At 32.8% G+C, this 134,679-nt stretch overlaps 2 protein-coding genes and 1 pseudogene across 3 annotated transcripts; 1 reads left to right on the top strand and 2 right to left on the bottom strand.

The window, feature by feature from the left end:
- Window positions 1-24,664: 24,664 nt before the first annotated feature.
- On the bottom strand, window positions 24,665-28,536 carry LOC148598665 (uncharacterized). Its single transcript, XM_088561764.1, has 4 exons — window positions 28,217-28,536; window positions 27,417-27,495; window positions 26,053-26,134; window positions 24,665-25,462 (listed from the first exon to the last, which is right to left on the bottom strand). Exons 1-2 carry the CDS (start codon window positions 28,524-28,526, stop codon window positions 27,467-27,469), a joined length of 339 nt encoding a protein of 112 aa, XP_088417890.1. The 5' UTR covers window positions 28,527-28,536; the 3' UTR covers window positions 24,665-25,462; window positions 26,053-26,134; window positions 27,417-27,466.
- Window positions 28,537-51,124: 22,588 nt separating this feature from the next.
- LOC148598664 (lactase/phlorizin hydrolase-like) lies at window positions 51,125-125,826 on the bottom strand. Its single transcript, XM_088562468.1, has 52 exons — window positions 125,588-125,826; window positions 119,221-119,348; window positions 118,378-118,632; window positions 117,912-118,095; window positions 117,249-117,425; window positions 116,504-116,624; window positions 111,043-111,221; window positions 109,721-110,056; window positions 109,149-109,276; window positions 108,487-108,744; window positions 107,058-107,214; window positions 105,358-105,597; window positions 103,794-103,923; window positions 102,913-103,094; window positions 101,707-102,036; window positions 100,537-100,664; window positions 99,213-99,473; window positions 98,100-98,283; window positions 97,486-97,725; window positions 96,129-96,258; window positions 95,061-95,245; window positions 94,334-94,663; window positions 93,509-93,636; window positions 91,787-92,044; window positions 89,175-89,361; window positions 87,075-87,290; window positions 86,290-86,419; window positions 85,637-85,821; window positions 84,107-84,457; window positions 83,337-83,464; window positions 81,413-81,533; window positions 80,420-80,559; window positions 78,907-79,090; window positions 77,258-77,500; window positions 76,445-76,574; window positions 74,166-74,350; window positions 71,259-71,454; window positions 70,553-70,719; window positions 69,926-70,053; window positions 68,904-69,164; window positions 67,834-68,017; window positions 64,995-65,237; window positions 64,586-64,715; window positions 62,983-63,167; window positions 61,760-62,116; window positions 60,323-60,450; window positions 59,110-59,370; window positions 57,594-57,777; window positions 54,599-54,838; window positions 53,069-53,198; window positions 51,934-52,118; window positions 51,125-51,565 (listed from the first exon to the last, which is right to left on the bottom strand). Exons 1-52 carry the CDS (start codon window positions 125,721-125,723, stop codon window positions 51,231-51,233), a joined length of 10,299 nt encoding a protein of 3,432 aa, XP_088418594.1. The 5' UTR covers window positions 125,724-125,826; the 3' UTR covers window positions 51,125-51,230.
- On the top strand, window positions 124,651-134,199 carry LOC148598663 (uncharacterized; annotated as a pseudogene). The gene is made up of 2 exons (XR_015918352.1): window positions 124,651-124,955; window positions 132,946-134,199. The product of XR_015918352.1 is annotated as an uncharacterized LOC148598663 (transcript).
- The last annotated feature ends 480 nt before the right edge of the window (window positions 134,200-134,679 follow it).

Here is a 134,679-nt window from a genome sequence, read left to right as displayed (position 1 = left end):
CCCCAACGGTCCCTGGATTACATTCTTCTGATTACCGCTATTACCTTGGTTCCCTTGATTACTCTTTCGAAAAGGGAGTCATCATTATACAGGGTATTTATTCACCCAATGACAATTTTAACATGCCATTACTTGAATTTACCCATTTGATTATAATAATAAGATTCTTTTATTTCTAGAAATAAGATATTACGTTGAATTATTTAAATTTGAATACACATTGATCTTTCTAATCTTCTTCAATCTCAATATTCCGAAAAAATATGTAAGTCGGAATAGTATTCAGAATAAAATCAACTATAGTATTCAGGATAAAATCAACTAATTGTTAATTATGATAAAACCACTTTGACTAAGACTGATTTGGCGGATATAATTATGTAATATAATTGTGATTCCATGTTGAACAGGTGCCTGGACTGTAAAAACTTAATGTTCACGAACGTTCCAATAGGCTGAAAATTATTTGAAGACAAAGTAAACGAAAGATGCAGAATTTGAGCCAACCAACTTTATTATTTACAGAATTATTGCGAATCGGAGAACTATTTCTTAGCAGAACCTCGGACTATAAAAGAAATGAACTTCCTGACGTCTACGTCAAGTATTAAGGGACGTGGTGAGTATTGTCATGGTAAAATTTTGGTTTCCTTGATTACTCTTATTATATTTTACTTCATATACATGTTGATATACACATTGCAGAAAAGACACTGTTCTATGTATAATGTATAGGAACTGTCAACGTACCGATACCTTGAGAACTATTATAATTTCAAATCAAATATTTTGTCTTTCCTCGGTTGGACGCAATTCCAAGCAGCTGTGACAGGTAATTTTTGTAGAATTGTTATTCTTTTTACATGTCCTGAGCATGTTTTCGTCTACTGCTATCGTTCTTTATATTTACTTGGATATCTCATTTTTTTGCCTGTATAGCGTATGTTGAGGTATTCTATATAGTGGAATTAGAAATATTACTGAGTGTATTTCGTGGTGTATTTACATGTTGTTTCAGTCCCTTTTATTTTATTCTTTTATTTTTTTTTTATTTATTATTTTTTTTTTTTGACCATACAATAGAATGGGGTTCACTATGAACTAAAAATAGTACTGTCCGTTACGGAACAGTGATTTGTGACCTGTTGTGTACTGCAAGTTTCTGAAAAATGACTGTGGTAAAACGATGAAATACTGTCGTGAAGTAAGACAAGTGACGACAAGAGTTCACAGTAACTACTTACATGCACTGTCGTCTCCTGTCTAAGATCGTGATAGGTGTTAATAGAATTGTGTTCGGTTCTCATAGCCTGTCCTGAAACGTTCTTGATAGGTGATGACAATTTTCAGTAGACTGTCATGGAATGTTGTAGATTGTCACATATAGAACAAGGGCTGAGATAACCCCCGTGCACCACCCCATTCTGCCTGAGGACTTTATAAACGCTTCGATGCTTTACCCCGTCATGAGAGACCCCAAATGACAGCCAAGGGCGTTAAGAAACCCCTCAGTCCGTCATGTAATATAAATACCTAATATATGAGAGCAAACCGGGTCTAACAGTATTGAGTATATATCTTAGCACGAAATAGACTAAACCAAGTTTAGGAACAATCAGCTGATGATCAGCTTCACTGGTATCGTTGAAATGATTGGCTAACAGTGTGCTACGAAAGATTTTTCGGGATTTTAGTGGTTAATAACCACAAAGACAGTCGAATTATCCACTCGTAGCAACGATGTCCTGGCTTTATAATGCATGAAATGAAGGGTGTAACGGATATACGGAAAGTGCTATCGTTTTCAACTTTATTGTTATAGTGTTATTTAATCATAAATACATTGAGGTCATCTGTGTGTTTACGGACAGAAGTAAATTCTAGAGATGAAGTCGATATATACCTATGGACTTTGTCCCACAAACAGATATCTTACAACTAAACAATAACAATGCAATACCCAAAGCTTGGGCTATTGTTGAAAAGCAAAACAAAAAGTGCTTAAGGTGACATCATTTGTGCGATGACCATACGACGTCGTAAGAGTTCACTTTTGTAGACCCGAAATGATCATTGTTTGGAACAGGAAACTACAAACCATTTGTTCACTTTAGGAGACACAAGTTTGCACACCAAACATGCTGAGCTTATACAAAAAATATGTAAGTACAGCTCTGCCTTAATACCAGGCAGATGCTTATAAAGTGTCATTCATGCATTTCTTAATATTTTTATTGCAAATCTTTCTGTAGGCTCCATAGAAACGGTATTAGGAAACATAAGTGCTAATAAAAGTAGTCCACTGGAGATATTTTCTCCACTACAGAAAAAAGTAGGGAAATTTCCCGCCAGATTTTTATGCTATAACAAGTCAAAACAATATTTTCAGATACATAGGAAAACAAAACATATTTTGATAGGAAATCCTTCAGTAGGCCTTATAGAAACTGTATTCAATAAAAGTGCAAATGAACGTTGCCAACTGGAGATATTAACACTTAAATTCTGGTTATTTTCTAATATAGAAAAAAAATCAGTAAAACTTCGCGCCAGAATTTTTACACTATAAGCAGTCAAAAATATTTCACGATAAGTAGTAGATCCAAGGACATGAACATATGAAGAGGAAATGTATTTATATAGTTTCATTGATTATCTTAAGATATAATTAACCACCCCCTGCCTGGTTTTTAGGCAGAACCATAATTAATTACATGTATGTTGATACATCGAACGTTTCGGCAGTGGATGTTTCCTAGTATCACATTTTTAGCCTAAGTCATTTCGGCTTTTCACATTTTAAAGGAGTTATCAAGGGAACCTAGGTAATAGCGGTAATCAAAAGAATGTAATCCAGGGACAAGTTAAAAAGTGGACATTTCCGCCAAAATATACTTATGTGTTTAAGTCTTAGTAGCAAAAATTAATATAGTTATAGAGTGGTTACCGCCATTTAGGTTTACGAAATGATGTCTTACATCACAGGCGGATCCCTGGCGGTTTGGGGGGGGGCTATTCTTAGTTTATATGTCTGTTTTCTCAAAATTAAAAGAATTGTAATTGTGTTTTAAAACACTTATAGTAGTTTACTCTGAAGTACATTTGTACAGTTTTTTAATTGATTAACCAAATATATTTGCTTTGTTTGATTAATTAATCAAATTCTTGGAGGACGGACAGCGAAGATAGAAATACAGGGGTTAAGTGGGTTGGAATCGGTGGTTGAAAGAGGGACTCAAAACGGTGGTTAAAGACACAGCGAATGGGGAGTAAAAATTACAAAATGCCATTACGTGTAGTACTAAATGTATACATTCATGAAGGCTGGTCGGTCGTAATTTCTGCCTTATGATCATTACTTCAAAACATGTTGGATTTTCGATCCTACGGTGAGAACAAACACTGCACATTACAATTTCTTCTGTTTATCAAATATTAATGTTACTGCTAAGTGTCTTAAAAATGTTCAAAATTTCATCATTTAATTAATGTTAATGAAATGTATTGTTGTGAAGAAAAGGCAATTTTATTGCCATCAAATACTAAATATTGGTTCAGTAATTAATCTAAAATATTTTTCTCTTAAAACCGTATTGTAGCTTGTAAAATTATGCTATTTTGGGCTACACTTTATAGTACGAGTCAATGTCTCTCCTTATAATTCATTTACAGCCTATATATACATTGCATATGCATTTACTTTTACTACGGCCTTTCCAATGGTAGTGTATAGACTTCAATTTGAGAAAAATTACATCTTTTGTTTTAGTGTAATGACAGATAACAGCCTCCGGGAAAAGTTTGCAATTCCGGGGAGTGCAAACATGGTCTCCGCCATTTTAAGCCTCGGCGAAAACAATTTTGTTGGAGATAAAACACTAACTTGCTAGTAAAAAATTGACACAAGTTGTATTCTTACAATGCTTACCACCTCAGCACAATAAGCATTTAAAAATGAATTTCCTCTGAGGAAACCTTCTATCTTCTATTTTCAAATTTTCGCACTCCGTCATTATACTGACTATAACGTGCCGTTTGCATGCGTGGCTACTGCATAAATTTAAAAAAGAAATTTTAATATATGTGATATATAAAGTATTATATATTTCAATCATAAGTGATTTTGTTAGTTTTTGATTGTTTTTTGTTGTTTTTTCATGTCTTGCGGTTCAGAAAATTTGTGACAGAGCAGATATGGTGATCTGCTCTTTAAAACTGTCTACTGAATATCTACTTATACAATAATATGAAAATGTACATACATGTAGTGGTGCATTGAAATGATTAATACACTCGTGAATGATAGAATTTAAATTGCTTATAAGGGTACTTTCATTCCGTTGTGTTTTCAATCCGGTTAACTAGAATTACTTAAGATGTAAATAAACAAATACGTTTTTTGCAACAGACAACAAAAATATTACAAGTTTCTTCGCTTAATTTTAAAGATTTCACTGTAAGTAAATCTAAGCAATCTATTTCCAGAAATCTTTTATCAGAATGACATTGAGAGATTATGTAAACATACTATTAAGAAAAACATTACAATCAGGTATTTAGTAATAATACTTGTAAATTAAGTGGGATTTTATAAACAAACCGAAGTGAAGGTGGCTGTAATAATACAATTTTATATACGTGTTCGAAATTATGCGTATACTGATACAATCAATTTAGTAAAATAAAACTTTTCTTTTGTTAAATGCTGATGTAGAGGTATGCACATTTTTTCATGAATTTTTAAAAAAAATGGGACATCATCACCGGATATTTGGGAATACACTCATGTAATAAAATCACTAAGACTGATTCATTCTGTCAGTAGAGTCACCTGATTATCATTACTATACCATAATTATGTTGCCCCCCCCCCCCCCCCCCCGTAAAAACCGTGTCCCATTTTTGTATGATTGCCCTTCAAGACAAACCACTGCAGAAGCTTGATATGATGGTAGGACAGTTTACACTAATCAAAGATCATTAAAACTGGGGAATTCAGATTGATGGAATCCCATTATAAACCATTAAGGATTTTTATCTGCAGGATGAAAAACGCTAAAGGAATCAAGTAATTTCGACAGTAAATTATTTTGCAAGATATCTTTCATTTGTCTGAAAAAGTTGTAGCTTTGCTGATATTGCTGAAACATTTACAACTTTACAACTAAGTGTTTACAATTCTAATTTCCTCCCTTCACGATCAAGCTGCAGTAAACTACCGATCTGTTCAAGATAAATTCTCCCACTTGACAGTGTGACGGGTTTGATTTTAACCTCATCCTCAAAGATAATATTATTTCCATCTAAATTAAAAGTAATTGTACTATTTGTGGTCGCAACAGCCTGTATACATGCACATATATTAAAGTATCCTTCTGTGTAAGAAACAGGCAAAGGATGGCTTATCATTTTTCCAATTTAGTCATTTTTTCATTACATTTATTCAGTACATGTCGAAAACAACAAAACAACTTTTTAAATTATCCTGAAGTATCCGTAACGGAGATATTTTAGGGTAAAAATACGGGAAAATCCCCCACCATATTTTCATAGTGCATTTCAACTAAATTTGAAGAATCAATACCTAATGCAGACAAACTTTACGGACACTTTATGTAGCTGTCTATGTAAGAATCATGCAAAATCTGAAAAATGTGATACACTCTAAAAAGGCTACATATTTTTATTTTTGTAAATAAGTTGTATTATGGGTCTGTACTATGAAATGTGTAATTATTCAATCAAATCTGCCTGCTCTTAGGAGATAATCAACATTGAAAATCCAGTAGATTCTATTGTATTTGAGCGTCATTTACAGAGTTATCTCCCTTTATTTTGAAATCTACAATGCATTCTATACAACTTTTGTCTCCTAAGAGCACGGGCTATATGAAAAACCACGTGTTAATTTCTGTTTACTATGACACTTCAAACAAAATATCAAAAATAAAAATATGTAGGCTTTTTACCCATGAATCACATTTTGCATGATCCTTAGCTGGAGTGCTACTTAATTATTACTTATAGAAGTCATGAGGTAAAAATACTTGGACAATGCAATACAACCTTTGCGTTTATACTCTTTACGTTTCACACCTGAAACACATACTGCCTGATTCTCAGACAGAGAAGTACTTTCAACCTTTAGAAAGGCCTTGTCTAACTGAAAAAAAAATCTTTAGAATATTAAATTAGACAAAATAATATGACAAAAATCCAAATTATCTATATTCTCAAAAGTTCCTTGACTAATGAATAGAAAGACAACTCATATTCACAACTCGGATAAAAAACCTTAAAAGGCTTTATCTTGAAAATTTCGTTGTTATCCATACGAACGTACATACATTTGTATCCATGTGTACAGAAATAGTTTTCATTAATCAAACATTCAATTTGGGTTTAGCATAACTAAGATAGTGTGTATGGAATACATTGGCCAAAGAGCACCCAATGACGAGATCTGGTAGGAATAAACAGAAGTGCCGGTTTGTTAAACATTGGACAAAACTTTCCTCCATTTGTACCAATGGAGGCTCAAATATCTAACGGTTAAGAACTACAAGAGAGGACGAGGGATCACGATATCCCACTACGTTGGAACATATTCGCATATTCGAAGACAAGATTCTAACCCCTTAAAGGTTATTTATGTAGATATTTAGGCCTTCATCTCAAAGGTGTACTTCTTCATATCTAAATAAGCTAATCTCCTTAGCACGTATGTTCGAATGCACAAAAACGAACTGTTCCTCTTTTTTGACAGTCTCCGACTTCTTTGTTAAGTCGTTTTCTAGCTTTTTCAAGTGAGGTGTCGCGTTTAGCAACATGCCAATACCTCCTCATCAGAACAGTACACCAAACAATTTTTGCATTAAGAACAAGCAAACGAAAACGTGATATGTCTGTTTGGATTTCATCTATCAATTTGTCTTTCCTTAATCTTTGAAACCTGCTTGAATTACGATCATCATTGGATGCGGTCTTAATTTTAACAATTTTGAGACCTTAGGGCCCATTTCTTCCCATAACATACCCTGAATTCCGACCAGGTGAATGAAGACCTCTCTGTCTTGTAAACCTTAAATATTTCGTTCGTTTCTCAGAGCGTTTCTCTCAGCCCAATATACCATATCAATATAGATCTTTTAACATATTGAAAACTGGGAGCATGGACTATGTGCAACGATAGGGTAAGCGTCCTCTGCTTTTCTAGAAACACCCGCCGAGTGGGGTAGACAAACGAGATAAGGAAAACTATGACCCGTTGAATAAATGAATTTTCATGGTGCAGATGGATACACCATAACGATCCATGAGTTCATGATGACGGTCGTAAAACGATCTGTAGTGATGATTTCAATCATAACATGACCTTGTTCCAGAAGCCTATTTGTTAGAGTTCTAGCGCGATACAAAAAGTCTGCATAGTTTCGACAAGCTCTAGCATAACGTATGAAATGTGATATGAACACCCCATACGCAGGTGCTGAAGGGATGTTGCCTTCAGATGAAAGGAAAGTTGACAATTCTGAATGAAAAGTCATCACGTTTGTCGTACAATTTGGTCAATAGTTTTCCTTTACCATCGATTTCTAAGTGCAGGTCAAGATATGAGGCTGACTTCACAGTGTCTGTAGTATCCTTTATCTCAAGTTCTTTGGGGTAGATGCAATGTATCAAATCCCCAAAATTTGACTGCAGACCCTCTTTGACAGTTGTGAGTATAGAAGTTAAAAGTTTTGAAAGAGGTTTGGTGGTACATTTTGCATATCAAACTATGAAACGTTATTTGTATGAACTCTTGTGGAGTTTAGGAATCCAGTACATAGACGGTAAATCACAATCCTCGTCCTTGGCAGACAGACCAAAAGAGCATAGCACAGATTTATGGTTTACCACAATCTCTTCTTTGGAGAGGTTGGTAGCAGTATAGGTATTTACACTGCTATTATTTTCTACGTCTACCTCTGATAATAAACATTGGGTGTGAAAAGTTTTACAGCCAAAAACAATGTTGTTTTTTGGGCTTTTTTCTGCTGGTACGACAAAATATTTGTCATATATAGTAAAAAATGTTTTCGCTACATAAGGGTCTTTGAAAACAGATATAGCCTTGGCACTCATTGACCTATTTTATCCATTTTTGCATAGTCCTCCACGGCATCCATAAGAACTTTGAAGTTATTATTCCAATTTATGGAGCGTGTATCACGGTACTTGGGACCTTTAGAAAGGATATTACCCAGAGATTCGTTTTCGATTATTGTCAAATCTCTCGTAACGACGTGACCGCAAGGACCATATTTGAATGTGGAGAGTTTTTGCAAGAACAGTCAAGTGGTTTAGCTTTGAAGTCCTCAATCTCGAAGTTGTGCAATATAATTGAAAATTTTGGATGCAATTGGTGAAGTATAGGAATATGAAATAATTGATATGGATTTTTCTTTGAAATATGGGAGAATTTTGTTGGTAACGTTTTTGTGATGGAGGATGTTAGCCAAATAATTGCATATATACGTTTGTTGACAAACGGCAGTGGAGGAAATGATCGTTTTTGTTCATCTTGACTTTTCACACATACTGGTTTAAAGAGTCTGTGGTAACCAATATCCAAAGTGATGGCAACAAGTCTGTATAATGATGAGGTAGGGTCAGAAACAGGAGTGTCAATATTTGTTTTGTAAAGGGAGTGTAGTAGAGTGAGAGGTAAAGAATAAAGATTGGTTCTAATGTGATTAAGTCCAAGAGGTTTTTGTATCATATTAAATAAACTATTTTCAATTGTGTCGTGTATCATGGAACAGATTTATTCGTTTACAGACTTGTCCTGAACGTAATGTTATGTAGTTCTATTCGTAGAAGGCACCATATATTGTTCGAGATTCGTATTCTTCCTGTAGTCTATACTCAGACTGAATTTTAAATTTAGACGTTGAAATTTTGTCCTTGGGAAGAGACTAATATACACGATAAAATAAACAACGTGCAGCAAAATAATGTAAATTTTAAACAAAAAAAAAAAACAAACAAAGAAAAGGATAATTAAATGAATGATTACTTATCTCATAGGCAGTTGTGTGCATATATTTTTATCAATCCCTACCGAAGGATTGTACCTACTGTGATGTAATTGTGAATCGAACGGGCTTGGAGTTAATATATATTGTGTATTAAAAGAAATTACACCAATGTTTATTAGAATGTAGATGCAATTATAGCTTATTCTTATTATTAAATGCACTGATGTTATAACACCTTTGCTGAGTATCATTTCAATCTATTCTCATTTGCCAGATGCAATTCAAGCGGAACAAACATAGTCCTGGATTTACCAATGTAAAAGTGTAAGTGTTGTCATTCAAGGCGTATTCATTTAACACGGGGATGGTGACAAGTAGTTCTTAAAGTTCCTTTATTTGTGTTGGCTCAAAAGAACAAAACTTGTTTACCATTATTTTAACTGTTGGGCATCATTTGACGCTTACCCTACCGGTTTACCTGGTCCATCCTCCAAGTTTCCAGTGGAGTCCGAATTGCTCATTTGCTTTTGTTACTTTGTATGTTTTGTTTTAGTTACTCTATGTTCTTTGCTGTATGTGTCTGTTTTTCATGTCTGGTCTTTGTCCCTGGATTACATTCTTTTGATTACCGCTATAGCCTTTGTTACTCTTTAAAATCGTCCATATATCCAAGTTTGCAAAAATTTCGTGGAACATTGTGATCATACATTATCGTTTTACTAATTCATTTAACAGACTATTGATCATATAATAGATAACTACGTCCGTGTGCGATTACACAGTTTTTGTAATTACGCGATTTTGTAACACAGAACAATCTCGTCAATAGTATAGGTTATTAATAAATTTAAATACAATTCAGGCAATCAACATCATCGGGATGTTTTTCGATTCCAAAAACTAGTTTTGAGATCACCCATAACAATATCATACTATTGTCGACGTACTCATTATTAAGTCCGAAGTCGGAGTCCGAGTGCGTGAAATATCTAATACGACTTTAATCATAAGCATATTTCTTACTGTTTATGTTTGTAAAGACAGATCATTATGTGTTTGCGTTGTCACCTGGTTGTACTAAGCAATCGGAAGATAAACAATAAAGCTATACAATATTATTCTAGTTTATATTTGGTTGTTTCACTCCAGTTTTATTAAAACCAAAAAACACCAGTTTCCCCGCAATTTGATTCAGTGTCGATAGAAGTAATAGCTTCTGTGCCGCTATTTGGATGCATGTACTGGTCATCAATGTATACCTAAAACAAGATTTGCAAAAACATGCAATATATCCTTGTACCCAAGGTCTGGTTTTAAATATTGTATTTTCGTTTCATTCCTTAACTCAAGAAATAACCAAATGGCATCGCCTTAAGTTAAATGTATGAGAAAAAAAACTCAGTGGTTTGTTAATTTTCTCACATTATTCGATATCGTATCGTTCTTGTTTATTTCAATTGCCTGAATATATTAGGTTCGTATTTAAATGTGCTTAGTTCAGTATAGCGAGAATATATGTGATAAACGTGTCAAAGCTACAAAAATCCCACCGTGATGAAAAATGTCCGCTCAATATACACACACCAGTACATATTATAAGGTATAACATTTATTGGTGACTTATTTTGTCTTTTGAATAGGGACAACTGTGTCAAGACGCATGAAATTCGGATTTATTAACTACTTTGTACATGTATAGTTATAAGAGGCATCTATCAATGGTTTACTTTAATATTTTGACAAAATAAACTTATTAACTGGTTAAGTTAATAATTATTCGGATATTGACTGTTTAAAAGGCTCAAAGTGACATGTGTAATAACACGTTTAACTTTTTTGGATGACAACAGGAAAAGTAGATTTTTTTAAAGTGTTTATCAGATTCACATAAATTGCAGATAAGCGTTATAGGTAATGGTGATTTTGGTTTTTACCTCGTTTAACATTATTACATAGTACTCTACATACCCATGGTATACCATGATTAAAACTATCTGTGGTGATATAAGTCTCATTATAGATGTTTCTGAGATAAGTTGTCATTCCATCAGTGATAATCGTTGCTTCAAATTTGTTCAATTTCTGCACACAGATATAAATGTCTGAGTATAAGTATATACAATGCACTCTTATGGAATCATTTACGTATCGATGTTTGTACTGTTTTAAAGTCTTAAAATGAAACTAATCACAATTTGTGATATCAGAAATTACAAAATGAATTAAGAATATTTCCGGGTCTTCTAATGTGATATCAATGTCCCGTGATACCTATTTTTCTATAATGTACCTTTTTATATTCTTGTCGAAATTTAGCAACCATCATCCATTTGCCAGTAAAATTTGTTGAAAAGAGCCTTTGTATATCGTTCGATATCGGTGTAAGGTGAACCGGAATCATAGTCTGATATGCGACCATTTCGTGAATTGGGTTAAATTCACCTTGATGAGTGTTATAATCAGCTATTGCAAATAACGTACTTTCATTAAAAGATGGAATCAAAGCTCCGCTACTCCAAATCTACAGTGACAAATTAAGTATACAAAATAATACTTATCAAAACAAAGACCACAGTTTCAGTGATCGTATAAATTTAGAAAAGTATAATTAAAATTGAATGATTTTACTCAACACTTTATTTGATTCAAATAATTAAACAAAATTTAAAAAAAAAAGTGTCTATATCGATCGGTGACAGCCGAACAAACAACTGCCTCTGCGTGGAGATTGATACGGTTATCTTGATTATCTAGAAGAGTAGATTCGATCAAAACCCATTTGATTCTATATCTACTTTTTTGCCTATGAAATACAGTACTGTACATTTGATTAAAAGTATATTTACTTGAACAATCGCGGCTACAGCCATTAAAAAAACAATTGTAATCACGAAAAAATAATTGTATACTAATTTGTATTTTCGACAAGTATTATCGATTAAATGTTGTGGGTATATCTATGATTACCTTACCTTGACAATCATCTCTTAGACTATCCTTGTGTTTGTAAAAGCAGTGATAACCATTTTTTTTGCATGTAAACTACATCAATACTGTTCCCAACTGATAAACGGGTACAAAATGACTATATACATACGGTACATTTGGATGATGATAGAAATCACTAAAAACATAGAGATATAAATGTAAACCAGTCCAAGGCATGTAAGGTACAGCTATAGGATTAGTGTTCCATATTGAGAGTGATTCATGTCGTTTATAGTTGGATATATATTCTTCTGGCTTTTTGTAAGAGGTTTATTTTCTAAATTCCGATAGATACCGAAAATTGTTGGCTTTTGGTATTTTCCTTTAGCAAATCTTGTTAGCCAAGGGTGATAATGCCATGCTACAAGTGAGACATAAATAAAAAAAAGATTGTTTTTCATCAAACGGCTTGAAAATTCCTTTTGTTTCGATCGTTACAAAATTGGACAAACGGAAGACCAAAAAGTAAATTTAGCAAATCTCATATAGAACAGAAATTTGTTATCATGCTGTAAAGCAGAATATGATTACATTATGCATTTTAATATAGTTGTACTGTGAAAGTACTTTTATTCGTGGGAAACAAATTTTCGTGGTTTAGGGAAAACTTATCAGTTTATTGAATCTTGCATTCGTTGATTTGACAACGCTATCATACAAACGGATGAAAAATTTAGTTTTCGTTGGGAACCAAATTTTGTGGTTTGCCAAACCTAACAAAACCAAGAAAATTGGTGCCCCACGAACAATAATACCTTCACAATATGATATGTCATCATTATAAGTTCGACTCCCTATAATGGCTTTAGTTTGGGTTTTAAATTTGAAACATTACATTAAAAATATGGTTGTTGCATATCTCAGCGTATACTACTTAAATCATGCTAACAATCTCGATATCTTACTGGATCATCAACTAGAAAATGGATAATCTGTAGATCATATTATATATATCAAATGAAGCGTTTCACAAACAGTATATAAGAGAGAGTAATCAAGAGAACCAATGTTATAGCGGTAATCGAAAGAATGTAATCCAGCGACAAAGACCCAACATGGAAAACAGACATACACAGCAAAGAACATGAAGTAACTTCAATCGTAAACAAAGTAACAAAAAGCAAATGAGCAACTCGGACTCCACTAAAAACTGGGAGCATGGACCAGGTGCACCGGTAGGATCAGCATCCTCTGCTTTTCTAGAACCATCCGTCGAGTTGCACATAAAAAATCATGTCTGGTAGACGAAAAGGGAAAGGAAGCCTATAACACTTTGAACAAATCAGTTTTCATGGCGTAGATGGATACACCGCAACGAACCAATGAAATAGTTTTAGGAGAAATACCTTTTGATTGTTTCGATAAACCAAAATTCAAATTTGTTTTAAGCACTAATGCATATGCTTACCTCGTCCTTTGTGTAAAACCACAATACTTAAAATAAGCAGTTTGAACATCATTAGGACTGATGAAATGGACATTCCATACTTGGATTTTTTTCGATGAATTAAAGGAAAATATGCTAATATGTTCGGTTCGGGTCGTTGTTTGCGAGGGGCGCACGTCTCAACCGGTGACCTTGGACTGGAAGTGTCCGGTAGGGGAGGGGGACCGAAAGTGGACCTTGGGTGACCAGAAGTAGACTTATATGGAGGGACCCATGGCCAATAAAGGCAACATGGGGACCTTTTTTTGATTTGGAAAAGGGGCTTACATGTTAAGAGGGAGGAAACCTCCATAGGTATCCCCTTTAAGTGTCCTTATTAGTGTCATTATAACAGGTAAGTATAAAAGTGGGGTATTATGACTAGAGTTGTCTTTTTTGGTTTATATCCGTTTTTTGTGGGGTGTTTTATTTCTACATTTTCCTTCACGTTAATTGTTTTTTTTATGTTTTATTTGTAAATTGTATGTTTGTAATTTCATTGTCATTGTGTGATAATGTCAAATTGATAGGACACTCCAAATAAATGTTTTCACGGTGTACAACATATATTCTTCTATTTCATTTTTTTTTTTTTTTTTTTTTTTTTGAATATATTGATTGGCTTTGTTTACATTTATGGTGCAATACGGATGTTTGATTTTTTTATCATTGCTTTAATAATTTTATGTAGATTATTTATTTTTGTGTAATTTAATTATTTGTTTGTGATCTAATTTTCTTTGTGTTCAGTCATGCTGCTCGAAAGTAGTGGAGGTATTTCTGCTGCGGCTTCTCGAATATGGGGATATTTCTGATGATGCTGGCCGTATTCGGGGTCATTCTTTCTGCTGCTTCTATCTGCTGCTGCTCGAATATGGGAATATTCTAGTCGTTGCTCTTGCTGGTTAGGGTTAGGGTTAAGATTAGGGTTGGGTAAGTGTCATGATATAAGACTAGACTCCTACACAGAAGTAGTATCTTGGTAGGGTTGAGGCTGCAATATGGTTTAAACTAGATCTAATTCGTTGGTCGGTTGGTTTATGTTTGGAAAAGATCAATATCAAGACAGTTGTAATAGGAGGATGTAGAGCTATACACTTTGAGTTACATTGAAGTTTTGGAACAAACAATAACGAGTCACATGGAAAGAATCAGGTCGCGGACAACGACATGACTGATAATAAAAAAAGATTGAGTTTTATGGTTAGGGTAATTTCAACAGTAGGAATTTGATCTGAAATGGAAGCTCGATGTAGCACGTGATAATGTCATAAAGAATAAATATAGAAGAGATTGATTTAGTGCTCTGACTTGGGAGACGAACAAGAAATATCAAATCATACAAAGATATTCCAATAATATTGTCAGGTAATGAAACAACAAAACAAAAACTAACAAAAACAAAGTTAACAACAAAAATATATACATTAAGAGACAGTTGGTAATTAATGAAAGAAATCACAACATTAATGATAAGGAGACGGTAAAAACCGAGCTATAAAAGAAGGTAACACATGTTCATACCTTTGGGATCGATGATACCCCACCTAAAATACCAGTCGGCAAGTTACTTAGGAGAAGACAACATGAAATAAACGTGCAGAGAGAAAACTAAATCTTAAACTTCCGATTTAAAACATCACGTAAAAAATGTACACGACAATAACGAACCCAGCGACCAACACTGAGCGTTCAAGTAGCAGCAGATAAATGCAGCAGGAAGAATGACCCCGAATACGACATGCAGCAAGGGCAACAACTAGAGTATTCCCATATCCGAGCAGCAGCAAATAGAAGCAGCAGAAAGAATGACCACGAATACGGCTAGCAGCAGAAGTAATATCCCCATATTCGATAAGAGGGTGTGCGGAACATCAAGCGCTCTTGGTATGAGTGATAATATTTTGGTTATTCACGATAACCAATTGATTATCCTATCTATTATATAGATTTTCTTCATAATGTATCGATATTTTCAATATAAATTTTACATTATGTGATTGGCAAATTGATATCAGAATTGTGACATTTTGGCGACAGAAAGCGCGAGGGTGAAATTACCGAATTTATTTTAGTGTGAATTATCGACATTTATTACACAGGGAACATTTGATAAAACACTGCTATCTATATAATAAAATATAATGATTACCCCTCTGGAACACTTCTAACAAATATTTTCATAATAATGTGTTCTAAATAGTCAATAAACCTTCGGTTTTTGTTTTTGTCTTTGTTTGTTTGTTTGTTTGTTATTATTATTATTATTTTTTTTTTCCTAAACAATGCTAAACATGGTTTTTAATTAAGTTTCATTTGCTGAAACGTTATCAATACCGGTAACACTATCAAAAACATATTTGTCATTTTGTAGTTAATTCAAATATAGAAGGTGAATAATAAAGCGGTGTTGTATCTGTTTACATGTACATGTGTGCATGTACTTTTAGGCCATGCCTATAATCATCTAGTATTGCTGTAACAGATCTCAATGGCGATAAACAATAACATCACATATCACATTTAAAAACGATTTCATCGCTTTTTCATTTCAGTAAAACCAATATTGGCGTATTTTGTATGTGATAAGCATTGTGTATAAAAATGTACTGCAGGGATATTCCATTTGCTTCATCGTTATCGATCTTGTAAAGCACACTCATTCTTGTAAGGTTTCTACATCTTAAAAAATACTCCTGTAAATAGCGTTTCAAATGAATGTACTGTGTTTCCTGTTGCAGAACGATTTTTTTTGTTTTGTCTTGATTTGTTTGTTTTTAATTTAGTTGTTTATATTTATTTGTGAAAGAATAGTTTAAGTTCGATGGAAAAATCAAGTGAACCAAGATGCTAGCGGATATCAAGATAATATAACCCAGGGACAAAGACCAGACATGGAAAACAGACAAACACAACAAAGAATATAAAGTAACTAAAATAATACATACAAAATAACAAAATCAGTTGCACCGGTAGAGTAAGTGTCCTCTGCTTTTTCTAGAAAATCATTAGAATGTATTAATACACATCCAATACAGATGTTGCTTCATGTACTCCATGGTCAAATGAAACGTATTATGTCCCATGCCCCGTTTGTAGAATGGTTATGAATCACATAAAATTACGTGTTCACTTAATATAACTATAAAAAATAATCAATTTAAAGTGGCGCAAATTGCTTACTAATAAAACAACATTATTGGGCAGTTTTTTATCCTTAAATAGTCAAAGATGAGTCCAAACATAATAGCATTTATAAAGTTTGTATTAGAGCGTAAATGCAAACAGTAGCCTATCCAAAACAAAGCACAGAAATTAGCACTTTAACACTGAAGGGGCATTTAACGGCAACTTTTACGACCATTTGTGTGAGTATACGACACAATCTGAATGGATGACTGTGGTTACTTTTATCCCGCAAGTATTGTGTGTTTTCATTATTTCTGATTTCCACTCATTATCTTGGTAAAATGTTTAAGGAATATGTGTTGAAAACATCTTCTACAATTAGTCTTATTTATGAATATTATGCAATTTTTATATCATTCAAATAGTATGATTCAGCATAACAAAACAGAATATCTTAATCAAACAATTGTACATACAAAAAGGAACATTCGATGTGGACAATTTCGAAATAAACCAAATCCAGATTCAGAAAGCTATCTTTTCTCTTAAATATCCAATGATATTTTTCTTTTGTTTTGTCATTTAACATATTGGTAGGTCATCCTGACCTGTTTGATTGATGTCAGTTTCCGATATAACAGACCACCTCTATTTTATTGATGGTTTTTCGGTTGACATTGAACAAGCAAGACATTGGATGCTTATTGCTCCAGAGAACCTAAGTTCATCAATGCCCGTTCACAGTTTTTTTTCAAAATGTACTCAAATTTATACCAGTATACCACTGCATGACAGTAAATCACGTGTTATGTTTGAATTAGAAAAAAATGTAACATTGTGTTTTCTGGAAAGTTGAAATAGGAATGATGCAATTTTTCGAATTTTAATGTCTGTATTTTACACAAAAAACATTTTTGACTTATAAAACTGATATGCTTGGCCTCTGGCACATATGATATCTAACATATGTTATTTCTAAAATGAGACGTTATCTGTTCATTCTATAGTTTGTCATTGATATTTGTTACATAGTATTTAAGTAGTAATCTTTGTAAGCATCATGCAAATTCTGCAATATGTGATACAACCAAGAAAAGGCTACACATTTTTATTTTGTTATTAAGTTGCTTTATACGTCTATATGATGAAATGTATTATTATTCATTCCAAACTCTCTTCTCTAAGATAATCAACATTGAAAATCCAACAGTTTCAATTGTATTTTAACGTCATTTGCAGAGTTATCTTGACTTTGAATTATACAGTGCATTCTATGTAATTTGTATCACCTAGGAAATAAAATAAATGCAATCCAGAGATAAAGACTAGACAGGGAATACAGACAAACACAACAAAACAGGAAATAAACAATTGAACACTTCCAAAGAAACAAAATTAAATGAGCAACGCAAACCCCACTAACAACTAGTAGCATAGACCACGTGCACCGGTACAATTCAAGTACACAATAACTAAATACCAAAACAAGATTCATTTTTGATGTAAGCAGAAAAAAAGTAATACTGAACTAACATGCAGTCCTCTGAGCAACATATAAATCTTAATGGACATCATGCTGACAGCACCGAACATATTTAACAATCAACAAGCTACGGCTTTCAAAAAAATGTCTGTTATAAAAAAGAAGTTTATGTGGAGTTTGCTTGATATAAGAAGTGTAATGGAAATTTTTTACGTGACCTAAATATGAACTTGAGTGAGGGTACCTTGATAAAAACGTGATTAGAATATTTATATTCTGAGTAGTTAAAAACTTTGATTGAGAGGGGACCAAATTATAAACGACGGAGCTACATGTAAAATGAAACACAGGCAAGATTATATTACATGATTTAGCACACGAATTTCACATGATTTTCACATGAATTCAGCAAATGACGGAGTTAACATAAAATTCGACTGAATCGAGACTTCACGTAAAATTCACGTGAATTGTTCTTATGAAATTTATGTTAAATGACTTAATTAAAAATATTTATTGATAAATATGACATTAGATACATATGTGTATAATTCCACAGGATTTTGTACCAATGGTTACCACGTGGTTAAATGAATTTTACGAGAACTCCATGTTAATATCATGTAAAGTTCACGTGAATTTCATGTGAAGCTTGATTAACATGGATTTCACGTAAAAAAAAATATTTGCCTGTGTACCTACCGAGGCTACAGTCAAATGACCTTTCAAGACTCCACTAAACTAACTTAGTGTGCGGACCAGGTGCACAAGAAGAATAAGGAAACTACTGCAAAGTTGCTTAAAAATAATTAAATAAGACAAATAAAAATAAAATTAAATACCTTATTTTTGTAAGTATGGTTCGGTAATTTAAATGCACATTTATGATAAAAATGAAAATCAAAATTATTTGGATGGAAATATAATATTGATTCACAACCAACGGATTACGGTCACTGGCGTCTCTTTCCTCTTTTTCATAGACTAAGGTCTTTTATCCCTAGATTCTTAAGTGATCGCTCAATCCTACAATTGAAGGCCTTCTTTCTCAAATCAATCTGCCATATTGAGATCTTTAATATTGAAGGTCGCAGAAAACACGGCAAAGCTTCAGATTATTTTACAGAATGATGGTTTTTCCACAGTTTCCCAAAAATGGTTTTTTTTTAATATTTATAAGTATGGTTGGGAAAATTTTGTCTTCAGCTTTAATATTATTAGTGGTAAAATCTCTTCTGTATTTTTGGTATTAACCTTCTGAAAAACTTATCTCGTAATTAAACTACCCAAAAAGGAGATGTATCTGATTGTAACATTAAGGAGGTGTTATATTGCTGCCAGTCACCACATAAGTTCTTAGCAGGATGAGTAATCAAGGGAACTATGATTCTAGTGGAAATAAAAAACAATGTAATCCAGGGACATGACCAAACTTAGGAAACAGACAAACTGAACAAAGAACATAAAATAACCAAAATAATAAATACAAAGTAACAAAAGTATATGAGTAAAATGGAAGCATGGACCAGGTGCACCGGAAGGGTAAGCGTCCTCAGAGAGGTCCGTGACAGTTTTCAGTTATAGGGTACATAGTGACGGCCTTGCGTGTAAAATAGCACGAAGGAGCTAATTAAGTAGTAATAATATCAAATAAGTACCTTTAAAAAATATTATTAACAATAAGGATATAGATCTAGGGTAAGGGACACAACTCTGATAAATCATTGGCACGATTGTGTAAAGAATTTAATATAAATTTTCATTTAAGCATCAAACCAACATGGATTGATCTCATTCTATTTCATATGAAAGCTTGATAGGCTTTTGTGAAATTGAATACGATGTGAACTGATTTCAAGAGTTACGTCCATTTCCCCAGGTCTACCTCCCTAAATTATAAGTTTTATCTCAGAACAAAATATCATGTTAATATAAGATAAAGAGGTATAATTACATTTTGCACACAATAACATAATTTTGTTAATTTGGTGGTGGTTGGTGGCGGAAATAATCTTCTAAAGGAGAGAGCTGTCAATCTAGATGGGAACAGTGTCATTGTTATTATTATTGGTTTGTAAAGAAGAATTTAAAAAAAATAATGAGAAACGTTGTAAGTAAAAAATGCACTCTTTTCACATACCAAGAAGATTTCTTGAAACTGTATAGTATTTGTCCTAAATCGTGAGATTGATTGGAATGTTTTTTTTTTCTAGTTCCAATTCGAGGAGGGAATACACAATTTTATACAACGTCACTTGGTAAAATATCAAACTGCATTATTTTATTGATGAAAGGTGATATGCAATATTTTTAGGGAAACATCTCTGTCTTATAAGAATTAAGCCACTTTATGAAGTATGTAAGATAAAAAATGAATAATAAATGATTTTAATCTCGGATTATACTTGTTAAATTGCATTAAGGACTTCAATGAATGAATGAACTTCAGAGAAAAAAATATTACAATATGATATATAAAAATAGACTAACAATTACTAGGACTTCTACAAGATACTAGCGTCAAAAGCTCAAAGTTTCTAAAAAGTTTCTGACCTGTTGATTTCATAATGTATATTTTTAGGCATATACATTGCCAATAAAAGCGACCGTCGTGGGGTTTCACATTATTGGATTATCATTTTCTTAATCTGACTAGCAGCTCCTGCCACATCCTTTAAAGATTAACCAATTTGATTAAGAATATTAAAAGCCCTGAAATGTAATAGTTCCCCAAGGTTGGCGAAAATATTTTACACATTACCTGTGATGTAAACAGACAATACCAACTTGTGCAACAGATAGCTTTGGAGAAAAAAAATCATTGAAAATGTACATTCGGGTTCAAATCATTCCGTTTCCATTTAATAAAGCAGAAAAAGGAGGACGGAAGGCTTTGAGCACGAGTGTACATTTTCAATGATAAAATTAACACTTGTGAATGGCCATTTATTGATTCCGACAAGTGTCAATTTTTTCCATTGACTTGCTTTCGAATCAGGGATTAAATGTGCGTTTTATCGAACTCTTTCTGTTTTGTCTGATAAATATCACTGGGGACTATCCAAAGAATGTTATAAACGATGCTGCTGTGCCCATTTTGTGCTCGCAATTACAAAAACGCAGACCGTGTCGGGAAATGACAATATCTATATTTTGATATATGAACGACATAGAACTATCGATGAAAATCTAAAATAGGGAGTGTACCTCTTCAAAGAGTTCAGTGAATTATATGTAGAAGGAGCTACGACTAATAAATGTGTATCTTGTATCTATTTAATGCAAATTCCACGATTTGCATCTGAATACTACCATTTTTTTTTCACCTCTAAATAAACTTGATACCTTAAATACATAAATGGCAATATACATATTTAGCAAAAGAAACATTCAAACTGATAATTAATAACTCAAACGAGATGCAATGGGATTATGTAATAAAGAGTTCAAAACGATAAAACGAGAACAAGGAGACATTGGTTCTCTGTCAGAGTGGTTAAAGGCCATGAGGTCCCTAATTTTGAAACGAATGAAAGTTATAAGTAGGTCAATGAGTGCCAATGCTACATTAGTTTTTAAGGACCCTGTAACAAAAACACAGTCTACTATACATGACAAATATGTTGTCGTACCAGCAGACAAAGCCAAAAAATAACATTGTTTTTATCTGCAAAACGTTTAACATCCAATTTTTCTTATCAGAGGTAGACGTAGAAAATAATAGCAGTGATAAACCTATACGGCTACCACACTCTCCAAAGAAAAAAATTGTGGAAAATAAATAAATCTGAGCTATCCTCTTTTGGTCTCTCTACCAAGGACAATGTGATTTACCGTCTAGGTACTGGATTTCCAAAACTCCACAAGAATCTATACAAACAACGTTACATAGCTGGATATAAAAAAATGTACCACCAAACCTTTTTCAAAACTTTTGATTTCTATACTCACAGCCGTCAAAGAGGGTCTGCAGTCCGACCACAACACTTGTTACTCCTGATGTGGTAATAATTCAATGCGAGTCCTGAAAAATTCGATAAATATTTTGGAGACAATCAGTTCAAGACTATTATCAGAATATAATAGCATTAAAACCTATGATTTTTCAAAACTATATACTTCTATTCCACAAACTCCGTTAAAATCCCGACTTAAAAACATTATACATCGTTGTTTTACCAAAAAAGATGGTATACCATCTTACAAATATATAGTTCTTGGTAGAGATTCCTCATACTTTGTAAGAAATAATTCCAAATCATCTTCCAAATATACAGAAGATGTTTACAAAATGCTGGAATTTTTAATCGACAACATATTTGTCCAGTGTGGTGGACGCGTTTTTCATTCCAATGGGAACACATTGTGCTTCTCTACTTGTTGACCTATTCCTTCACTCTTATGAGGCTGACTTTATAGCTGATCTGATCCGAAAGAAAGAATATCGGTTAGCTAAATCCTTAAATCTCAGTTTCCGCTATATAGATGACGTATTATCTTTAAACCATCCTAATTTGGGGGATTACATACATGACATCTACCCAAAAGAACTTGAGATAAAGGATACAACAACAGACACTGTGAAGTCAACCTCATATCTTGACCTACACTTAAAAATCGATGGAAAAGGAAAACTATTGACCAAACTTTACGACAAACGTGATGACTTTTCATTCAGAATTGTCAACTTTCCTTTCATTTGTGACAACATCCCTTCAGCACTTGTGTATGTAGTGTTCATATCACAACTCATATGTTATGCTAGAGCTTGCCAAAACTACGTAGACTTTTTGTATCGCGCTAGAATTCGAACAAATAGGCTTCTGGAGCAGAGTTCTGTTGCTACAATATTAAAGTCATCAATACAAATGTTTTATGGACGTCATCATGAACTCGTGGATCGTTACAGTCTATCCATCTGCGCCATGAAAACTGATTTGTTCAACGTGTCATAGTTTTCCTTTCCTATTTCTTCTACCCCGGACTTGACTTTTTATGAGCAACTCTGCGGGTGTTTCTAGAAAAGCAGAGAGGGCTTACCGTGCCGGTGCATATGGTCCATGTTCTTTATTTTAGTGGAGTTCAAGTTGCTCCTTTATTTTTGTTACAATGTACGTATTATTTTGTTTATTCTATGTTCTTCGTTGCGTGAGTCTGTTTTTCCTGCCTGGCCTTGTCCCTGGATTACTTTGTTTTGATATCCACTAGAATCTTTGTTTCTTTAATTACTCTTATAAAAGGTTACACATCAGAAAATGGTTTGTGGCAGTTCACATTTTTTGCCGTGAAGTCCGAACTGTCCTAAACTAATTTATTTTATATAATCAGGTACAAAATCAGAAACATTCCTGTAGTATAGTTTCAAACAAGGATATTAAGGAGGTAGACCTAGAGTAAGGGACAGTAACTCATGAAATCAGTGATATGTTTGTATTATATTCAATTTCACCAAAGCCTCTCAAGCTTTTGTTTGAAGCAGAATAAAATGAATCCAAGTAAATTAGATGCTTACATAAGATTGATGTAAAATGCAAAATACAAACGTTTGAATGATTTTAAGAGTTGTTTCCCTTACTCTATTTCTACCTCCTCAAGACCAGGTTTTTATTTAAGACGTTGTTTATGTTTGTACTACATGTAATGACGTCACAGCATCGCGGACGCATATTGTTTTATAGAACTGCTTCTATCGATTTGTCTTCGATAAGAACAATATAACAGCAAACATATTAATAATCCATTCCACTTTTTTTTTGTACTGAACTATCCTCCACATAATTAATATATCTGCAATGATAAATGGTGGAATTGATGTGTCATTATGTTGTTATGTTACTATTAGTTTGATTTTGAAAGAATAATCAAGGGACCAATGTTATAGCGGTAATCAAAAGAATGTACTCCACGGACAAAGACCAGACATGGTAAACAGACATACACAACAAAGAACATAAAGTAACTAAAATCATTCATACAAAGTAACAAAAGCAAATGAGCAACTCGGCCTCCATTAAAAAAAGTGGGAGCATGGACCAGGTAGGGTAGGCGTTCTCTGTTTTCAAGGAACACCCGCCGAGCTATTCATAAAAAGTCAAGTCCGAGGTAGACAAGAAAGGAAAACTATGGCCCGTTGAATAAATCAGTTTTCATGGTGCAGATGGATAGATCATACCGGTCCGCGAGTTCATGATGACGACAATAAAATTTCTGTAGTGATGACTAGCAACATAACCTTGTCCAGAAGCCTATTTGTTAGAGTTCTAGCCCGATACAAAAAGTATGCGTAGAATGAAAATTTCAATTGCTGAAATGATCCTTATTATAAGGTCTAAAAATGTCTCCAGGGATCAAAGTTGTCAGACGACTGCAAGTAAGAGTTATTACCCTTGAAAGGCAAACAAATACGTTTTTAACAGTTTTCAGCCAATATCTTGAAAACTATAATAGATAGAATAAAACTTTCAATTGATGAAACGATCCTTATGATAAGTCCTACCAAAGCCTTCATGTAGTCAAAATTGTCGGACAACTCTCCTTGTTAGAGTTATTGCCCAGATCTTGATCTGTATGTATTTGCAAGATGACACAAAAGAATGTTCCATGTAATAAGTTTGATCTTCCTTGAGTTGTGGTGTTTCAATTCATCTAAGGTTAAATTCTGCTGTTCTAAATGAGTATGGACACTTATTTTTGACCAATTACCAAATTAAAGATCGGCAATGATTTTTTGTACCTTTCAGCCAATGTGTACATGGCCTTTAGACTCTACAAACAACTTTTAAAATAATTCATGTATTTATTGCTTTAAGTGTTGTACCGTGCAATTATTGCTAAAATAAAATCTGATTGATGATCTGCAAGATTATAACTTTCCGAGTTTCCACATTTTTTTTTATTTATTATTTTGCCTTTCGATTTCACTTTATCATTATATATTTTGAAAATACATCGATTGATAACTGTTAATGTTTACAGGTCGCCACATTGAATTCAAAAGGGTGCATTATGGTACATTCTGTAACATTTTGGATATGTTTTTATAAATCATTCATTTTACATAGCTATATCACTTGTAAAGTTGATTAACCTAGGAAAGCATTGTATCTCAATTTCATTCGAATATACATTTTGCGATTTAAACTTGAAATGTAGACCTCTACGCTTTCTATCATACATCTATTGTTTCTTGCGATGATTATTTAATTATATCGGGGTTTTTTTCACAAATGAATATGTGTTTGCTTTCACATGACCTGTCATCCCATCGTCCATATCCATAAAATCCGACACCATTACCACTTGGTTCTCCATGTTGCCAAGGACTCAAACTACATTCTGTTCCTTCTATCCAAGTCCATACTCCATCATGATCAAGATCACTTGCTCCGATCCATGCATCTATAAAATTGAGTTCTGTAAAATGATAAAATAAAAGGAGATGACGCAAATGTACAAAGGAGAATGTACAAACAGGCCTAATGAGTAGTCTCCCATTTATAAATCAATCAATTTTTGCAAAAAGACTAAAGAATTTATATTTTGGGGGGAATTTTTTTATCATTTTTAGGCAGTTAATGTGTTTGTTTAATACTATTATTATAATCATATAATTATTATTATCATTATTATTATTATTTCACGAAAGTCTACTCTTAACAAAACACAGAATTGAAGATATTTTGTTTTCAAAACTTTCTTGAATGTTTTAATTTCATTGCTTTATGATGTTGAAAATAGAAGCATATATACATGATATCATTTCTGAGCCCTCGTCGACGTTCAATAACTATTGGGATCGAATTAAAACCGTTTTTATTGAAAATATAATAGTTATGATGTGTCAATTGGTTCGGGTTACATTCAAGTACAAATCGTTGGTTAATTCCCAAAACCTTGAAATGTAATTACATAAAAAATACTCTGATATTGACTCACAACATTACATATTGAAACAAACAGTTGTTAGTTACTACAGTAAATGTTGTTTACCATATATCACATACCTCTAACCCTACTTTCAATCCACCAATTTTCCTCCGATTCTTCAATTATAACAAGTCCACCTCCAGACTCTTTGCAAGTTTCCTGTGATTGTTAAAACATATTCAAAATATTGTTCAAAAATTAAATTAATTTTTCCAGTATTAAAAAATAAAAAAAAAAATGAAATGTGTGTGTTTCTTGTTTTTATGGCTACAATTTTAATTACATTATGTCTTATATTTTGTTAAGATTCTACCCAGCAGGGATAGACGAACTGTTTAGAAAAAAATTCAAATTTCGTCACAGTAACTTTTGTTTGGTTGTTTGATTTAGGGTTTTTGCTTGTATGTTTATTTTTGCTTGTTTTGTAATTTTTGTTTGATTGTCTGTTTTGTCTCTTAATTTTGTTAGGGTTGCCTTCCTCTTTGAACAAAATTATATGCAACAATATTTATTTGATCTCACTAACCATTTCTAACGTTTCCATTACTTTACATGTTAAAAAAGTAATTTTCAAAGTTTCACAGTAAATTCCTAGGACAAATGACATCTTAAAGTTGCATACCATTGCGAAGCTTGGAAAATAGGGCTTCCCAAATTATTATACTAATGGTACGATGATTGTAGAAATTTGTCACAAAATTTACTTGAATAAATAATACTGAAAATCCACATTTTAACCTTTTCTGCTAACTGACAGCATGGAGGCAAATTACTCACAAATGTAAACGATATTCATACACTTTTGTAGTATACATGTATTACATATATGATTTTAAAGTACACATTCTAAGCTTTATTTTGACTACTTTTAAACATAATACACACAAATAATGCACTTACAATGCATATGTCTTGGTTCATTGTGTTTTTGGTACTACATAGGGGGTGGCCATTTGACACAGAGGTGGTTAGTGAGACCTTTATAATGTTTACAAATTATATCTGGTTCAAAAATGGAGGTCGCTACTTCATCGTGACAGTTTTTCATCAAATGTGTATATTATAATTACTTGTCATATTGCATTTTTTGTACTAGTAAAATGTACATTGTATGTGACCTTCGTTTGTTTGAATTTATTCTGAACGGCTGTTATCGTTAGTAACGTTTTATTATTTATAACCAACAGAAATTAAGGAACTACGTAGTGCACTTAGCAAAACAAGCAATGGAAAAGGTTTAGTATGAATTGCTGTCAAATCAAAGAAGGGATATTATTTGCAGAGTTGTGATACCTACATTTAGGCTCATGATACAAGCAATTTCTGGAATTTCTTTTGAAATGAATCACTATTATTATATTTGGTCAATTCCTTACTGATAGTGGAATTGATAATTATTCTAATTCATTCATTCATTCATTTAAATGTAAATCAACCTTACCTTTGCTTCAAACCACGTCTTTTGCGTATTCCAAAACACGTAACAATGTCTTAACTGGTAAACCCAACATCACAAAGTTCTTTAATAAAAAATATACACAAATACCAATGAAGATTGCCTAGTAAAATATGCGTATTTTGTTCAATGCAGCTGTGGATTACCGAATGAGGTACTTAAAACTATCTACTAATATATATGAATCCGATGAGACAATTGTGGACGAACAAATATTCTAAAACTTAAAAAGAGATGGTGTACCTTGCTATCGCTTGAATAGAGATGAATACAATAGAAATATATATATATTGAAAGAACACGACGAGTCTAAAAAAACAGAACAATAGAACATGTATAAGGATCTAAATTGATGCGTAATTGATAGGCATAAAGAAACCAGATGTTGCTGATATATCTATGTTAATGATTAAGGGCTACACGGCAAATACTCCGCTTTTACAAATTTTAACCCTTCTTTCTTGTAAACGTCCCTATAACTCTTTTCATCTTTGCTCCATTATGAATCAGTGACGCCCCGTGCCTTATCTCTGATTGTTCACTTCTATTTATTATTCAACATAATCAATTCACCATCTATTTGTACATGTCCACTCGCTGCATATATATATCAACTGCGGATTGTACTTATTTAGGCAGGCGTCTCTTCTCAAAAACATAATTATAGATATAATAATTTCACATTGCTTCAAACTGTTTTCATCTCAATATATTAAAAAAACGTTTACATTATTTAGAAAGTGTCTCCCCTTCGCTCCCCCTCCAAAATTAATAAATTAATTTACCTTTACCCGGATGCTTTTCAAGTTGTAGTGCAGAAAGACCAAAATGTTTTCCAGTTTGAAAGGAATCATCAAACGTTGCAACTGAGTACAGTTTACAGTTCCCCGTTGACTTTTCAAATTCTGCTGCACTACAGATGCTTTGGGATGAACATAAATATGCACAGCTGACTATTGAACTAGTTGTTTTGCTCGTCAAAGAACTTTTAAGTGAAATAATTTCCTTTTCTAAATTGACCGAATAATAATCAGCAACCACCAAAGGAAGCATACAATACAAAACTATTATAATGTCTTCAATAACCAGCTCCATCTTACGTTAACCGTATATTGAACTTACCACTGGGAATGACGTATATATTAAAGTTGTTGTTCATATACTAGTATGCGCATATGTTTTATTCATGTCCTTAACAAACGCATATAATAAATTGTAGTTTCAATTCATTCAAGAAATATTGATTACACAATGTTGACATTTCCATTGACATTTACATTGACATTTCCATATGACAAAAACAAACACAAGTCAAATTATTTTGTTTTAAGCTCCCCTGTGTCTGGAAATGACAATGTATATATATTAACATATGAAACATCAACACAAATTTGTTTTAAAATGTAAATTAAGAGGTGTGCATCTTCATAATATGATGAAGTCTCTGTGAAAGTTTGACTCACTGAATATCTATAGGAGGAGTAACGAAAACAAGAGAACGGTGTCCTATAATTAATTAATTCCGAGGTCCAAGGGGAAACAATCTGTTAGTAGGAGAAACAACAAATTCGATTTTGGTCAAAATTCAAATGATGGTGCACACTAGTAAAATGTAATTAAGAATACGTGAAAGTTCTATTTAATTCCATTTAGATATATTGGAGAAGATATATATAAAAAATTTGTTGCACTATATTTATAAAAGGCAAATGCCTTGGTTTGTTATGAAAAAGCCCAACAAAACATATAGATTAAACTTTAAAGAAGGGAGTACACATATGTATTAGAAGGGGTATTCTAAAAGTATGATTAATTCAAATTATTAATGAAGGATGTATTACGGATTATAGTTAGGTACTCTGTACTCAAATATGAAATTCATGATTCGCCAGAAGAATATCCTTTTACGCAATAGACGGATGTTTGGATTGCCGTCGTATCCAAAGAAGTACGGACAGACGGGTCTACATACCTCTAAATATATAAGCTACTTAGCATAATTAGTGTAATTAATTAATACATTATTTATAATACGAAATCCATCAATATGTTGAACTCAAACATTTGAGTATTTGACGCACGTAATAATAAATAAATTAAATTGTATCCTGTTTTACATCGTTCACGTTCTCGTTATTATGTTTTATTCATTGTGATGTATTGACATAAAAATGAAACAATTATCAAACCATACATATTAACTAACAGGCATTAGTCTGAAGTAGTGCGTTTATTTGTCTCAAGACCTATCTTGGAAACTATAAATATGCGTAGGAGTAATACCTAAGCTTCAGTTAGTTAATAACGTCATAGTACCAAACAATAAATTTAAATTATTTTATGTACCAGTCGTTATGCAAATCAAACAGGAGGTAATACATGAATGTCAAAAACCCACGGAATTTTCTTACATTTCGACGCAGTGTCTCATACACCAAGTTAACCCGGTCAAATTTTGTAAAACTTAATATTTAAAGTTGAAATTTGGTGGATATATTGTTTAATGTATTTAAGCATTAATACATAGACAGATGTAGTACATGTAAGGGTAAACAGGTGTAATTTAAATGAAAACTGATATGCGGAACGTTTCCGTCCCCTGACGTATTAGGTTCTCTCCTCATCATCAGCTAGCTGATTTTCAAAGTACCTTATTTCGGACGAACTTTAGGAACTACAATCGCTTGAAAATGAATCGAACTGCCTTAAGACATCTTTATTTGAACAATATGAAACCAAATTTGCAGAATTGACCTAATCGTATAGTACTACCTTATATTTCGTATTCAGAATCAGTTACCAACAACATGACCACTCTTCATTTTTTTTTATTTTGGAGGTGTGCTTTAGAGAAAAAAAATTTTTTTAGATTGTATATGAAATTAGGACTGCTGGTCTTTGTCCCCAGATTACATTCTATTGATTTCCGCTAGAATCTTGGTTTCCTTGATTTCACTTGTAAGAGTTTTCATTCTTGATTTGGTTTGATTTGGTTGATTTTAGTGGGAGGTTGAATTGTGGTTTTTTTCATAAATATAGAAGTAAATACAGAAAGGGATCTTGCCACATAAAATATAGCATGTATAAACAAGCATAACATCGTTTCTTTTTTGTTTTTTTTTTATATTTTTTTTTTTTTTTTTTTTGTTTGTTTCTTTGTTTGTTCTTTTGCCGTGGGTTTTTCTACACAATGAATCACCATCCCATGGACAGTGTTGTCTGAATTTTACACACTGATACTCAGTAAGATTTGGTTGGATATATTCTTTGAACAAACAAGGAGTTTTGGTACCATTAGATCGAATTAGGTTGTACTCAACAAATACGTGAAATGGAAAGGTACTTTTTTATTATTTAATTTCAAAGAACAACACCTGTTCTCAGGCTCCAAAATGACGTGGCAAAGTATTGCATCTTGTTTTTGTTTTTGTTTTCGTTTTTTATCAAATTAAATAAGCTTTCATGTATTTTTTCGAACCGGACATATTGGCAATACGATTCAACAAACTGAATATTTTATCAATAATTGTCTTGTTACAATTAGATGTTATAGTTGGAATATTTAAGTAGCACTCCAGCTAAGGATCATGCAAAATGTGATTCATGGGTAAAAAGCCTACATATTTTTATCTTTGATATTTTGTTTGAAATGTCATTGTAAACAGAAATTAACATTTGGTTTTTCATATAACCCGTGCTCATAGGAGATAAAAATTATATAGAATGCACTGTAGATTTCAACATTAAGGGAGATAACTCTGTAAATGACGCTCTAATACAATAGAATCTACTGGACTTTCAATGTTAATTATCTTTCAAGAGCAGGCAGATTTGAATGAATAATTGCACATTTCATGATATAGACCATAAAACAACTGAATTACAAAATTAAAAATATGTAGCCTTTTTTCGTGTGTATCACATTTTCAGATTTTGCATGACTCTTACAAAGACAGCTACCTAAATGGTGGAAGCATATCTGATAACCTACTCCTGCAATGAAACTATAATTACATAAATTGTTTTTAAATATTAAATAAAAAATTAAAATTTCTACGAATTGCAATTAATTTGTACTCAATAAGAACAGAATATAAGTAATGTAGATTTTTCATATCGAAAAGGCTATTTTAAAAGGAAATACTTGATGTCGTTAAATTCAAACAATGCTTTCAATATCCAAAAGCCATCTTTTTACTGATAATAAGTACATTTATTTTGACATAAATACACAACACATAAATATTAGTTTGCTTGAGTCTCATGAAATATCTATACACAATGTTAAGGTCTCTAAGGTAACATTGTACATGTAATTGTTTAAATTGAAATTTATTGATATTGATTTCATATCCACTGGCCTTATATTGATACTTGGCTGTATCGATTATCATTGTTGTCTTTTTGCCTAACCAATGAAAAAAAATGCACTATAAAAGACCTCGTCTATAATGTGTGTGTAAACCAGGGGAGACCACAATTTTTTTTTTTTTTTAATTTTTTTTTAATTTTATTTTTTTATGAAAACTCTAAACAGTGCTATTTGAAACTAAAAATATAGTTTACCGGTTAAATGAGTGATAATCTGAAATTGTCATTGTTTAATATTTAGTCGTCTTTGGGATATTTAAGCAGATAAATTAGGCATCTATGCTAGACAATGTGATAAAGATCTTCAAATCAAAATCCAGAAATTCATTGTGTACTGTGTGTGTTTGTTGAAAACGACAATTTCCTTTCATATAGGGGCCAATTTTAGTTAACTTGATAATAAAATGTACGATAAAAGGGAATATTTTTCATCCCCTATTGTCAGCTATCTGTTTTTAGATGGTGACATCCGCTTGTCACTATCTTATGGTGTTTATATATTACATCTGGTTCGATTTGCCCGTATTTGTAACAAAGTTTCCCATTTATACGAAAGGAATCTTTATAAAAGAGAGAAATTACAACATCAAGGTTTTCAATGTCACAAGCTCGTAAAAACATTCACAAAATATTTTAACTGACATTTTCATCCAGATGGGTTTTTTGTCATTTTGATATATTCACCATTCCTATTCTCGTTATATTGATCTTTGTTTTCAGTACTCAGATAAAATGCGTTTTGGCTTAAAGGTAACAGACCACCAATTCAACCAATGAGCATTTGGAATGTACGCAAAAATAGTCCTACGCAGAAATTACCCCTGTTCCTCATAGTGCTGTGAAAAAAGTTCTCATCTTATTTTAAAAATTTAAACAGTTTCTGAAAGGAAAAACATTTCTGTACATTTTATAGGTGCATTTTGCGTCTTGTGATATGAAGCCTAATCTCCATAATGATTTTTAAATATACCCCTATCTTGTGAAAACACTGGGATTTCCCATGCTATTAATAGACCCTTCACTTCCGGTGACCAGTACTGCACTGCAAGTCTGCTAACCCCACATGCCATTCTGAGGATTGCGAGCTGACATATGTAGAATCATGCTGATATATAGTCCTCTGCAGGTTAAAGTTAAGAGAAGCCATTGAATATTGTGAAATTAGCATAGAAGTCTACGTCTGAATGAACAAGCCTATCTGTTTTAACTACATGTCATAAAACTGTTGTTTTACTTACTGTTCTTTATGGCTCTGATATGTGAACATGCTTGAAAATAATAGACTGGTCGACATTGCATTAATTCAAATTGATACAGGGAAGATATATAAACGTATAGAAAGGGAATTTTTCAGACGTTTCTATACGTTTATATATCTTTATATAATATTGATTTGTTGTGACATGCATCATTAATTTGATCCTCTATCCTACATAATAACATCTAAATGAACTGTCCCGTACTACCATACATCGTGTACTAAGTTACAGCCCTAGACTATTCCTACGAGGAGGAATGACCCGGCCAGTGAAAGCTATATTTTTATATAGCCTAGCTGGCCGAGTGGTATAGGGCGCTGGACTTACTGCAGGCGGTGTTGCCATAGATGTCACAGCAGTACGAGTTCGAGTCCCGCAGAGCGAACGACTAAAAATTTGCCGTCGTATCCAAAGAAGTACGGACAGACGGGTCGACATACCTTTAAATATATAAGCTACTTAGCATAATTGGTGTAATTAATTAATACATTATTTATAATACGAAATCCATCAATATGTTGAACTCAAACATTTGAGTATTTGACGCACGTAATAATAAATAAATTAACTTGTATCCTGTTTTACATCGTTCACGTTCTCGTTATTATGTTTTATTCATTGTGATGTATTGACATAAAAATGAAACAATTATCAAACCATACATATTAACTAACAGGCATTAGTCTGAAGTAGTGCGTTTATTTGTCTCAAGACCTATCTTGGAAACTATAAATATGCATAGGAGTAATACCTAAGCTTCAGTTAGTTAATAACGTCATAGTACCAAACAATAAATTTAAATTATTTTATGTACCAGTCGTTATACAAATCAAACAGGAGGTAATACATGAATGTCAAAAACCCACGGAATTTTCTTACATTTCGACGCAGTGTTTCATACACCAAGTTAACCCGGTCAAATTTTGTAAAACTTAATATTTAAAGTTGAAATTTGGTGGATATATTGTTTAATGTATTTAAGCATTAATACATAGACAGATGTAGTACATGTAAGGGTAAACAGGTGTAATTTAAATGAAAACTGATATGCGGAAGGTTTCCGTCCCCTGACGTATTAGGTTCTCTCCTCATCATCAGCTAGCTGATTTTCAAAATACCTTATTTCGGACGAACTTTAAGAACTACAATCGCTTGAAAATGAATCGAACTGCCTTAAGACATCTTTATTTGAACAATATGAAACCAAATTTGCAGAATTGACCTAATCGTATAGTACTACCTTATATTTCGTATTCAGAATCAGTTACCAACAACATGACCACTCTTCATTTTTTTTTATTTTGGAGGTGTGCTTTAGAGAATAAAAAACTTTTTAGATTGTATATGAAATTAGGACTGCTGGTCTTTGTCCCCAGATTACATTCTATTGATTTCCGCTAGAATCTTGGTTCCCTTGATTTCACTTGTAAGAGTTTTCATTCTTGATTTGGTTTGATTTGGTTGATTTTAGTGGGAGGTTGAATTGTGGTTTTGTTTCATAAATATAGAAGTAAATACAGAAAGGGATCTTGCCACATAAAATATAGCATGTATAAACAAGCATAACATCGTTTCTTTTTTGTTTTTTTTTTATATTTTTTTCTTTTTTGTTTGTTTGTTTGTTTGGTTTTTTTTTTTTGCCGTGGGTTTTTCTACACAATGAATCACCATCCCATGGAAGTGTTGTCTGAATTTTACACACTGATACTCAGTAAGATTTGGTTGGATATATTCTTTGAACAAACAAGGAGTTTTGGTACCATTAGATCGAATTAGGTTGTACTCAACAAATACGTGAAATGGAAAGGTACTTTTTATTATTTAATTTCAAAGAACAACACCTGTTCTCAGGCTCCAAAATGACGTGGCAAAGTATTGCATCTTGTTTTTGTTTTTGTTTTCGTTTTTTTATCAAATTAAAAAAGCTTTCATGTATTTTTTCGAACCGGACATATTGGCAATACGATTCAACAAACTGAATATTTTATCAATAATTGTCTTGTTACAATTAGATGTTATAGTTGGAATATTTAAGTAACACTCCAGCTAAGGATCATGCAAAATGTGATTCATGGGTAAAAAGCCTACATATTTTTATCTTTGATATTTTGTTTGAAATGTCATTGTAAACAGAAATTAACATTTGGTTTTTCATATAACCCGTGCTCATAGGAGATAAAAATTATATAGAATGCACTGTAGATTTCAACATTAAGGGAGATAACTCTGTAAATGACGCTCTAATACAATAGAATCTACTGGACTTTCAATGTTAATTATCTTTCAAGAGCAGGCAGATTTGAATGAATAATTGCACATTTCATGATATAGACCATAAAACAACTGAATTACAAAATTAAAAATATGTAGCCTTTTTTCGTGTGTATCACATTTTCAGATTTTGCATGACTCTTACAAAGACAGCTACCTAAATGGTGGAAGCATATCTGATAACCTACTCCTGCAATGAAACTATAATTACATAAATTGTTTTTAAATATTAAATAAAAAATTAAAATTTCTACGAATTGCAATTAATTTGTACTCAATAAGAACAGAATATAAGTAATGTAGATTTTTCATATCGAAAAGGCTATTTTAAAAGGAAATACTTGATGTCGTTAAATTCAAACAATGCTTTCAATATCCAAAAGCCATCTTTTTACTGATAATAAGTACATTTATTTTGACATAAATACACAACACATAAATATTAGTTTGCTTGAGTCTCATGAAATATCTATACACAATGTTAAGGTCTCTAAGGTAACATTGTACATGTAATTGTTTAAATTGAAATTTATTGATATTGATTTCATATCCACTGGCCTTATATTGATACTTGGCTGTATCGATTATCATTGTTGTCTTTTTGCCTAACCAATGAAAAAAAATGCACTATAAAAGACCTCGTCTATAATGTGTGTGTAAACCAGGGGAGACCACAATTTTTTTTTTTTTTTTTTAATTTTTTTTTAATTTTATTTTTTTATGAAAACTCTAAACAGTGCTATTTGAAACTAAAAATATAGTTTACCGGTTAAATGAGTGATAATCTGAAATTGTCATTGTTTAATATTTAGTCGTCTTTTGGATATTTAAGCAGATAAATTAGGCATCTATGCTAGACAATGTGATAAAGATCTTCAAATCAAAATCCAGAAATTCATTGTGTACTGTGTGTGTTTGTTGAAAACGACAATTTCCTTTCATATAGGGGCCGATTTTAGTTAACTTGATAATAAAATGTACGATAAAAGGGAATATTTTTCATCCCCTATTGTCAGCTATCTGTTTTTAGATGGTGACATCCGCTTGTCACTATCTTATGGTGTTTATATATTACATCTGGTTCGATTTGCCCGTATTTGTAACAAAGTTTCCCATTTATACGAAAGGAATCTTTATAAAAGAGAGAAATTACAACATCAAGGTTTTCAATGTCACAAGCTCGTAAAAACATTCACAAAATATTTTAACTGACATTTTCATCCAGATGGGTTTTTTGTCATTTTGATATATTCACCATTCCTATTCTCGTTATATTGATCTTTGTTTTCAGTACTCAGATAAAATGCGTTTTGGCTTAAAGGTAACAGACCACCAATTCAACCAATGAGCATTTGGAATGTACGCAAAAATAGTCCTACGCAGAAATTACCCCTGTTCCTCATAGTGCTGTGAAAAAAGTTCTCATCTTATTTTAAAAATTTAAACAGTTTCTGAAAGGAAAAACATTTCTGTACATTTTATAGGTGCATTTTGCGTCTTGTGATATGAAGCCTAATCTCCATAATGATTTTTAAATATACCCCTATCTTGTGAAAACACTGGGATTTCCCATGCTATTAATAGACCCTTCACTTCCGGTGACCAGTACTGCACTGCAAGTCTGCTAACCCCACATGCCATTCTGAGGAGTGTGAGCTGACATATGTAGAATCATGCTGATATATAGTCCTCTGCAGGTTAAAGTTAAGAGAAGCCATTGAATATTGTGAAATTAGCATAGAAGTCTACGTCTGAATGAACAAGCCTATCTGTTTTAACTACATGTCATAAAACTGTTGTTTTACTTACTGTTCTTTATGGCTCTGATATGTGAACATGCTTGAAAATAATAGACTGGTCGACATTGCATTAATTCAAATTGATACAGGGAAGATATATAAACGTATAGAAAGGGAATTTTTCAGACGTTTCTATACGTTTATATATCTTTATATAATATTGATTTGTTGTGACATGCATCATTAATTTGATCCTCTATCCTACATAATAACATCTAAATGAACTGTCCCGTACTACCATACATCGTGTACTAAGTTACAGCCCTAGACTATTCCTACGAGGAGGAATGACCCGGCCAGTGAAAGCTATATTTTTATATAGCCTAGCTGGCCGAGTGGTATAGGGCGCTGGACTTACTGCAGGCGGTGTTGCCATAGATGTCACAGCAGTACGAGTTCGAGTCCCGCAGAGCGAACGACTAAAAATTTGCCGTCGTATCCAAAGAAGTACGGACAGACGGGTCGACATACCTTTAAATATATAAGCTACTTAGCATAATTGGTGTAATTAATTAATACATTATTTATAATACGAAATCCATCAATATGTTGAACTCAAACATTTGAGTATTTGACGCACGTAATAATAAATAAATTAAATTGTATCCTGTTTTACATCGTTCACGTTCTCGTTATTATGTTTTATTCATTGTGATGTATTGACATAAAAATGAAACAATTATCAAACCATACATATTAACTAACAGGCATTAGTCTGAAGTAGTGCGTTTATTTGTCTCAAGACCTATCTTGGAAACTATAATATGCGTAGGAGTAATACCTAAGCTTCAGTTAGTTAATAACGTCATAGTACCAAACAATAAATTTAAATTATTTTATGTACCAGTCGTTATACAAATCAAACAGGAGGTAATACATGAATGTCAAAAACCCACGGAATTTTCTTACATTTCGACGCAGTGTTTCATACACCAAGTTAACCCGGTCAAATTTTGTAAAACTTAATATTTAAAGTTGAAATTTGGTGGATATATTGTTTAATGTATTTAAGCATTAATACATTGACAGATGTAGTACATGTAAGGATAAACAGGTGTAATTTAAATGAAAACTGATATGCGGAACGTTTCCGTCCCCTGACGTATTAGGTTCTCTCCTCATCATCAGCTAGCTGATTTTCAAAATACCTTATTTCGGACGAACTTTAGGAACTACAATCGCTTGAAAATGAATCGAACTGCCTTAAGACATCTTTATTTGAACAATATGAAACCAAATTTGCAGAATTGACCTAATCGTATAGTACTACCTTATATTTCGTATTCAGACAGTTACCAACAACATGACCACTCTTCATTTTTTTTTATTTTGGAGGTGTGCTTTAGAGAATAAAAAACTTTTTAGATTGTATATGAAATTAGGACTGCTGGTCTTTGTCCCCAGATTACATTCTATTGATTTCCGCTAGAATCTTGGTTCCCTTGATTTCACTTGTAAGAGTTTTCATTCTTGATTTGGTTTGATTTGGTTGATTTTAGTGGGAGGTTGAATTGTGGTTTTGTTTCATAAATATAGAAGTAAATACAGAAAGGGATCTTGCCACATAAAATATAGCATGTATAAACAAGCATAACATCGTTTCTTTTTTGTTTTTTTTTTTTATATTTTTTTTCTTTTTTGTTTGTTTGTTTGTTTGTTTGTTTTTTTTTGCCGTGGGTTTTTCTACACAATGAATCACCATCCCATGGAAGTGTTGTCTGAATTTTACACACTGATACTCAGTAAGATTTGGTTGGATATATTCTTTGAACAAACAAGAAGTTTTGGTACCATTAGATCGAATTAGGTTGTACTCAACAAATACGTGAAATGGAAAGGTACTTTTCTATTATTTAATTTCAAAGAACAACACCTGTTCTCAGGCTCCAAAATGACGTGGCAAAGTATTGCATCTTGTTTTTGTTTTTGTTTTCGTTTTTTTATCAAATTAAAAAAGCTTTCATGTATTTTTTCGAACCGGACATATTGGCAATACGATTCAACAAACTGAATATTTTATCAATAATTGTCTTGTTACAATTAGATGTTATAGTTGGAATATTTAAGTAACACTCCAGCTAAGGATCATGCAAAATGTGATTCATGGGTAAAAAGCCTACATATTTTTATCTTTGATATTTTGTTTGAAATGTCATTGTAAACAGAAATTAACATTTGGTTTTTCATATAACCCGTGCTCATAGGAGATAAAAATTATATAGAATGCACTGTAGATTTCAACATTAAGGGAGATAACTCTGTAAATGACGCTCTAATACAATAGAATCTACTGGACTTTCAATGTTAATTATCTTTCAAGAGCAGGCAGATTTGAATGAATAATTGCACATTTCATGATATAGACCATAAAACAACTGAATTACAAAATTAAAAATATGTAGCCTTTTTTCGTGTGTATCACATTTTCAGATTTTGCATGACTCTTACAAAGACAGCTACCTAAATGGTGGAAGCATATCTGATAACCTACTCCTGCAATGAAACTATAATTACATAAATTGTTTTTAAATATTAAATAAAAAATTAAAATTTCTACGAATTGCAATTAATTTGTACTCAATAAGAACAGAATATAAGTAATGTAGATTTTTCATATCGAAAAGGCTATTTTAAAAGGAAATACTTGATGTCGTTAAATTCAAACAATGCTTTCAATATCCAAAAGCCATCTTTTTACTGATAATAAGTACATTTATTTTGACATAAATACACAACACATAAATATTAGTTTGCTTGAGTCTCATGAAATATCTATACACAATGTTAAGGTCTCTAAGGTAACATTGTACATGTAATTGTTTAAATTGAAATTTATTGATATTGATTTCATATCCACTGGCCTTATATTGATACTTGGCTGTATCGATTATCATTGTTGTCTTTTTGCCTAACCAATGAAAAAAAATGCACTATAAAAGACCTCGTCCATAATGTGTGTGTAAACCAGGGGAGACCACAATTTTTTTTTTTTTTTTTTTTTTTTTTTTAATTTTATTTTTTTATGAAAACTCTAAACAGTGCTATTTGAAACTAAAAATATAGTTTACCGGTTAAATGAGTGATAATCTGAAATTGTCATTGTTTAATATTTAGTCGTCTTTGGGATATTTAAGCAGATAAATTAGGCATCTATGCTAGACAATGTGATAAAGATCTTCAAATCAAAATCCAGAAATTCATTGTGTACTGTGTGTGTTTGTTGAAAACGACAATTTCCTTTCATATAGGGGCCGATTTTAGTTAACTTGATAATAAAATGTACGATAAAAGGGAATATTTTTCATCCCCTATTGTCAGCTATCTGTTTTTAGATGGTGACATCCGCTTGTCACTATCTTATGGTGTTTATATATTACATCTGGTTCGATTTGCCCGTATTTGTAACAAAGTTTCCCATTTATACGAAAGGAATCTTTATAAAAGAGAGAAATTACAACATCAAGGTTTTCAATGTCACAAGCTCGTAAAAACATTCACAAAATATTTTAACTGACATTTTCATCCAGATGGGTTTTTTGTCATTTTGATATATTCACCATTCCTATTCTCGTTATATTGATCTTTGTTTTCAGTACTCAGATAAAATGCGTTTTGGCTTAAAGGTAACAGACCACCAATTCAACCAATGAGCATTTGGAATGTACGCAAAAATAGTCCTACGCAGAAATTACCCCTGTTCCTCATAGTGCTGTGAAAAAAGTTCTCATCTTATTTTAAAAATTTAAACAGTTTCTGAAAGGAAAAACATTTCTGTACATTTTATAGGTGCATTTTGCGTCTTGTGATATGAAGCCTAATCTCCATAATGATTTTTAAATATACCCCTATCTTGTGAAAACACTGGGATTTCCCATGCTATTAATAGACCCTTCACTTCCGGTGACCAGTACTGCACTGCAAGTCTGCTAACCCCACATGCCATTCTGAGGAGTGTGAGCTGACATATGTAGAATCATGCTGATATATAGTCCTCTGCAGGTTAAAGTTAAGAGAAGCCATTGAATATTGTGAAATTAGCATAGAAGTCTACGTCTGAATGAACAAGCCTATCTGTTTTAACTACATGTCATAAAACTGTTGTTTTACTTACTGTTCTTTATGGCTCTGATATGTGAACATGCTTGAAAATAATAGACTGGTCGACATTGCATTAATTCAAATTGATACAGGGAAGATATATAAACGTATAGAAAGGGAATTTTTCCGACGTTTCTATACGTTTATATATCTTTATATAATATTGATTTGTTGTGACATGCATCATTAATTTGATCCTCTATCCTACATAATAACATCTAAATGAACTGTCCCGTACTACCATACATCGTGTACTAAGTTACAGCCCTAGACTATTCCTACGAGGAGGAATGACCCGGCCAGTGAAAGCTATATTTTTATATAGCCTAGCTGGCCGAGTGGTATAGGGCGCTGGACTTACTGCAGGCGGTGTTGCCATAGATGTCACAGCAGTACGAGTTCGAGTCCCGCAGAGCGAACGACTAAAAATTTGCCGTCGTATCCAAAGAAGTACGGACAGACGGGTCGACATACCTCTAAATATATAAGCTACTTAGCATAATTGGTGTAATTAATTAATACATTATTTATAATACGAAATCCATCAATATGTTGAACTCAAACATTTGAGTATTTGACGCACGTAATAATAAATAAATTAAATTGTATCCTGTTTTACATCGTTCACGTTCTCGTTATTATGTTTTATTCATTGTGATGTATTGACATAAAAATGAAACAATTATCAAACCATACATATTAACTAACAGGCATTAGTCTGAAGTAGTGCGTTTATTTGTCTCAAGACCTATCTTGGAAACTATAATATGCGTAGGAGTAATACCTAAGCTTCAGTTAGTTAATAACGTCATAGTACCAAACAATAAATTTAAATTATTTTATGTACCAGTCGTTATACAAATCAAACAGGAGGTAATACATGAATGTCAAAAACCCACGGAATTTTCTTACATTTCGACGCAGTGTTTCATACACCAAGTTAACCCGGTCAAATTTTGTAAAACTTAATATTTAAAGTTGAAATTTGGTGGATATATTGTTTAATGTATTTAAGCATTAATACATAGACAGATGTAGTACATGTAAGGATAAACAGGTGTAATTTAAATGAAAACTGATATGCGGAACGTTTCCGTCCCCTGACGTATTAGGTTCTCTCCTCATCATCAGCTAGCTGATTTTCAAAATACCTTATTTCGGACGAACTTTAGGAACTACAATCGCTTGAAAATGAATCGAACTGCCTTAAGACATCTTTATTTGAACAATATGAAACCAAATTTGCAGAATTGACCTAATCGTATAGTACTACCTTATATTTCGTATTCAGAATCAGTTACCAACAACATGACCACTCTTCATTTTTTTTTATTTTGGAGGTGTGCTTTAGAGAATAAAAAACTTTTTAGATTGTATATGAAATTAGGACTGCTGGTCTTTGTCCCCAGATTACATTCTATTGATTTCCGCTAGAATCTTGGTTCCCTTGATTTCACTTGTAAGAGTTTTCATTCTTGATTTGGTTTGATTTGGTTGATTTTAGTGGGAGGTTGAATTGTGGTTTTGTTTCATAAATATAGAAGTAAATACAGAAAGGGATCTTGCCACATAAAATATAGCATGTATAAACAAGCATAACATCGTTTCTTTTTTGTTTTTTTTTTATATTTTTTTTCTTTTTTGTTTGTTTGTTTGTTTGTTTGTTTTTTTTTTTGCCGTGGGTTTTTCTACACAATGAATCACCATCCCATGGAAGTGTTGTCTGAATTTTACACACTGATACTCAGTAAGATTTGGTTGGATATATTCTTTGAACAAACAAGAAGTTTTGGTACCATTAGATCGAATTAGGTTGTACTCAACAAATACGTGAAATGGAAAGGTACTTTTTTATTATTTAATTTCAAAGAACAACACCTGTTCTCAGGCTCCAAAATGACGTGGCAAAGTATTGCATCTTGTTTTTGTTTTTGTTTTCGTTTTTTTATCAAATTAAAAAAGCTTTCATGTATTTTTTCGAACCGGACATATTGGCAATACGATTCAACAAACTGAATATTTTATCAATAATTGTCTTGTTACAATTAGATGTTATAGTTGGAATATTTAAGTAACACTCCAGCTAAGGATCATGCAAAATGTGATTCATGGGTAAAAAGCCTACATATTTTTATCTTTGATATTTTGTTTGAAATGTCATTGTAAACAGAAATTAACATTTGGTTTTTCATATAACCCGTGCTCATAGGAGATAAAAATTATATAGAATGCACTGTAGATTTCAACATTAAGGGAGATAACTCTGTAAATGACGCTCTAATACAATAGAATCTACTGGACTTTCAATGTTAATTATCTTTCAAGAGCAGGCAGATTTGAATGAATAATTGCACATTTCATGATATAGACCATAAAACAACTGAATTACAAAATTAAAAATATGTAGCCTTTTTTCGTGTGTATCACATTTTCAGATTTTGCATGACTCTTACAAAGACAGCTACCTAAATGGTGGAAGCATATCTGATAACCTACTCCTGCAATGAAACTATAATTACATAAATTGTTTTTAAATATTAAATAAAAAATTAAAATTTCTACGAATTGCAATTAATTTGTACTCAATAAGAACAGAATATAAGTAATGTAGATTTTTCATATCGAAAAGGCTATTTTAAAAGGAAATACTTGATGTCGTTAAATTCAAACAATGCTTTCAATATCCAAAAGCCATCTTTTTACTGATAATAAGTACATTTATTTTGACATAAATACACAACACATAAATATTAGTTTGCTTGAGTCTCATGAAATATCTATACACAATGTTAAGGTCTCTAAGGTAACATTGTACATGTAATTGTTTAAATTGAAATTTATTGATATTGATTTCATATCCACTGGCCTTATATTGATACTTGGCTGTATCGATTATCATTGTTGTCTTTTTGCCTAACCAATGAAAAAAAATGCACTATAAAAGACCTCGTCCATAATGTGTGTGTAAACCAGGGGAGACCACAATTTTTTTTTTTTTTTTTTTATTTTTTTTTTAATTTTATTTTTTTATGAAAACTCTAAACAGTGCTATTTGAAACTAAAAATATAGTTTACCGGTTAAATGAGTGATAATCTGAAATTGTCATTGTTTAATATTTAGTCGTCTTTGGGATATTTAAGCAGATAAATTAGGCATCTATGCTAGACAATGTGATAAAGATCTTCAAATCAAAATCCAGAAATTCATTGTGTACTGTGTGTGTTTGTTGAAAACGACAATTTCCTTTCATATAGGGGCCGATTTTAGTTAACTTGATAATAAAATGTACGATAAAAGGGAATATTTTTCATCCCCTATTGTCAGCTATCTGTTTTTAGATGGTGACATCCGCTTGTCACTATCTTATGGTGTTTATATATTACATCTGGTTCGATTTGCCCGTATTTGTAACAAAGTTTCCCATTTATACGAAAGGAATCTTTATAAAAGAGAGAAATTACAACATCAAGGTTTTCAATGTCACAAGCTCGTAAAAACATTCACAAAATATTTTAACTGACATTTTCATCCAGATGGGTTTTTTGTCATTTTGATATATTCACCATTCCTATTCTCGTTATATTGATCTTTGTTTTCAGTACTCAGATAAAATGCGTTTTGGCTTAAAGGTAACAGACCACCAATTCAACCAATGAGCATTTGGAATGTACGCAAAAATAGTCCTACGCAGAAATTACCCCTGTTCCTCATAGTGCTGTGAAAAAAGTTCTCATCTTATTTTAAAAATTTAAACAGTTTCTGAAAGGAAAAACATTTCTGTACATTTTATAGGTGCATTTTGCGTCTTGTGATATGAAGCCTAATCTCCATAATGATTTTTAAATATACCCCTATCTTGTGAAAACACTGGGATTTCCCATGCTATTAATAGACCCTTCACTTCCGGTGACCAGTACTGCACTGCAAGTCTGCTAACCCCACATGCCATTCTGAGGAGTGTGAGCTGACATATGTAGAATCATGCTGATATATAGTCCTCTGCAGGTTAAAGTTAAGAGAAGCCATTGAATATTGTGAAATTAGCATAGAAGTCTACGTCTGAATGAACAAGCCTATCTGTTTTAACTACATGTCATAAAACTGTTGTTTTACTTACTGTTCTTTATGGCTCTGATATGTGAACATGCTTGAAAATAATAGACTGGTCGACATTGCATTAATTCAAATTGATACAGGGAAGATATATAAACGTATAGAAAGGGAATTTTTCAGACGTTTCTATACGTTTATATATCTTTATATAATATTGATTTGTTGTGACATGCATCATTAATTTGATCCTCTATCCTACATAATAACATCTAAATGAACTGTCCCGTACTACCATACATCGTGTACTAAGTTACAGCCCTAGACTATTCCTACGAGGAGGAATGACCCGGCCAGTGAAAGCTATATTTTTATATAGCCTAGCTGGCCGAGTGGTATAGGGCGCTGGACTTACTGCAGGCGGTGTTGCCATAGATGTCACAGCAGTACGAGTTCGAGTCCCGCAGAGCGAACGACTAAAAATTTGCTTCGCATATTTGACAGTTCTAACATCGTTGGGAATTTTTTCAGACCTTTCTATATATATATATGTGTGTGTGTCGTTTATACCATGATATGCATATCAACATTATTCATTTATAATGTTGCCACTTATTTTGTTATTATAGTACTGTTTATTGAATGTATTAAGAATCTTTCTAAATTCAAAATTAATTAATTAAACGGATCAATTTTTGATAGCATTTTTCTCTGAATATTTTGACAGCTATGAAAAAAATAGTAAAACAAGTAAATCCAATTGTCATAGTCAAAATCTGAAGTGGAAACTGACAGATGGCAGCATTAAAATTTAAATATTACTTGAATGTACTAAATGATAGATTATTACCTGTCCTCATTTTTAACATTATTTCAGCAAGTAATCGTAAAAAGTTCAAACCAGGCACACATAAAACCAGAAAAATGTTTTTATTTTATACTATTGTATAGAAAAACGAAGAAAATACAGACGTACTAGTCATTGCATCACATATATATCCACATTCTCATGTGAAATGTATAGCTCCATGATTTTAGCTTAAGTCCATTCGAACAAAAGCGTCTGTATTAACCAAAGAAAAGGCCCGTAGGTAAGTAACAGTCTTTAGAAAAAATCAGACAGGAGATGATTCGTGCAACAATAGAAAAATGCCATTGAAATGTTACTTTGACACTCGCATACATAGACGTAGGAGAGTCTACGAAATAACATCCTCATAACTTTATGTTTAACAAAGGAGAAGTTAATGAACTAAAAACTATTTAAAACAAGGCTAAAATAATTAATGATGAATAAATTTGCAAATCGACAAACTTAATCCACGAATTAAAATGCAACTTATATGGTCTAGTATGTGTCGTTATAACAAAAGAACGACAAAACACACGAATGTGCAGTTACCGTTCGGTTATTATTACCAACAAATCTCGAATAGTTGTTAAACATTTTAATCTACAGGATCACATTCAATCCTCTCTATGAATAATCGTATTCTGGAAAAAAATATTCCATTCGATGAACCGTGGTGTCCTAAGTAAAAGCTATTGAAGGGAAAGGAGGGAGTACTGGATACGCAGACTAGGTACTACAATTCCTTAGGGGTGCAATGTTATTTTATTTTTATTTTTTTATCATTTTTTTTTTTATTTATTTATTATGAAAAATTTAAATGATCAGTTAATACACGTGCAAAGGGCCATAACTCCTACATTGGGCGACGAATCATTCTGAAAATTTCAGCACAGGCCCTAATCCCTTTTTGGGTTCGGCGCTGGCCATATCTTTTGTTTTGACAACCCACACCAAAAATATCTCCAGCGCCGAATCCCAAAATGAATTACATAGGCCCGTCTTCTTGAACTATTGAATTATGTACCTTAGATTCTGAGAAGAAGATTTTTTAAAGTAATAACACCAAAAACAGCAACAAACGTCCAACTAGAGGCTCAAGAGAGCCTGAATCACTCACCCGGTTTTCCATTTGCTTATTTAAAAAACTTGAGGAATGAAACAGGCTGTGTTAGAATAACTGAACTGTCAAATGCAAGAAATGCTTTAAATTGCATTTTGTGACCTAAACCAGAATTTTGCTAAAGGCAACAGTTTTCGAATTATTTAAAAAAAAAACTTATTTCCGTCCCCTGTGTTCTGTTTTAGTACAGGCATCAATATTTATTCACGGATTAAAAATCACAAATCATTTCGAGAACAATACACTAAAAAACCAATATGCTTGTTTTCATTAACCAATCTTAAATGGTTTTAGAGATTAAGATTTTTAAAGTTGTATATGTGGGGGAAAAAGTTATGAATTGTTTCAAAAGCCGTAACTCCTACATTAGTAGACGAATCATTTTGAAAATTTCGGCATTGGTCGCGCGATCGGTCTCATGATGCTGAACAATATAAACTTGCTAGAATTTTGCGAAAGGCGACGGTTTTTGAGTTATTTGCCAAAACTGCCTTCTGATCCAAATGTTCTATTTTAGTAACAGCGACCATGTTTTTTCACGGATTAAAAATCCCAACAGTCATTTTGTTTGGGATACCATAGGAACAAATATGCCAACTTTCATTGTATTCTGTAACATTGTTTTTGAAGAGAAAAGTTTCAAAGTTGTATATGAAAGAGTAATCAAGGAAACCAAGGTTATAGCGGTAATCAAAAGAATCAAATTCAGGGACAAAGACCCGACATGGAAAACAAACAAACACAACAAAGAACATAAAGTAACTAAAATCATACATACAAAATAACAAAACAAATGAGCAACTCTGACTCCACTAAAAACTGGGAGCATGGACCAGGTGCACCGGTAGGGTAAGCATCCTCTGCTTTTCTAGAAACACCCGTCGTGTTGCTCATAAAAAGTCAAGCCTGGGTAAACAAGCGAGGAAAGGAAATCTATGATCCGTTAAATAAATCAGTTTTCATGGTGCAGATGGATACACGAGTTCATGATGACGACCATAAAACTTCTGTAGTGATGACTTCAATCTTGTAGCAACATAACTCTGTTCCAGAAGCCTATTTGTTGAAGTTCTAACACGATACAAAAAATATGCGTAGCTTCGGCAAGATCTGGCATAACGTATGAGTTGTGATATGAACACTCCATACGCAAGTGATGAAGGGATGTTGCCATAGATGAAAGGAAAGTTGACAATTCTGAATGAAAAGTCATCACGTTCGTCGTGAAGTTTGGTCAATAGTTTTTTTTTACCATCGATTTTTAAGTGTATAGATCAAGATATGATACTGACTTCACAGTGTCTGTAGTATCCTTTTTTTCAAGTTCTTTGGGGTAGATGCGATATATCAAATCACCGAAATTACGATTGTTTAAAGATAATACGTCATCAATTTACCAGAAACTGAGATAAAAGGATCTAGCCAAATGATATTCTTTCTTTCGGATCAGATCAGCTATAAAGTCAGCCTCATAAGAGTGAAGGAATAGGTCAGAAAATAAAGGGGCACAATTTGTTCCCATTGGAATGCCGAACGTTTGTTTAAAAAAACACGTCCACCACACTGGACAAATCATACGGTTTAATGCAAAAAAAAAGGTAAATAAATGCCTCAAGGGCCGTGACTACTACATCAAAGGATGAATGTTTTGAACATTTCGGCATAGATCTGCCTTGTGATGCTGAACAATATTACCCTGACAGAATTGTGCTTAAGGCAGTGGCCGAAAAAAATGCCTTCTGACCCCTAAGTTCTATTTTTTGTAACAGAGGCCAATTTATTAATGATTCAAGGAACAAATATGCCAACTTTCATTGAATTCTGTAAAATGATTTTAGAGAAGATTTTCAAAGTTGTACATGCGAAAAATGACAAAAAAGCTGTTTCAATGGACCGTAACTCCTACATCACTGGACAAATCGTTTTGAAAATTTCGACATAGGCCCCCTCTCTTGATGCTGAACAACATCATCTTCTCCTAGAATTTGCTGAAGGAAACGGTTTTTGAGTTATTTGCAATAAAATGCCTTCAGTCTCCTATGTCTATTCTTAGTAACGGCGGCCATGTTCTATAACGGATCAAAACTCCAAACTATTATTTTTTGCAGGATACCATAAGAAAATCATGCTGTTTCATCCAAATCCATTCTTTAGTTTTAGAGAAGATGTTTGAAAAGTTGTTAACAACAACGACGACAGATGATGATGAACACCAAGTAATGGTCTAAGGCAGGTGAGCTAAATATTAAGCTTTAATACAGAATTTGACAATTTCGTATTTTCTTGTGAGCACCAAAGCAGGTGTTTATAGAAAAGCAAAGGACGCTTACCCTACTGCATAGTGCATCTGGTCCATGCTCCAAATTTTCAGTTGTGTCTAGGTTGTTTTTGTTTCTTACTGTGTTATTTTGTTTTGGTTACTTCATGTTATATGTTGTACAGGTCTGTTTTCCTGTCTAGTCTTTGTTATTGGAATTCATTCTTTTGGTTAGCACTTCACTCTTAATTACTTTTCTTTACAGAGGTAGCACCATGTTTTATGCTTAATCTATACAATGGACAAAACTTTCAAAGAAGTGACCCTAAGAATGCTAGTGACCCATTTTGGTTATAATCAACTGAATTGTTTAATAGGAGAGGACAACCATTTTTTAATTGATTGTTCACACTGAAAATATCCCAATTCCAAAAATTATTTAAGCAGCTCTTCAACACATAATATATATATGGAATTTTAATATATGGAACTCCCACGGGGGAGTCAGTATTTCGGGTATCCTGAGCCGGAGCCTGAGCTCAACTTCCCCGAGCTAAAAAATGATTTTTGCAGATATCTTCTTTAAAATAAGGTAAATTTCTTAGATTTTTTACAGTAATGTCTATGAGTACAATATGAATGTATTGAAATATTAAGTTTAATGAGATATAAACTTTGCTCTCAAGTATCGAGGAAAATGTGTTTAAAAATGGGTATTATAGGCATCCCGTCTCTGGAAAGGGAGGTAACTAGATCTAAAATCTACCTAAATTAAAGAGTGCAATATCCGATTTAGCACATTTTGTTGGATACTAAATTTAAATAGAGATTGCTAAATTTTTGTTGTAGTTTTCTAAGCCATATTTTTGATAGTTTAATATATTGTGAGTCCGAAATACCGACTCCCCTCCCTCCGGGCTATTCCAGTAATTTTTTCCTGGAGGGGCTGAACGCCACAATTATAAGGGGTACCACCAAGAGAATTCATTTCTTTTTTCAATGCATTAAATTGTGTAAAATATCGTAAATACACGGAATCAAGGTTTAAAATATTAATGTGGAATTCAAATTTTACTGGAATAACTGCCCTCATTGACACCGTCTCATATGGAAGGTTGTCATATGAAAGCTATTTTTAATGTGAAAATTTAAGTATTTATTACATGTACTTATTACAGAAAACAATGTAAAATTAACCAAAACCCTCCACAAATCTAACATTTGTTTGTTGGAGATTCTGAATTTTTTTTTGATTGAGTGGGAATCCCCCTAATGCCGGAGGCCTCTCGAGCTTGAATCTTTGTTTTGTTAAACATGTCACATAGTCTATGCTTCTAGATTTTGTGTGGAGTCTGAGTTGCTTATTTCATTCTGTTTCTTCACACATATATGTTATTTTGTTAATTTCATGTTCTTTGTTGTGTATGTCTGTTTTCCATGTCTGGGCTTCATCCCTGGATTACATACTTTTGGTTTCTGCTAGAACCTTGGTTCCCTTGAGAGCCCATTCACATTTGTTTTGAGAGATCAATCTACAAACACCAATATAATTAGGACATTACATCACATGATTACAAAAACTACATGTTTGAAGCAAAGAAACCAAAAAAAAAGTCATTAAATCATATTTTTATTGCATTTATTACAAAAATAATCTAGTATAATATATTAAAAAAAAATTATAAAGAAAATTCTATAACTATAAATTAAAGTATTGATGTCATGACATTACAAACTTTGTAAAATATAAAAATAAAAAAATTATTGGGAATGAAATTTTACAAGTTGTTCCTTTAGATGTACATGGAGACAATGTCCGTATAATAACTGGAGGTGACTCGGTGACTTTGTTACTGCCATCAGGGAAAAATCCATTATCATCAATTAATTGTCTGTAAAAATGAGCAGAGGCCTTTGGAGTTCTTGGTCTGGCTGGATCACTGAAGTTAACATAATGAAGGCCAAATTTTTCTGTGTAGCCTCTCATCCATTCTAAATTATCCATAAGTGACCAGGCAGTGTAACCTTTGATATTTACATCGTCCAATCGTATTGCTACAAAACAGACAAAATGAAATTAGATCATGGTGTGATGGAAAGAAATTTCCTCCATTACATGTATTCCAAATGGAATACAGTGTCCTCCCTATACCAAACCCTGTACCATTTAGACAGGTGTTCAATTTATCCAGGTTCAAAATTAAAACCATATTAAGGATTAATACAGTAATTATTAACAAAGCCAATGCAGCATTTTTGCCAAATCACAGAATAAAAGTATATGTTTGCACGACTAAATCATAAAAAATAATTTATACAATAATTTCTGAATTTTCAGTAAATCAATGGGGACTTTGTTTCCTATTCCACTATTTTTTATAAGAACAGTAAATAGTAAAAACATCTGTTTATGCAACAAGTACCTTTCAATATATTGTTGATGTAGTGTTTATAGTAGTATATTCTATGATCATCCTGTAGACTTCCATTACGATCAGAAATTCCATTTTCTGTGATATAAATAGGCATGTTGCCATATTGATTACGTATCCAAGTCAGTCCTTTCCTTATTCCAAATGGTGTGACCTTCAACCATGGAGAACCTGACCTAAAAAAAAACATGCATGAAGAACATTAACTTACATTTTTTGATGTTATGGATAAATAATTTTTAATTGGTTCTAACAAGACATGTTTTACTTCCAAAGAAAATAAAAGTATTGTAGTAATTAAGTAACTTACGAAGAGAATGCCTCCATGCAGCTTAATTCACACAAGGTTCAGTGTGAAAACCTCAAATTGTATTATCTCCCTTTGCAGGGATTGAAAATGCTTATAATCTTTCATGCATTTCTTTACATGCTTAATCTTCTTATAGAATCATCAATCACTTGAGTGACTTATGTGAAGAGGAGCCTAAATAGGTTGACTATGAAGAACCTTAAAGTTTCAGAGAAATGAACCAATAATTCAGGCATACTTTACATGATGCTTAACCCTTCTTCACAATTTCATCGAAATCAAAAGAGGTGTAGGGGATGAACTTGAATTTTTTTTTTTTTTTTTGTGGTAAAACCGTTCAGAAACCTCTGATAATACTTATATTATGGCATGCTCAATTACATATGATGCCTAACCTTCATTAAAACTTCATTGAAATCCCTGCAGCATTTTAGTTGAAGTTGCACTTAAAAGATTTAATTGGTACCTATTTTTGTTTTGAAGAAAGTCATCTTTCTTTTTCCTTCACTCATACTTTTTGAAATATACACTTAAATTAATGGCTTCAGTCCTATCTTCTATATATGGACATGGTGACATTTTCTAATGGCTCAAAACTTTTAAGGCAATTATTTAAAGAATTCTATCAACATTCTAAACTTGGAATCAATCAATTTACTTTGACAGAAGGAATGAAAAACAGAATGGCAGACAAACAGAATAACTGAAGGAATGGTGGACAATGATTTCAATGTACACTCACTTGTTATGTTGGGGTATAATATATTGTTATTGTTCAAATGTATAACTATTCTTAGAAACAATAAAAACTCTTACGAAAGCCATGATGGATCTTTAACAGACACAATACCAGGATCTTCATTGTAATCCGCTTTATTATTTGGTGGAGACCTCAATGTTACAACATTAGACGTGTAGAAATTCAGGCCAAAGAAATCAGCTGATCCTACAAAATAAAACTTTGATTTCTTTATAGCAGTAATGCATTACCTCCAATATGAACTAATCAGTTTTTACTGTTGCACAAAAGGAATATCTTTTTATGTACTAGGCAAATGAGTCTGTTGTTTTTTTTTTTGAGGGTTGGGGGGATCAAGTTCAACAAGGTTGCTTCATGTAGCCATATGTCCCTTGCCACTGCAAAAAAAAGGTAAAGTGCCATAACTCCTGTAAGATTTAAAACATGTGCAGAAAAATTGCAGGGCAATATGATCAATGACATATGATAGCTATTAATCCTAAAAGATTTGAGCAGTCTTCGAGGAGTTGGGGCCACAAAGTGTTCCTAAAGTGTAATATGTATAAATTCTACAAAGTCCTATAACTTATATAAAATTTGTCAAATCCATATAGCAGGGAAATATGATCAACTACAATTTGAGCAGTTTCCCTTGATTACTCTTCCAAGGAGTTGCTTCCACAAAGTGTCCCTATACTGTAGAATGTATAAATTCAGCCAAGTCCCATTACTCCGGATAAATGTCGAATCAAAATGACAGTGCAATATGATCAGCCGCATATGATAATTAACCATCTTACAACACTTGAACAAAATCTGTTGACCTGTTTTAGTGTTTAAGTGCCCTAGGGTAGTAAGTACAAAAAATGGTCCAACACCAGTAACTCCTGAAAAATTGTCCAAAACAAAATGGTGGTGCAATATGTTCTATACTGCACCACCTACAACTACATAGTTTATCTAACAGTCCTACAAAATTCAAAGTCCAATTACTCCTATAAAACTGCTCAAAACAAAATGGCGGTGTAGTATCAACTTCATCATTCATAATAACAAAATTGGAACAAAATCAGTCAAGTGGTTACAGAACAGTTGCATGCATTAACTTCAGACGCATGAACTAACAGGGACCATTACCATGCCTTCTGTCGTGTTGCAGCCGGGGACAAAAATTATTAGCCAGAGATTTAGCATGGCAACCTTTTTCACACAAAATAGAAATAATTTTGCTAGAAATCCAAGCACAAAGATAAGACAAATATATAAAATCTATAATAATCCTGTTAATCTACTGAGGATTTCTAATCGAAATCTGGAAACCATGATTAGAATAGTAAAAATGACATGGTAATATGAATAAATTTTCGCATTCTTGAGGCAACCCCGAAAATATCGAAAATTACTACGCCACTAATTTAATATGTTTACAGTATTAAGTTACATAAACATTGTATTCATAACAATTTAATAAGCCATTTAGAATATAATTTGCACAATATTTCTGTATGAGAGACTTTCTCAAAGAGATGAGATTGAACCAAAAACATGGAGTCTCCCTCCAAAAATGGGAGGGATAACAGGTAAGCTTACCCATTGATTTTTTTTACCTTTTATAAATGCCTTCTCCTCTTTGGTAAAAACTGGTAACCTGCTTTGATTTAATCCCTGGACAATACTCTTGTTTCCTATCTTCTCCTTGACAATATCAGGGTAGTCTCCCCTGTACACTGGATTAGCATACAGTCCAAGGAAAAAATGGTTCCCTGCTTCAGATGCTTTTAAATCATCTGGATTTGTCTTATCTTTTGGTTCGTGCCAGTCAAAGTTCATAGTAATACCAATTTGACCTTTAATTAACAAGATTAGTTACTGTTAGTCTAGAATTATATTCTGTGCTTTAAATACTGCAGCAAGAGCAATATAAAGGCAATATTGAAGGTAAAACATTTAGTAACTGGTAGATCAGGATTGGTATGTATTTTTTTTTAAATCCTTAATGTTTTATTCCAAATATACACATGAAATGGCTAGGCTATATAAAGTAAAGTGTGCTTTGAAAAGTTCATTTTTATAACTATAACTACATAAAACAAGAGGCTCCCAGGAGCCTGAATCACACACCTGGTTAAATTTTTGCCTTTCAAGGACTATAGACAGATCTCATCATGCTGAATACTTTTACCCTATGTCAGAATTTTGTTAAACCTAACCATTTTGGAGATGTATGCTGTCTGACCCCAACAATTTATTTTTAGTAACAGCGGCCATGTGTTTTAACAGATCAAAAATCCAAATGGTAATTTTGTTAAGGATACTCTATAAAACAAAAATGCCAACTTTCATTGAATTCTGTATAGAAGTTTCTGAGGAGAAGATTTTTTTAAAGTAATTAACATCAAAAACAGCAAAAAACGTCTAAAAAGGGCATTACTCCAACATGGTTCAACAGATTTTCACCAAAATTTGACCACAGATAGATCGCATCATGCTGAATACTTTCACACAATATCTGAATTTGGTTAAAACTAACCATTTTGGAGATATATGCAAAAATCTGCTGTCTGACCCCAATGTTCTATTTTTAGTAACAGCAGCCATGTTTTTTAACAGATCAAAAGTCCAAATGGTGATTTTGTTAAGGATACCCTATAAAACAACTAGAGGCTCCCAGGAGCCTGAATCGCCCACCTGGTTGAATTTTGCCTTTCAAAAGCAATAAATTTAACAAGAAGCTGTCCAACAAATTTGACTCAAGAAGTCTTTGGTAGGGCTTATCATAAGGATCATTTCAACAACTGATTGTTTCTTTTTAATCTATCACTGTTTTCAAGATAATGACTGAAAACTTTAAAAAAAAGTCATTTTTCCACTTTCAATGGCAATAACTCTTATAAGGAGTCAGGTCTCACTAACCACTTCCGAAACAAATGGCCACCCCTATGCAGTACCAAAAACACACTGAACCTGGAAATATGCATTGTAAGTGCATAATTTGTGTGTATTCTGATCAAAAGTAGTTAAAATAAAGCTGATAATGTGTACTTTAATATCATATTTGTAATTTACTACAAAAGTATATGAATATTGTTTACATGTGTGAGTAATTTGCCTCCATGCTGTCAGCAGAAAAGGTAAAAATATTAATGTATTTTTTATTCAAGTAAATTTTGTGAAGAATTTTTATGGTCTTCGTATCATTAGAATAATGATTTTGAAAGCCTTAGTTTCCAAGCTCTGCAATGGAATGCAACTTTCAGGTGTCATTTGTCCTGGTAATTCACAGTGAAACATTGAAAATTACTTGTTTAACATGTGAAGTAATGAAAACTTTAGAAGTGGTTAGTGAGACCTCATCTGAAAACTTTTATCCTTGAAGACTTTTGTAGTCCTAATAATAAGGATCATTTCAGCTATTGAAAGAATTTGGCTAAACCTAACGGTTTTGGAGTTATATGTGTAAAACTACTGTCTGACCCATACACTGTATGTTCTATTTTAAGTAACAGCTGCCATGTTTTTTGACGGATCAATAATCCCCACACCAGTTCTATGCAGGATACACCAAGAAACATTCCTACCAAGTTTGGTTCAAATTGATCAAATAATGTCAGAGGAGAAGATTTTGGAAAGAAATAACATTAAAAATAGCAAAAATCGTTGAAAAAGGGCAATATCTCCAACATGAGTCAATAGTTTAAAACCAAAATTTGACCATAGATAGATCTAATCATGCTGAACACTTTTACCTGGTCAGAATTTAGCTAAACCTAACAGTTTTGGAGATATATGCAAAAACTGCTGTCTGACCCCTATGTTCTATTTTCAGTAACGATGGCCATGTTTTTCAACGAATCAAAAAATCCCCACATCAGTTCTATACAGGATACCCCAAGAAACATTCATACCAAGTTTGGTTTCAATTGGACAAGTAGTGTCAAGAGGAGAAGATTTTTGAAAGAAATAATGTTAAAAATAGCAAAAATCATTGAAAAGGGACAATAACTCCTTAACATGGCTTAACAGATTAAAACCAAAATTTTACCAGAAATAGATCTTATCACGCTGAACACTTTTACCCACGTCAGAATTTAGTTAAACCTAACAGATTTGGAGATATATGTGAAAAACTATTGTCGGACCCCTATGTTCTATTTCTAGTAACGGCAGCCATGTTTTTCGACGAATCAAAAATCCCCACATCAGTTTTATGCAGGATACCCAATGAACATTTATACCAAGTTTGATTCTAATCAGTCAAGTAGTTTCAGAGGAGAAGAGTTTTGTATAATTGTTAACGACGACAACGAGAGACGACGACGACGAACGCCAAGTGATGGCAATAGCTCACATGGCCTTTGGCTTTTGGCCATGTTTTTTAACAGATAAAAAATCCATAGTCATTTTGTGCAGGATACTCTATAAAACAACCATCTTAAGTTTCACACAAATCCATTCAGCAGTTTTAGAGGAGAAGATGTTGGAAGAAATTGTTAACGACAACAACAACAACGGACGCCAAGTGATGGCAATAGCTTACATGGCCAACAGCAAGGTGAGCTAAAAATACAAATATCCACACAGATAGTTTTCTTTTTCACTAACCTTTTTGTGACTCTCTAAATTCTTTATCATAGATGTGATAGGCCTTGGCGTGGGCTTTAATCAAGTTATGTGTCACTTGGTACATGTATGTTCCAGGTCCAACCATTCCTGGAGCCATGTTACCATCACCATAACCCTGTGTAGCAACTACTCTTGGTTCATTAAGGGTAATCCAAAACTTTACCTTAAGAGACAAAAACATTTTTATACTGTAAACTTTTGATAACCAAACATTAAGTACATCACATCTTTGACCATAAAAAATATATTAAGTATTGGTTTGTCTAAAAGTCAGGCAGGGGTTAATTCATCATATCTATAGATAACAATGAAACTGCTGAAACAAATTTGTTATGTCCACAACACATTTCCTTGGATCTGTTTTATATCATGAAATAATTTTTGACTGGTTATAGTGTAAAAATTCTGCAGGAAAATTTTTTCGGTACTTGTCTCTAGTAGAATAGGGCCAAACTTTAGGTGTTAATATCACCAGTAACTAACTTTACTTTCATTTCACTCTTATTGTTGAATACAGTTTCTATGAGTCCTACTGAATGATTTCCAATCAAAAGATTTTGGAATGCATGCATGAACCACTAATCATAAGCTTCTGCCTGGTTTTAAGGCAGAGTTGTACTTAAATATTATAAAAAAATAGTGCTTTACAGCTTTAGAACATTATCCTTTTTCTGACGCAGTCGGAATAGTTTCGCTTTTTACCCTTTGACCTTATGGACGTCCTTCTAAGGAAACGCAAGTAACCAGATAGCAATTCTGTTTCCCAATTGGCAAAACACTGATAACCTAGTGGCATTGGAAAAAAATGTATAAAAAAAATTGAAATTGCTTTGTATGTGTAATATCCTGAAAGAAATGTAGAAACTTAGAAATAAAAAGAAGAATATTTTACTGGGCCGGCTATCTTTTTCTGAAGACAGTACTTGTCTTAAAATATGTCACTTAAATGAAAAAGCTCAATATAAAGCAATATTTCATAGTTCCAGAACTAAGAAAAGACAAATTGATTCTAAATAAGAAAATAAGAAGTCAGCATTCTACAAAGGACTACACATTAATTTAGGACACATCAATTTTAAGTGTATATCACAAAAATCAATAAAGGATCTTAAATTGTACAGAAAGTTGTCTAAAAGTATCACATTTATTTTAGTGCTGTTATACAAATCAGGCAAAAAATCATAAAAAAATAAATATGCATGTCAAAAGCATACTAATCAGGTTGTACATTAAAGAGAACAAACTGCAAAATTCAACCATTAAAATGGTGTTTTCTCTGAATTTGGCAATATCTAATCCACTGCTTGATTTTTACTGAGACTGGCTCATCAAATATTTATTGAATCAACACCCAATCATTGACATTAACCTTATCTCCAAACTCCCTAAAGCACAATCTAGCATACTCAGCAAATAAATCATTGACACTAATCTTATCTCCAAACTCCCTAAAGCACAACCTAGCATACTCGGCAAATAAATCATTGACACTAACCTTATCTCCAAACTCCCTAAAGCACAATCTAGCATACTCGGCAAATAAATCAGTTACAGTTTCATTCAGCCATCCCTTGTACTGGTCCTGTAAAGCCTGAGGGAGGTCCCAATGATACAGGGTCACCATAGGGGTTATTCCAACCTTTAAAAGTTCATTGATCACATTTTTGTAATACTGTATACCCAGCTGGTTTACATTTTTTATTGTGCCGTCAGGGAGAATTCGTGGCCAGGAGATTGAGAATCTATAATGTGTCACCTGAAAAAAAAAAGAAAAATTTATTATACTTTAGCTATCTGGGATCCAATCCTGCACCTCTTACTGACACACAAGTGACCAATGATTTCGCTCAAGAATTAATCCTGAACTGTAAACATATTAACTTTCATGAATTCTGTCAAATGAACATATTCGTAGATATCATTTTTTGCAGTTTCAAAATATGATTTATATAATGTAGTGTTTCAAATCAATCTGACAGTTGCTATATTTTGCGAATTTCTGCCCACTGCATAAATAGTGAAATTTAATACTCCGAAAAAATTGGTACTTTACAGATACAAAAATCTGCTAAAGTGTTTTAAAGTTTACTAATTTCACATGAAATTAGCCAAATTAATTTTCAAAATTTGTACAAATCGTCTGTGAAACATCAAAAATGTTTTGTCTAAGTCTGTTAAAAAATGGACACTCTAAATGGAAATGAACTTCATCATCTACAGCATTTAAGGAACATTATTTGCACAGCCTTTTTTTTCTTTTTTTATATTTTTGTAGGACCCATGCTTAATTGTCAATTTATGAGCACTTAATGTAAGTTGGGTAAGATATTCTCTATCTTTCATTGAATGTAGACTCCTTTTTTTTAAATAATTTTGACCTAATAATAAATACACAATTTTCCATTTGTAACCATAGCATGAAATGAATAAAAATGATGTATAAATGATATAACTGTGAAGTAAATATCAATCTTAGTTACATTCAAAACATTATAGTACATACATTGTATATCCATTCTGTGTGTTTGGGATTTTTATATCAAGAACAAAAGCATGTAAATCTTGTGTCTCAGTAATTTTACAATTTTTAATTGGTTCCACAAAGAAAAGAATAAAACTTTTGCAGATATCAGCACAAAAATTTACACGTTAAAACAATGTATATTGATACCAATCCATCAATCAATCCAATACACAGTTATACTTACATGCATATTTTTCATCAGACTGATATCTTCCTTGTACTTATGGTAGCTGTCACAGGCCACATCTCCAGTTTGCTTCATATCTAGTTTTCCAGCATGTGAATGGGTATCCCATATACTAGGTCCTTTACCTAAGGATCATTTTTTAAAATTGTAAAAAGCAGCAGTCCACTTCGGAATCATGCAAGGGTTGACTTACATAAAATCAAATTTTTGCTGTAAAAATTCAATTGTTTAGTATTTTTCAAAGAAAATATAGTAATTCTAACCAAAATTATATTTTTATGTGAAAAATTCCTAATTTTCATTGATTTTGTGGTAGTCTTCTCCTATTGTGGGAGGGTTAATAGGAATAAAAGATCAAATATTTTTTATTTTCATTATGTTAAATCAGAATACTTCAAGGTTTTGCAATTCAACACGGTTTCATATCATTTTTCAAGTGGGGGCTAACAAAAATCAATGTAATACAGTATCATTTTTTAAGGGAGATAACTAATTTGTCAAAAACATTTTAGGATGGCTTCATATGACAAATCTAAGAGTCCATTCAATAAATAAAATTATTAAACTTCAGTACTTATTTTACTTTATGAAAGTATTACAGTAATTTTGCTGTTTCATTCTTTGAAAACGTCTAGATAAGTATTTCCCCTCCCGGTGAAATAGTTTTGACTATTTTTCCTCTATGGTAAATTTCACAATCAAATTTCCCAAACTTTTTTTGTCTCATCCATTTCATTGGTTTGAATCGAATGACATCATTTTATATTTGTCACATATATGCATCATAATATTGGCCAGGTCAATTTTAACAATGCTAATGAAAAACACACACAAACTGCACACTGGTAGTTTTTCAGTATAATAAAACACTTATTAACTGGATGTGAGGTACGTAATAGCAGGTTTGTTGTCCCTGAGGTACTAACTATTGTCTGAGGTAACGCTGAGGACAATAGTTGGTACACAGGGGACAATAAAACTGCTATTACCCTCAAACTCTGTCAAAGGTCACAATCTCACTGCTGAGTTTATCCTCAAACTCTGTCAAAGGTCACAATCTGACTACTGAGTTTACCCTCAAACACAGTCAATGGTCACAATCTGACTGCTGAGTTTACCCTCAAACTCAGTCAAAGGTCACAATCTGACTGCTGAGTTTACAAATGTTAATTGATTGTCATTGTTTAATCATTGTTTAATCATTGTTCAATCATTGTTTAATCAGTGTACTAAAATCAACATATTGGTTAGTGTTAAATTTTAAAGTTAATTTCAGTAGAAGATGGCACATTTTAATGCATGAGTAAAGAATTTTGTTATTATCATTTTTTTTTTACAGTAAAAATATTACTTAATTCATGGTAAAAATATTGCTAATTTAGAATACCTAATGAATATACATACTAAAAAGTTTATATCATAAATACACCCTACCATCTTCATTCCAAGCTCCTTCTACTTGATAGGCAGCTGTTGCAGAACTCCAGGCAAATCCTTCAGGAAAAGTTCCATAATAAAAGTCATCCATCATGGGCAGATTATTGGGATCTTTTGGATTAGAAACAACACCAAAGGGAGGCTGATTGTCATATTCTGGTTTAAAGAATCCATTGGATAATATCAGATCCCGGAAAAATCTAGCTGATTTCTTTGGAATTCTGGTTTTTTGTGGGTCATTGAAATCAACATAATGAAGTCCAAAACGTTCTGTGTAACCTTCCATCCATTCAAAATTATCCATCAGTGACCAAGCTGTGTAACCTTTGACATTTACATTGTCCAATCGAATTGCTGAAAAATATTTAAAACTTGGGCATTAAAGTATTTGTGTACATGGAAAATAAAGTTAACAGCAGAATTTCTTGACAGATAACATGGTACTTTTTATATCTTCTAATAAAATGTTCTTAGAAACATTTCCAAAGTAACATTGTGAGGGATGCAAAATAACTACAAAATGTATTATTAACACACCTTACACATCATTAGGTGCATTTAAAAAGGGTCAATTATTAGTAAGAACTTTGGCACATAACAAATATACTGAAATGTATGTATTGGTGCACACATACATTATCCTTAAAACATGATTCACCTTTCATGATTGCAGGCCTTGCAAATGAACATGATTGATTTTTACTGATTAGCAATTAAAATTAAACGGGTTCAAGTAACTTGATGGCCATAGTAAAGATGATGTTTTCCTTTCCTCGTATGTCTCCCCCGGACTTAACTTTTTATGAGCATCTCTGCGTGTTTTTCAAGAAAAGCAGACGATGCTTACCCTACCTGTGCATGTGGTCCTTGCTCCCAGTTTTTAGTGGAGTAACAGTTGCTCATTTGCTTTTGTTACTTTGTATGTATGAATTTAGTTACTTTATGTTCTTTGTTGTGTTTGTCTGTTTTCCATGTCTGGTCTTTGTCGCTGCATTACATTCTTTTGATTACCGCTATAACCTTGGTTCCCTTGATTATTCTTTCTTAAGTAATAATTTTAATATGAAATTATGGAAATTAAGCTGAATTAGAATAATGATTCAAGAACAGAATTCTAAATCAATAGGGTTTTCACTGCAGAAAGTATAAAAAAGGCATACATATAAATAACCCTTTATCAGAGTTGTTCTATAAATAACACAAACAGCAATCAAACACACCTTTTAGTACATTATTAATATAATGTTTATAGAAATAGACTCTGTGATTGTCTACAAGGCTACCATTCCTGTCTGATACACCATTCTCTGTGATATAGATTGGAGCATCACCATACTTGTTACGGAGCCAAGTCAGAGCTTTTCTCAAACCCCATGGTGTAAACTTTAGCCAGCTTGATCCAGAACTAAAAGTAAAAACTACAATGCATCACCATTGTAATTTACTCAAATAAAAAAGCAGGATTTTTAAGATAGATACAAAGTGTATCCATACATTCTTTCCATGTTGGTCAGCATGAAATTTAATTTCTCAACTCTACATGACAAAGGATTAAGGTGGCTACACTGAGACTCCACTGTGTCTCAATAAGATATCAACCCAGGGTAAAATTATTTCCATTGAACTTTTCTTCAATTCGTATTCCTGTACATTATTGAAAATTGTTTTAACTCACAGAATTGTTAAAAGCATCTTTGTATCTTTTGCAAGAAACAAGCTGAAAACATATTTTCCAACAGTGACATCACTGGGTTTGTATGAGACACTGTGACTCCACTTAACTCCATCTCCACCTTGTAGAGTGGAGAAATTGAAATTCATACTGACAAAAGTGTATAAGAAAATACAATATTAATAGCACCTAGTTCCCATTATACATTATGGTTTGTGGCAAATGACTTCAACACAAACTTAAATACAGTCAAACCTCTTCAAACAAAACCCCTTCTAAGCTCTAGGACTAACATATCCCCTTCTAGGCTCTAGGACAAACAAAACCCCTTCTAGGCTCTAGGACTAACAAATCCCCTTCTAGGCTCTAGGACAAACAAATCCCCTTCTAGGCTCTAGGACAAACAAAACCCTGTCTAAGCTCTAGGACTAACAAATCCCCTTCTAGGCTCTAGGACAAACAAAACCCCTTCAAGGCTCTAGGACTAACAAATCCCCTTCTAGGCTCTAAGACAAACAAAACCCCTTCAAGGCTCTAGGACTAACAAAACCCCTTCTAGGCTCTAGGACTAACAAAACCCCTTCTAGGCTCTAGGACAAACAAAACCCCTTCAAGGCTCTAGGACTAACAAATCCCCTTCTAGGCTCTAGGACAAACAAAACCCCTTCTAGGCTCTAGGACAAACAAAACCCCCTCTAGGCTCTAGGATATGTTTGAACAACACTCAAGTCTTGTTTTCACTGGTTAAAGATACATTGAAATGATAGTTGGGAGTTTTCGCAGAATGTCTGGTTTATACAATTTTCTAGTTTACTCAGGATCCTGTTTGGACAGGTTCCACAGAAAAAAAATCCTTTGGTATGGTAGTCTCAGAGATATAATCCCTAAGACTAAGAGGGGTCACTTCACATAGTTTCAGAAAGATGAACAGGCTCTCTATGTGGGACCTAGTAAACTGACAAAGCCATTCAAAAGATCATCACATTTTATACAAACCTTCTTCAACTCACATTCTGCATTTTCAAATATATAACTGAAGACCCTTCAAGTGTAATTTTGTTTGAATGTCACAAACTCATATTCTCATATGGGCAAAAAGGTCATAAAAAAACATGGTCATATCGCCATGTCTACCAAACACATATACATACCCAAGCCACTTTGCATCTTTGTACATATCAAGTTCCATATCAGAGTTATAGTCCACAGAATAGTTGATGGATGCAGAAGGAGTCACAACATTAGATGTGTAGAAGTTAAGACCAATGAAATCAGCAGTGCCTACAAAAGATCAAACTTTAAACCAATATATTTCCACAATTAAGGATTTCAATCCAATTTCACAACTATTTAATTTCACTTCTAACCCTTTCTGAAATTTGTTTTTTTTGTTATGAAGAGAAAGTGATTAATATAAGTTGGAGATAAATATGTACAGCCAAAGTATTCAGACTGCTTTAATAGAATGGCTGGAGTATAAATGACCTTTATGACCCAATAAATAAGATGACTGACCAGATATTAATCAAAATACATTCAAGATTATGTTTATGTTATTACCCTTGATAAAACTTTTCTCAGATTCAGTAAAAGCTGGCAGACGGCTCTCTGGTAAGTTCTGATGTTGACTATGGTTTCCTATTTTGTCCTTCATCACTTGTGGGTAGTCTCCCTTTAAAAATATAGGATCTCCAAACCATCCAAAGAAGAAATCATTTCCAGTATGGGAGGCTTCAATATCACCAGGGTTATTTTTGTTCTTGGGTTCATGCCAGTCAAAGTTCATGGTTATACCAATCTGACCTGAAATAAAAACATAAAATTGCCAATTTTGATGAAATCTAACACATGCAAGGTGCAGATATTTTTCTTTTCTTATTACAAAAATAGTTTTTGCAATTGAAATTATTTCAAACTTTGAAGACTAAAATACATATAAAGGTTGGAAATTATGAGTGTCCCTGTAAGAATCAGGCAGTGGGTGAAACATGGTATGAAAAAAACCATTGTTTTGATAGTGTAATTTGACCATCTGCACCATCAAGGATCGAGGATAGCAGACAAGATTTTGCTGGACCTTTGAGTTACAATTTCATTGAAATGGTCTTTTCAAATAGAAAAAGAATCCTTGAGTGATATTACAATGTCAGATCAATGGGGTTTTGATATGCATGTTTCTGATTTTTTTCCATTTTGCCTGATTCTTACAAATACTTATATTTAAGTGTAAAATATGGTAGTGTTGATCCTTATGTATTAATTATTCAACTGTGGTAAGATTCTTATATAAATTTGATTGATTGATTGATTACTTGATTGACTGACTAATTAATAGAAAGAATAATCAAGGGAACCAAGGTTATAGCGGTAATCAAAAGAATGTAATCTAGGGGCAAAGACCAGACATGGAAAACAGACAATACACAACAAAGAACATAAAGTAACTAAAATCATACAAACAAAATAACAAAAGCATGAATGAGCAACTCAAACTCAACTGAAAACTGGGAGCATGGACCAGGTGCACTGGTAGGGTAAGCATCTTATGCTTTTCAAGAAACATCCACCAAGTTGCTCATAAAAAGTCAATTCCAGGGTAGACGAAAGAGGAAAGGAAAATTATGACACGTTGAACAAATCAGTTTTCATGGTGCAGATAGATCCACAAGTTCATGATGACGACAATAAAACTTCTGTAGTGTTGACTTCAATCTTGTAGCAACATAACCCTGTTCCAAAAGCCTATTTGTTAGAATTCTAGCGCAATACAAAAAGTCTGTGTAGTTTCGGCAAGCTCTGGCATAACATATGAGTTGTGATATGAACATTCCATTCAAATCAGTTTTCATGGCCGAGATGGATACACCGTAACAATCCACAAGTTCATGATGACGTCAAATCAGTTTTCATGGTGCAGATGGATACACCGTAGCATCCTATGGTATGTATATATTGAAAGCATTTCAGGATGAGAACATTTTATCAATCAAACATACCCTGCTTAGTACTAGTCATACAAACGAAGCATGATTTTTTTTTATGTGCTAACTCACAGAAGCAACTGTCCACAGATATGCATTTCATTCCACTCAAGCAACATTATCCTGACTCAAAGTCAACAAGTAAACACACATTCTACATATCAGAGAAGCAATGACTACAAATTTTAAGTCTTCTGTATGACTTGGTCATGGATTGAACAGACAACCTTCCATGCTCAAGGAAAATATGCTACCACCAGACCTTTAAGGTGGTTACTGATATGCAGTCAGTACGCATAATGTAGTGCTGTGGAAGCACTTTTGGTCGTGGGTACAAATTTTCGTAGTAAAGAAAAAAACCTTACTTTTGATTTCTTGAATTCATGGGTTTTGATGTATCTGTTGCTGTTGGCACTTCAGTATTTTTTGCCAATATTGGAATCCAATATTTTGAAATTTATGCTGGTAAAAAGTTGACTTGGCAAAGATGACTTATGAATAATTGCCATCATACAAATAAATGAGGAATTTCTTATTCATTGTGCCCCATGCGGGTCCGGGTGCCAAAAGAATAAGCCAGCAACAGTGCTAGGCTTGTCGTAAAAGGCAACTAAAAATGCTCAGAACCCTGGCTGAGAGCTAGGGTGCTCTGCCTACAGAGCAACTGGGTTGTGTGCCATAGGTGGTGGAATGGGGTACCCGAGGCATGTTACATGCTGGGGTCTTCAGGCAATAATACAGAAAACCTGACCGCAAACCACAGTGGTGCAACATGTTGGGAATGATTTTACATTACCTGCACGTTAAAGAACCCTGCTGTGGTATTTGATAGGAGTAGAAACCTTTGTGCTCCATCACAGTAGGCTAAATTGCCCCACCCTATTTTTAGTGACAATCAAAATTTATAGACCCCATCCCATTTTTCATTTCATCATCATTATTTCATGTTCATTTTATTATCCATGTTATGTTCATTGCCTGAATATAGCTGAAGTATTGCTGCTCAGGTGTTAAACCCCAACAATCAATCAATCAATCTTATTCATTGGAAGCAAATTTTGTGGTTTGCCATACCAGGAGAAACCATGAAAACTCACAAACAATAATACTTATACAGTATGTACAATGTACCTTAACAGTGATTGCTTTCTTTTCTGTCAAATTGGAAGAACGTAGAAACAAAACAAATAATATCTTGACTTCATAATAAAAACATGATTGCTTATGGAATACATTTGTTGCCAGAATTCAAAATAGTTTGCTACTGAAATATAAATATCATACTCACTATAAAGAAGATCATCACTGAGGAAATCAACAAAATTCAATTTTTTTTTTAAATACATTGCAAAAGAAATACAAATCTTTACTACTTATGTGCCTAATTTCATATGATAACGAGTCTAGAAACAATATACCTTTCTGTATTGCCCTGAATTCTTCATCATAGACATGATAAGCTTTGGCATGACCTTTGATCAGGTTGTGAGCAGCAATGTAAGTATTGGTACCAGTCCCAGGGATACCAGGAGCCTTTCCTCCATTACCATATCCCTGAACTGAGACAACCCATGGCTCGTTTAATGTTATCCACAGTTTTACCTGTGGAAATATACAATTTTACATATTTGAATCTTAAGGAGGTAGACCTAAGGTAATAGACACAACTCTTACAAATCATTGGAGCGTATGTATTTAGCATTTTACATTAATTTCATGTAAGCATCAAAGTAACTCAGACTGATTTCATTCTGTTTCAAATGAAAGCTTGATTGGCCTTGATGAAATTGAATATTATACAAACATATCACTGATTTCCCTTATCCGAGATTTACCTCATTTAAAGGGGCTCAGTATAGACAGGTTTCACTGTATTATTTAAAACATGTGGGAGTTGTAAATACTACAAAGAAAAAAATTCTGAAGAGTTTTCTTTTTATTGTACATAAAGTATTGTTTTAAAAGAGTTCAGAAAACAAGTTGACTTGTGCCCAAATTTTAAATGGACACCATCTCTAAAGGCCTTGTTATTTTTATGCAGTTAAAAGAGTAGTTTAATTTTCAGACCCTGAACATTAACCTTTTTATTTGACCATCAAGCAGTACAAATCTTCTGATATCAATAAATAGTTGTACTTTTAGTTCACTCCTTTTCAATGAGCAGAAATGGATAAAATGTTATGAAATGGATATAAATGTCATTAAGACAAACTGATTCATTGGAACATGGGAATCAAGCAATAGTGACAATTTTTATTATTTTAGTTACTTTATGTTCTTTGTTGTGTATGTCTGTTTTCCATGTCTGGTCTTTGTCCAAAGTTAACACTTTGATTACCGCTAGAACCTTGGTTCACTTGATTACTCTTTAAGTTAGAGTTAAGACAACATCACAATATTCATACCTCTGCTTTTAGTTTGGCAATAAAAAAACAACTTGTAATTTTCCCCTACATCAAATATCAATGAATTTTATAGAATAACTTACCCTATCACCAAACTCTTTGAAACAAATTCTAGCATAATCAGCAAACAAATCCGACATAGTTTCATTCAGCCATCCTTGGAAGCGATTCTGCAATTCTTGTGGCTCGTCCCAGTGAAACAAAGTTACCATTGGCTCAATACCAGCATCCTTTAAGCCATCAATCAGGTTATTATAGTATTTGATACCAGCTTGATTGATATTATTCGTTGTACCATCTGGTAGTATTCTCGGCCAAGAGATAGAAAATCGGTAGTGTGAAACCTAAAATAAGGATTTCAAAAAGAATGGACAGTCAGTCACTTGAAATATGGCCCTAAATTCCAGTGTCAGTATTTCAAATTGAGAACCAGCAGTAATACACCTAAAATAATACATCCAACACTAGAATTTCAGCAATAAGAACTTTAGTAATATAAAACATTAACATGTATCCTTGATATTATGTCCTTAAGTAAAGTCTTTTGATAAATTTCAAGCAAAAATTATGTGAAGCCTATTGTCTGTGATCCAGGAAAAAAAAACTTAATCTCTGTTTGTAAATTTACAACAGAGGAAGAGTTCATTGTAAGATGAAATTTACATTCCTATCTTGTTAATATTTTCTTTGTTACAAAGTATTCTGCTCATTTGGCAAAATTTGCTGGTTTCAATTTTAATTCTAAAATATATCAATACATACAAATGTTATTTCCTTTCCAAGAAAACTGTTTTTTCAGCTCTATATAATCATTAAAAAACATGAATAAGGCCAAATAAAATTATTTCTTCTTTTCAAGTCCTCCTGTTTCTTATTGGTGGTGCCTAATTATCTAGTTTTATAATACCATATCAAAGAAGTCAAACAATCTTGTCATTTTTTTTCTGCTTCTTGCAATGAACAATGTAAAAATCCCCTACTTCACTATTTGAAGCAATAAAAATGTAAAAAGAAATACCTCCCATCAAAAATAGTTTTCATGACAAATGGTCTGAAAAACATTAGAAAAAAAGTTTGAATGGCCTAAAATGACAATGATATATACCTTCATATCAGACATAATTTTGATGTCCTCGCGAAACTTATGGTAACTGTCACATGCAACATCTCCAGTGTCATTGTTAGCCACTTTACCAGCATGACTGAAGGCATCCCACATACCTAGGCCCTTACCTAAAAATAGTACAAATGATGCAACTATGATCTTATACAGAACAAGAGGAAAGCCAACATTAGCATAATTCAAAGTACATATGGAACAAAAGAACAAAAGTATAGGTAAAATTCTGATTTAAAAACATACATTTTGTTTTACATTCCAGATGCAACAAGTAAATGAACAGAATCTGATGAATAGCATTATATATCATAAATAATTGAACTGCAATAGAATGATATTATAGATCCATCCATGGCAATACTATACTCAAATACTATTTTTCATGGGCTACTAACTTTTGTGGTTTTCGTGGGTAGGTCAAACATGGAAATATGATTCCAATGAAAAGGAGACTTCCATATAGATGTGTAAACTGAAAACCTCAAAATCATGAGTTCAAGAATCCACAAACTTGTGTTTCTTCCCTAATCCGCAAAAATTGGTACCCACAAATTAAAGTAATAGTACCACTTATTAATAACGAGAATAAATAAAATATAACTCCTAAGTTACCATCAGCATTCCAGCCTCCCTCCACCTGGTAGGATGATGTTGCTGAACTCCAGGCAAAATCTGAAGGAAATGTTCCATAATAAAAGTCATCCAACATTGGTAGATTGTTAGGGTCGCTCCTCTCATTTTCCTTTACAGGCTCAAATGGTGCCTTAGGAATATCAAAACTAAAATAATGAAAAATGAAAGAACTTAAGTAGGCATGCTCAAATACCCAATACAACCCTATACTGGACAGTCATAGAAAAAGATCTCATTTAAAAGGATTTATTTCATGAAACTTTTTTTATTATCAACACTACAGTGACCTTCGAAGATAATCTAACATAGTATAAATGGGCTATCTACTGGCAACATACATAAATCTAACCAAAAGCCCCATCCCAAATATTTAGTCACCTTTCACCTCACATTTAAAGCAATATGATTGATTGAATTTCAGTTGAAGAAGGATTTGAGGAAAATATAAAATTGAGATTTATTATGAAACCAGACCCAGACTAGAAAAGTACAGCAGTTCTTAATGATTCCATCAATTTTTGATTACCAAAGAAAGTATATTGTCTTTAAGGAGTAATTTAGGATCTTTTTTCTGGTTTGGTTGGGTATAATAGGCACTTTTTCATAGTTGTAATTAGCACCTTTGCTCATTATGAACTAAAATCAACCATAACAAAAACTAAATTTTTTGGCTTAAATATTCCACCTTGGAAAGAATCCATTGCTTTCAATCAGCTGCCTGAAAAATCTGGATGAAGCCTTAGCAGTCCTTGGTCTGTCAGGGTTGGAAAAGTCCACGTGGTACAGACCAAACCTTTCAGTAGTAGCTCTGTTCCATTCAAAGTTGTCCATCAAAGACCAGGCTGCATAACCTCTAACATCAATGTCATCAATTCTTATTGCTGAAAGAAAGAATACAGAAATATTATATCATGATAAACTGTTATAACAGAGATATTTCTCACCTGTCACATATCGCTGTTATACAAAATTTGACTCCAGGTTAATATGCATGGATCAGATATAGAAGTGTAATTTAGAAATGCTAATGCAACTATATACGAAATAGCACTGACCTATCATGAGTAATATATATTAAAATGAATTAAGTAGCTGTCTTTGTAAGAATCATGCAAAATCTGAAAAAAGTGATACACCCCAAAAAAGGCTGCATATTTTTATTTTTGTAATCAAGTTGTTTTATGGGTCTATATTATGAAATGTGTAATTATTCACTCAAGTCTGCCTGCTCTTAGGAGATAATCAACTTTGAAAATCCAATAGATTCTACTGTATTTGAGTGTCATTTACAGAGTTATCTCCCTTAATTTTGAATTATATAGTGCATTCTATACAATTTTTATCTCCTATGAGCACAGGTTAATAACCAAATGTTAATTTTTGTTTACTAAAGCATTTTAAACAAAATATTAAAAATAAAAATATGTAGGCTTTCAACCATGTATCACATTTTGCATGATTCTTAGCTGGAGTGCTACTTAACTGGAAAGTTAGTATTAAATCTAAAAAAGAAATTTCGAAGTCAACAGACTGGACTGCAGGGGCATATAAATGAAACAGATAACAAAAAACAAAAGTGTCCCCTCTCCTCAACAGCACAGATATAAAAAATGAAATTTTTAATTCATTTGGTTTCCATTCATAAAACACTTTCTGCAATACTAATACAAGGTTAGATTTTTGTCCAAACATAAAAGAAGCAAATAAATAGTTTTGTTTCAGTAAATGATTCATCATTCCCCCTTTTAAATTAAATTCTCAAAACTCTTATAAAAAATACTGCAAAACAATAACAACCAAATAGGCAATTCTTTCCATAAATTCAAACATTTCACCAAATTAACTATCAGAATCCTCCAAAGCAATTGTTTTTTTATATTGATATACTGTTCCTACAGACAGACAGACAGATACACTCCTCGAGACATTCACGTTTTCCATTTTAGCGTTCGTGCATCATTTATCGTGCATTTACACATCGTTTTGCATTCATTTAAATGCACGATAAACGAACAATAGAAGCATTTGTTTAAATGCACACTAGGAGCATTAGTTTAAATGCACAATTGAAGCATTTGTTAAAACGCACGATACGAGGGTTCATTTAAACGCATGATAGAAACATTTGTTTATTTTTGTACTTTGATTATTTCATTGATTTAACTGTTATTTTTATATTTTTTGCTATTATTAATTTATATAATTTCATTAATTTTATTTTCTATTTTTTTCTATCTTCATTATATGTCAATATTATTATTTTTCATTGTTCATCTATCATGCATTTAAACGCACACTGGGAGCATTTGTTTATTGTGCAATTAAACACATGATAGGAGTGTTCATTTAAATGCACAATAGAAGCGTTTTTTATCATGTGTTTGGTTAGCATTTAGCATGCGTTTGGGTATCGTGCGTCCGGGAAACCAAAACATCTCAAGGAGTGTACATACCATTATACACTTTTATAATCTGGATGACAATGACAGGGAATATTCAATTTTACTTAACCATTACCTAGTGCTCTAGCATTCAAAGGGCGATCAAATTATATACTCAGATTTGATTGAATTGCATAATGGCCCATGAAACAGGCCTGATGTAAGGAAGAGTAATCAAGGGAACCAAGGTTCTAGCAGAAATCAAAAGACTGTAATCCAGGGGCAAAGGCCAGATATGGAAAAGAAACATACACAACAAAGAACAAAAAGTAACTAAAATCATACATACAAAGTAACAAAAGTAAATGAGCAACTCAGACTTCACTACAAACTGGGAGCATGGACCAGGTGCACCAGTAGGGTAAGTATCCTCTGCTTTTCTAAAAACACCCGCTCAGTTGCTCATAAAAATTCAAGTCCAGGGTAGACGAAAGAGGAAAGGAAAACTATGACCTATTGAATAAATCAGTATTCATGGTGCAGATGGATACGCCGCAACAATTCACAAGTTCATGATGACAACTATAAAACTTCTGTAGTGATGTCTTCAATCTTGTAGCAACATAATCCTATTCCAAAAGCCTACTTGTAAGAAGTCAAGCGCGATACAAAAAGTCTGCTTAGTTACAACAAGCTCTGACATAACAAATGAGGTGTGATATGAAAACTCAACATGCAGGAGTTGAAGGGATGTTGCCAAAGATGAAAAGCAAGTTGACAATTCTGAATGAAAAGTCATCACGTTTGTTGTAAAGTGTAGCCAAAAGTTTTCCCTTAGCATTGATCTCTAAGTAACTGAGATAAATGGATCTAGCTAAACGATGTTCTTTCTTTCAGATCAGATCAGCTATAAAGTCAGCCTCATAAGAGTGAAGGAATAGGTCAGCAAGTAGAGGAGCACAACCTGTTCCCATTGGAATGCAAACTGTTTGTTGAAATAAACGTCCACCACACTGGACAAATATGTTGTCGACCAAAAATTACAGCATTTTGAAAACATCTCCTTCTGTACTTTTGGAAGATGATATGGAATTATTTTGTACAAATTATGATGAATCTCTACCAAGAACTATATATTTGTATCTGGGTCTACCATCTTTTATGGAGAAACAACAATCTATAATATGGAATTAGGATTCCCTGTAACCTACCTTTCAAAACATTATTGAGATAGTGTTTGTAGAAGTATATCCTATGATGGTCATCCAAACTCCCATTCCTATCTGAGACACCATTTTCGGTGATGTAGATTGGTATATTGCCATACTCATTCTTAGCCCAGTTCAGAGCCTTCCGTAACCCCCAAGGTGTAAATTTAAGCCAGGAAGATCCAGATCTGTAAACAGAAATAATGTATTTCTAGTACCAATAAAAGTCTTCTCATCATTGTTTCTTTTATATTTTAAACTTACAACAAGATATTATTTGAATTTTTATTTTAGAAATTGAGAAAAATATACTCATGGTACTATTAATCAACTTATATTTGGACCAAATCTGATTTCGCTAATTCCACATTCAAGAAAAAAAAATCATGAAAATTTATCATGGCATAAGTTCCTTCTTTTGTAAAATTACTGTAATAAAAAATCTAGCACTTCCAAAGCTTATACATTTATTTACAGCAATGCCTAATATAAATCAATCTTTGATTCATGACTTAGATAGAATGTTTTAAAGCTTTATATGGGATGGAAAAACAGAAAAGATAAAGTGTAAAACACTTATAGCTTAAATAGGAGATGGGGATCAGAGATGGTCCATCTACATTCTTTTATTATGTATTTGAAAATTGGGTGGGTGAGAAGGCTCTTTTTACAAAAAGAAGGAGAGTGGCAAAGTTTGCTTAATATTGAATTAAAAGACTTCGCGGGAGGTGAGAGTCTTTTCTTTACAAAAGGGGAAGTTATTAGAAGTATAAAAAAAATATTAAAAATCTGTTTTGGAAAGATGTGTGTTAAACCTTATCGTTATCTAAACCATTACAAAAACTTACAGATATTAATGAGTGCTTACTAAGATATTTTAAATTTTGTGCCGTTACAAGATTTTTCTTACTTTATTAAGTGGGAAGATTCAAATGTCAAATATCTTAGTGATGTATTTGATATAGTGGGGCAAAACTTCACAGAACTGAAATGAAAGGTACATACACAAAACTTTGTGAAATATTTTTCGTTAATATCAAGTATTTCTACTAATTTAAGACAATTTATTTAAAAAATGTAGACAACACAGTGATACACACTGTTGAGGATTCATTTTTTAAAATGCTTGCTAAGAATATATGTATAAGATTTATTTATCTTCATTTAGTGAAATTACAATGCTATCTTCCCCATGAAAAATTTTTGAAATGGGAAAGTTAATTATATACTGAAATTCCAGATTGGAAAAAATATTTTGTTCTGAATAAGAAGTGTTGTAGTAATGCTTATCTTGGCAATTTCCAATACAAGTTTTGTACGAGCTGTACCTACAAATATGTTTTTGTACAAGATTCATATAAAAGATTCAAATTTGTGTTCTTGTTGTAACCATAGAGACTATAGAACATCTGTTTTTTGACTACTTAGACACTTCAAATGTCTTATATGACTTTCAGATTTTTCTTAGAAAATATTATTCTGATTTTGTTTTGAAAAAAAGCACTTTCTCTTTTGGTGTTCCTGAGGCAGATATCAAATGAAATCTTTTGTTATTTATTGGAAAACAGTACATATTCAATTGCTAATTGGAAGAAAAACTGCCCAACATTGTTGGTTTAAAGCGAAGAATTTGACATTACTATCCCATTGAACATGTTATTGCCAAGAAAAATAATGTTTTGCATAAATTTGAGAAGATATGGGCCCCTATTAGAAATATTTCAGATATTTGATAACTAAAAATGCGTTTATTGTACTTTAAAATACAAGACAGTATATTTCATCTCTTTTTTATTTCAAATTGTAAATTGAAATGTATGTATCATAGAATGATTGTCTTTTAAGCATGAGAGAGTGTGAGAGTGAGAGTGAATAAGAATGATAAGTGCAGTCTTTCAAATTAAAATAATATAGTGAGGATTATATACATGTTTACACAACCCCATTACACTCTAGTCAGGTAGTGAAGTAGGGGGATGTTGTAAAACCCTGACTATATTCAAAAAGAAATAAAAAATAAAAACAAAAAAGTTCTTTCTTTTGGATCACATTAATAACACGAAAATTAATTGTAGAGAAGATTTATTGATATCCTCAAATATGAAAATAAGTACATGATGGATCTGCAAAAATAATTCCGTTAACAATAATTTGTACAACTTATTCCTACTTACAGGGTCAATATAGTAAAAAAAATCTCCCTTCCTCCTTCAATGGTTTTAATGAACATATCAGCTAAAACATAGCCTGAGAACTAAAAAACTAACTAAGTGTGGCCTTACCCGAGCCAAGAATCAGGTTTATACTGATCTATATCTCTATCATCATCATAACTAACTTTATATGATGGTGTCTTCTTCAGTGTAGCTATATCTGATGTGTAGTAGTTAATACCAAGAAAATCTGCTGAACCTTTGGAAGAAATATAGATTAATAAAACAGATGCACATGTAGAAATTATGAAAAATATATTAAGTAATTTATGAGAAAGGCTTACAGATAGGGTAAAATTCATGAATCAAAACTTTGTAAGTAAAATAAAAGATTTTTACTAAAAGAGTTGCGACTAATGTGCTACACCAGAAAACATTATTTTTTATTTAGTTTATTTTGGACATTTCTTAAAAAAGTTTTTGCACTCTTATTGTCTTTATACTGAAACACAGATTTAAAACCTGAAAAATGATATTAATTTATACGAGATGGCAACTTCAAACACTGTTACATTTACGATATCATGACAAAAAAAGTAATATATACCGCCACTGACACGATGTTATTTGTGAATTTATAGTCACATGCAGTACACAGGAATTTTAAGGGGGAATAATACTTAAAGGGCAGGGATCTAGGGCAAAATGTTGACTTTAATAGTTACAGCCAAATCAAATTGATGAATTTAATAGTGCTTGTTGGTGGTCAAAAGTGGGTGCAATTACACCCTACGCACATCCATATGTATGGGCCTGAGTCATGGCATTTCAACTAGATATAGAACAAGCTGAAGCCCTATTATTTGGTAAAAAAGATTAAAATCTTTATAAATTATTAATATTTCAATATTTCAGTTGTATTAAGTTTTCATAAATATCTACCCTTGATATTTCTCTTCTCCACCTCGGTGAATCTTGGAAGTCGACTGTTCGTGTAATTCTGGTGTTTACTTTTGTTGGATATTTTTGTTTTCATGATTTCAGGATAATCCCCATTGACAAAAATTGGATGTGCATACCAACCAATCCAGAACTGGTTCCCTATCATAGATGCCTGTAAGTCATCACTCTTCCTTGGATTCTCTGGTTCAAACCAGTTGAAGTTTAATGCAATGCCAACTTGTCCTAAAAATAAAGTCTTTGAATTTGAGCTGACATTCGTTAAAATACAACCAACACATATATATATATATGTGTGTTGGTAAAGTTGAAACTGTGAATCTAAGATTTCTTTTATGAATTTGCAAGAAGTATATATGTAAAAAAATTGCAACAGGTCCAGATGACATCACTACTGATTTGTAACCTAAAAGAAATGAACAAATCTCTAATGTAACATTAAAATAAACAGCTGTGCTAAACCATACAATTTACTTGAACACCCTCCTTTTTTGTTTTTTTTTAGGTGGTATGAACATCTCAAAAACAAACAAAATGCTTCATATGAGAAGCTTTACATGATTGCAAGTATGGCACAACATTTAAACTTGATAGAGCTTTTAATTTTGGATAGTGAGTAAATATTTGAAAAGATTCTGACAAGAACTAATATTGTAAAATAACTTTAAATTTGTGTTTAGACATAAGAAATCAGCAATTATTACAAAACTGAAGAAAATTGAACACTGATTTCCAATTCCTTTTTGGCATTAAATTCCTAATATATAATGGCCAAAACTCTTAGATCAATTATTGGCCCCTAGTTTTTGATAAATGCAGTAATCACCCGAACAATCAATCAAAACCAGACTTAGGTGGCATGGAACCTTGTGATGAAATTTAATAGAGCTCCATAGCTTAAAATATTTAAGTTATATAGATACTTCTGTAAAATTCTTCCTTTTGGCACCTTCTTCATTCCTTTTCCTAAACAGTAAGTGAAATGACCCAAAAATATATATATTAACCTTTCTTTTATATTAGTATGGCAAACTATTATGAAGATCTATTCACTTTTACATGTTTTAATGCTTGAAACAATAAATATGTGTGCTTAACATCCTTTTCAGACATTTTGTTCTACATAGTCAGGTCTAAAATCCCAATCCCAGACTGACCTTTGCTGTACAGAACATTGTGGAACAATATCATAGAGATTCATATGTTCCAACAATTTGTTCTCCTCTACTTGATTTATACATGAAATTAAATTTATTAAATGCTTGTTTTGGCATTTTTTTTGGTCCCTAATACCAAATCAACTAATTCTAAATGCCCTTGGTGGTTTTGCTGTAATCCAGGGACAAAGACCAGACATGGAAAACAGACACACACAACAAAGAACATAAAGTAACTAAAATCATACATACAAAGTAACAAAAGTAAATGAGCAACTCGGACTTCACTAAAAGTTGTACCACAAAAACCAAATGTTTTCAGTTGACATGCACCATACCATTATAGGAATACACATTTTTTGTGACATAATTTTGTGTCTCCAGCATAGAACACCGTTTTTTGAAGTTGACTGATTCCATTTGCAGGAGAGTTAACACCATGCTTTTCATACAATGCAGGAGAAAATAGCATACCACTTTGATTCTTCCTGAAGTCTGCGTCATACATCGTGTATACTTTGGCATGAGCTTTGATCAGATTGTGTGTGACAATGTAGTCATTGACCCCTGACCCATTAATCCCTGGTGCCATATCTGCTATCCCATACCCAAGGACAGATACCATGTGGGGTTCATTGATTGTAATCCAAATCTTCACCTATAAACATTTGTTTCTAATAATCAAGAAATAACACCAAAATACCAATAATAAGGGCAAAAATACCAATACAGTCCCTGAACCAATCCGTGCAACAGTTTGATGGATCAATGACCATTGACTGATTGATTGCTGACAGATCGATGACCGATGACCAGTGACCGATCTGCTCGCAGTTTTGTAATGTAAAATGACAAATGAATCGATAAAAATAAAACAAATGTAAAAAAAATATAGATTGATGTTCAAATTTATTGCATAATGTAAATACAAGTATGTGTAAAATTGACAGAGAAAACACTGGAAACTGTAAAATAAATTGACCGCTCTGTGGTCACGTAATACGATAACGGTTTGATAGGTCGGTTTGACGGATTGAAGACTGATTGGAAATTGATTGGTGATCGATGACCGATTGCAATTTTTGTTGCACGGATCGGTTCAGATACTGTAACAGGGGCAAAAACACCAATAACAGGGACAAAAATACAAATAATAGGGGCAAAAATACAAATTTCAATACCCAGCCTTAAGTTTGGAATTCCGAATGAATTATTAAAAAAACTGTACTTAGTTTCAGAAATAGTTCGGTAAGTGAGGACAGTCATTTTTTGTTCCAAAAATGCTCGGAAAGTGGGAACTTAGAATTCTTTTTTTCACACGATAAATGTTTCGATAGTATTATATTGAATTTCAGAATATTCAGAAAATAGGAACTTCCAAATTATTTTACATGTAAAACATCTGGAAAGTTGAACTTACAATTTTTTTTCACTTGGAAAATATTCAGAAAGTTGGACTTCGAAATTTTTGTCACTTAAAATATGATAGAAAAGCTGGACTTAGAATTTTCCCCTCCATTGGTTTAAACAAGACTATATATCAAACTGAACAGTTTAATTTGTAATGTTTATTGTAATAGAAACATGACATGTATAATGGTTTCACCATAATTTTACATTTATGCTCAAGAGTCAGAACTAATACAATTTCAAAGGTTCAAAATCAAAGTTTGGAATCTCCTGCTACGGGAAGGCTGTACACATATTTTAAGGATTAACGTCAGCAATATTACAATCAAATATAATAATAAAGACTTAAAAGAAGAGATACAATTTTATGATTCTTTCCAACACTCATGAACAAATTAATCTCACACTTGAGTTTTGCTCCAATCATACTTGGGTTCATCAAAAGGAAAATTCATTTTTTTAATTAGACACTTGCAGGAACTTAAGCATTTACTTCAAATTAGAAATTTCAAAATGTTTAAACCCCTTGTTATACCTTCCTATGCTTAGGACTGAATAAGAAAACTAGCATACAAACCCTGTCTCCAAAACGCTCAAAGCAAAGTCTAGCATAGTCAGCAAACAAGTCAACAATGGTATCATTTAGCCATCCATTGTATTGCTCTTGTATGGCCTGGGGTAAGTCCCAATGGTACAGTGTCACCATTGGTTGAATACCTGCATGAGTTAAAATACTGTTATGTAACATGACAAAGGACCACAAAGTTTGGATACAGTGTGCACTTTTAAATACCTGCATGAGTTAAAATACTGTTATGTAACATGACAAAGGACCACAAAGTTTGGATACAGTGTGCACTTTTAAATACCTGCATGAGTTAAAATACTGTTATGTAACATGACAAAGGACCACAAAGTTTGGATACAGTGTGCACTTTTAAATACCTGCATGAGTTAAAATACTGTTATGTAACATGACAAAGGACCACAAAGTTTGGATACAGTGTGCACTTTTAAATACCTGCATGAGTTAAAATACTGTTATGTAACATGATGAATAACCAAAAAGTATGGGCATTTCATCACAAATAGTTTATCTGATAGACTTTATTATCATGTGTAAGTTGCATCAGTTTTTTTCACATGAAAAATAAAATTTCAATTAGTTGTCAATTTCATATCTTTGTCAGATCATTCATTTTCCATCATCATTCACTGTGTCCACGGTCCACTAAATACATGTAAAGCTTTGATGAAGGGACATACCTTAATTTTGACTTTAATCAATTAGAAAATGATATATTAGGATTGTTTTTAATTTTTGACAAAGGCACATATAACCAACTTTGGGCAGTTTATGTTTCTTCATAATCTGCTTTGCAGTTCATGAACTGTGAACTGCCCCAAAGTTGATTATTTTGCATAACCTGTGCAATCCTTAAATAACTTAGAACCAGGAAAAACAAGACCGTATAATGTAATCATAAACCAGATGAAAGGGACATCTTAAGTCATGTATGCTACATGATGATATAAAAAAAGCTTTTTTAATCTTTTTTTTTAAGAATACCTGAAGAAGTCAATCCATCAATCAACTCATTATAGTATTGGATGCCAGCTTCATTGATTTGGTCTATTGTTCCGTTTGGTAAAATCCTCGGCCATGACAACGAAAATCTGTAGTGAGTCATCTAAAATGAGTGAAAAAAAATATAAACAGCTTCTCACATTTTTAATTTTTAATTTCAGAATAAGGTAGATCATTCCTATTACATGGAGCACACACAAAATTATACAGAACTTTCTATTTTCCATGAATAATGATGCAAAAATAGGTTATCTTTAAATTATTTTAAAAGACTTTATTACATAGAATTTTGACTGTGATCAAACCCTTTCTTTCCCCTATGCATAGGCCAATGTACTAGCATACAAACCAGGTCTACAAAAATAAGTATGGTAAAACTACAAATATTAATTTAAGAAGTGTTTTTAAAGGGGGAGATAATTGGCAGGAAAACACTCCATAGAAAAGTAATGTAAATTTTAGTTTAACAAGAAAGTCAGTAACCCTAGGTTTCTTTTTGAAGAACAAGTTAATCGTTTTACTAACTAATATGGGGTAGGTATTGCCTAAATCAGGGAGCACCTTGAGCATTACCATACATGTACCATCTGTGTGAGACTCATAAAAGTAATAAAGGACATTACAAAAGGTGGGGTTGACCCGGATGAACATTTTTGCTTCGCAAATGAAATATTTTTATTTATATTTAAGCGGAATGAATATTTTCATTAAAAATCTGCATTGTTAATTAATGGGGGGTCAATAAATAAATAACTTGAGAAAAAAAGAAATTTTTCCAAAATTCCAACCCCATACCCCCTTTCCCCTCGCTCTCAATATGGTCAATAACTTTATAGCACTTAGTAGTACTTTACATATTTCATCCCTTAAGGCCATTTCTAGCAACATCCTTCTCAGATTCGACCCGTCAGATCAATCTGTACAGATACTGGGAATATTACAGTCCTCCATGGGTGGTGAGAATATTTTACACATATCATGTGATGTAAACAAAATTCAGACAATAGCTGCAAATTCCAAATAAGAAAATCATTGCCTTTCCTATCTTAGAAAAGCTATGCTTCGATTTGGATATTATAATCAGTGTTATATTTTTTTCCATAGCAGGTTAGGTTCTTGACAAGAGCGCTAGTGGCACAGCGAAGCTACACGTATATGCACATACATGCACGTACATCCACGTGTTTCCTGAACTTTTTAAAAGCATTATATTCACTTCTTTTAATTAGTGAGAAAAAAATAGAGAAAGACTCCAAAACTATTAGAAAAGACGAATTTATTTTTACTGAAACGTAATCTTAACCTTTGTATTTTTATTTATTTCTTTTAAGGAAGTAATGAATTTTCTCCGTACGCACAGTCACTTTTCGTTACTTCCAGGACATGACTTTTTTACGCTAGTATATTGGGGAACATTAAGAAAATTTAGATAGTACATGTAATAACCGTAGAGCTCCCACCACTTTGCAGTGCTCGCTATAATTGGGAATAAAGACTGCACTAACGAAAATAATAGTGGCATTATCTCCTAGCCATCAACATAGAGTATAATGATAGTATAGACCACTGCCTACTTATCAATCAATCATTTTATACCGGTAATAACTTTAAACTACCGATACTTCGATGAATATTGACATTTTGTTCTTTAAATCTTTTCCTTCATGTAAAGAAGCTCCTTACAGTTTTTCAAGATTTTCTGGCTTTTTGTTTTTTTTTGTTTTTTTTTTTTTGAGTAACTAGACTTTTACAAGGGTGCCTTGAGTTGACATTTACATTCTGGTGGGGTTGTCGTCTCTTTGACATATTCTCCATATCTTTTCTCAATACATGTATATGTGAACACACCACTAATGGGGATTGATGTAACACATGCTGTATAGTTATATTTGTATCCAAAGCAAACCTTCATTTCCTTCATGATTCTGATATCTTCATGGAAATTATAGTAACTGTCACAAGCCACATCTCCTGTTTCTCCATTATCTAACACTCCACTATGTGCCCTAACATCCCATATACTAGGTCCTTTACCTAGTAAAAAGGAAAGAAGTCATATGTACAAAATGTATATCTTGATTTTTATTTAAGCAGTTTCTACCTGTAGCTGAGTTAGTAAAAAGTCTAAGTAAATCAAGGATGTTTTCTATGTACACAAAATTAAAAAGAAATTTAAACTGTCTTTTTTCACTGTTAATGAAATCAATCTACTTTTACACAGTTCTAAATGTGCAATAATTTCTCAAATCTCATTATGTTTTACAAAGAAAATGTTTTGACAGATAATTAGTTTTGACACTACAGGTTTGTTTGTAAAAATATCTAAATTGAAACTGCTATGAAATTTCAGATTTACAGTGCCTACATGCTAAGAATATTCTTTTAAAACAATGCTGAACTCTACTTTTATCACAATTAAATACCAATGAAACATAACCTTTATACAGCATTAGGAAAATGATGGTCACAGGTTTTTTCCCCATTCTGTTCAGTGCTATAAATCAGTGTTTTATTTGTCTTCTATTTCTATCACAGGTATACATATAAGCCTCTTTAATGACTTTCGTTCAGTATCTTATAACAGATGAAGACCACAAAGGTAACTCATACATTTTAATACATAAAAATCCTGCAAGTTTTTCTTCATAAATATTTTCTATAAAAGATTAAAATTACCATCCATGTCCCAAGCTCCTTCTATTTGGTAAGCAGCAGTGGCTGTACTCCAGGCAAAATTCTTCGGGAAAATGCCATAATAGAAATCGTCAATCATTGGCAAATTGTGAACGTCAACTTCTTCAGAAGGTGGAAGCGGGGCAGGTGGCAATTTCTCCATAAAAAATCCATTATTGCTAATTAAATTCTTGTAATAAATAGCAGAGTCTTTAGGGGTCCTTTTTCTCAGGGGGTCACTGAAGTCAACATTATACAGACCAAATTTTTCAGTGTATCCCATTTCCCAGGCAAATCCATCTTGTAAGGTGTGGTAAAAGAAACCTTTTACAGTACAATTATCTAATTGTATTGCTAAAAAAAATTACAATTAAATAATCACAAATAAGACAAGTTATATTTAATATCTTGGGTTTTGGCCTCTAAGGTCTTTTTCGTAAAGAAACAAAGAGGCATTATTGTTCTTGCTTAAAAGCTGGGAAATTTCTAACAATCAGCAAAAATAATGAGGATGGTACTATTAATGTTTTCATATTTGTATTTCTTTCATATGACAATAAGAAACGGCAATAAGACACCCTAAACCAGAGACAAAGGAGAACATGAACATGTAGTATTTTTAATTTGACTATTTTTCAGTGTTACCCATGCAGGGAACAATTTGGGAGTGGGTCATGGGCCATTGGTCCTAAAATTGCAAAAAATGACCTCAAAAGATAGGGAGACATGCATGATCAGTGGCCCATTTTTTTGTGTAAAAGTAAAGCATTATTCATATTATTGGCCTGTTTTAATATTTTGTTGAACATTTCACTTCACACAAATGGATCATTGACCCAATGAAAGAAAATTCAAGAGTTATCTCTAGTTCTCTACCCATGCACTCACTAAACCATGGTGTATTTCTAATGGAGAATGCTGAACTGGTTACTACAGTACAAAATTTGAACAGAAAGTGAACTGATACCCCTTGCTTACAAGACAAGGAAATCCATTTACTCCCATTCTTTCCTTTAAAAAGCATCCAACATAAACTATTTTACTACGTTCATCATAAGAGGCAATGCGACCAAATCTAAATTGGTATTGTAGGGGTAACAAAAACATATATTTTAAATTAGTTATTTTGTAAAATACACTGTTTTTTTTTATTTTTTTACCAAAATTTTAGGTACTGCATGATGTACCAACAAAAATTATTGGTACTGTTTCAGCATACCTGCCTTATCTGGCTATGCCCCTGATCATTTGATATCTAACTTTCCTACAAAGCTAATCAAATTCTGAAGAACAATAAATAAGGCATTGTAATTACAAGTACATATATGGAGAGTCAAACTGGTTCCTATATACTTTCCCTACACTTTGTTTGCTTGGGTATAAACAAACCCAGAAATTATCCATACTACGAAGACCACAGACTAACTCAACCACTCAGCAATATAAAGGGTAAAAACTTCACTGCAAAGGTAAACTGCATGATCAGATGTTCCAAAGTTCATCAGAACTCTACCTGATACAAGAGTTGTTTACCTTTAAGAACTTCATTTGAGTATTCCTTAATGTAGTTAACTCTATGTTTGTCATTTATAGTTCCATCATTGTCACTGGTACCAGTCTCAGTAATGTATATAGGGACATCAGGGTAGTGTTTGGAAATCCAGTTTAACATCTTTCTCATCGCAAAGGGTGTCACATAATACCATTGAGACCCTGTCCTATAAATAAAGTAGATTGTCTTATAAAATGAGATCAAAGTAGTGTTTTGCTTGTTATGCACACAAATTGTGTGATCATTGTGTGAACCATGTCCACTCACACATATGAAGTGTTTAAATCATGTGAATGTGTTCTCATCTTTTGCATTGAACAACATAATTTATCATTAAGTAGCAGTCTTTATAAAAATCAGAGAGTAGAAGATTCGTACTTGTCAAAAACTCTCCAAATTCTATTTTATTTTTCAATCAGTAATGGTTACAGACCACAAAATGGGTCTTATAGCTGAATGTATATTTTTTTCAAAAATACAGATCTAAATGCAGATATGACTATTATTGCATAAAAATATAGCATATATAGTTGAAATATTTTCCAAGTAGCAAATCAAATGTTATTGTAATGAAGTCGTTTATAAATATAACAAATACTAGAGGAGCAAGGATAACCCACTTGGCAATGATTACCTTTCCCATGAATTATCTATAGAATAATCCACATCAGCATCCTTTACAGTACCAGTCAAACTATCTGGGTCTACAGCAGGAGTAACTAGATCAGCTGTATACAGATTTAAACCAACAAAATCTGCAGACCCTGCAAACAGAAAATAAAGTCTAATTAGAAACAGTAATATTGTAAATATAAAAATCAGCAGCTACAAAACACACATGATTACAGATGAACAAGACATTACATACATGGTAAATTTAGCACATAACGAGAGAAAGAACAGGCTGTCATGTTTACCATACCTCCACTAACAGTTGATATTATATGACACAAGTAAGTTAATAATAGATGGGGGAGACATAACTACACATGCAAAATTTTCACATAATTTTCACACGAATTGTGCAAATAAAGTTTGTGACAGAGTTCATTTGAACTACGGGTGAACTGAGCATTCATGTGGTATTTACATGAATTAATCACATGAAATTTGTGTTAAGTGAATTTCATGTGAAAAGCATGTTAACTTCATGTGAAGCTTTATTAACATGGTTTTCACATGATCAATATTTGCCAGTGTAGCATAAAATTACATTGTTCAATATTACTAATGTGGGTTTTTAGTAAATATTGCAAAATTCAAGAATTCATAATAAAAAAATTGCAATAATAAATGCATGCAAGGTGATGTCAATAAACCAACGATTAATTGCGTCGGGTATTAAAGGTTCAAAATATAGTTTGGTTATACAAAATAAAACATGCACACATCACTTTCAGATATTTAATGTGTACTAACCTCTCAGGTAAGCCATTTCTTCTTTAGTGAAGACAGGCAAGCGGCCATCTTTAATGCTATCTTTCACCAGTTTAGGATAGTCTCCATCGCTGAACACAGGGTGGGCAAACAGAGCAAAATCAAATGCTATCGCTCTTTCTGAAGCATCCCAATCTCCCGGACTATACTTCCGTAAAGGCTCTCGCCACCTTGCCTCTAATGATATACCTATCATACCTTAAAAAGTGAAATTTAAAATGATAAAGATCTCTCCCTCTTTAAAAAGTCTTAACCATAGTGCAGATCTGTATTATCTAGTATCAGCGTCACAAAATGTTTAAAAATTACTTAAGATTGAGAAAATTCTTTACTGTTTGTGATATTATCAATTTCAAAGACTTTGGAAGTTAAGAATATTCTGAGACATTAGTATTTTTTTACTTTCATAGTGTCAGGGCCTGCTAAGGCAGGCATCAATAATACTTAGATACAGTAGAGCTTGAACCAAAGATCTACACTAAAATATAAAAATAGGACATTAATAGGATAATTAATTGGAAAGAGTAAATAACCAAAATATTATCATGAGGGCCGAAGAACGCCAAGATTTAATGAGTGTGCGGAACTTGTTTCGTGTGCAAGTTAAATCCTCAAGCATTCTTGGCATGAGTGATCATATTTTGGTTATTCACAATAACCAATTGATTATCCTATTTATTATACAGATTTTCTTCATATTTTATCAATATTTTCATTATGAATTGTAAATTTTGTGATTGGTGGATTCATATGAAAGTTGTGACTTTTGGCAGGAGAAAGTCCGAGAGTGAAATTACCGAATTTATTTCACATGGTGAATTATCGAAATTGATTACACTGGGAACATTCAGTAAATCACTGCTATCTATATAATATTAAATGATACCCAACCATGTTACCATGTATTGGAGGGGGGTAAGGAATGATTTAAAATGGCTGTAACTTTTGACTGTAAATAATCTGATCTAATCTTACACAATTACTATTTAAAGTAAAAAAAAGATACTTCCATATCTTCTAAAGTTATCATCTGGAAACCATTGGGGAACTGACAGATGGACAGATGGACAAACAACATTTTAGAGGGTACAACATATAACTCCCCACTTCATAAGGCGGGGTATGAAAACCAGATTTTAACACTACCTGCATACTGATCCCCCTTCTTTTAATTAGCCCTTTTGAATGTGTGTCTCTGACTATTTGTTTAATAGGTGTTTCAACACAATTAAATATGTTCCTCATAACCAAAGCATTATATCATATTATACAAAATTAACTGATCAATTGTACAGGCAAAACTGCAACATATGTTTTCATACATGTTTAATACATATGTAAACATATGTTAAAGGCCAGTATGGGATATTTGTTTCCTGCATTTACAAATACATGAAATTATGTTTTTGAAAATAATATGAAGACTCCACTCTTTCCATATTTGAAATTCAGATGAAAACATATAATAACCATATGACTTTTGTAACCTTGTTTTTCGTGAATTGATTTATAAATCAGAAACATATGTTTTTCATGGCAGTTCTAGACATATGAAAAACATATGAAAAACATAAGTTGCAATTTTTTCCAATGTAAACGATACCCAGGTAACTTCACCCTACCAGTGTAAACGATACCCAGGTAACTTCACCCTACTAGTGTAAACGATACCCAGGTAACTTCACCCTACCAGTGTAAACGATACCCAGGTAACTTCACCCTACTAGTGTAAACGATACCCAGGTAACTTCACCCTACCAGTGTAAACGATACCCAGGTAACTTCACCCTACTTTATTTGACCTAATTTGATTTTATGGTTGAACTAGTAAAGAAGTTTGTAACAGAAACTACATGGACCATTCAGCTTTCAGGTTGCCCAATCATCCAATGATAAAGCCAAATGAAAATAAAACAAAAAGCTTCTATCCTTTCTCTCCTTTTAGAAATGAAAATTCAAATCTAAATTTTTCAAATAATTTTAAGAAAAGCTTATGGATTAATAGTACATATACCGTTGACCACAATATTTACAACATCAAAAATACAGCCTTAAAAAAATTTACATTTTTCTAGCATGTACCTTTCTGAGTATTCCGGTATTTTGTGTTGTAGCGTTGGACTGCCAAACCATGAGCTTTCAGCATGTTATGAGCAGCAAGGTAAGTCTTAGATGCATCAGAACTCTTTAGTGCTGGAGGTATGGAATCTCTCTCGTATCCATCAAATGTAGCTCCTCTTGGGTCGTGAATTGTGACCCACATTTTGACCTATTATTACAGGAGTGAAAGGTTTCAAAGCATAATTTTTGCTAAAACTATACAGAAGTTAAGAATATAGATAGTCAATTTTGATATCAGTAAAAATATCTGTAAAAAATCTCCTGAGCAGACTTTATAACACAACTTCCTTATAAGGTATCACTCCACTACCTTAATATATTCTACCATCAAGAAAATTAAAAAGTTCACAAGGCATGAGAATTATACACATTTAGAATAGGTCTTTCCAGTGACTGTACTTATTTGCATTATGAGTTTGGGTTAAATAGCTACAAAAGCTTTGAAATAGCAAATTTGCCTCTGTGCATGAGATTCAGCTGATATGTTACCAGGTCTATACCAGGTCAATATACAGAAACTGAAAACTATACAGGTGTGAATGCAACCAATTTTAAAATTATGAACTAATATAATATATTAATCCTGGTATAGACCTCATCTTACAAGGGGTAGTGACTATGGTATAGACCTCATGTTACAAGGGGTAGTGACCCTGGTATAGACCTCATGTTACAAGGGGTAGTGACCCTGGTATAGACCTCATGTTACAAGGGGTAGTGATTATGGTATAGACCTCATGTTACAAGGGGTAGTGACTATGGTATAGACCTCATCTTACAAGGGGTAGTGACCCTGGTATATACCTCATGTTACAAGGGGTAGTGATCCTGGTATAGACCTCATGTTACAAGAGGTAGTGACTATGGTATAGACCTCATCTTACAAGGGGTAGTGACCCTGGTATATACCTCATGTTACAAGGGGTAGTGATCCTGGTATAGACCTCATGTTACAAGAGGTAGTGACTATGGTATAGACCTCATCTTACAAGGGGTAGTGACCCTGGTATATACCTCATGTTACAAGGGGTAGTGATCCTGGTATAGACCTCATGTTACTAGAGGTAGTGACTATGGTATAGACCTCATCTTACAAGGGGTAGTGACCCTGGTATATACCTCATGTTACAAGGGGTAGTGATCCTGGTATAGACCTCATGTTACAAGAGGTAGTGACTATGGTATAGACCTCATCTTACAAGGGGTAGTGACCCTGGTATATATCTCATGTTACAAGGGGTAGTGATCCTGGTATAGACCTCATGTTACAAGGGGTAGTGACCCTGGTATAGACCTCATGTTACAAGAGGTAGTGACCATGGTATAGACCTCATGTTACAAGAGGTAGTGACCATGGTATAGACCTCATGTTACAAGAGGTAGTGACTATGGTATGGACCTCATTATACAAGGGGTAGTGACTATAAAGCTTCAAAACGACCCCAAAATAAAGTAACTTTCTACTAGCTGTTTTGAATATGTGTGAATTTGAACCTCTGACAGACAGTCTTTCATGTTTTAAAATTTGATTTTAAAATTACAAAACTAAAATTGTGAAACAGCATCATGAATATGGGTAATTTGATTCAACCCATTTAAAAATTGATAAAAAATTGTTATTTGTTTGGTCTTTTACTGTTAAAATTTGATGCCTCAAAACCCTTAAAAACTTACTTTAAATTTTTCAAATTGCATGATGCATGCAGGCATATATAAAACGTGGGTCAGAATCTGATTTAATTTTAACATTACTTGGCAGAAATAAAAGCATATAATAATTCCTAATCTTACAATAATAAATACAAAAACTTATACAATAGATTAACTCTGTCTTCTATTAAAATGATTCAACATGATTAAACACAAACTATAGGCCATTTGATTTAAAAGATTAATAAACAAATCAAATATTGTTATGCCTTAAAATCTTACTGGTTGAATTGTCATAAGAAAAATAAAAGTGAAATATTGCTCACTTGAAACTTTCTTTTTTTTTGCAGAATTGTGAAAATTGAATTGAAAAAAATATTATGTACTATTTTAACAAAGGTATAAAAGGCCACATGTATATATATATATAAATAAGAAATAATTATTACTGCTATAATTTTCTTTTGTTTTTGTGAATTTAACTATAGTGAAAATCAGTACCTTTGGAAATATGGTACTTTTTAAGTAGTACTCCAACTAAAAATCATGCAAAATATGATTCATTGTTGGAAAGCCTACAAATTTTTTATTATATATTTTGTTTAAAATGTTATAGTAAACAGAAATTAACATGTGGCTTTTTATATAACCCTTGTTCATAGGGGATATAAAAAATGTAGAATGCACATAGAATTCAAAACTAAGGAAGATAACTCTGTAAACGACAATAAAATTACTGAATTTTCAATATGAATTATATCCTAAGAGCAGACAGATTACAATGAATGATTATGAATTTCATCATACAGACCTACAAAACAACTTAATAAAAAAAATGTGTAATCTTGTGTAGGGTGTATCACACATTACAGAATTTGCATGATTCTTACAAAGACCGCTATTTAAGAATCATTAATCCTTACCCTGTCACCAAATCGCTTAAAACACACATCTGCAAAATCAGCAAATTTAACAGCTGTGTCATTATTCAGCCAACCTCCCTTATCCATGAGGGCCTGCGGCATGTCCCAATGGTTAAGGGTGACAACTGGTTTAATCCCAGAATCCAGTAAAGCATCAATAAGGTTTTCATAGTAGAAGAGACCTGCTTCATTAATATCACCTGTTGTGCCATCTGGTAAAATTCTGGACCATGTGAGTGAAAACTTGTAATGGCTGACCTAAAAAAAAAGAGCATGATCAGATGCAAAATAGATAAATATAATGTAATTGACAGTTTCTCAATTAGTTTTAGCCAAGTTTGATCCACAAAATTTAAATTTTAAGGATGGTGGTTGAGGCTATTAATTTTTCACTTTTCACCCAATTTTGCACAAAATTAACAAAACTGTCCTACAAAACAAGGGTACAAAACCTTGGAAGCCCCCTCCCCTCTTTGAATTTGCCACTGTTTGGCCATGTCTTAATTCATATCTAATGGTCAAATGTAGGTTCTATTTTTCTTTGCTTAGAATTCTATGACAACTGCCTCCTGAAAACAAGAAAAAGTCAACCATTATATATTATTTTGTTATGTTATTTGTCAAAATATGTTGATAGTTCATATCAAATATAGGAACTACTCTTGTAAAATTATTTTTGTCATGATAAAGCGATTAAAAGACCAAAACTTTGATGTTTATTTCCCAAGTTCTTGTCTATGCCTTGATATCAGCATGGTTGACTTTTTCATGAACTACTGACCTTAGGTACCATCTGTGATCAAAACTGTATTTTTGCAGGGTTAAAATGTAACAATAAAAATCGAACTTTAACAATATCCCAATTGTAGTCTAATATGGTAGTATAAATGTTAAATAATTCTTATGATTTTGATGGAAGTAAGGGAGACAACTGTAGTACCCAGTTTAACAGTTACTAAGTCAAGTTTTATCATTACAAAAATTGTGGGAAAGGTACATACAGTATAAACTGTACATACCGTATACAAAATAAAAGATGATCCATTCATGTAAATTTCTAAATTTCCATTTGAAGGGATTTAACATGATGCTTTTATTCACATATTGTATTTAATTAAAAACAACAAATGTAAAAGGAACATATTAAACTTTATATCTAAACCTTAATCACTTGGTAAATTTGTGCAAAAGGAAAAAATGAAACAAAACATACTGTAAAGTATATAAACCAATTGCAGGATGGATCACAATTATAGTTGAACAAATTGGTTCAGGTACTGTACTATTTAAATGATTTTTTGTAAAACTTAAATTGATAATTCGGAACAATAATCACCATTCTCATCACAGTAAAATTAGAATGGCAATTAATTACTGGAAACTAATTAAACAGAAGCCATTGTTATCATAAACGTAAACAACATCAAAGAAAAACAGCGACAGATCATCTGTGATCACTTTCTGATTTGGTTGCTTTCATTGTACCACCTCACAAATCAATCTCATGATAAAAATCTGAAATAATCTGAAGGTACTGAATATAAAGTAAAACCAGGCTTAACCTAAAGCCTTTTTGGCTGAAAGTTTGTTAAAGTGGTGTCAGGTTTAAGCAGGCTAAATGACTTTTAAAGAGTCATTAGAATTAAGATGACTAGTTATAACAGGTTTTTAATTAATTCCAAATCTGGTTTAGACAGGTTTGTTACAAATATATATAAATACCTTTAGGTCTGCCAAAAGACTAACATCTTGGAGATATTGCCTATAGCTATTACAAGAAATGTCTCCAGTTTCACCATTTTTAGCTTTCCCATTATGAGTAAAGTTATCCCACATACTTGGTCCTTTCCCTATGAAGAGATAAGAATGCTAAGTTAGAACCTATGATGCTCACGATATATTTATACCCCCTCCCCACCCCCCATTGTGAAGTGGCAGGCATATAGTAATTATGCAAAACTACTTACAATATCCACTTGATATTTTGACAGAAGCTTTACATAGGTCTCATCTTGTATTATTCAATTTTAGATTCGAAGATAAACAAATGGACAGGACAATCCATATTTGCCTTGCTAGAAAATATAACCAGTAACAAGTCTTGCCCACAAGGGTTACTGCATTACTGGCGATAATTTCTTTTATGACTTTCAAAATGATTAAATATTATTCTGTGTAAGAATCAGGCAGAAGTGTGGCACATCATTTTTCTCAATTAGTTTGAAAATCTATCAAATTATCCAGTATCAACTTTGACATAGATATTTTTTTACTGCATATATAGGGAAAAAAGTGCAGAAAAAATTTCTCAGCATTTTTCCATAGTGCATTTGAACTAAATTTGACCTATCAATTCCTTGAAAAAAGCAAATTTTATAAACACTTTGATGGTTCTTTCTGGAGGTTATGAGGTATAAATATGTGGATAATAAAATAAATCTTTGCCTTTCTTTCTTCATGTGCCACACTTATTACACATTTTGCCTGAATCTCAGATGGAGAAGTACTTAATATTTTACTCTAGTCAAACCATTATGTGGTACATACCATCAGCATCCCAACCTCCTTCTATCTGATATGCTGCTGTGTTCACTCCCCAGGCAAAATCTTCAGGAAATTCTCCATAATACATCTCATTCTCATATTCCAGCTCTTTGATTCCACCAGGTGCAGTGAAAGCGCCCTCTATAAACCCATGATCACGGATTAAGTTTCGGTAAAACAAAGCAGAGAATTTTGGGATCCTTGGTCTGGCTGGGTCACTGAAGTTGACATAATGCAGTCCAAATTTCTCTACATAGCCCATTCCCCATTCAAAGTTGTCCATTAGTGACCATGCTGTGTATCCTTTCACATTACACTTGTCTAACTTAACAGCTGTGGAGGAATAAATTGTTGGTCAATGTTCCATATTTAATAATATTCTAATAAATAATTGCTCTGTCAAGATTAAAACAAAAAAATCATTTTATGATAATTTATCATTATGGAAATGGCCCATATGAGTTGAAGTCCCGATGTACAGTAAAAAATTTGTGGTCGCTGTAAAAAAGTAAAAAAGAATTCGATTGGTATATTTTCTTACCTGTTCAATGTTGGGTTTTGTTTTTGTTTTTTTCGGCACATGGATTAATACAACTGTACGAGTATAATTAATCATAAATGAAAAAAATTCTGTTACTTTGCTAAATACATGTAAGCTTTTTTTCAAATGAGGGTGTTGAAATAAAGTTTGTTCATGGCACTCCTACATGTATATGGTATTCATTCCTACCTTTTAACATTTCGTTGATATATGTTCTGTAGTAGTGAATTCGATGGTTGTCATGGAGACTGCCATTTCTGTCGGAGATGCCATTTTCCGTCACATAAACAGGCATATTGTAATAGGTCTTAGCAATCCAATTCAACATTTTCCTTAAACCAAATGGAGTTACCTTCAACCAGTCTGATCCAGACCTACAATAAAAAATGGAGTTACCTTCAACAAGTCTGATCCAGACCTACAATAAAAAATGGAGTTACCTTCAACTAGTCTGATCCAGTCCTACAATAAAAAATGGAGTTAAAAAATGGAGTTACGTTCAACCAGTTTGATCCAGACCTACAATAAAAAATAAAGTTACCTTCAACCAGTCTGATCCAGACTTACAATAAAAGTACATTTGTTTTGATTCTACGAACCTAAACTGTTATAATAGTATGAGTAAATGTGATCAGGTTCACGAAAGTGATATCTGCCACTGACCTTAGACTCTGAACATGTAAACTTTTACTTGATTTATCTCCCCTGCAATTATCACCCTATAAAAATATTATCATGAATACCATTAAGTCAGTTATTTTCAGGGGGTGTGAATTTTGGTGTATTTTAGCCATCTGGCTTATGAGCTTTAAACAATTTGAATTATCCCTCCTTCTAAGCCTTGGACAAAAGTTTCTATACCCCATGCACATCTCAACATGATTCCCAATTTTCATATTGAGTTGGATGTCAAGTCATCAAAGGATTAAGGAGAAGTTGCTCTAAGCTTTTAGTTAGATTTTCTCCCATTACAAGCACCCAACAAAAAAATATCAATTAAGGTAAAATACAATCCACTTTTTCACTTTAGGAGTTTGACTTACTTGGCAATGCTATAGATAAACAAATAAACAGATGGACAGATTTTCTATTAAATATCTCTAAAATCTATATGAATAAAATAGCAAGCAACTCAAACCACTGGAATGTATTCTATTACATTTATAGCACTTGAGAGACAAATTATCAATTTTAGTCAGTATTTGATACTATATATAATATAGGCTATTAAAAATAATTGTTTTTTTAAAAAGTTACCCAATCCATTTTGGATCTGCAGCTCCACCATTGCCTTTATCAACATCATAGTTGACATCTGTGATGTCCTTCTCCTGAGGGAACACCAAACCTGACGTGTAGAAATTAAGGCCCAGAAAATCTGTGCTACCTGTAGGGTCAAAAATAAGTGATAACAATCAACCATAAAGATCATATAATAATCATCAACATTTAACACTTTATATCACAATGATGCCCAGCAAAACTGAGTACTTTCAGAGGACACTTACCCTACCAGTGCACCTGGTCCAAGCTCCCAGTTTTTAGTGGAGTCTGAGTTGCTCATTTGCTTTTGTTACTTTGTATGTATGATTTCAGTTACTTTATGTTCTTTGTTGTGTATGTCTGTTTTCCATGTCTGGTCTTTGTCCCTGGATTACATTCTTTTGTTTACCGCTATAACCTTGGTTCCCTTGATTACTCTTTCATGTAGCTGTGATAAATTAAATCTATATTTAACATGCTAACTTAACTAAACTAAATATGGCTATAAGCATAGACAAAAAGGGAAAATCAAAGTTAAGTATTCTCTAGGTCTCACTAACCAACTCATATGTTCATATTTCTGTTAAAATAAGAAATTATTTTTCAAAACATGATTTTGTAATGCAATTCATGAATTCTAAAATACGCCAAGAAATCTATGAGCAATGGCTCACTGGTGATACCCCCGTTTTCAATCACAATCATAGGTAAATAAATAAAATCTTAGGTAAACAGGAGGTTGTTGTCAATCTTTCCAAAAATTGATTCCATAATATGACATAACTACAGGATAATGTGTAGAAATTTTAAGCTGTTGTGATGAGTAGTTGCTGAGAAAAGTGTGACAACAATTGTAAAACTTCAAAATAGAAAGTAAAAATAAACATAGTCATCTGTAAACAGGAATTTGTCATTGATTTTTTTTCCAAAATGAATTCCATCTTTAGCATACCTACTGAAAGAATGTGTTAACATTTCAAGCCACTGTGATGAGTAAATGCAGAGAAAACTCTGCCGGAAAAGAGTGTTACTGAAACAAGGACACATGGAAACACAGACCCCAGGAAACATGGACAAGGGTAAAACAACATACCCACCTCTATTTCAGGGCAGGGGTATAATTATAACAAACCACAGAAATAGACCATTTCATATTTACCATGGGATATTTGATGAATACACTTAAATATACAGTTCCTAAGAAAAATTCTTCTCTTCCACCCAAGCCCTACCTTGTGCAATTATGTGTCATGCATGCTCTGCAATTAACAAGAAAAGGACAATTGATATCCATAAAAAGTACATTAACAGAACAGAAGTGCAAAGAAAGCTCAAAATTCTTGTTACAAACCTTTAACCATTATCCTCTCCTCCTCTGAAAACTCTGGCAACCTAGACTTTGTAAAATTCTGCAGAACACTGTTGTTGCCAACTCTCCATTTCATCACATCAGGGTAGTCTCCCTTGACAACTGGTCCAGCAAACCACCCAAAATCAAACTGTAATGCCCTCTCTGATGCCTCTATATGTGTTGGATTATAGGGATCCATAGGTTCTGACCATCCACAGTTCAATGTGATGCCAACTTTGCCTACAATAAAGTATTATATTGTTCATACCAACATTGCCATCAGGGAAGAAGCATCAGTGACATCCTATTCATGTAGGGGTCTGAAATATGAAATCCTTAAAAATCATTGCCATAAATGATGTACATATTTAGGAAGTAATTTTTTGAAGTTTCAGTCAACACAAATCACACCATTTTTATGGGCAATTTATTTTCACTAACTTAGCAAGCAAGAAGAAATTGTGAAAACAAAAGTCACTTTGTTATGAAAAACATGTTAAATAGAGGGTTAGTTACAAATAAATGTAGTAGAAAAATAAATCAATATCCTGTAACATGAAAAGAAAGTCTCCACAAAGATAAATGTGTTTACATTTACTTCTATATACATCTACCTTTCTGACTTGAAGCATATCTATTCTGGTAGAGTCTGTAAGTCTTGGCATGGGCCAATATTATATGGTGTGACACTGTGTATGTATTGGTACCTGGACCCCATTTTCCTGGTGCAAAAGCATTAACACCATAACCCAGCCAAGAAACTATCCATGGTTCATTAAAGGTGATCCACAGCTTAACCTGTAATAAAATTGTTTATTCATAAACTTTATCTTAATAACCATGCTTCCATTGTCTTACAGATGTTTGTTCAGATAATGCCATAATTAGCCCCAAAACTCAAGTGTTTAAAAAAAAATTGAAAAATTTGCATATTTCACTAGTTGAATATATGCCCTCACTTAACATAAAATTTCATTCTGTTCATGTTTGTGTTGCACTTAAATTGAACATGAAAATAAAACAGTTAAGTTAGAAAACTTAGCCAAACTATTGTTCTTCTGATTGTCACCAAGTATGCCATTTATTTAAGTGTAAAAAAATGACAATAATTTTATTCAAGTTCTTGTTATGACTCCGTAATCAGCCACTTGAAAATATATTTATAAAACACAAGAAACTGTGAGAAAGCTCACTTAAGGATATCTCACTGAATACCCCAGTAAACACCTCGTCAAAATTGTTAACAAAATGATCAAACAAGATGTCCATGCAATTAGATCCTGTATGGCTTATGGATATGTTCTTCTTATAATAAGGATACAGTTGCAGAGAAAACTATAACTAAGTGTTGTGTACAGATAAAAGGACAAACATACAGACCACTATACTGTAAACATACTATTTTCACATTTTTCATAATTTTTGCTGTGTACTAATGTTCACTATGTATCAATTTTCGCTATTTTTTGCAGTGGAAAGAAAATCATCAAAAACAGTATCTGAAAAATTGATTTGTATCATGATATCAGGCTAATCATTTTTTAAAGCAGTGAAAATTTATACCTGCAAATATATGCTCACTAGAAAGTATCTGTGAAAATTAGCAGCTAGGAAAACTTATGCAGTAAATACAGTATATCTTGCAAAGCAGAGGGTGTTAGAAATGTCAAGGTACACAGCTTTCAATTTTTTCAATTTACAATGACTTTAAAAGAACAAGTAATTACCCTGTCACCAAATTTATCATACAACAAATTGGCATAGTCCTCGAAATAATCTGTCATAGACTTGTTCAGCCAGCCATTATAATTTCTCTCCAGGGCTAAAGGTAGATCCCAATGGTACATGGTGACCATTGGCTGTATCCCTGCTTCTATAAGTCCATTGATCAGGTTGTTATAGTAATCAATGCCTTCCTGGTTTATGTTGTGTACTTCTCCATCTGGTAAAATACGAGACCAGGAGATGGAAAATCTGTAGGCATTTACCTGTAGCAAAAACAGTAGGTTGGTTTAATTTAGATTATGCTTCAAATGTTATGGTTCGAAATAGACAGAAAAGAGTAGATTATAGAGTAAGTGTCAAAATCGGTGTAAACTTTTCATCATTAATTTTAAGAATACACATGAGATCATTCAAATGGAATATTTTTTTCAATTTTCAAGCTGTGCTTAGTTACATGAGAAACTTCAAATTGCACCTTTTATCATGCTGTGACTTAACTCTATAGATATAGAGCAGCAAAATGAATCTAAACAGAAAGAAAAAATCTGAGAAGGACAATATGAACAATCCATTATCCTAATATATTTTCAAGGGTATCAAATTTTAAGGGTAGAAAAAAAACATTTCATTGAGACCTGCAATTCATTTGTCATCAGACACTTCTGTGTTAACAGTATGTAGTCAATGAGCATATGTAAGATATACTTCCACAATGTAGGGCTTGGGAAAGAACAAAAAGAGTTTCTTTGTGAGAGTTAAAATCAGGCATGCTCATTGACTAACCTGCAAGACTTGCCCACTTGTCTGTTATTATTATACAAAAAGATGCTTTCTTCTGACTTAAGTTTAAAAGGAAAAAAATATTGGTGTAAAATGTTTTTTATTTTGTTTAGTATTTTTTTTTACTGAAAGTTGGACCACAACTCAGATTAAACCATATAAATTAAGACAAAATGTTTCAATTTCTTATAAAAGTTCCTTATTGTATAATGCACATAGAACTTTTTTTTTTGATAGTATTCTGCATGCATATCGAATTTGACACGTCTACTATAAAGGCTAACATCTCTGACATTACATGTATGTGCATTCAATTTCTCAATTATTTACTGTAAATACAGAAACTTTCTCAAAGGGGTAATTTTTCTGTATTTCAGGTCACAAAATATTAACTAAAACATCCCAAATGTTGGTCACAATTTGTTTAAGTTAATTGTCAGTATGTCTCTTAAATTTACAACCATGCAAAAATGTCTGACCCAGCAAATAGCGAATATCACATGTTAACTGTACAGTCTATAATGAATTTCTCTATATAACATCTACCCCCATTTCTTTGAGTAGTTTGATATCGTCTTTATATTTATGATAACTGTCACAAGCCATATCTCCAGTATCATTGTTAGTTATCCTTCCACTGTGTACAAACTCATCCCATATACTTGGTCCTCTTCCTGAAAAAGACAAGATCATTGCATATGCTCAAGGTCATAAGGTCAATTAAAACATAAAATTTAATTTTCATAAAAATGACCTTTACCTTAGACATATTGACATTACAATCAATTTCTGACAATAATGTCAACCATATCTAATAAGGTCAGAATACCTAGGAGTTCAACAAACAAACATACATTTAAAAACAGTAAAAAAATAATCTCAACAGTAAAATCAGGATTTAAAATGACAGAATTCTGCTAAAAGGCAAAAAAATGTCATCCCTGGAATACATACATAGAAGTGTAAGCAGTGGACACCAATAAATTAATTACACTAAATACATTTGACTATGATCATTGTAACCTTAGGAATCATTACCAAAGATACAGTGAAACCTGTCTACTGAACCCTGTATATTCCCTGTCTTATCCAAACACTTTATAAAGTTCCTTTATATCACTTTCAATGTAAATTGAACACCTGTTTAAACCACAACAGTTTTAAAGTCCAAAAGGGGTTCAGTATAGACAAGTTTTACTGCACATTGGTTTTATATTCAGTTAAGTAACATGCACTGTTTAATTTCTTTATCAACAGATAGTAAACCTATGGCAAGTAGAATTATAAAACAAATGACCACTTAGCATTTTTTTTTATTTTTGTTACTTCCAAATGTGTGTATATCTTTATCCTATCAGCACACACCCAATATTTTTACAAAAGACAAAACTCCAAGTAACAAAAAGTATAATCAAGTATATATCACACAGGAGTTTCTCTATATTCTTAGTTCTTACTATACAAATTAAATATAATGTTAGTCAGAAATCTACAACAAAATAGGTGATGGTATACTGTTAACTATGAAATCATTACACACATTAAATATAGCAAATTTGTCATTTTATTCAAAAATGTAATTTTAAATTTTGTGATTTTCAGAGAAAATGCCCACATTAGTACTGCTTAAAATTCCACAATGCAAATTTTGATTATTGCAATTTAAAGTCAGTCATGTTTTTTTGCAAAAAATTTCTGCTTTGACATAGTACAAACCTCCTTCATTAACTCCTCCTTCTATCTGATAGGCAGACGTTGCTGAACTCCACACAAAATCATTGGGAAACACATCATAGTAAAACTCATCTACGTAACCAGGAGCAACACCCTGACCTCCATCTCCATAGTAACCAGGTATAAAACCATTGTCCTTTATAAGTTGTTTGTAATACTGGAAAGAAGCCTTTGGTGTTCTGTTTCTTTCTGGGTCACTGAAATTTACGTGTACTATTCCAAATTTTGGGGTATAGCCTTCCATCCATTCAAAGTTGTCCATGAATGACCATACTGAGTAGCCAAGGATGGTACACTTATCCAGGTGAATAGCTAAAATTAGAATGAAATGAATTAATTAACTTAATTAATAACTAATCCAGTCACTTTTCTTTTCAAATATTTATCTGTATCAGCTGTAAACAGATCCTTTCATGTTAACAGTGGAGTAGTGGATAAGCATGGGTGACATATACAGTGAAAATACTTTTATTTGTGGGTACTAATTTTTGTGGTTTAGGGGAAAATAATCAGTTCGTGGATTTTTGAATTCATCCATCATACAAATGAATGGTAAATTTCCTTTTCATTGGGAACCAAATTTTGTGGTTTACCAAACCCATGAATCCATGAAAATTAGTACCCCACGAACAATAATACGTTTCACAGTAGCTCAAGGAGGTAAGGTTTGGATATCTCAAAAGAATATCCTCACAGTATATATTTAGCATGCTCTTTAATTTAAAAGCTATTTATGCTTTCATTCATTATGTAAAGTTTACATTTTTCTTGAAATAAAAGACTACTTTTAACAGTAAAGAAATATGAAGAAACTAATACCATTAACATCATGTTAAAAATAGTGCATTAATGGAACATTAAGTGATACCCCCACCATGTAATGGTGAAGTGGATGGGAAAAATGATTAAAATGGCTTAACTTGAAAATTTCTTTTTTGGTTTACTGTAAATTGAACTTAACCTGTATTTTATCATACAAAATGTTCAAAAGACAAATAATTAATCTGTTCTCAATTAATCATTGGGAAACCATTGGGGACAGACAGACGGACAGACACACAACTTTTGGAGGATATCACAGAGTACCTTACCACTTCGTGTGGCAGGCTATAAAAATTGTATTTTTTAATTAACGTACCTATAACAAACTATGATACAACTCATAGTTAAAAAAACCACTTAACTGACCTTTAAGCATTTCATTTATATATTCTCTGAGGAAACTGATTCTGGCAATGTCCTTCAAGTCACCTGAATCACACAATCCATTCTCTGTTATAAGGATTGGGATATTATTGTAGTTGTTTTTCACCCAGTTAAGTAGCTTCCGTAAACCAAATGGTGTAACTCTATAGCCATCCAAACAAGTCCTGAAATATAACGGAAATAGATCATGATTTAGACTTAAAAAATGCAACAGGTACGGTGAAGCTAAAATAAACAAAATTATAAATCAAGATTATGATTAGTTTTATTTTAGAAAACACAAAAAAAATGGATCCTGGCAAGATTTGTTACCAGTGAATAATATAATCAACCATTAATTAAAACAGACCTGATTTTGTGACACCAACAAACATAGCGTTAACATAGCCAAAATTAGTAACAAATCAAAATTTTACTCAGCTTTAAAGTGGAAGAAAATCAAGTGAATTGTAAAACAAGTACTATCTTCAAAAAATATAGCTGACACATATTCTTGCTTTGTTCATTCCAAATCCTATTTAGATTTTATTTGGTGAACTGCGTGATCACTGCACTATGTTTCGTACTTTAATTATTCAACTGGATCAACAAGTAATTTATTTCCTATTATTCAATACATAAAAGGTTACTTAAAATCTGGACACAAATACCTCTAATAGAGCCTTGAACTTCATAGTTGCTATCATTTATGTCTAATGAATTACAATGTTGTAAGCTCCATCGGTTACATTACCATAGTTAAGCATCATAGGTATTGTGTGATATCAAAGCGAACTCAATACTAACTGCATCGTAAAAAGGCATAATTTTATCTCATCCTGAGAACGAAGAAGAAGCACTAGATATATCCATTTATGACTTACTTTTGCCAGTTAGGATTGAATTCTACCATAGAATTCATATCTTTATCATAATCTGTTCTTAGTTTACTTCTATCAGCAGGAGATGCCTCATGAGATGTGTACATGTTCAGGCTGAAGAAATCAGAACTTCCTGAAATGATATTTGTAAATATATTCACCATGAAAATACTTTCATTTGTACATATCAATGTTTGTGGTTTTTCTTCATTTCAATTTCTCACTAAAAAGACAAGAAAGTTCCTATTTTCAGTTGTGCAAGATTTCATTATTCATGGAGACAGAACACATGAGCTAATTAAATTAAGTGCTAGTGAACGATCATATCTTACCAATATGTGTTTGAAAATTCTTTTAAAATATTGTTTTTATTGATAATTACCTGCATTTTGTTTTTATCAAATGACTGTTTTGAAGTGAAGTACTTTGAAAGTACTTTAATTCGTGGACACCAATTTTCGTGGATTATGAAAGAAAAACAAGTTAATGGATTCTTGAATTGGTGGTGTACAAATCAATGAAAATTTCCTCTTAAATGGGAATCAAATTTCATGAAATGGCCTTTCCAATAAAACCATGTTAAGTAGTAGTCTTTGTAAGAATCATGCAAAATCTGAAAAATGTGATACACCCTAAAAAAAGGCTACATATTTTCATTTTTGTAATTAAGTTGATTTATGGGTCTATATTATGAAATGTGTAATTATTCATTCAAATCTGCCTGCTCTTAGGAGATAATATACATTGAAAATCCAATAGATTCTACTGTATTTCAGTGTCATTTACAGAGCTACCTCCCTTAATTTTGAAATCTACAGTGCATTCTATATAATTTTTATCTCCTAAGAGCATGGGGTATATGAAAAACTGACTGTTAATTTCTGTTTACTACGGCATTTCAAACAAAATATCAAAAATAAAAATATGTAGGCTTTTCACCCATGAATCACCTTTTGCATGATTCTTAACCAGAGTACTACTTAATTGCTACCCAACAAACAGTAGTACTTTCACAGTATTATACAACTGGTTATGAAGTATCACTGGCCACATTGATACATCTTGATCAGCAATTGAATGTCAGTCATTCCAATTCAGAAAACAAATTCAAAGTGAGAAAAAGAAGCTTTTCTCAGGCAAGATATTAGTCAATTCAATTCAAAACAAACTCAAAATGAAAAAAAAATCAAACTTCAGCTTTTTATGCAAGATTTGGAAATCTTAGACACTTTTAGGTAAGATATAATCTAACTTGGGGGGGCCACTGTAGTGAACAATTAAATCATATTCTCAGGTGTCTGAGGTTCTTGCACTCATATAGGTTTTTTAAATTCTTAATACCTCACAGTGCATTAAAAGTGTATGTTATTGGGTAAAACCATGTTTGCCAGCTTAGTGGTGTAATATCATAATTATTTACTTCCTTTTTCAGACTTATCAACATTTGGAAAAGGAAATTTTATATTAAGAAATATTTCTTAATTAAAATATTTCCATTTTTTTAAGAAGTTTTTTTTCTCAATTCATTAAAAAAAAAAACATATTGTTTGTTAGAATAGATAATAACCATAAATTTTTCTTTTCTGTTCCATTGAAAACTCCTCCAATTCCATCATTGTGGGGTCTGTCTGTCTGTTAATTCTGTTTCTTTCCTTCATCACTTCAGGATAGTCACCGTTAACATAAATAGGATGAGCAAACCAGCCCAACTGGAATTGCAGCGCCCTCTCAGCTGCTTCAAGGTCACGAGGGTCATGAGGATTCTTTGGTTCATACCACTCTGAATTCAGTACTATGGAAACTTGACCTGAAACATTTCAGAAGATTACTGAAATAACAGCTGACCAAATTACTTTCCTGAAAACTTAAGGAGGTAGACCTAGTGTAAGGGACATAACTCATGAAATCAGTGATATGTTTGTATTACATTTAATTTCACTAAAGTCTTTCAAGCTTTCATTTGAAACAAAATGAAATCAGTCCAAGTTACTTTGATGCTTACATAAGTTTGTTGTAAAATGGTGAATACAAACGTTCCAATGACTTTTAAGACTTGTGTCCCGTACCCTAGGTCTAACTCCTTAATTTCAAAGTATCATACTATAGCATTTTGTTTTCCTTATAAAAAATAAGGATAAACACATTTTCAAAGAGTATTGTGATGTTGAGGACTTACCAAAATATTTTTCATGAATTTGGTGTCATAGAAAATTTCAAAAATAAACTGGCTACTAAAGTAAGTTGGTTTCCACAATTTCAATAACACTCACTTTATTTGATTGTAAAAAAGGGATGGGTTTAAGACTTCAAGTGAGGAGGGATGTGAAAGGGATAGAAGTATGTGGCTTTTTTTTAATACAAAAATTCAATTTTCCGTGCAAAACTCAATTTGAGGAGTCTGTATGAAGGTTCTTCCCAAATCTACAAACAGCAACTTTCATCTCAAACTAATAACTGCAGACAGGCCTTTCAAAATTCTCACAAAACAGGCCATCATATGACAATTGACTTATATTTGGTAAAACCATAATGTTCCTGACATCATTGAAACTGCAAAATTCTTTCATTGTAGGAGAGGTCAGTCTGTAGCACCTAGAGTGAGTTTTTGAACATCAGGCCCTGTTCAAAGCTTCAGTCCTCCCCTATTTAATCTACCAAGGGCAATGTTCCCCTTTACTTTCAAGACTGAAAGGTCCTGAATTTTTATGCATTCTAAATATAAAGTCTTTAGAAAATACAGTAAATATAAAACATGGGAAGTCAAGGACTAAGATAAATGAAATGTCAATGGTCCTGTGTCAAATATTGAGTTTCCAAAACTTCAGACCATCTCTAATTAATATTGAAACCTAGACTAAGTCTATTAGATACAGTTCAAAGGTTATGTAATCAATTTTGTCAAAATAATTATAAAAAGAGGAAAGTTCAAACTTGAAAATGACAAAGTTATAATTATAGGGGCCTTATTCATAATTATGTGATTTATCATAAGTTTGATGAGGTCCTAAATCTTTGTAGACTTGGGACAATTTGTTACTCCCCAAGAAAGGAATATTTCCACAATACAAAATGAATATAATGATGTACAGACATGGTTATGGTCATTTTTCAATAAAAATTTATTGTTGCAATTTTTGATCATCAAACTTTAATAAACATTTCAGACTGAAATCAGGCTCTCGGTGCGTCAAAGACTATACCTTAATAAGTATTATAATAAATACCATTATGAGGACTTTGTTATGTAATAATCTACCTGAAACTCACCATTCTGTTTCTGTCTATATGATTCATTATACAGATGATAAGCCTCTGCGTGAGCTAGAATTAGATTTCTGGCATAGACATATGAATGGGGTCTGTTGGGGGCTGTCAAATTCATCGTTATCATCTGAGGCTCATTCATAGTAAACCAAATTTTGACCTGAAATATTAAAGACCATGAATTGTTGTCTTTCGGAGAGTGACTTTGTAAGAAAGAGCTCAAATGGAGCATCTATTATGTGAATTAAAATTAATAAAGCATATAAATACAGAATAATGGCAGTTTTAAAGTTGAGATATTAAGTATCATGCAAAATGTGATTCATGGGTAAAAAGCTTACATATTTTTAATTTTGATATTTTGTTTGAATTGCCATGGTAAATTAAAATTTTCATTCAGTTTTACATATAACCTGTGTTCTTACGAGATAAAAAAGATATTGAATACACTGTTGATTTAAAAATTAAGGGAGATAACTTCATTACAAAAATAAAATTATGTAGTTTTTTCTTTGGAGTGTATCACATTTTTAAGGTTTTGCATGATTTTTACAAAGACACTACTTCAATATCTCAGTGAGCCTGTTAGGGTGAGATATGATGTTCTGTCAAGACATTTAAAACTAAAATTTTTCTGTTAATCTACAACATTATAGTCTTTGACGTAACATTGTCATTGGAAATGGCCAATATCTTTCAGTATCACTATTGTAGCCTGAGATAGAAATTATCAGGCATTAAGAACAATGGAAAACAATGAAGTTGCAGATAAAATACAATACCATTTAAATTTAACATCAAAGTACCTGAAAAATGTTAGTTTTGTCAGATTGGCCCACTAAATTAATTACTAGTCAGCCCCTGGACTAGGAATGAATTCAAGGAAAACATCAGGTTTTCTTTCAAATGTAATTTTTCTATTCCACAGTTCACGTTGTCAAGACAAGGACAATTAATTTCAGCTCAGTCTTTGCTGGTTTGCAATGGCAGATTTTGTTCTCCCAAAACACTAAACCCAGGGTAAACAAAAGCTGGAAAATATTGCCATTAAGGTGGATAAAGGGAAATATGGAGAGAAATTTACAAGATCACTGTTTTCAGTATCTCTGATTTGACAACAGAATTTCAAAATTTGAATGAATGATTTTAATATCCAAATTCAGTAACAATTGATCTTTAAAATTGACTGGTTCTCAGCACAGGATGGGCCAGACCAGTACTCCATACCAGAGTCCATTGTTTATTAGATACTGCATTTTCTCAGTGAAATTAACAATGAATTGGCCAAGTAACTAATAAAAATGCATTTTTAAAAAGATTAACATATCAAGCAGAAATAACAGTTGAGAAGTGGTAAAAACCATCCATGCCCCAAATGCCTGTGTATTTCTATACTTGTTTCTTACTTTTATCAATGTAGATGAAGACCTACCTTATCACCAAACTCCCTGAAGCAAACATCAGCATACTCTCTGAAGTAGTCAACCATAGACTCATTGGCCCAACCACCATATCTCATCAGCTCAAAAGGGATGTCAAAATGGTATAATGTTACCATTGGCTCAATGCCAGCAGCTTTTAGTCCATCAATCAGTTTATGGTAATAGTTTATGCCTTCTTGGTTAGGTGTTTTATCAGTACCATTAGGGAGAATTCTAGTCCATGCTATTGAGAATCTATAATGTGAAACCTACAATAGCAAAAAATGTAATTTTCGTTGAAATGAAAGACTGTTACATCACGAAATCATTTGAATATTTTGCAAGTATGCTTATCTTTTCAAGGGTCAATTGTGTGGAAATTTCTCAGCCTTCATTGAAGGCCCATAGTCTTTTGCTTGGTTTTTACTGTCTGGTACAATTATGTACTCATAGTCAAAGGCAGCCTGTTTCCACTTTTCTAGACTATGTTAATTTTTAATATAACCATGACCTCTGACCTTTGACCTTGACAATTAAGTGGTTCTAGACATTCATAAAGACTAAATATTTGCCAAGTTTACATCTCAGAGAGTAGTAAAACATGTATTCTGGAGATTAATGGCATTTTTTATACTTTTAATCCAAAACATTACATAATTAAGAGACTACAAACGTTAAGGTCAGAAAGAAGGTCAATGTCCTCCTGGTATCTATGGTAACTGTCACATGCTACATCACCAGTGTCACTGTTTTTTATCACACCTAAGTGGGAGATGTGGTCCCATAAACTCTCTCCTTTACCTGAAATGTCATAACAACTTCCTTAATACATTAATAAGTCATGATGGGTTATGCCCCTCCCTTAAATGTGAAAAAATGCCTGAAATCAAATTTGATATTTCCCAAATTCTAACTCCAAAAAAATAAGAGAGTCTCCAAATGTACCTATTTTTTTTATTTACTTGTATCAAGTGAACTCTATCTTAAATTAGCATTTAAAAAATTTCCAAGTGGAACAATCATTTAATACACATATAAATTTTAATGTTGCATCTTTGTATTCTAAAAACAACTGAATTTTTGCAGTTTGATGGGATAATATTTTAAGCTTTTAAAATAAAGATTAGAGCAGTTTCGTTGCTTGTGGAAATATTTTCTATGGATACAATTTTTTATGCATATTAAAACACATTGATAGCTGAAATGTATACATGTAAAAAAAAACTACATTAACAGAAGTTATACCTCCCACATTCCAGCCTCCTTCTATCTGATAAGCAGCTGTGGAAGCTGACCATATAAAGTCATCAGGGAACCTTCCATAGACTGTTTCTTTCTCATTGGCTATTGGGGCAGTATATATTCCTCCAACTCCACGATAACCTGCCACAAATCCATTGTCTGAAATTAGCTGTCGGTAAAAGTATGATGAGAACTTTGGAATTCTTGGTAAAGACGGATCAGAAAAGTTAACCATACAGAAACCATAGCTGAACTGGTACCCATCTGTCCATTCAAAACTGTCAACCAGTGCTCTGCCATAAAATCTCTTTAGACTTGTGAGGTTATCTAGTTTAATGGCTGCAAGAGAAGGAAACATGTAAATCTTAATGTTGTAAAGTTAGGGATGTAGGGAGAATGTACATATGAAAACTTTATAGCAATCATATATTAAAACTAAGATGGTCCAATATCATGTTTAATACAGATTTATATTACATCTGGCAGAGACTTCTACAAAATCAATGAAAAATTAAGAACCTCCCACATAATAATGTAAGATTTATGGGAGTTTTTTGGTCAAAACCAAATTTTTTCGGTGAAAACTACTAGATAATTAAATTTTTACATCAAGAATTTGCTTTCACATAAAAATATCCCACATGAGGCAATGGGGGAGAATCACCAATATTTACTGTTCCATAGGTCAACAGGTATGAGAGGTATAATTCTCACATTACAGAAATCTTTTCCATATCAGCCACAATTAAAAAAAGTTTGCAACTAACTAAGGGAGGTTAATAGGAAAAACAGGACCAAAAATATATAAAATGAGTAAGATCCTGACTAATTGGTTTATAGAGATGTATAAATAATACAGTAGGACTATAATGGGCTTCTGGTGTTACCTTCACCTGATAGTTAGGTTGATTAATTGTGGTTTAATGTCTAATGGCAGATATTGTGCCACATCATGCTAGCTCACAGAAGCAACAGCCTGCAGAAAGACATACCACCATACTAAGACACCTTCTGACTCCAAGCAAACCACTAATCACTCTATCTCCTAAATGCCACATGCTTTGTGGAAAAGCAGTGATTACAAATTTTGAAATTTTTGGTGAGACTTGCAAATGCAACACCTGAACATCTCAATGATTGATTATTAGGGTTTAACGCCCGAGCAGCAATATTTCAGCTATATTCAGGTGAGAGAACATCTCAAAATGAGATGTTCAGGCAGTCAATGAAATTCTTCCATTTTTTTCTGCCCTTTTGCTGTTGATTCAAATCAGCATTTTAAATTCCATAAACTCAAGTTACATATATGTTTAAAAAAAACATACCTTTTAGAACTTGGTTTATATGAGCTCTGTACCATTCAACATTCTGGCTATCTGACAGTGTCTGTCTCTCACCAACAGGACGTCCTAAGTATCCAGCCATGTACATTTCAGATATTGGGTACTCATCATGAAACCACTTCAAAATCTTTCTAATCCCAGGAGCTGATTCAGTATCAGATCTATAATAAAAAATAGTCTGAAATTTTTAGCCACATAATGCCTAAGACAGGTATCTGACTTAGTCTTTAAATATTTAACATTAATTTGTGCGATAGTAACAGAATAAGCATATTAAAGGGCAAATGAGGCAGTGGATTAAAGTGCAGTATCATAAAATTCATGGTTATTCCTTGCCACAATTTCAATACAGTCAAATTTGAGAAGAAAAATTTGATTTAAGGACAAAAATAGGCAGATCAAATGAAATGTTGACCACAATTTTGTTTTTATCTGTATGAATATTAGGAATATGACAAAAATCTTAACAAGCATATGACAAGTATAGAGAGAGTAATTAAGGGAACCAAGACTCTAGCAAAAATAAAAAAAAATGTAATACAAGTCAAAGACCAGACATGGAAAACAAAAACACACAACAAAAGACATAAAATAACCAAAATTATAAATACACAGTTACGGAAGTAAATGAGCATCTCAGGCTTCACTGAAAACTGGGAGCATGGACCAGGTGCACCGGTAGGGTAAGCATCCTTTGCTTTTCTAGAAATACCCGTTGAGTTGTAGATAAACAATGGTACAGTACATGTCAGCCTTAATATACTGTTATCTTTAAATTGCATAACTGGAATATTTTTTCATCAGTTCAAGGGTATTTTTGTTATAATCATAATTTTCCTATGAGGTGTCTTTCTTTACCTTTGTTATGCATTTCTCGGTTTATTAAAACCAAGCATTTGTACTTACAATTGATATGCCCAGTCAATAAGAGGCTCCCAGGAGCCTGAATCGCTCACCTGGTTAAATTTTGTCTTTGAAAGGAAGTCATCTAGTCAATGAAAATGGTACATTTACTAGAAAAGATATTGTTTGTCCTAAGGCAATTGTTGATTATACAGCAAACATTGGAGGAGTTGATAAAGCTGACCAATATATACAGTACTACATAAAACATTGAAATGGCCAAAGAATGTTTTCTTTCAGTTATTAGAAATGGTAAAATTCAATGCTTTCAGACTTTTTACTTTAAGTCACAACAACTCATAATAATTTTGACTTAATATTACAAATTCAATTTGTAATACTACAAAATGTGTGATATTTTATAATATTACTAAATCAAGAATTTGTAATATTAGAAAATGAATTTTTAGTATTACAAAATGAATTTCTAATATTAAAAAAAATGATTTTGTAATATTAAAAATTTACTTTCTAATATTACAAAATATTGATTTTTGTCCATTTTGGCTTGCCATAGAGATTGCAATTTAAAGTATGGCATGATACCATTTGATATGTTCACATTAAAATTTAAGATTATGCTAAATTCATCTGTGAAAATTTGGCTTAATAACACGGCTTTATAATAAAAGCCTTTTGACTAAGATATTTGCCCTTTCAAACAGAGATGCAGTGCATTTTAACGAGAGCCATTTTTGCATAGGTATCTGTCTTTTATACAGAGATGCAGTGCTTTTACTACAAGAGCCAATTTCACTTTGGGCACCAGTCTTTTCAGACTAAGGTCTATACAGACCTAGCTAAATTTACTTTACAAATGTCTCTTCAGACATACTAGTTTTGTACATGTGTTTTACAGACATTTTAGAAATTGTTTTATTTGCACTGCTATTTTCATAGCTATTTTTAGATTTTAATAAATGTTGCAACTTTACTTTGTCTCATTTTGTCCTGTTCAACAATGAGGGTAGTAAGTCTCAGGTCCAGGTGTTCGAATTCGAACAATCATGTTAACAAAAGGTTGGAAAATAAATATTTCCGTGGAGTTGTAAGTTGTCAAATCATATGGTAGCCACTTGAGAAGAAACTTTGTAGAGACTGAACCTATAAGGCTATACTTATGAAAATATGTGGCTTGACATCTTGCTCTCCAGACGTTAGAAAACCCCTCCTGTTACAATCTATACTCCCTAACCCGTCTTTACAAATTTTCAACTACATGGATCTTAAGTTATTGAGACTTAATTGTTGAACATGAAGATTTTTACTCGCTTGCTATAATCCACCAAATGGGAGTTTTTAGGAACGGGGAGTGGAATATCGATTTGTACAGTTACATGTAAGTTAAGGGTCTTTTTGGGTGGGGGTGGGGGTGGGTAGAGTTATTTTTGTTTGTTTGTCTGGTGTTTGTCTGGTTTTTGTTGTTGTTTTCTTTTTTTAAATTGTTCTTTTTTTTCGGGATATTGTAAGGGGGAAATGAATATTCATGTAGCGCTTTGCCACTTGCGAAAAATTTCAAAGTTGCAATTAGGATTAAAAATACATTGAAAAATGGCAAGCCAATGTGGAATTAATTATCTATATATTAATATTAATAAATCATTTATTGAAATCACTAAATGAATTATCGATATTACGGATAAATTATTGATATAATAAATTGTAATTTATTGATCAATAAATATAATATATTCAACATATTAATGAATATTTATCAACATTTTAATAAGTAATTACTGATATCAATAAATTGTATAGATTTATCAACATGCCAATAAATATTTATTACCATGTAATTATATCATTAATTGATATCAATAAATAAATGAATTATTAACGTGTTGATAAAGAGGGTACCACTATAGATGGTTGTTTAATCATGGCTAGGAAAATGTTTGTAAATGCTTATTTTATTGTGTATTGCCCAGAATGCAAGACTTCCGGAATAAGATTTAATAACACGTTAATATTTATTCACATGTTAATAATTTGTTTAATGTATTGATATTGAAAAATGATTTATCAACATGTAAATAAATATTTATCAACCTGTTACTAATTCATCTATTTATTGATATCAATAAATTATTTATGCACTTGTTGATAATTATTTATTAACATGTTATCAAATATTTATTATTATTCACTATGCATTTATTCTTCAAATACAACAATAATGACAACAGATGATAGTACAAGGATGTTTTTTATTCTCCATATGATTCGTAATGTAAATTTGTTGACTGATTATATAATTATGTCAGTTTTTCCCCACCTATTCATACACAAATTCAAAATTCTAATTTTATTATTCCAATCATCGTCCCTCATGGGATACATTCAACATTACTATCCATCATATGACACAAGTTATTACACAATAATACAATATAGAGACATAACGTATTCATGTAGCACAATACATGTATCTTTTGTATATATTTGTTGTATAGGCGAGATGATATGACTTACAGTTGAGAATACTAGGTGTTTTAAGTTGAGAGAACAAAGTTTTTCAAAAATTAAACTTGTCCATTGACAAGGGGCAGAATTCTAGCTGTCTTGGTTAGACGTATTGTTTTCTTTTCTTGTTTAATCAAATAACTATTGTGAGAGAATCAGTGGCGGATCCAGGGGCGGGGGCCGGGTCCCCCTTAGAAAATTGCAGTTTTTAAAAATTGTTGAAAAATTATTCAAGATACCCTCAGAATGCAGAATTTGAGGTATAATATTTCAAAATTTTCTTGGGAGAGCATGCCCCAAACCCCCCTAGCAAATTCTGATCACTTCGAGATCCTCACCGGTGATCCTGTCAAGAACTTTTTTTTGGGTCCCTCCCCCCTTACCTAAAACTTTGGATCCGCCATTGAGTATTGTCGCTCCACAATGGGCATCATGGGACGGTGCTCAAGGATATATATGATTCATTAGAATCATTGCATCCCTCCTCGTGTCCTATGTCGGCCGAAAAGCAGTCTTAGAAAACTTGAAGTGCCTTAATTTATATTAACGAGAACATACATGTAGTCGAGCAGATCGAAAAATACCTCTTGACTACCCATGGACAAGCTCAGAAAATTGTTTTTTTTTTTAATTTGTAAAGATTCAATAGTTATCATATTTTGCAATAAATTCCCCTAAATAATTTTAGTATTCCTGCACTTCACATGATATCAGCCAAACAAATTTTTGTTCAATATTAGATAAGCAAAGTCAGAACATCATCTGCTTGGGTATCTAATAAAATTTCCCTCTCCTCATTTTGCTTAGAACACATGAAAATAACGTGAATTTCATCTTCATTCTCGCCCAAACCACACTTGGTACAAAGCATGAAGTGTGGAGGAATATCAGGTGTTATCTGCCTCTTTTTATTTCAAAGTGGTATCTGTCTCTTTCTATTTTCAGGAGGTAAGAAGACATTCTGAATTTGCTGATACGAGTACTTTTTTTAGCTCAAAATTACTGATGATGATGCTGAGATACTTTTCATAACCAAAATTAGATTTGAAATACAAGTAGGTTCTCAGTTTACCATCAGAATTCTTTGTTGCAACATTTTGGACTTATGCATTTTTCAACTGTCTTTAGTTACATTTTTGCTTATTATAATTTTATTTATTCATTTTTTTTGTGATCATGTTTTAGAGCGTTCATGGGCATCTTTTAATAAAGAGAAACCTGCTTCAAGAAGTTAAAATCTTTGCCAATAAAATGACATGGCTTTAACAAGATAAAATGTAGCGGAAATCTTCACTTAATTTCGAAAGTACTGCAAAGTTTGTGGTTTTCCCGTGAACACCAAGTAAGTGCTTACAAAATTTGGTATGCAGTTTTTGACATGCCCAGTTTGGATATATTTTATCTAATTTTGTTTGGCCATCTTTTTTAATTTGGCTAGTAAGAAATTAAAAGATCCCCAGATCTCACAGCCATACAGCAGTATTGGTATAATAGTGTGAAAACATGCATACATATTTGAATCTTTGGTTTTAAAATTAAAAAAAAATCTTTCTGCAGTTTAAAAATGCTTTTAGAGTCTAGCCTTTTATATAATTCATTTTTAGCCAATAAGAATGCACCTGATGCACAAAAAATATATACCAAGGTATTTATAAAACTATGTATTTGTTGTACACACTTTGACTCATTGTCCTGGTATGTAATTCTTTTGTGAATGTGTTTGTCTGCCATGTTGAAAATCAAATGTTTTGTTTTATTATGATTTAATGGACGGAAATACAATAAAGGAGTCGAGTCTATCGATGGAAGAAATTTTTGGGGCATAGAATTCGTGAAAACTCAAGATTTTATACGAAAGGAATCCCAGATTTTAGGGGGCGTACGCCGGTTTCATCCATTTGAATCCGCGCCTGCACACTAACGCATCAATAAATACTCAACTACAGCTACACGTACATTTGTAAGTCTATTATAAACTTCAAAGAATGGGTAACCATGCGGCGAGGTGCACGTGTGTTAGTCTATTAGAAATTTCAAAGAATGGATAACAAAGCGACAAGGTGCACAAGCAACTTACTGATACCGGTAAATCTGCAACTGCTTGTCGTTGTCAAATGACGACACAGGACCAGACTTACGGTTTACAGGGTTGGCATACATAACTCCGACGTATAGTAAGTCCACAAAATCCAGTTTATCTGAAACATGAGAAAGGATGACTGAGTTTTATACAAAGAAATACCGAGGTCGGTCCGTATGGGGTGTATTTTAAGAGGAAATGATTTGAGTTGAGGGCCTTGAAAATTTCTAAGATGCAACACTGAAAAATGTAAAGTTGTAGTCCTGAACTGTTTTTTACACATTCTACTGTGATGCTAGAAAAACAGAGGACGCTTACCCTACCTTTGCACCTGGTCCATGCTTCCAGTTTTTTGTGGAGTCCGAGTTGCTCATTTGCTTTTGCTACTTATTGTGTATGATTTTAGTTACTCCATGTTCTTTGTTGTGTATGCTTGTTAAAAATATTTCCTATGTCTGGTCTTTGTCCCTGAGTTATATTCTTTTGATTACCGCTATAACCTTGGTTCCCTTGATTATTCTTTCAAGTTTTGTATATTTCAGTCAGTCAAACTCTAGTACCTACTATTGATGCATCCTCAATACGTCCTTATTCTAATCTAATTAAGTTTGTCGCAAGACCACTTTGTTCTTGCAAGCTATATACTTGCCAAGCAAAACAAATTTGACAGTATAAAAAGTAAGGTTCATAGTGTATCCCACTTATGATATTTCTTGGCCCTGATAATAACTATCATATTTACCTTTTATATCATCTACATTATATTTCCCGGTATGTGCCTGCATTTCCTCTGGCCAGACTCCTTTGAACAAAGGATGGGCCCAAAGACCAATATCGAAATGCAACCCTCGGTCTCTACTTTCGGTTCTATTGTCAGAGACTTCGTACCAGTTAGTCTGAAGGGTAATTCCAACTTGGCCTGATAAATAAATTTACGGAAATCAAGAATATGTAGTGGTTATGCTGGTTTTAAAACAAATAAATGAACGTAGCTTGCACGGAAGGTGTAGTTATTATTATTATTATTATTATTATTATTATTATTATTATTATTATATGTATATATAACCAATGAGGCTGTTAAAAACCACAAACTTGTAAACTGACCATTACTTAATTTTTTTTTAAAGTTTTTTACTTCCTTGGAGCTTTTTTATTTTATTTGTTGTGCTACATGTATTTCCTCCCTTTTACACCTCGCATTCCGAGTCTAGACTTTAGTGTAAGTTATTTTACTTTAATACATGAAATAGCATAATAAATGAGTGTTCTGTAATACCCCATTTCCCAATACAGACCTAATACAACCGTAAATGGTCAAGGGCACCTTAAATTTGTATTTTTTTAAATTTTGTGAGACTTGAACCACATTCTGCCTTTGTGCCCTAAATTATGATTTCTATACCTTTTTGATTATTTTTGTAGTTTTTATCGTATGTATTATAAGCAGCTGCGTGTGCTTTAAGAACGTTGTAAGCTGCAAGATACACTGAGCTGGCTGGACCACCAAGCCCTGGTGCCATGTCTCTCCGCCCGTATCCCCCGTAAACGAATGTGTATGGATCGTGGAATGTAATCCATTGTTTTACCTGTAACAAGGGTTCCAAGCAATACATCTTATATTACATGTATACACAAAAATCAAATGGCAATGGCAATAAAAAAAAATTACGTGGTAACTGATGCTTTAAAAAAACAACTATTTTTCGACGTGTATAGCTAAGGATTGTTTTAGATTTCGAATAACAAGGCAGTTTTACAACAAAATTACAAACAGTACACCGATATTTGATGTTGCAAGACAGACATCTCAGCTCTTTCTCGGCTTTTTTAATTGACAAATGATCCACGTTTTACATCTAAGCACATACCTTAGACCCATACTCTTCGAAACACTTCTTAGCGTATACATTGAACTTTTCTGCAATATCTGGGTTAAGCCAACCCCCAAGATCTTGTAGATACTGTGGTAAGTCCCAGTGATACAATTCGACCATGAGGGAAACTCCCGCGTTGTTGTACGCATTAATGACATCATGGTAGTGCTTTAATCCAGCGTCGTTAAATGAGCCGTCCAAGGTTCGTTGGAGACGGCTCCATGATAACTGTAGCTTGAAATATTTTGCCTGTTCAAAGAAATAATGCCAACAGAATTGAGATTATACATGACACCACAGTTAGATTAATTTGAAATAGTAATGAGTATAAATAGAGAAGTATATTTCGTTTGAAAGACTTTGTCGTGTTATGAAGCATACTGTAAGGATGTTTAAATCCAACAAGGATAAAACCGATTACATTTTCGAAAATAGAGAAGCTGAATCAATATTGATTTTTTATGCAATGGCTTTATTTTATTAGCTTTCTCTGATTGCATGTTTGTATATGTCCTGTGTATACTGTAAAGAAAGCCTTGGTCTAGTGTTATCTTTCTTTATGGAGTCCATAGTTTTGTTTGCTTATTTAATGTATTATATTTTTGTGCCTAGATACACTTTGCTATTACAGTACCTAAATTTTGTTACAAACCAATCTATTTTCATCTATGTATCAAAGGTGCACCTAGATAAATTATGTACACTGGTAACAATTTTCAATCAGATGGTTATATGTCATTTTGTGCCCAGTGACATAATATTTCAAACAGCATACCTTTGGTTGAATGGCTTTTCTCACACCACAGAATTCAAAACTGAACATCATATGTAACTTACCCCTAATCGTTGAATACACTTAACATCGTCTTGATACTGGTTGTAGCTATTGGCTGCCTTGTCAGCAGTAACACCACCTTGTACGTTACCAGTGTGGGTGAATCTGTCCCAAATACTTTCGGCTTTTCCTGAAAAGTGAAGCGAACGGTGATATATCTAAGTGCATGCATGTCTTAGTTTTTTAAACTACTGTAATTGATTGAAATTTCATATCAGTGATGAATCCAGTGGGAGGGTTCTGGGTGGGACCCCACCCCATTTTGTAGGAAAATGTTATCGATTTCTTGCAAAATTTTGAACAAAAAGACCAAATACAAATCTGAAACCCACTACTTTCAAAATATCTGGATCCACCCCTGCATATACGTGGTCTTCGAGTTTGCAAAATGGCCATATGTAACTTTTAAGTAACCCGTGTATATGTTACGCATGATTATATTTGTTAAACTACTAATCTTCTATGGAAAATGTTTTATATACTTTTCACGTTTTCGGCAAAAAAAGGCAATTGATTTTGTGTTGGAGGTCCCGTATTTAATTTTCAGCAAGTTAATATGACTAATTAATACAACGACAGTTTTAAAAAACTACAATATATTCACATTACACTCAGTACTGAAGCAAGAATTTCAGAAAAAGACACGTTAAGCTCCAAAAGCTGGCAACAGAAACGAATAAATATTCGGACACCCGCTTTTTATCCTGAACAACATTTTCCCCATGGTAACGTGTGACACAGTCGTGTGTGGTTACTTACATTATATAAAAGGGGCAGTGGTTACGATCAAGAAACTTGTATAAAAAGGGGGCTTCAGGCTGTTATTTGCCACTTGTCTTCTCTCCATTATTTTTACAAAAAGGTAGCATAACCTCCGAAACCACCCTGACGTATTTTTATTACGAATAACGCCTCGTGACATCAGAATCCCTGATCTGACAAATGAACCTTTGCATTGACGATGCCATAAAAATTTTGATTATGCATTTCCTGGGAATTGTGTCGTTTTCCTTTTTTTTCTTTTTTTTCTGGGGGGTGGGGTCTGGTGTCATTGGTTTTTGCAATAATCATTCTATCTGGCTATTTTGGCCATGTGTATGTTATTATAATTGAGCTGTAGGTGCTCCATGGCCTTAAAAGTGTGTGGCAAATGTTTCTTGCACCAGACACGATTGGTAAAAATCTATTTTTTAAGACTTTCTTGTTAATGTTAATGTATGAGCCTCTGGAACTAGGTGCCCAGAAACTAAGTGCTTTCACAGGCGTCTATGGGAGAACTTTTAGCACTAGGGCTATGAAGCTTATCAACTTAGAAATGTAGCTAGTTTAGAGGAACGCGTATTTAAGGAAATGCTTTATTTCAATGATTGTGGCTTAATTTTGAATGATTTAACAGACAGTTTCGACCTGAAGGTCGATAAACTGAATATATTCAACCTGAAAATTTAGAAACTGGGAATTGCCAACTAGTATTTCGTAATTCAAATATGTACTATGTCGGGGAGTTTTGTGTTCATTCATCTAGATGCTCCATGGAAACCGATATCGAACATGAATATTACGCAAACTGGCGCACTGCTACGATGCATCATGAATTTTGTTGTGTGTGTTTGGTTTTTAAATGCCCTTCGTAAAGAATGATGAAATTAAAAATAAAAGCAAAGAGTTCAATATTATCCATTTATAACAATAAGATTGTGTAAAGCTAAGTTTGAATTCGATCCCCGTACTTTCCATTTATCCCATATTTTTGCAATTTGATGATTATTTTAGTGGTAAAAATTCAAACGATCGATGTAAATTGATTCAGTACATGAGTACTTTGATTGTATATTAATTTTATGATGGAGTGGTATACCTGTTAGTTACACCTATGTTTGATAGGTACAGGTCTAAATTAAGACGTAACCATGCACGGAGGCCATTGTTACAGAAAATTTAAACTCTCTCGCTTTCTTTCTGTTTGAAATGACCACTTGTACTTTATGTTTTCACTTAAAAATAACTCGAATATGATTTATATATGCATTGATGATGTCAGGTGAACTACAAGTATATTCGGTTTTATATAACAATGTGAGTTCACTGTTTTTTTGTTTTTTTTTCTGTTTGTTGTTTTTTATTATTATTATTATTATTATTTTATGGAGTAGTTAGTTGCTGATAGATGACTTATATATTGTATTTATTAACACAAGTCCGATCAAGGTCAATTACTTTGTATACTCCGTCAGAGTTCATTTTAGACATTCAATGCTCGATCAAAAATTGTAAATTAATGTATCAGCCTTGTTGACGATCGTCCATCATGTGTGAGAATTGTGATCGATAGTTAAAAAAAAACGCACAAAATCAAGGCTATAATGGTGCGTCTACTGGAACCTGAACTCTGGCGATCGTGATGTGTTATGTACCAAGGGCACATTGGAATTAGTTGTCAATATATTGCCAATAAACTGCCACTAAATAGTAGTAAATGTTAACATTTGAAAACAACTATTTATTTCTGCTTTTATCTATGATTTACTATACAGCAAAACTACTGTTCACGTTTATCAAAGTTTTATGTTGCTAATACAGCAAAGTAAAACGTTACATATAATGTAGGACTATCATAAATCTATTAGATACGTTTAAATGTAAACATTCCAGCTCGAACACATTTTCTTGGTTGCTGTCTTCTACTACTGTACCACTGTTGTTTGGTTTGTGACCGATGAGAATAAAGAATTGAATTTGGGCAATCTTGTGGTACATGTGAAAATCAAACAAAATCAGAACCTGTATTTCGAGCATCCTCGAGTCATTTCAGCAATTACCGTTACAGAACAAAATGCTGTTCAAAGGCACACGACACCATTCCCCCTTTCCGTGCTAAACTCCCTGTCACGTAGAGAAAAATGTATACCAACAATTATTATCAAAATTCTTTAAAGCGTATTTGAATTGTCGTACGAAGCAAGTTGTGACTGACGAACAGATATTAGTATATCAATGCAATACATGTACGCCCGTGAAAAGGCTGGCGTGTTTTTAAAGTTTCTGTCTATTATTTGGAGAGCTTCAAAAATTATAGTGATACATGTACACTCAATCTGCCACTGAATTTAATTTTGTTAAGACGGACAGAGGCAAAGGCTTATCAATTACTATAAACCAGGAAATTTACGCGCCGTTTCCGTAATCAATCTACGTTAGCGTAGGCTTTTTCTAATACAAAAAAAGATTTTTTTTATATCGGTAATCTAGCAGAAGTTCCTTTGCAATTCAAAGTTGTTGGATCAGGTGGAATATACTGTACCACAACAGCACATGCAGTTTTGAGAAAAAAAAACATTTAAAATCTGATATCTTGGACGGTAGTCTACAACATGGACTGGTGCCAGAAACTCTGGGTGGGGCACTTCCTATAATTAGGTGATAGGTACAATTTTCAGCTTGCAATATGCAAATGGGTTGGGAAAACAAACATTATTATGTGATAATTCAATGACGTTTACATTATGAATTACGTAGATTGTCAAAAAACATCCTTGTCCTATTAACTATTTTCGTATTTGTAGAATAAATTTTATCATATGTCCTTGTGTATCATGATCAAGATAAAGTATCTTTTCTGACCAAATATCTGAAAAGGTCTACATTTTTCAAAAGCAAAATATATGAATAGGGTGCATGGGGTTACAAAATCCCAGCGCAACCCCTATTAAAGAAATATAAGAGTGCCCCCCACCAGAAAAAAAACCGAATTGACAATAAACCGTATGTAATGTTTTATCTCATCAGTCCTTGACATAAGCAAACATTTGTAAAATTTGATATCGTTGGTTTAAGTTGGAGGTAAATGATTGATTTTCTCAAAAATACATACCTGTAATTATTTTCTTTTTGTGTTTGTTTTTCTCTACACCATGAATCACCTCTTTTTATATGGACAAGATGCATTCATTGTACAATAATTGATTACAAAGTCCTTTAGTCAAAATTATTTTCCAAATAACTTTGTTATCTATATTGCGTTGTAATTCAACACAATTTTACATATGCGTAAAACATGCTATTGACCGACTTTGTAATAATTGGTATGGTGTATTGAAAATTCACTTGTTACCTACTTACCCTTCCGGATCCCCAGATGTCACTTCTGTTTTTTATTTATTTATTTATTTATTTATTTATTTATTTTTGTTGCTTTTTTGTTGTTTTTGTTTGTTTTGTTTTTGTTTGTTCGTTTTGTTCATATTACTGGTGCTTCAGTTTGTTGGTGTTACGTCTTGTTTTCCTAATCTTTATTCATTATTCGGTTAGCTTCGTTGTGTATGTAGATCGTCTTTATTTCTTTTATTTCCTTTATTAACTTCCGCTATATAGATGACGTATTATCTTTAAACAATCATAATTTCGGGGATTTGATACATCGCATCTACCCCAAAGAACTTGAGATAAAGGATTCTACAGACACGGTGAAGTCAGCCTCTTATCCTGACCTACACTTCGAAATCGATGGTTAGGGAAAACTATTGACCAAACTTTACGACAAACGTGATGACTTTTCATTCAGAATTGTCAACTTTCCTTTCATCTGTCAGCATCCCGTCAGCACCTGCGTATGGAGTGTTCATATCACAACTCATACGTTACGACAGAGCTTGCTGAAACTAGAATTCTAACAAGTAGGCTTCTCGAACAGGGTTATGTTGCTACAAGACTGAAGTCATCACTACAGATCGAAGTTTCATGGTCGCAATCATGAACTCGTGGATCGTTACGGTGTATCCATCGGCGCCATGAAAACTGATTTGTTCACCTCATATTTTACCGTTCCTCTTTCGTCTACCCCGGACTTCACTTTTTTATGAGCAACTCAGCGGGTATTTCTACAAAAGCAGAGGACGCTTACCCTACAGGTGCACCTAGTCCATGCTCCCGGTTTTTAGTGGAATCCGACTTCCTCATTTGCTTTTGTTACTTTGTATATATTATTTTAGTAACTTTATGTTCTTTGTTGTGTATGTCTGTTTTCCATGTCTGATCTTTGTACCTGGATTACATTCTTTTAATTTACCGCTAGAACATTGGATTCAGACGTATTTGAATTGTCCTATCGATAATGTTTTTGGTAATTTTTACAGATATACGGGAAAACTATAACTATAATTAAGACCCCCGAATTGAACTATCTTTGTTCATTACAACTATGTTTCACATTATAAATGACACGTCCGACATTTTGGTTCGTATATCTATCTCAATAAACCTTGACGTATATAGGCGGTGCATATTCTTGCCTCATGATTGGATTCTTGTAATTTAAAAAAAAAACTAAAAGTTAAGACGTCACAAGACGGCATTATAGATTTTAAGTAGCTTTTAATTTGCATATATTTAATTCATGTTTATGAACTGATACCATCTAATAGCTATTAAAAGAAGCATTAGTATGAATGTCTACAAGGCATTCCCAACTACATGTAATATCTTTACTTGTATAGCCGTAAACTTTAACCTTGTTACGTAATGGTAGTTAATCTACACATATTTCTGCTACAGATACACATAAAGCACAGACTCACCAAACAGTTAAGGGTTATCTTAGTTTTGTCTAGAGGCTACAAACAAAGCCTACGGGATTCAGACACGCACAATACCAATGAATTGGAGTTCGAAGCTCGCACTAAAGTAAGGGCGGAGCGAACGTCTGCCGCTCTGTGGAACTTGATTCAACATAAAGATAACTGTACGTACTAGTAAGGCGATTAAAGTAATTCGATTTCGTACAACACTTATATATTTGCAATCCAAAGTTGCTTCAAAATCAATATTAGATTCAAGTCCCATTGAGTTTGTATCCTCGATCAACATGATTTGATTTAAAATTTATCAATATTTACTGATAAGATTTTAATTTCAACATTTATGCAGTCAACGTCAAAATGCCACTAATATCAGAGCAGTCATATCCCAAATTCAAACTCTATATTGAGCTCGGTGTTATATTTTAACCAGCCCGATACCAGAGCCACTTTAATGGGCATGTATGTTGCCTGTCCCTCGCTACAAGACAAACCATGGCTTTACATGGATTACCTAGGTTCCAAATTGCCGAACCTAAAAGGGAGATGCTTCGATGGTTGTAAAACCTTCGTTGGACCACCTTTTCAAAAGTTTTTTGACAGATTCAATCTGTGCCTGGTTTTCCAAGCAATACATCACACTTGGTGGATCAAGGTATAAATTGTTCATTTTAGTAATTAATTAAGTACTCAACCTGCTTCTAATTCTAATACGTTGCTGAATTGTCTGGCAAAGAAAGAAGCCGCTAATTGCAGACATTGGTCATTTGAAAATTTAAAGAGGAAAATGCTTTACCTTTCTCGTTCCATGCCCCCTCCGTTTGGTATGCTGAGCTGCAAACTCCCCATCCAAAATTGTCTGGGAATTTTTCAATTAAATAATCTCCAGTAACACTGACAGCAAAAGCTACGATTAGAAAAACGCACCGCATCGGTGTACTGTGGAGGCTAGGAAAGGCACTGTCACGTGAGAAGCCCACCCAGCTAACCGTACAGTGTTGTACTAAATACCTGTCTCACACTTATCTTTGCTCATGTTATTTAAAATTATCAAGTTGAGTTGTAAACTTATATATGATAAGAGATGAGCCATTGGTTTATTTAATTTTGAAAGAGATTTGTCTTCTACTTAAATATATGTGTGATGCACTTCCTCAAGTTAGGTATATATCATATAATGTGATTATTTTTAGAATTTTCTGTTCATGGTTAGTAGTTCCGCGAGTTTCTCTCTTGATTTACCAGTTTACCGTAATTTCACCAAGGTCTAGGTTTTTAAAAGAAATTCTTATGTATGTAAACATGTATACGAGAAAATTCCTGGTTATACATGTCTTTGTGTAAACTTTCTTAAAAACCGCGGAAGAAAACTTGGTGTTAAAATGCACAACACTATAAGATATCCAACATACTAAATAAAAAAACGACAAAACTAAAATATCTTTAGTAGATTAAATTTGTTTTAATGAGAGAGAGTGTGTCTATAGGTCAAGTACACGCATTCCCCACCCTGCTACCCCTAAACCTAAGACAAATGTTCTTTAAATACGTATATAGGTAGTAAATAATTGACTTGGTATACTCCATCAATCCGAACCCTAAACCAAGTTTCTTTTCATATGTATGGTTGCGATTTACAGCCAAAAATTTCTATTAAAACTTTTAAAAAGTGTTTGACTATATTCAAAAGAAAATGTATACCTATACACAGAAGATGAACTCAATGGAACTGACGTAGGTACGTACTCCTACAAGGTAAGAGGTTGGAAGTCCATTTCTCTATACCAAACACCAAACCAACCACTACATATAGTACACACCATTGATGTAGTAATTTTGACACAGCTAGTAAAGAAGTGTTTTGAAACATTCACATCCAGAAATAATGAAGAGGTGTCTGGTTTCTATTGGAGGCATGTCAAGGGCGGATCAAGTTTTTCATCAAAAGAGAGGGTCTAGGCAAATATTTGCTCAATTTTGCACAATATCGACAAAATTATACTAATAAAGTGGGTTCCATCCCCGCAACTTCCCATGGATCCACTTACATTTGACCATTCATGATAGTCTATATTGCCGAGTTATGAGTGAATAGATGCTAAAACCGTTTACCACCGTCATATATTTGCTACTGAAAAAAAGACTGTTCGAATGCATGTGTATTGTTAAATGTCATGTATAAAAGTAAGTCCATTTTGGAATTTAAAAAAATGCTGTTTTAGCATGGAAATCAAATTGTGAAAAAAATATTGCAACAATATTACAAAATTTCACATTTTTTTTCAGTTCAAATTTGAAAACGGTTGTCATTCTTTTAGGGAAAAAAACAAGAATTTCCATGTTAGAAACGGAGGAAGATGAAAGGAAACCTATACAATTGTTGGACTTCAATAATTACAAACCCATGATCTAAATTTCAGGCCTCTTAGCACCGAGTCATCACGTCCCTATAATATGACGCGTGCTACTTATGCTATACACTGATGTTTCCACTTAGGATATAGGGGTATTTTATCAGTGTATAAAACAGGTACATCCGTATTTTAACCTTGCAATGGGTTAAGCAGGTGCATGATTCATTCATGAACATAAACCTATAAAGTGTAAACATACATATGCATTTTATACTTTAGTTCACGAGCACTCGTGTTTCTGCCTCCCTGTCTCGAAGTGTGGGTTTACTACATGCATGGTCCTCCCTTCGTTAAATTGCATACGTGTACATGTATTGTGTTTTTATGAGGTTGCGTCGACACTAAAAATTGGAGCTTGTCGTTGTGATACAAATGGCCGCGCGTTATCGTTATTTTCTTCGTCACTTTTCGTCCATGGTGAAATTCGATTTCAATCTGGAGGATAAACCTTGTAATATTTAAAGCGTACTTTTTGGAAGCAGGATAAATTAATCTGGGATCCTTGAAACTCTTAATTTTCCATCGTGAAAATTTCTTACCGCAATGAGACAATTTCGGAATTAAGTTTCATTGTGAATTTTGTTCCCGTCTTGCTACTTCGACTTCGAATACAGGGCTCTAAATTAAATATTCACGATTTTGGTGTTTTTAAGACGAACTGTCGTACATGACTTTTTCCTTTATAATCAATCAAACTTTTTCGAGGATCCAGACAATTTGAAAAAAGGGGGTGCAAACCGAGTGCAAAAGGTGGGGTGCTAGGACATTATTTGTCAATTTTTGTCAATTTTACCCACGACAATGACAAATTTTCCAATAAAAAAAACTCCCTACATTACAACCCACTTCATTCGTTGAAACTGGAATAAAAAAAAATTCGAAATAATTGACTTACATAAATGTACGCATATGAGTCAATAGAACCAACTAGTTTAAGTAAATATTTTATAATGAGTTTTTACTGTCTCAATTTAATCAGAAGCTTTAACATGTAAGTCATTTAAAATACATTAATTTTTGTGGCTGTCTCCTTGTTCTTGTACCTCATTTTATTTTTTATTTTTATTTATTTATTTTTTTTTTTTTATCATGTCAGGAAACTTTTTCAAAAGATAATCATGACTGAACAAACCAACTAAATTATTATGGTTGAAGTCAATTCGCTTTTTTATAGCTTAATCAAAATACAACTGCAAGAACAGCATATAACTGTTCCTTACATTAATTCATCTACAATCACTAGTCGATTGAAAGCCAAATTACGAGACTAATATTAATATTTATCATTGGATACTAAACAAACAAGTTTTACCTTAAGAGATCGTACACATGGTATGAATAATTTCGAATTTAGGAACGGTGGAATTTCTTGTTACGAAATAACTCTATCTTAAAGGACACCTGGGCATATATGTGCTCATTCTTGCTCCTTGTTGTCAGTTAAAAAGTTAATTTGCCTAGGTCGACATCTGTTAATTATGTTGTTCACCTCAATGTGTAATCCTTCAAGTTTAACGCTAAGTTTCAATGTGGTTTTACTGTACAAACAAAGCTATTTTCTTACGATTTCATGTGATTTTCTCCTGAATTGAACAAATAAAATTTGTGACAAGACATCACCTAAAATTCGTATGAATCGAGCATTCACGTGAATTTTGTGTAATTTTTTTTTCATATGAATGTTATGTGAATTTCACGAAATCATTAAAATTTCATTTACACTCCCATATGTCATGAATTAATTTAAGTCCTTCCTGTATACAGATTAATATTTTGGAGAAAATTGGTTTATTTTCAAATGTTTAAGAATACATTTATTCATAGCGCCTAAAATGTCGAGAATCTTAAAACAAGCTGCCCTAAAAGGGTACCACTGGTTATCGCATTATATAATTTGCAGTTAACGGGGTTTTAATTCACCTGAAGTTTCCCGATCGTCTTTTTAATATTTGGTTATAAACCCTGATCTTGTTCCGTAAAGTTCGTATTTTTTAAATCTTTATTTGTGAGCATATTTGAAATAATCAAGTATTAAAATATTAATTCATGGTAATATTCAAAATAAATTATAGTTGAAGTGCATACATGTATATAGTACTTTTAGATAGTAATCAAGATGTTTTATATTTACGAAAAGATAGATCCTGGAGTTGATGTTTAAAATGTGCCTCGTGAATGTTGGATTTTGATTTTTTTTTCAGCGAAAATGTGTGTAATTAAGTTCCAGTCCATATAAAAATCAGACACTGCTAATGGTAAAGTAATTCATGGTTTAGAAAACCCCACTGAACAAACAAATATTTTGCAGTCTAAATATGCGATATTTTTAGATAACTATAATCATTTCTGTATTGATTTTTGTTGTTGTTGTTGAAAATCATACATTCACCTCCCACTAACATCAACAAAATCAAACCAAATAAAAAAAGATAGCTCTTGCAAAAGGGTCGGTTTCATGTATATTCTATATATTTAAAATAAAAATAAAGAAACTAAGACTGATTATGTGGTCAGTACCTATTTCAGAACACGAAATAATAGAGAATCTTGTGGGTTTTTTTTTTTTTTTTTTTTTTGGATGTTCATGGATGAATCACCTACTGTCTGATTTTTGTATAGACTACTACTTAAGTGGTTGATTGCAGAGGGTAACGGTGGGGCGTTAATTGAAAAAAAATGCATGACTTTGAGTTCTTCGGTCCGGTATGCCGAGGCCTGGGCTACTAACATAATCCCCGGGGCTGTCGTGCGAGATCCGTAAGGATAATCAAGACAGTACAAATTCCCAATCATATCATCAACGAAAATGTCGAGCTTGCCTGTCCCCAAAGAAATTATACCTCTAGTTACCGCAACATCGAATTTACACATGACAAGGTTTCTGTTGCTTTGAAGTTTTTGAATTTCCTTTTTGTAGGCAGTCATCTTTCAAAAAAACCCTTATTTTTTTTTCAAGAAAATTTGTATTCAGTCACTGTGCTATGAACAAACTTCAGGATTTTAATTTAAAAAAACATTTGTCACCAGACTTGATTTCAATATAACTGAATCTTAACAGAGGCAATTTTTTATGTAGTTTCTGTGGGGAATTTCACTCTTTTGCAAACTATCAAAAGAAATTTTCAAATAACAATTTACTGACATAAAATTCCCATTACATTTATATAACATTTTCCCGTCACTTATCTACCCTTAAAAAGGCTTTATACAACTTACTATGCAATTTTTAGGTCAAAATTTTAAACGTAATTTATTTTCATCATTTTATGCATAATTAGTTCATTGAAAATATAAAATGAACTTTTGGGGATTGTTGTCAACTTTGGGCTACAAGGGATATCTGGAATCTTGGATGGGCAATTCAGAGGAATGGTTCGCGAATCGTATTATACTTATAAGAAAGCGAAATATGCGTTTAGACAACCCCAGTAAGCGGCTTTTGAAATATATATTCAGAAAACAAACGATGATTTAAAAACGAAACGTCTGAATGTGACATTCGTTTTTTCATGAAAATAGTGAATAGATTTAAACATTCAGTCTCGCCAATATATCCAGAAATTGTATATAACAGCATGAGTTGTAATACGCCCGAGACTTATTGGTGAGTGCTGAGTATTTTTGTGATATGTAGATATATCTAGTAATAATGCACATTTCGATAAACCCACAAAGAACATGTAGACGCTGTGTATAGCGAAATCGTAAATTCTGATTCTAATGTGGATATAAATCTTCCTGGTGGACAAATTACTGAAGAAGAGGTATATGATATTTTTAAAGTGTTGAAGCACCGGTGGGCGAGCGGAGGCCAAACTTGTGTGAAATGTATAACTATAATTTTCAATCGTATTGTAAATGATGGGTACATTCCTATGAGCAGGAATTTGGACTTTTAGTACCCTTAAAAACTAAAGGAAAACCAAATCAAAAACTGAGCAGAATAGCTATACCGACTTGTTAGTCTCCTTCCATGTATGTTAAAAGTTTTTGAACATATAATTAGGTCAATGCTAACAAACCACGTTTTAGACTCTAAAGTTTTTTTTTTTCAAACAAACAACAGCAAGGATTTCAAAGATTCCTAGGTTGTATTAATGCATGCATCTTTTAACATTCATGAAACGAGCTTAGTATAGAGTATGGAAGCGTATATTAGTCACGAGTCGCCGAGTTGTTTTGTTATCAAATAAACATAAACAAGTAGGAAAGATGCATTAAATTTCAACTTGTCGACATAAATTTGTTCACTTGTTTACTTATTTTCTTTACTTTCCTATTTGTAAAATGTGAACATGACAACATCTTTGAACAAGTCTGCATGTCGCAAGTATACTTGTGCTGTTGCATTTGTACAAACAACGAAGAAGTAAACTTAATGATGTTTACTTGTTCAGTTATTAAGTGGACATTTCGCCTTCTTTTAAGTTGACTTGTTGCGTTGGAACAGGCCAAATCAACTTGTCTAAAGTGCTCTTGTTCAGTTGAAATGAGAAGCGTATGGAACAAGTCGACTTGCATTTGTTGACTCGTATGGTTAATTTCTTTTCTTTCCGACTTTTTCAAAGTGATATCGCTCGGAAAATGTTTCTACACACACCACGTGATTATTTCAGCTAGAAGCATGGCAGTCTAAGGGGATGGATTTCTTTTAAGGTATCTATGCTTAATTTATCATAGATTGTACCCCGTTCATTATGAATTCTTATGTTTTTCTTCATTCATTTTTATTTCTACCTCCGGGTTTTGACTCCTGCCATACCATATTTCATGTGGCGCAATCAACATTTCGTACATCGGACTCAAACAATTCGCAATAATAAATGAACTATAAATAGTGGTCTGACCCACTATGGTTTACACGGGACTTTTTAGGCTCTTTAGCTCAATGGGATCGATTATACCGGAAAAACAATTAACGATCTTTCTCAGAGTTATACCTTTTTTTTTATCATTTGCTGCAGTTTTTTTTCAAGATAAAAACCAATAACGAAAGAATACTGAAGTTTTAAAGGTTAATATTAGTTCAAATATATTTCTACCTTAATTTGTTAGTGGAGCTCGTCATGCTTTTCATGTTCATAGTTTACATTAATCGGCTGTCTGCTATAGTTTCAACATTAGCCATGAACCGAAAAGTGGATATTTTTAGGGCAACAACTCTTCAAAACTAATTCTACTTATCTTGATCTTCGTAGACACGTAGTGTTGCATTTGATTAAACAACCTTTATTTTAGAACAGTGATCCAGAAACTCATATGCTATCATGCTTCATGAACAGAGCCCTTTCTTGACATATAGGGAGCGGCATATTTGTGAAGAATAATCGAAGCTTTTAGCTACATGTAGGTTACACTGTATGGAATCTACATCGATAGCCGGGCGTTTGGATATTGGAGTAAATTTTGCGAGTAGTTTAACACAGTTACAAATGATTTCACGGATTATTTTTATTTTGCCTGTTAGATAAGACACGGACCATTTGATTAAATTTTCCTACGAAATTTTCTCACAGTAACCATAAAGGAGAAAAAGTAATCTGACCGCGAAGAGGGCGAAAACAATTTTTTGACCCGCATACAAATACCACCCCTCCCCCGGAAAATCAAATGGTCCGTGCCTAAATCCAAACGCCCGGCTACTAATACGGATTCCATACAGTGGGTTGATTTGCCTGTCCCTATTGTGACACAATACGATCGAAACATTTTATTCATGATTTTAACTTTCTAATTACAGGTCGCTTTTCTTAGCATTTTTATACGATGTAAGAGCCATGATACCATATCCAGGTGATAACGGAGATATTGAAGAACTAGTTAGTTACTATTTTAGCAATTCGTTCACGACCTCGGAAATCTGTGGTTTCTTAATGATCCGTCATGGTATATCAGCAAGCGCTTCAACGGTTGAGAGAATTAAACGACGAAACGGATTGAGACGACGACAAAACCGCAGCGATCTCGTATTAATCGCTCAGAAAATATATGAAGTCCGGAGAGAAGGTCATATAAATCTTTGATATAGGTTTTTATGGAGACTTTTGAATACACGCCACAACCTCTCTGTCAGTCAGGAAACCGTGAGGCATTTGTTGCGAATGATAGATGGAGAAGGTGTTAATTTAAGAACAAGACATCTATTACACAGGAGGACTTACTTCAACAGAGGACCAAATTTTCTTGTACACATAGACGGTTATGACAAATTAAAACCGTTTGGAATTGCAATTCATGGTGCTATTGATGTATTTTTTCCCGCAAAATATTATGGCTACACGCTGTCCCTTCTAATAACAATCCAAGGTATATTGCAAAGTATTTTTTAGATTTTATCAAAAAAAGGAGGTGTTTGCCGCGTGCAATACGTTCCGATCATGGTACCGAGAATGTATTGATTAGAGATCTACAGATGGCGTTGAGATTTAATCATCACGATGACATGTCTGGATTTCGAAGCTTTTTATTTGGAAGATCTACGGCAAACCAAAGAATTAAACGATTGTGGAGAAATCTTTCAGAAAGCGTTACCAATTTCTGGAAGATACATTGAAGGATATGCGTGATGCTGGTGGTTTTTCTCCTAGCAACCCACTCCATATAGAAAGTGTTCGTTTTTGTTTTCTTCCCCTCATACAATCTCAATTACAGACGTTTATGGATATTTGGAATACTCACCGAATAAGACCACAAAGAAGACTGGAAGGAACGCCTGCGGGCATTCCAAATAAACTTTACTATCAACCACAGATGTATAACTGTTCAGACTATATGTTTGCTCTTCCATGTAATTTACAATCTATAGATACTCTTGGCAGGGATTATTCAGATGATATGCCGGTTATGGGTTGCAGTGACGACTTTTTAAAATTTATTTGGTTTCTCACAAATCAGCCGCCGCAAGACACTCTTCTTCCAAGAAATATGGAAAAGGCTATGGAAATATTTTTTTACTTTAATATATGCTTGCGATGTGTTCACACATAGAGCTTAATTAATGCCAACAGAGTGTATTTCCATAGATTTAGTAATAAATACATTTAATATAAATTCGTTTGTATTTCTCTATTTAAAGATACAAAATTTATGTTGAAGCTTGGATTACAGAGCGCTGTAATAATAATTTTACACAAGAAACTTTCCAGAACTTCCGAATGTGTCCGTAGAATTTAGAGTTAATGTTGCACATACACCGAAGACATATATATGTAAAACTGTATATAGATGTTTGTGAGTCCTTTATCACTCAGTAAGGATAGCAAACAGATCATCTTTTCCGTTTAGACTTCAAAAAACCTTAAGTTTGAGTTGTGTCGCTGTAAAGTTAGTAGTTGGATGCGGATCTAAGGGGACAAAAGCAACCGTTGTTAGTGTTCCGAGACAGCAAAAAAGTGTTGTCTCGTTCTTTTTATTCTCTATTTACGGTTCATTGAATAGCGCGTCATGATGAAAATGTGCTTCGGTCAACACTTTA

Source organism: Perna viridis, chromosome 14, assembly GCF_037379345.1.
Source record: "Perna viridis isolate PV_CMFRI_1.1 ecotype Kerala chromosome 14, ASM3737934v1, whole genome shotgun sequence".
Lineage (NCBI taxonomy): Eukaryota > Metazoa > Mollusca > Bivalvia > Mytilida > Mytilidae > Perna > Perna viridis.
Note: the sequence above shows the minus strand (reverse complement) of the source record. Positions and strands in the feature narration are given on the sequence as shown.

Coding starts and splice junctions, on each gene's coding strand:
- LOC148598665 (XM_088561764.1), bottom strand. CDS start 28,526: ATGGAGCTGGTTATTGAAGACATTATAATAGTTTTGTATTGTATGCTT. Junction 27,496..28,216: donor TGAAAAGCATCCGGGTAAAG/GTAAATTAATTT, acceptor TTTTTATTAAAG/AACTTTGTGATGTTGGGTTT.
- LOC148598664 (XM_088562468.1), bottom strand. CDS start 125,723: ATGCGGTGCGTTTTTCTAATCGTAGCTTTTGCTGTCAGTGTTACTGGA. Junction 98,284..99,212: donor ATGATAAATTTGGTGACAGG/GTAATTACTTGT, acceptor ATTTTATTACAG/GTTAAGCTGTGGATCACCTT. Junction 60,451..61,759: donor AGGAGCTTGGAATGAAGATG/GTAGGGTGTATT, acceptor AATGATCCTTAG/GTAAAGGACCTAGTATATGG.